This window comes from Muntiacus reevesi, chromosome 6 (assembly GCF_963930625.1).
Source record: "Muntiacus reevesi chromosome 6, mMunRee1.1, whole genome shotgun sequence".
Lineage (NCBI taxonomy): Eukaryota > Metazoa > Chordata > Mammalia > Artiodactyla > Cervidae > Muntiacus > Muntiacus reevesi.
In genome coordinates, this window is record NC_089254.1 from 32,663,148 (window position 1) to 32,807,326 (window position 144,179).

General features: G+C 36.6%; 1 pseudogene; it reads right to left on the reverse strand.

Annotated features, from left to right (window-relative positions):
* Positions 1-40,848: 40,848 nt before the first annotated feature.
* On the reverse strand, positions 40,849-42,057 carry LOC136170299 (protein ILRUN pseudogene; annotated as a pseudogene).
* Positions 42,058-144,179: the final 102,122 nt, after the last annotated feature.

Genomic DNA, 144,179 nt, shown 5'->3' on the forward strand with positions numbered 1-144,179 from the left:
TTTTATGATGTGAATATGGTGTTGAGAATTTGTACTTTGAATTATATTTGAGGACTCATAATCATAGCTTCCTCTTTTATGCCTCTAGGCTTGTTCTTTTCCCAGAGAAAAGAAATAGAGAATGAGAGTTTAATTGAATAAATAAAAATAAACCTAACCATTTGAAGTGAGTTCAATGTTTCTCTTTCGTTGATGAATCAGTATTTTTGGTAAGCTTACCATGTTCAGTAAATATAGTAATCACACTACAGAATATAACAGATTTCATGTTAAATCTCATTTTACAAAAAATTTCCTGACAATCTTTACATTGGTAGTGTTTTAAAACAATAAGCTCTATTGCATCAATGTCCACGCTATTGGGCGGGGAATAAAGGATAAAAGAGCAATTCAGTACTTAGCACAGAGGGTGAAAACTGCTGGCACAGTAATTGTACTTTGCTGATAAATCTCTTCAGAGGCATATTTTGCTGCCCCAAAAGAATCAGTTCTACTTGGTGAGCATTCTACCTTGCAGGTAAAAGCAGTGCCAGCGTTCACATAAATGACAGTCCTCTGGGTATTAGATCTTAAATACCAAAACACGGCTCCAAGCCCAAAATAGATTACTTGCCTCTTAGGGATATTTGTAATATATTCACAGAATACTAAGCTTTTCATGATTTTTTCTAGAAATACATTAAAAATATAAATAGTACAATGACATATAATTTTAAATGAGCCCTGAAGTATAAATGAGAATTTTTAATCTATAAAATAGAAACAGACTGACAGACCTAGAAAACAAATTTATGGTTACCAAACGGAAAAGGGAGGGGGTAAATTAGGAGTTTGGGATTAGCAGACACAATCAACAACAAGGTCCTACTGCATAGCACAGGGAACCAATTTCAATATACTGTAATAAACTATAAAGGAAAATATTGAATAGATGTGTATGTATTTAACTGAATCACTTTAAAGAAACTAACACATTATAAATTAATGACATTTCAATCTTTTAAAAAGTAAAATAAATGAGAGCTTCTGTCCTTGACATTGGGAAGAAATAGAGGTGATAAGAAACAAAGGGAGAATCATCAAAATGGCATAAAAAGACAGGGGGAAAGTGCTGAAGGCATACCACCTCCAAGTAATCAGATATTATTTTATCTAGGACAAACAGTGTACATTAAAAGAATAGAAATTTTCTTGTAAAGGGATTTACTATTTCTTTTTCTTACTTATAGGTTATGAAACTTTGTTTCTTTAATTGTCACAATCATCGGCAATTGGTTTCCAGTCATCTCAAATTTCTGAGTTGACTGAAGCATCTCATAAAGCATTATAAACCCAATGCTCAAACATTGAGTCAAATCTTTGCCACATTGAATTTCATTTTCTCTCTCCCATTTCAAAATATACTCCAACTCATACTTTCAATACATTTGAGGTTTACTGTTTTATTACTGCTATTTCCTACACTCATTGCTGTTTCCCCCAAATTTATCACTATCTCTCATATACATTTATTTCCTTGTACAAGGCAAATTCCTGAGCCTGAGAAATGATACTTTTGTAAATAACCTGAATTGTAAGTGTGGGCACTACTTTTAGAGAAAAAAAACACTGAAGAGATTTGAGAAAGGAAACATTTTTTCCTTAATTTTATTCTCAAACAGGGAGAACCTCCGTTGTGAACAGAGAGATTAGAGACAGAAATAACTTTCTTATCCTGCATGTTGTGCAAAAGTGAAATGACAAATAGCAAACCCATTTTCAGTTAATCTCAGAGAAGATAACACTCACAGATTAAAACAACAACAACAAAGCAGTTGCCCAAAGCAAGGAAGTACAGATAATCCTAAGAAAGTAGAGAGGATACGGGGTGATTCCTCACAAGAGGGAGCCCAGTGGCAGGAGATATAACACAATGCTAGCAAAAAGTCTGCTGATAAATTTGAACATTTGGATGACAAATATACCTTACTGAGCTGACCAGAAGAAGGAATGGAAAATTTTTCTAGCCTGGTATCTCTTGAAGAAATTGAATTCATCATTAAATGTTTTGCCAAAGAAAATCCCAGCCTTAGGTGTCTCTCTGGTGAATTCTTCCAAAACTTAAGATGGAGAAAATAGATTTGTCATTTGTTTCCTTGAAAATTAAAATGAAGGCTTTCAACTTATTTTATGAAGAAGCCAATATGAAAAGATCATTGTGATTTCTTAATTAAAAAGAATCAGATAGGCATGTTAATGGTACCCTTTGAGTCTATGTCTTCTTCAGTTTACCCAGCAAATAATACATAGCTCAAACACATTCCTGATTATCCATAAATTAATTTCATAAATTAAATTGAGAATTCACTATTCTAATCTTTGGAGTTGCTACTGAGAAGCTTCCTTCATCATTACCACCAAAACCTAAAAAAAAATTAAAAAGTTGAGAAGATTTGCCAGGTATCAGGAAACAATGAATGCCAGATTGGGTACACTACTGTTGCTGGATTTACTTTAAATTTGGAATCTTTTAAGGGTCTATATTATGACTATTTTCACTTGGAATACTAAAACAAAGAAAAGGATATGGAACGGAGAATGTTTTTGTTTTTTTCTTTAATTTTTTATTTTTCAGTGGGTTTTGTCATACATTGATATGAATCAGCCATAGAGTTACACGAATTCCCCATCCTGGTCCCCCATCCCACCTCCCTCTCCAACCGATTCCTCTGGGTCTTCCCAGCCCACCAGGCCCGAACACTTGACTCATGCTTCCCACCTGGGCTGGTGATCTGTTTCACCACAGATAATATACATGCTGTTCTTTCGAAACATCCCATCCTCACCTTCTCCCACAGAGTTCAAAAGTCTGTTCTGTACTTCTGCATCTCTTCTTCTGCCCTGCATATAGGGCCATCGTTACCATCTTTCTAAATTCTGATTATATGTGTTAGTATATTGTAATGTTCTTTATCTTTCTGGCTTACTTCACTCTGTATAATGGGCTCCAGTTTCATCCATCTCATTAGAACTGATTCAAATGAATTCTTTTTAATGGCTGAGTAATATTCCATGGTGTATATGTACCACAGCTTCCTTATCCATTCATCTGCTGATGGGCATCTGGGTTGCTTCCATGTCCTGGCTATTATAAACAGTGCTGCGATGAACATTGGGGTGCACGTGTCTCTTTCAGATCTGGATTCCTCAGTGTGTATGCCCAGAAGTGGGATTGCTGGGTCATATGGTAGCAATAAATGCTGGAGAGGGTGTGGAGAAAAGGGAACCCTCTTACACTGTTGGTGGGAATGCAAACTAGTACAGCCACTATGGAAAACAGTGTGGAGATTTCTTAAAAAACTGGAAATGGAACGGAGAATGTTAAAAGGCAGGTTCAGTATCAGCATGGGATGAAATTATTTCATTCTCAGCCTAAGTGTCTAGTATTAAGCAACACTTGTTCAGTGGTTAAGTCATGTCCAACTCTTTATGAACCCTGGACTACAGCACACCAGGCTTTCCTCTTCCACTGTTTCCTGGAGTTTGCTCAAGTTCATGTCCATTGAGTCAGTGGTGCTATCTAACCATCTCTAAGCAACACTAGGTAAGGGGAAATTAAGGAAAATAGATACTACAGATAAAGATCAGAGATGGTGACAGCGTTGGATACAAGGTTTCAGGTATTAGTAAGTTTATCTAATAAAAGCTGAGTGCTGAAGAACTGATGTTTTTGAACTGTGGTGTTGGAGAAGACTCTTGAGAGTCCCTTGGACTGCAAGGAGATCCAGCCAATCCTAAAGGAAATCAGTTCTGAATATTCAATGGAAGGACTGATGCTGAAGCAGAAACTCCAATACTTTGGCCACCTCATGCGAAGAACTGATTCTTGAAAAGACTCTGATGTTGGGAAAGATTGAAGGCGGGAGGAGAAGGGGACGACAGAGGATGAGATGGTTGGATGGCATCACTGACTCAATGCACATGAGTTTGAGCAAACTCCGGGAGTTGGTGATGGGCAGGGAGGGCTGGTGTGCTGCGGTCTATGGGATCTCAGAGTTGCACACAACTGAGCGACTGAACTGAACTGAACTGAAACTTATCTAAATGTAGCAAGAGTGGAAAATCCCATGGAGGGAGGAGCCTGGTGGGCTGCGGTCCATGTAGTGGCTAAGAGTTGGACATGACTGAGCGACTTCACTTTCACTTTTATGCATTGGAGAAGGAAATGGCAACCTACTCCAGTGTTCTTGCCTGGAGAATCCCAGGGACGGGGGAGCCTGGTGGGCTGCCGTCTATGGGGTCTCACAGAGTCGGACACGACTGAAGCGACTTAGCAGCAGCAGCAAGAGTGGATTGCTTATGTTGGAAACAAGCCCTGGATTGCTGCCTGGAATCTAGAAAAGGACTACTCCTTGCCCATTACTTCCCTGTAGATTTAAATACTGTGTAGAAAATGTTGAGGTCTTCTGATTAAAATCACTAACTACCAGGTAAAAATGCAAATAATTTTGATAGTGTGACTCATGTACATATTTGTGTCTGTATGAACTGTCAATATGCATCTGTATATTAAAATGAATTTCAGAAAGTAAAGAAACCAAGGTAACCAGAATACATATCAAGCAGGGACCATTATCTCAGGTGAAAAATCCACCTGCAATGCACAAAACCCAGGTTCAATTCCTGGGTCAGGAAGATCCCCTGGAGAAGGAAATTGCACCGCACTCCAGTATTCCTGCCTGGGGAATCCCACGGACAGAGGAGTCTGGTGGACTACAAGGGGTCATAAGAGCTGGACACATCAACATCTTAGCAACCAGTGAACTAAAATGGACGGGAGTGGGCAAATTGAATTCAGATGACAATTTTATCTACAACTGTGGGCAAGAACCCCATAGAGGAAACGGGTAGCCCTCATAATCAATAAAAGACTCTGAAATGTTGTATTTGGATGCAACCTTAAAAATAACAGTATGATCTCAATTCTTTTCCAAGGTAAACAATTCAACAGCAATCCAAGTGTATGCCCCAAATACTAATGACAAAGAAGATGAAGTTGATCACTTCTATGAAAATCCGGAAGGCCTCCTAGAACTAACACTAAAAAAAGATGTCCTATTCATCATAGGGGATTGGAATGCAGAAGTAGGAAATCAAGAGATACATGGATTAACAAGTAAGGTTGGCCTTGGAACACAAAATGAAGCAGAGCAAATACTAACAGAATTCTGCCAAGAGAACGCAGTGGTCATAGTAATTACCATTTTGCAACAACACGAGACAACTTTACACATGGACATCACCAAGTGGTCAATACCAAGGTCAGATTGATTATATTTTACTGAAGATGGAGAAGCTTTGTACAGTCAAAGACCTGGAGCTGACTATGGCTCAGACCATCAGCTCCTCATAGCAAAATTCAGGCTTAAAGTAAAGAAAGGGAGGAAAACCACTAGGCCAGCAAGAAACAACTTAAATCAAATCCCCTATAAATATACAGTGGAGGTGACAAACAGATTCAAAGGATTAGATCTAGTAAACAGAGAGCATGAAGAACTATGGATAGAGGTCAGTAATATTATGTAGTAGGCAGTGAACAAATCATCCCAAAGGACAAGAAATACAAGAAGGCAAAGTGGCTGACTGAGGAGGCTTTACAAACAGTGGAGGAAAGAAGAGAAACAAAAAGCAAGGAAGAAAGGGAAGGGTACACCCAACTAAATGCAGAGTTCCAGAGAACGGCAAGGAGAGACATGAAGCCCTTTTTCAATGAACAATGCAAAGAAACAGAGGAAAAACAGCAAATAAGGTAAGACTAGAGATCTCTTCAAGAAAATTGGAACTATCAAAGGAACATTTCATCCAAAGATGGGCACAATAAAGGACAGAAATAGTAGAGATCTAATATATGCAGAAGAGATCAAGAACAGATGGAAAGAATACACAGAGGAACTGTACAAAAAAAAATCTTAATGACCCAGATAACCACAAAGGAGTAGTCTTTCACTCGGAGCCAAACATTCTCAACTGTGAAGTTAAGTGGGCCTTAGGAAGCACAGTTGCCAATAAAGCTAGTGGAGGTGATGTAATTCCACCAGGGCTATTAAAATCCTAAATATTAAAGTGCATCAAATATGTCAACAAATTTGGAAAATCCAGCAGTGGCCACAGGACTGGAAAATGTCATTTTTCATCCCAATGTTCAAGAAGGGCAGTACTAAAGAAAGTTCAAACCACCATACAATTGCACTTATCTCCCATGCTAGGAAGGTTATATTCAAAATTCTCCAAGCTAGGCTTCAGAATTAAGTGAACAGAGAACTTCCAGATCTTCAAGTTGGGTACAGAAAAGGAAGAGAAACCAGATACCAAATGCCAACATTCACTGGATCATAGAGAAAGCAAGGGAATTCCAGAAAAGCATCTACCTCTGTTTCATGGACTATGCTAAAGCCTTGACTGTCTGGATCATAGCAAACTGTGAAAAACTCTTTTTCTGTTGTTGCTGTTTTTTAAATTTTTTTTTCTTAAAGGATAATGGCTTTACAGAATTTTGTTGTTTTCTGTCAAACCTCCGAGGAATCAGCCATAGGTATACACATATCCCCTCCCTTTTCAACCTCGCTCCTATCTCCTTCCCCATCCCACCCCTCTAGATTGATACAGAGCCTCTGTTTTGAGTTTTCTGAGGCATACAGATTGGCTATCTACTTTACATATGGTAAAGTAAGTTTCCAAGCTACTCTTTCCATACATCTCACCCTCTCCTCCCCTTCCCTCACATCCATAGGTCAGTTCTCTATGTGTTTCTCCACTGCTGCCCTGTAAATACATTCTTCAGTACCATTTTTCTAGATTCAGTATCTATGCATTAGAATACAATATTTATCTTTCTCTTTCTGACTTACTTCACTTTGTATAATAGGTTCTAGGTTCATCCACCTCAGTAGAACTGATTCAAATGTGTTTCTTTCTTTGGCTGAGCAATATTCCATTGTGTATATGTACCAAAACTGCTTTATCCATTCATCTGTTGATGGACATCTAGGTTGCTTTCATGTTCTAGTTGTTGCTAGTGCTACAATGAACAATGGGATACATGTGTCACTTTCAATTTTGGTTTCCTCAGGGTATATGCCTAGGAGTGGCATTGCTGGGTCATATGGTCATTTTATTCCTAGTTTTTTAAGGAATCTCCATACCATCTTCCATAGTGGCTGTATCGATTTACATTCCCACCAAAAATGCATTTACCATTTGTAGACTTTTTGATGATGGCCACTCTGATCAGTGTGAGGTGATATCTTATTACAGTTTTGATTTGCATTTCTCTAATAAGGCGTCATAATGAGCATTTTTTCATGTGTTTGTTAGCCATCTGTATGTATTTGGAGAAATGTCTGTTTAGGTCTTTTCCCCATTTTTTGATTGGGTTGTTTGCTTTTCTGACATTGAGTTGTTTGTATATTTTGGAAATTAATCCTTTGTCAGTTTCATTTGGTATTATTTTCTCCCATTCTGAGGGTTGTCTTTTCACTTTGCTTATAGTTTCCTTTGATGTGCAAAAGCTTTTAAGTTTAATCAGTTCTTTCTTCTGTACTTTTATTTCCATTACTCTAGGAGGTGGATCATAAATGATCTTGCTTGGACAGTGTCATCGAGTGTTCTGCCTATGTTTTCCTCTAAGAGTTTTATAGTTTCTGGTCTTACATGTAGGTCTTTAATCCATTTTGAGCTTATCTTTGTGTGTGGTGTTAGGAAGTGCTCTAATTTCATTCTTTTACATGCAGCTGTCCAGTTTTCCCAGCACCATTTATTGAAGAGACTGTCTTTGCCCCATTGTATATTGTTTCCTCCTTTGTCAAAAATAAGGTACTCATAGGTTCATGGGTTTATTTCTGGGCTTTCTATCTTGTTCCATTGATCTATATTTCTGTTTTTGCACCAGTAGCATACTGTCTTGTGACTGTAGCTTTGCAGTATAATCTGAAGTCAGGAGGTTGATTCCTCCAGCTCAATTCTTCTTTCTCAAGAGAGCTTTGGCTATTTGGGATCTTTGTGAATTCCATATGAATTGTGAAATTTTTGGCTCTAGTTCTGTGAAAAAATGCCATAGGTAATTTGATAGGGATCACACTGAAATTGTAGATTGTGTTTGGTAGTATAGCCATTTTCACAATATTGATTCTTCTTACCCAGGAACATGGAATATTTCTTCATATGTTTTATGCCATCTATGATTTCTTTCATTAGCGTCTTATAATTTTCTGTGTACAGTTCTCTTGTCTCCTTCAGTAAGTTTATTCCTAGATATTTAATTCTTTTTGTTGCAATGGTGAATGGGGTTGATACCATTATTTCTCCTTCTGAATTCTCATTGTTAGTATATAGAAATGCAACTGATTTCTGTGTATCCTGCAACTTTGCTAAATTCACTGATTAGCTCTAGATACTATCTTCAGGATTTTCTGTGTATAGTATCATGTCATCTGCAAACAGCGAGAGCTTTACTTCTTCTTTTCCAATCTGGATTCTTCTACTTCTTTTTCTTCTCTGATTGATGTAGCTAGGACTTCCAGAACTATGTTGAACAATAGTGGTCACCCTTGTCTTATTCCTGATCTCAAGGGGAATGCTTTCAGTTTTTCACCATTGAGAATAATGTTTGCCATAGGCTTATCATATATGGCCTTTACTATGTTGAGGTAGGTTCCTTTTATGCCTATTTTTTGAAGAGTTTTAATCATAAATGGGTGCTGAATTTTGTCAAAGGCTTTTTCTGCATTTATTGAGATTGTCATATGGTTTTTATCTTTCTTTTTTTTTTTTTTTTTAATTTTATTTTATTAGTTGGAGGCCAATTACTTCACAACATTTCAGTGGGTTTTGTCATACATTGACACGAATCAGCCATTGAGTTACACGTATTCCCCATCCTGATCCCCCCTCCCACCTCCCTCTCCACTCGACTCCTCTGGGTCCTCCCAGTGCACCAGGCCCGAGCACTCGTCTCATGGTTTTTATCTTTCAATTTGTTTATATGGTGTATCACATGAATTGATTTGTGCATATTGAAGACATCTTGCATCCCTGGAATAAACCCAACTTGATCATGATGTATGAGCTTTTTGATGTGTTGCTGAATTCTGTTTGCTAAAATTTTATTGAGGACTTTTCTATCTATGTTCATCAGTGATACTGGCCTGTAGTTTTCTTTTTTTGTGTTGTCTTTGGTTTTGGTATCAGGGTGATGGTGGCCTTGTAGAATGAGTTTGAAAGTGTTCCATCCTCTGCAAAATTTTGAAAGAGTTTCAGAAGGACAGGCATTAGCTCTTCTCTAAATGTTTGATAAATTCTCCTGTGAAACCATCTGATCCTGGGCTTTTTTTTTTTTTTTTTTTTTTTTTGGAAATTTTTGATCACAGCTTCAATTTCAGTGCTTACAACTGGGTTGTTCATAATTTCTATTTCTTCGTGGTTCATTCTAGGAGGATTGAACTTTTCTAAGAATCTTTCCATTTTTTCCATGTTATCCATTTTATTGCTGTATAGTTGTTCATAATAGCCTTTAATAAACCTTTGTATTTTTGCATTGTCTATTGTAACCTCTCTTTTTTCATTTCTAAATTTGTGGATTTGATTCCTTTCTTTTTTTCTTGATGAGTCTGGCCAAAGGTCTGTTAATTTTTTCTATCTTCTCAAAGAACCAGCTTTTAGTTTTATTAATCTTTACTATTGTTTATTTCATTTTTCTTTTATTTCTACTCAGATCTTTATGATATCTTTCTCTCCACTAATTTTGGGGGGGTTTTGTTCTTCTTTTTACAGTTGTTTCAGGTATAAAGTTAGGTTGTCTATTCGATGTTTTTCTTGTTCTTGAGGTAGGATTGCACTGCTAACTTTCCTCTTAGAACTGCTTTTGCTGCATCCCACAGGTTTTGAACTGTTGTGTTTTCATTGTCATTTGTTTCTAGAAATTTTATTTCCCTTTTGATTTCTTCAGTAACCTATTGGTTATTTAGAAACATGTTGTCTAATCTCCATATGTTTGTGTTTCTTACAGAGTTTTTTCTTGTTATTGATATCCAGTCTCATAACACTTTGGTCTGTGAAGATACTTGATACAATTTCAATTTTCTTAAATTTACTGAGGTTTGATTTGTGACCCAAGATGTGATCTATCCTGGAAAATGTTCCATGTGCACTTGAGAAGAAGGTGTATTCTTCTGCATTTGGATGGAATGTCCTGAAGATATCAATGAGATCCATCTCATCTAATGTATCATTCAAGACTTGTGTTTCTTTATTAATTTTCTGTTTTGATGATCTGTCCATTGGTGTGAGTGGGGTGTTAAAGTCCCCTACTATTATTGTGTTACTGTCAATTTCTCCTTTTATGTCTATTAGTGTTTGTCTTATGTATTGAGGTGTTCCTATGCTGGGTGCATAGATATTTACAATTGTTATGTCTTCCTCTTGGACAGATCCCTTGATCATTATGTAGTGTCCTTCCTTACTCTTGTAATCTTCTTTATTTTAAGGTTTATTTTGTCTGATATGAGGATTGCTACTCTAGCTTTCTTTTGCTTCCCATTTGCATGGAATATATTTTCCCATCCTCTCATTTTCAGTTTTTATGTGTCTTGAGGTCTGAAGTGGGTTTCTTGTAGACAGCATATATATGGGTTTTATTTTTGTATCCATTCAGCCAGTCTGTGTCTTTTGGTTTGAGCATTCAGTCCATTTACATTTACATTTAAAGTAATTATTGATATTTATAATTATATTTATAATATGTATATTATATTTATTTTCCTATTGCCATTTTCTTAATTATTCGGGGTTGATTTTGTAGATCTTGTTTTCTTCTCTTGTATATCTTGACTACATAAGTAGGCAAGACTGGGTGAGGTGGTAATCCTATCTGCTGATGATTGGGTTTGTATTTTTGTTTTGTTTGTTGTTTAGACATGGCATCCTGCACATGGTGCTACTGGTGGTTCTGTGATGCTGGGTCTTGTATTCAAGTGGTTTCCTCTGTGTGAGTTCTCACTATTTGATACTCCCTAAGGTTAGTTCTCCGGTATTCTATGGTCTTGGAATCAGTGGTCCCACTCCAAAGGCTCAGGGCTTGATCCTTGGTCAGAAACGAAGATTCCACAAGTTGTTTGTTATGGCATTAAGTGAGATTAAAACAAATACCCAAAAAGGAGAAACCAAAGATGAATCCCAGACAAACGGCAGTTACAAAATCATGCAAATAATAATTAAAATAATGGAATATACATACATACATATACACACATAAGCAAAGTCAAAACAGTCCAACAAAAATAAAATAGAATAGATTTACCCAGAGAACAAAGGAAATAAAAAACTATATACACCAGTTAAGGACAAAACTAACTAAGGCACAAACTGTAAAACAAAACTAAAGTGAGGTGCCAAGTGGGGAATAAAGCAATGAAAACAAAACTACCAAATATGTTGAGAAGAATGGAAAGAAAGAAAGAAAGAATAGATATGCAAAGATAAATAGAGGTAGATAAAGAATATTTATATACATTAAAGATTAACTGCAAGGTGGAAAGAACAGTCAGAAAGGAAAACAAAGATATAAATGCAGACAAATTATAATAGTTTTAAAAAACTAAAAATACAAAGAGAAAATTAAAAAAAGAAAGAAGAAAGGAAAAAGGAAAACTCCACAGAACTGCAAAGCCCAACACAGAGGCAGAGGTTTATAACAACAATAAAAAGTGTGACTTAATATACCCATATACATATACATCCATAAGTAAAATCCAAACAGTGTAACAAAAATAAAGTACAATAGGTTTACCCAGAGGAAAAGAAACCAAAAACTATATACACCAGTTAAGAGCAAAACTAAGCAAAGTACAAACTGGAAAACAAAATTAACCCAAGGTGCCAACTGGGAAATAAAGTTATGAAAATAAAACTAACAAATATGTTGAGAGGGAAGGAAAGAAAGAGTAGATATGCAAAATTAAATAGACACAGATAAAGAAGATTTATATACATGAAAGATTAACTTCAAGGGGAAAAGAACAGTTGGAAAAGCAAAGGAATAAATGTATATTAAAAAATAGGTCTAAAAAATTAAAATTTAAAAAAGAGAAAGCAGGAAAAAGAAAACGTCACAAAACTGCAAAAGTCCAATGTAGTGGTTTATAACAACAATAAAAATGTGATTGAGGAGGAAAAAAAGCTCAAAAGCTTCATTGGATTTCATAGTGCCAATAAAATCAACAACTACAACAGAAGGGGGGAAAAAGGGAAAAGAAAAAAAATCCAAAAGAATCTATAGAACAAGTCAAACTGTAAGAATAATAAATGTTTTTCTTGAGTCACTGCTGTCAGAGTCCTTTCCCTCGGTGGGAGTTATAGTCCACTTCACCTCCCTAAGATGCCCCCAACACTCTGCTGACCTCTGGACCTGCTGTGGGGTAGCTCAGATTCTAATCTGGTCCTACTCTTGTGTGTTTTTGCCTCTAAGACCCACAGCTATCAGAACTAGTGTATTTTCTTTTGTGGGAGCTCTCAATGTCCTTTTATATATTCCATAGACACAATCTGCCTAATTGAACATGTGGATTTAATCTGCAGCTTGTAGAGCTGGTAGGAAGGTTCTGGGTCTTCTTCCTTAGCCACACTGCCCCTGGGTTTCAATTGTGGTTTTATTCCCACCTCTGCATGTGGGTCACCCACTGGGGTTTGCCCCTGTGAGATCCATCTGTGGAGCTGGTGCAGCTGCTTGGGTCACAGGGGTTCTGGCAGCACCAGGTACTCAGGGGGAGTTGGCAGCTAGGGCAGCAGGAAATATAATGTTCCAGAAGGGTATGCCAACCAGTATTGGCCAACATGCTCCAGTATTCTTGCCTGGAGAACCCCCCTCCTTGGCACAGAAGCCTGGCAGGCCACAAACTACAGGGTCACAAAGAATTGGACATGACCGAAGCAACCCTGCATGCACAGACACAAGATATTTTTGTCTGTGGCAGCTTTGCCCCAGTGAGAGTTGAGCATGAAAGCGGTGCAACTGCTTGGCTTGTGGGTACCCTGGTGGCGCCAAGCATGCAGGGACTCGGACTGCCTCTGCTATGAGTCATGGCCCTATCAGAGTCTATTTTCGAGCCTCTTGTAGCTGGCAATCAGAAGGCCTCCTTGGCCAGCTTTTCTCTGTAGCTCTGCCTGTCCAGGCACTTAGAGGGCTCCCTTGCCTGGTGTCCTTCTGTTGGTCAGAGAGTCAGGCACATAGAGGGCCCCCCCCCCCCCGGATGGGGTCCTATCTGTAGATGAGCACGTCAGGCACTTAAAGGGGCACCCTGGTTGGGGTGCGACTCTGTAGTTCAGCACATTGGTCACTTAAAGGAGTACCCTGGGTGGGGTCTTACTGCGTAGTTCAGTGCACCAGGCATTTGATGGGCCAGCCTCTCTACTTTTCAGCTGCCAATGCTGGCGTGTGGGGGAGAGAGGTGAAGGTGATGGCTCCATCCGCTATGCGTGACCCAGCAGTACTGCCTTACTTTCATGACTGCCCAGCTTTCCTCCAGAGGTATTTCCCACCACAATCTCCTACCTCACATCCCCTCGATCCATCTCTCTGCAGTCAACAGCAGCCCTTGCCCTAGGATTGCTCCATAGTCCCTAAACTCCAGCTCCCAGCTTCTGCGCCTTCCAGGGGACCTGCATCCCTGTTCAGGGTATTTAAGGCTGCGGCAAGGACTGCCTGATTCTCATTCCATTTAGGCTGCCACACGGCCTTAAATGTTTCTCCTCTGACTCAGACAATTGGATCCCTGCTTCAGTTTCCCCACCTGCCAAGGGCAGGACTATTCCAGTTAACACTCCTGTTTTCCCCCCTATTTCCCTCATCCTAGCGAGTTCTGCTTGGTTCTATATATTCTTTTCTGCTAGCCTGGTACTCCTGTCCGCTCTCAGCTGGTGTTCTGTGTGCACTTCTGTCTGAAGGTGTATTCCTTATGCATCCATGGAGAGAGATGTACTCCATGTCCATCTACTCATCCACCATCTTGTTCCTGAGGTAGTCAAACTGTGAAAAACTCTTTAAGAGATGGAAATACCAGACTGCCTTACCCATCTCCTGAGAAAACTGTATGCAGGTCAAGAAGCAACAAAAAACCCTGTATGGAACAACTGACTGGTTCAAGATTGAGAAGGGAGTTTGACAAGGTTGTTTATTGTAATCCTATTTATTTAATTTATACACAGAGCAAACCATGCAAAGTGCCAGGCTGCATGAGTTACAAGCTGGAATCAAGATTACCAGGAGAAACATCAACAACCTCAGATATGCAGATGATACCACTCTAATGGCAGAAAGTGAAGAGGAACTAAAGAGTCTCTTGATGAGGGTAGAGGAGGAGAGTGAAAAAATGCACTTAAAATGGAATATTTAAAAAACTAAGATCATGGCATCTGGTCCCATCATGTCATGATAAATAGAAGGGGGAAGGCAGAAGCAGTAATACTCTTCCTCTTCTTGGGCTCCGCAGATGGTGACTACAGCCATGAAATTAGAAGATGATTGTTTCTTGGTAGGAAAGCTAAGACAACACTAGACAGTGTGTTAAAAAGCAAAGACATCACTTTCCTGAAAAATGGTCCATATAGTCAAAGCTATGTTCTTTCCAATAGGCATGTACAGATGTGAGAGTGGGACAATAAAGAAGACAGAGTGCTGAAGAATTGATGCCTTCCAACTGTGGTACTGGAGAAGACTCGTGAGAGTCCCTTGAAAAGCAAGGCGATCAAACCAGTTAATCTTGAGGTTCATCAACCCTGAATACTCTTTGGAAGGACTGATGCTGAAGCTGAAACTCCAATACTTTGGCCACCTGATGTGAACAGCTGGCTCACTGGAAAAGACCCTGATGCTGGGCAAGATTGAAGGCAGAAGGAAAGAGGGCGACAGAGGATGAGATATTTGGATGGCATCACTGATTCAACGGACATGAACTTGGGCAAACTCCAGGAGACGGTGAGGGACAGGGCAGCCTGGCTTGCTGCATTCCACGGGGTCGCAAAGAGTTGGACATGACTTGGCGACTGACTAACAACAGCATTCATACCCAAAGTTGTATTCTTGTCCAAAAGGAAATCTTTATGTATTCTGCATATTTGCCCTGAGACTGCCACTATGGCTGCCTCTCTACTGAAGAGCAATTTTTTAGAAAAAGGCAATTAACTATGCCTCTCTACTGCTCCAAAGGACAAGTGGGATGGTTATGGATTTTAGTGTACTGGCACTCGAAGTTACAGAAAAGTAAGGAATACTAGAAGTCTATCAAAATACCATAAACCTGGGACTTCCCTGGTGGTCCAGTGGTTAAGATGCCGAATTTCCAATGCAGGGATATGGGTCCAATCCCTGGTCAGGGAACTAAGATCCCACATGTGGAACCACACAACAAAAAAAAAACAAAACAAACAAACAAACAAAAAAAAGTACCAACAAACAAAAATGAACCTACAACTGAAAATCAAATGATCAAGACTTGTGTATCAGAAATGAAAGCAAAAAGATGCTATATAATGTATTTATTTAGGAACGACACCAGCCATATAGTAAAAGTTTCCAGTATAGGAATATATAATCACTGAATTCAGGAAACATATGATAGTGTACAAAAATATAAGTAACATTTGCTCATTCAGAAAAAGTCAGTAAATTGAAAAAATTAAAAACCTTAAGACTATCATCTTCATCTCAGAATGTCTGTTTTTCTTACCTATGATAAGAATCTACAATCAGATTTTTTTTTAGCACTCTTAAAATCATTCTACTCTTCCTAAAAATAAGAAAATATAGTTTTTGAATTAGGAATAATGAAACTGAAAGAGCTCAACAGAAAAAAGAACTCATAAATTTGAGACCATTTGAGTCAGTTATCAAGAAATTTGGCAAAAGTTTTTAAGATGACAAGAATAAGAACACTCTAAGTTGTAAATCATTTGGGCTAAGAACAGAAGATATAAAATGGTGCTGACAAGGATATTTGACAGATACTCTATAATTATAAAAACAATTTGCCAACTTTCATATTATTTGTATGAAAGCTAATGAAATGGCAGGGACCACCTACCAGTGCAATTAAAAAGGCAGAGAAGAATAGCAAAAAATGAAACTCTGAGGCTAAAGTGTAAAGGAAATTGTTATGCTTTTTCTTTAGAGTACTTATTCTCAACATATACCATTTTAAAAGAACATCGAATGAGTTTATAAATATTTGCAAAATCATTTCTATTTATATTAGCATACATTACAATATTTTGAGTCATTTAATATAAAATAATATTTTCAGGCAGCAGAATTAATCTTCTATCTTCAGTTTTCTCTATTATTAGTATTAGATAACAGATTAACGTGAACACTACAAAATTTGATAGTGCTTCCAATCAAGAGCTTATACACTTACTTTTGTTATTCACACAGAGCATCCAATGAAGTTAAGTACACCATTTAGGTATGTCAGCATGTGATTATGGATTATAATTGCTGTAACTCATTATTCACAATAATAAAGTATGTGAGGAGATTACTACTGACTAAATATTTTAAGAATACCAAAAGCATTAGCAGTGCTTGGTTTAAATATTGACAATAATATTTAAAAAGGAAAAAACAGTACAGAGATAGCTTGACTGGAATGTGAAGTGAGCTTACCATATGATTGAACTCATAATTATGAAATGAACTCATAATTTAATAGTATTTTAGAGTAAATTTATTATTCTAATCTCTTGTCAGTGGGCAATTAGTTTTATCCCTATTTTTTTGGTGTTAATTACTTAAAATCATATACTCTTATTTCTCAGATTATAGGAGCTTTGAGCATTGTTTAATTTTAGCTGAAATGAAATATATATATATATATATATATGCATATATATATATGTGTAAATATAAATACGCCCATTTAAGGGGAAATTCCTAGGCTAAATTTTGTTCAATACATCTAACTTTATAATTTATAAGAAATTAAATAATTGCATTATAAATCTTTGGGACTCTTATAGAACTCATATAATATTGCACCTAACACTCAAAGATAGTTTAATAATAATAGATCTTTAAAGAAAAATAATTGGCCCAATTTTGAAAATGATATAAAATAGAAATTCTCCAATATTTAGTAAGTCTCCATTAAATAATTTACTATTATTTCACTTTACACAAAATTAAAAGAATCCATCAGTAATTGGGTATAATCTAAAAACTTTCACCTATTTTTAAGTTTATATCTAACAAATAAAAACTATAATTAATGATTTTTAAATAACATTAAAACTCATAGATTCATACCCAGTTTAAAAGTGAAAATGCCAAAAAGCACAGAAATTTAATAAATTTTTTATCACATAAAAATTAATGAGAGCAATGCAAGAATTATGAAGTTGGTAAAAAATATATATGTGTGTATATGTGTTTGTGTATGTGTATAAATCTTTTCTAGGAATGTCCTTAACACAGAAGTCATGCTAAAGTTTAACTGAAGTTGACAAATGTTAGCTTCTGCAAGGCATTTAACTTTTTACAATGTTAATCAACGAAAAATTTCATTAATGAAATAGAAAGCACCAGTGTGTCTAGACAAAGGAAGGATTATTAAAATTATCTTTCCTTAGTTCTCGGTCTTGTAACCATTCAATCAGTATAATTTGTAAGGTTATTTTACAGCTCCATTGTGAAACAGTAACCAGCTTTTTAAAACTCTTTATTTCTAAAATGCGCTTTAGGAGGAAAAGGATAGATAGTGACTAAGTTTTTGAAGACAAAGCTTATCTTCCCCGTTCCCAAAATAGTTTGGGGAATTGGAATGAAATAGGTTTTACAAAGTAATTTAACTTTCTGAAATAATTAGTTCAAATTATACGCAAGGAATCTGAACTACTTTAGATACCAGTACAGATTTATATAAAGAATTCAGACTTTACGCAGTAGCTACATAATTAAAAACTAATTATTATTACTAGAGTTAATAAAATCAATATGAATATTATTTTCAATAATAATTTACAACACTGTCAATATTTCTTGAGAAAATTAAATACTTAGTACCACAGAGGCTCAAATCTTAGTTGGTTCTTAAATTATATTGTCATAAAAGATGTAAAAGGGACACAAAGTTTATAAATTTGATAGCATAGCTCTGAAATCTGTTCACAAACACAAATAAAAGCCCTCATTCAAGTTTTCTCTTTCACTGAAAGAGTTTTAGAATGCAGTTTTACCATCACAACACAAATATTTAAAGACTGCAAAGATTCAAATATGACTGAATTGAATAGCAACTTTATTTGTAATTTCCCCAAACTGGGAACAACTCAAAGGTTCCTCAACTGGTAAACACAAAACGGCATGCTAAACAAGGAAACGTTACTTCAATAACAAGCAAGGACCAACAATTGAGACATGTTAGCAACATGGATGAATCCCAGTGCATTTCTCTAAGTGAAAGGCTATCTAAAGATTCATGTCATGTGATTCTACTTCTATGAAACTCTACAAAAGGCAGAGCTCAGAAAATACAAGTGATTGCCAAGGACTGAGAGGAGAAAGTACTGCACAGAGAAAGTACTGCATAGGGAACTTGGGGGGCAATACACCAGTTGCAAGTACGCTCAGTGCTACATAACTCTATGCACTTGTCAAAACTGACAGACAAATACACTGCAAAAAGATGAGATTTACTCTATTTGAGATTTTAAAATAGCAACTAGGATGTGGGGGGAAAGTGAAACATAATCTGTCACAAATGACTCAAACTGTTTTCCTATGAATCAAATACTAAACTGAAGAGTATGGGGAAGAAAGTTGCTAACTTATGTAATGGGGGGAAAAAAATGTTTTGATTGGATATTGTAAAGACAAAAACAAAAAGAACTGCATGGGTATTCTCCTGTGCAAATTTGCTTCAAACAGGGGTATGGCTTAGGAATCAATGAAGCTATTTTATTTATAAAACATGTTGGAAAAGTAAATGCAGTACAGACAAGAATGCACAGATCTCTCACTGTAGGAAAAACAAGTTATAAGAAAAAGGGCAAAGACTGGAATGAACACTGAAATGCTGAATTTAAGGGGGAGGTGTCAATACAGATTCCTGAAAATATTATTAAAATATACATCCAGACAAACAAACAAACAAAGGTCTGTGTGAATGTATGGGTAAGTGTATGTATGTCTAAGTTCTTATATGCATATACATATGTATTTCCTAGTTCAATTCACTAAGAAAAGAAAGAATCAGTGACACTGCCATAGCAACAAATCTATCTGTTCCCAAATCTCAGTGTCTAAATATCATACTGCAATTTAAAAAAAAATCCAGAAGTAGACCAAGGGAAGTATAAGATGAGCATGGAGCCTCTTGTGTTGCTAGAAAATGCTAAAAAGATAAGTTGGTGTTGGGGGAGGGTGGTGGGTTGGTAATGGTAAATTAAAAGGGCACAGATACCATATGCCAATTATAACTCAATAAAACTTGGGGAAAAAAGTTCCAAATGCCCAAAGTTGGAATGGCTTGAGCCATAAAATAAGTAACAACAGTATTGGATTAAAATCTAAAATAAAATGCATGCTGTTTTATGTGCTTAGTTGCTTACTCGTGTCATACTCTTTATGACCACTGTTGACTATAGCCTGCCAGGCTCCTCGGTTCGTGGGGATTTCACAGGCAAAAATACTAGAGTGGGTTGCCATTTCTTGCTGCAGGTGATCTTCCCGACCCTGGGATCAAACACTAGTCTTCTGCATTACAGGTTGATTATTTACTGTCTGAGCCACTAGAGACAAATATCCACAAATCTATACCAATTCAAATCAATGCTGAAATCAAATAACTAAGGGATCAGTAATAAATGGATTATAAATTGTTAATCCTTGTAAATGGATTCCAATGATTAAATGGAGAAGGAAAGAGGGATATAGAAAATTGCCATGAGAACACTACTATGGATACTAAATTGGTGAGATTTTAAATAGAAACAGGATATTTGCATAACTTCAAAATATCTCCCTCAAAACATTTAGTTATTACAAAGGGAAATGTAGTAAGCTGACAATCAGAGAATGCTGAAATATGCTACTTTACTCACATGGCCATGGTTAATATTATCAGTAATGAATGTTGACATCATTATACTCCCTAATTTGAGAAATAAGAAGGGTATATCACCTTTCTGTTATCCTTCCCAACAATGCATAATCTTAATTTAATTGGGCTTCCCTGGTGGCTCAGATGGTAAAGAATATGCCTGCAATGCAGGAGATGCAGGTTCAATCACTGAATTGGGAAGATCCCCTGAAGAAGAGAATGACTGCCTACTCCATTATTCTTGCCTGGATAATTCGAAGGACAAAGAAGCCTGGTAGGCCGCAGTCCACGGGGTCGCAAAGAGTTGGACACAACTGAACGACTAACACGTTCACTTTAATCATGAAAAATTCATGAAAAAACTGAGATACACTCAACACAGTATCTCATCATTTACCTTCAAGATGCGGAAAAGAAAAAAAGGCAATTATACATTAGTTAGGTAAGAGGAAATTACTGGATAAGGCAATGGCACCCCACTCCAGTACTCTTGCCTGGAAAATCCCATGGACGGAGGAGCCTGGTGGGCTGCAGTCCATGAAGTCGCTGAGTCGGACAACTGAGCAACTTCACTTTCACTTTTCACTTTCATGCATTGGAGAAGGAGATGGCAACCCACTCCAGTGTTCTTGCCTGCAGAATCCCAGGGACGGGGGAGCCTGGTGGGCTACCGTCTATGGGGTCGCACAGAGTCGGACACGACTGAAGTGACTTAGCAGCAGCTTAGCAGGAGGAAATTACACCAAAATGTAATGTGAACAAGCTTGTAAAAGCCAAAAACTTCCGCACTTTAATCAGGATTATTATCCCAATTTGATTATGATAAAGATTCTATTGTTATGTAAAAAACTACCATAAGGGTAGGCTGGATGAAGGGTAAACAGAAATCTCTACATTTTTGTGACTCTTCTATAAATTTAAAATTAGATCAAAATAAAAAGCTGAAAAATGCTGTGCATGCCCAAATGAAGGTATATGTTTTTGTCTGACATATTAACTACAATCTACTTTTAGCAAAGTATTTTAGGTTCTCATTTTCTTTTGAGCTCTGCCATTTTGGAACAACATTTTTAAAAGATACAGAAAGAATTAGAATGGAAAATATTCCCTTTTACACTGTAGTTACAATCTTTGTCAGGATAATATATTATTGTGTTTCCACTTTCCTCCCTCATTGATAATGTTGTTATGAACAGAGAACATCTGAAGTCTGTTTCAAATTCCCTAAATGCTTTATATTTGAAATATTAAAGATTGAGGATTGTGCTTCTTTGACCTTCTCATTATTCAAGATGCTGCATGACATTTGCATTCCTGTTGATTACATTCAATAAAATCTGACATTTTTAAAGGAGGAGACAATAAAAAAGCAGCTTGCCTATTAATTATGGCTGTTGCCAAATTATATTATGAAACCTCCTTGGTTTTCCAACAATTGCTCTGAACCTGTAGCTTTAACAATATTAAAGACTTTTAGTGAATAGCTTTAATAAGCACTTAATTTTAAAATCTCAGAACTGTGGTACTTCTGTTTGTACATGCATTTTAGGCTAGTTACTTATTATAAATTATTAAAGTACTGATTTGGTCTGGAGATCATCAGCAGTGTATGCCAGAATGTTGGTGTCACAGAAGTTGCTTAGTCACACAGTTTATATTTAACCAGCTCTCCAAATATTTGTTAGAAAAGGACACAAGCAAGTAAAGACAGATAATATTTATAAGAAAATCAGTTGAAATAAATCATATTTAGAAAACACTGTTTGAAGTGCTTTGGGCTCATTTTGCATTACAGATATTCTACACTGGATTGCTGAGTCAATTCCAGTAAGAAGCAACTCTATCTATTTTTAAAATTTAGACTTTACTTTTTAGAGAAGTTGTTTATAACTACACTGAGGTGAGAGTAATTACTTACATATACCCCTTGCCCCACACATCGCTGTACTTGCTTTAATAACCATCTGGATAATCTGTGGGATTATCACTATTAAAGATTTAAATTCTTGGGCTTCTGCGCCGTTCCTTCAGTTTTCTATGGCAGGTCCTAATGGAACAGTTCAGCATTCTGGTTCACACACTTGCCAGTCAAGACCACTGACACTCATTGCTTTCTGGAAACACTCCATAGGTACACAGGGGTCGACAAACTACCAGGCTGCCCTCTGGATGCAATGTTAGCTTGGATCATGTGTGTGTCTTCAGCATTTTGTGTTAACACGCCCTCTTGGCAGGCCCAATGGTATCTCGTGAGAAAACATGCCAGCTGTACTTCTGGATCACAAGGTTTCCCAACAGCTGTTCTTCTTTACCACGGTTACCCTGCCTCGCTCAAGAAGTCTCCAACAGCATTAGAATATCCCTGCCTTTAAGCAAGTTATATAGCGAGTTTTTAATTTTCCTTCATCAGAAAGCATGTTTCATTCTACTATCAGTTACATATAAAATGTTTTTGTTTTATGAAATCTTTCTTAATCCATTAGCGAGAACTGCTAATTTCACCAAGTTTGAAACTGGGTTTTGTTCTGTCTAATGCTCAGCTAAAACTATTCCATGGCATTGCTGCTAAGGTATCCATTTTGTCTGACCAAGTGGCCTGTAGGGACCTTAAACTGACGAGAACTCCATCACGCAAGCCAAAACCCTGGGTAACAGTCCACAGAATCACAAGTAAATGTATATTTCTTAAACGACTTTCCAATAGCCCTTGTAATAAACAGTCTTCCCCACCTCCCAGGCCTTCTCATTATACACCACTTAGATAAGACCCCTGCAGGAGACTACCAAGACCACATTCCTTTCGGTCTGAAGTGACCAATCCAGTCTTAGCCCGGGACCCCAAAGGCACTTCACTTGTGGACCTAATAAAGGCATGTGCCCCAGGCCTCTCGCTCTCTGCCTGCTCCCCTGCCTACCCTGAGCTCACCGTGTAACCTCTTGAGGTCACCCCTTGAGGTGTGGCATCTACTTCCTTTAGGACTTGTAATAAGTGTCTCTATTCAATTTTTCTTGCCGTCTTTGGTTGGACCGTGGCTTACCCTTGAGCACACTGTGCCTCACTTTACAAATGCCGTCTTTCAAAGTCACACCATGTTTTCATTATCAAAACGTTAACTTACTGACTTTTATGAATGTATCCTGAATGTATGAAAGACTGTATTTTAATATGTCCTACCACTGAGGCTAATTCAATCAGTTCATTTTCTCCATTAAAAAAAAACAGTTCTGAGTCTGAAGATAATTATTTATACGCCATCTTTTATGCTCAACTCCAAGTTTATCACAGTGCTCTGGCCCACAGTACCTTCCATTCAATTACAGAATTCAATCTTAGCTTGATAACTATATATGTGAATAAATTTCTTCTCCTTCTCTTCCTTTTTTTTTACCTGCTTTTGATGACAGCAATTGCCTAAATATTTTTAGTTGCAAGTCAAAATCTCTCTGACAGTTTAATTGAATATTTCTTGATTAATTTTATTATCTTTTCTACTGAAGAGGACACCAATAAATTCTTAATTAAAGGGGAAACAGAATCTTAGTAACTTAAACTTTAGTATTTAGGAGATAAAGTATCAATAAAGAATTACACAGTATATCAGCAGTAATATTATCATAAATAATAAAAATATGACATCAAAATAGCTCAACTTCATGGGATTTGAGTGATTTTCACTTTCACTCACATTCTCTCATTTCATCATGATAACAAAATTAGGTTTACAAGGGAAAAGTCCTACTGTCTCCTTTTATAGATTATTAAAGTGAGACAGAATGGCTATTTGACTCAACTGAAATCTACCATTTAGTAAGAAACAGTCTGTCTTTCACAGGGGTCCTGGTGTTTGTTCTTCCCATCTCCCTGTATGCACTGGAGAATTATTTTTTGTCTGACCATTCATTCACTCTCAATTTTTCGTCAGGTAATTCTGCCACCTGTTTCCGTGAACAGCTCCTATTGCTAACTTCAATAGTTTAGTCATCAGTATCAGCTGCTGCTCCTATATTCAGACAAGTAAATGTAGAAACATAAGGTCAAAGTGTGATAATGATTGAGTTAGCTCACATGCACCCTCTTATTGGCCACTACCAATGTGTTCATTGGTGAACATGACATAAAAGGAGTGAATCAAAGTCCTTCTTCATCCATGGTCACATTGCCACTGGAGAAAGGGTCATTCATTTATGAGTGGCTGCTTTGGGATAGGAGAAGCGGAAATTCTCTTCAGCCACTTTTTCCATCATGAAGCCACAGAACACTGAGAAAAAATAAAGCTGACAGTCATGGAGAACAGGGACAAAAGAAAGAAAAATAGGGTGAGTGGTATACCAAATCAACCCCTAGTTGCATCATGGACCTTTCTGTTGTTTTATAATTCAAACTTTTTGTGGATAATTTGAGATTCCTCAGTATGCTAACAACAAATTTACCTTTAGGCTGCAGCGTGTACCAGTTAGATCACTGAGTCTTTAAACAAAAAGTACCCTGACTAATCTACTATGTAAAGAGCAAATTATTAGCTTTTAGAGCATCACTTTTATTTCTTCTCTTATCTTCCAATGATTTTAAAACATTTTAATGACTAATCTTGAGCTAACAATGTGCATTGTTTACTTATCAGAATCTAATTACATTTAAGACAATACCTCTTTATACTTTCAATTAGGTATTATTTCACACTTGACAGTATCAAACTTATCACTTGTCTGCCCCCTCTGTTATGGGATGGCTATCATAACTTTTATTTTGACACACATTATTAATCCCATACAAAGTTTGATTCTGCCACAGTTGGTAGCAGTTTCCTTACACAGCTCAAAGTTTTGCCAATGGGTGACTTTACCATCTCTATTTCCACTTACTGTGATGGGGAAGAACAATCAAATTGCATAGAATAATCTGTTACTGATTGATTTGAGGTTGACAGGCATTTTTATTTGCAGCCCTTTAGGTTTCCAGTATCTTTACAGCTGAGCTAAAGCAAAACTACTGGAACAACAAGACTTGGGAGCCCCATCTGCTTGTTTAATGAACAGTAGAGCCATAGTCCCTGATTCTCTTCTCTACAAAAATCTAAAATATTCTCAGCATTGACAGAAGGAAAAAAAAAGAAAAAAGAATGGAGTGGTTCTATAGCTAAGATGACAGCAGCAGAGACTGTTCTGTTTACAGTTGATTGTGGAATGCACTTGGCTACCCTAAAATCCTGGTGATGGTGTGGAGTGTAGTTGCTCAGTCGTGTCTGACTCTTGGCCACCCCATGGACCGTAGCCCACCAGGTTTCCATCCATGGGATTTTCCAGGCGAGGACACTGGAATGGATTGCCATTTCCTCCTCCAGTAATCTACAGAATCCGGAGTGAAGTTAATCATAGCCCCATATAGCGAATCTTTTAAGACATACTGAGGCCTTCAAGGACCTTGAAATGTAAATACATACAAGGTTAGGCCCCTCCAGTTTTCCTGGAAACTTGGAGGCTTAAAGAAGGAGCTTATTCCCAGACTGTAAGCATTTAACTTCTTGGAAGTAGATAACTTCTACTATTCTGTCTTTCATTTTCTTTTTAGAGCACTTATTACAGGTTGGGCTTCTCTGGTGGTTCAGATGGTAAAGAATCTGCCTGCAATCTGGGAGACCTGAGTCCAATCCCTGGGTTGGGAAGGCTCCCTGTAGGAGGAAATGGCTACTCACTCGAGTATTCTGACCTGGAGAATTCCATCGACAGAGGAGCCTGGCAGGCTACAGTCCATGGGGTCACAAAGAGTCGGACACGACTGAGTGACTTTCACTTTCACTCTATTACAGGTTAAGATAATTCTATTATTCTTTCATAGTAATTAGCCAGACAAATGATTAGCGATGTAATTCTCCTGGAATATCAAGAGCCTTAGCAAGCCTGGACTTTTTAAGGAGCACTAAGGTATCCAGGAGGGCTTCCCAGGTGCTACAGTGGTAAAGAATCTGCGTGCCGAGGCAGGAGACGTGGGTTTGAGCCCTGGGTCGGCAAGATCTCCTGGAGGATGAGATGGAACCCACTTCAGTATTCCTGTCTGACAAACCCCATGGAAAAAGCAGCCGGTGGGCTATAGTCCATGGGGCTGCAGAGTTGGACACAACTGAGCATGCACATGTACCAGGCAATAAACCCAGGAAAGCTTTACCTTCCTACAAAGGGAAAATCAACTTCCTTGTGGGAGACCAGAAAACAAGGAAAGAAGGGGATGAAAATGGGAGAAGTGAAATAAAGGGAGAGAGACAAATACTATCTTGTTCCTGGCTTGCTAGATAAATCTTTAATTAGTAATAAAAGTGAGGATTATGAAAACCTAATTCTAACAGTATAGAACAGAAAAGGAAGCATGAAGACATGCTCATAATGCAATGAGGTGGGAATCACGAACTTAGCCAGAAGTAGCTTTGTGATACCCAAAAATTTGATGGATGAACACAAGTTACAGAGATAAAATCAGCATAAATTATGTTTTCTTTATTTTTCTAAGTCTAGAGATATTTCAAATGTTTATAACTGATTGGATCAGAAATGAATCACAAGTCACTATGTCACAGAAATATTTGCTTATTATTGATGATATCAATATGCATGCTTATAATAAAACTACATTTTAAGCTTGCAATCTTTCAGTGTAACAAGAAGACTATTGTACAATTATCTGGTAAGGGAAAAAAACATAATATTCAGATTTATTAAGATATGCTTTAGGACAACACTATCTTATTTTTTATTTGACATAGAGAGACTAATATACAGGCAGGTAAGTTTTCGATTGAGCTCATGTTTAAAAAAAAATACATTCATCATAGCCCACCATATTTTTCAAGGGTTAAAATAAGATAGTGAGTTAGTTTTAATTGGCATTTTTATAGTATTTAAATATAAATTTTAAGACCTATGAATGCATTTTACCCTTTTATTTTTGTTCTCCTGACTTAACAAATGTTTTTCAAGTAACTAGAACACACAAGGGTTGAACTCTAAATATAGACTAATATTTTAATAAAAAAAAGTATATTTACTTAAAAGAAAGTTAAGCTAAATAAAAGCAGATGGTTATTGAATAGATTATTTTTATAAAAAGTAGTTCTCTTTATCCATGAACATTAATTTTAACATGTATTCTGACTCATATTTGATTATAAGTAGACAATGAAAAAAATGCTACTTGGACAATTATCACAAAATATAAAATATTTATGGCTCAAAATTTAGCAAGAAAGAAGAAAAAAATCCAAATAAAAACAGGGTGATCAAGGAATTTTTTATAAAAACCACAATGAAATATGACAAGAACTATATTCTACTGCTACTCAAGTAACAAGAATCAGATTCTAATACTTGTAATGGGGTCACAGTTGTGGCTCAGGCCTGGGCTCTAAATGGACAGGGTGAAATTGTTTAAGGCTTTCCTGAGAGTAGCTGCTATGGGTTAACAACAGAGATACTAAAGTGAAGAGCAGTACTGGGGACATGAATTCTGGTCCAGCCAGATTGCAGAATCCTCATTATAACCCCCTTAACTCCTCTGAAAACCAATTAATAGAAAATCCTTACTATAGAAGTAAGGATTTCCTAGAACACACTCTACTAGATTTTAACAAAGCTTAAAATAGGGATTAATAAGGTATTATGAGAGTTAAGACTTGGAGAATGAGTTCTGAGCAGCTTGGGGAATACCTGGAACTTTACACAGATTCATATTAAAAAGTATAAATCTATGGTTACACAAATTCAAAGTGATTAGCTAGCCATCTGAATAAGAATCAGGATGCTCAAAAGAAAACAGAATCCAGAGTCTCTACAATGGCCAGTGTTCAATACAAATACAAATAAATTTGTATTCAATACAAATACAAATAGAAAGAAAATTTGATCCACAGTCAATTACATATAAGTAGTTAATAGAAAATGAAGATGATATGACCCCAAAGTTGAACTTACCAGACAACAGACAGCCACATATTCTCAATTTTTTCTTTCCTTATTTTAAAATCCGCAGTCAATTACTATAATCCTCCCTTGTACATTACCTTAAGTCCCTTGCCCTTCATGGCTTCGTCAAGAAAACTCTGCCATTTGATTTGCTTTGTTTTAATGCAATTGTCACTCCAAGCCTGTTTCCATGAAACAATGTGACTGGAGAAAAATATAGAACTGTGATTATTACATCCATGAGAATATTGAAGCTGCTATCAACATTACATTTCTCTGGTCAGTCACTTTCCTCCTTTTCTGGATGACTACTCTTACCTTCCCTCTCTTCAGGCATTCAACTCTTATTCTGCACTTTATTATTTTAACCAATAAAATAAAAATAGAGGAGAACACCCATACCCTTTCCCATCACACTCACTTGTGAACTGATAATTGCTTTTAAGCACGTGTCTGTCTCTGTCTTCTCCAGTGACCAAGGCTGCAGGGCCATTGCACCGGGTGAGCGTCTCCACTTATGAACCAGATCCCATTCACTCAACCTACTTAAGAACAAAATTCCAGAATTCTCTCACATAATCACGTCTTATCTGTCCATTAGGTTTTTCCATCAGTACTGAATCACACTCTACTCTGTCTTGACAAAGCACCCCCATTACTTAATGTCTCTCCAGCAACTACTCCATTCTTCTGTTCGCCTTTACAGAAAAATTCTCAAGATAATTACATGTGCTCACTGTATTCAAATTCTTCCTTATTCTCTCATAAATCTCCCTTTATGAGGCTTTTACTGGCATCAAAACATAGATTCTGTTAATGTGTGCTTGCCAAAGACTTTTAAATGCCAAATTTAAAGATGACTTCTCATTCTTCATCTTGTTTGAACCATCACCAGTATTTGAAACAGGAATACATCACCAGTATTCCTTTGACACTGAAGCACTGCCTCCACTTGATTTCTAAGAGACAATATGCTCTGGTTGTCCTCCTTCTACTGTCTTCCCTTTAACGGTGGAGCATCCTAGGACTCCCTATTTGCATATCTCCTCCATTTAACATGCTCTCCCTTTTCTATACCATCCAGACCCTGGCTTAAATGCTTGTATGTTTATATCTATACTCGTGGTGAACAATCTCCTTGAAGACTCCATTTGGGAGTTTAGTAAGCCTCTCTAATACAATTCAAAGCTGGACATCACCTCTCCCACCTACAATATGTCCCACCTGCAATATTCCCTAATGCTACAAGGTCAACTCTACCTAAAGCCAAAAACTGTGGTGATGTCCTGGTCAACCCTTTCATCTCCCTGATCTAACCTATCAGCAAATAAAATGATTCTGCTTTCAAAATATAGCCAGAATTCACAAATTTCTCATCACCTCCACTGCTACAACTAAGGCTTAAGCCTTAATGCTTCACTTAATTATTGCTGCATTTCTTAAGTAGCTATGCTGTCTCTAAGCTTGATATATCTTCCTTTTGAAATCAACAGAGTAACAGCCAAGATGAACCTATATAACACAGACCATGCCTAAGCTCTGTTCAAAACCCTCTATTTCTCTCCATTTCACTCACAGTAAAACCCAGTAGCCTTACAATGACCTTCGCAGCAGCGGAGGGTTACCTCTCTGACCTAGTACTCCACTACCCTCACTCACAAATGGTCCACTCCAGCAATCGTGCCTTCCTTGGACTTCTCTGGATGGGCCAGACACACTCCCACCCAGGGGTTTCTGCCCCTGCTGTTTTCTCAGACTGCTACGGGATACTCTCCTTCACTCCCTTTGAATGCTGGTATGGATAACACCTCCTCGGTGAGTAATTTTATTAAAACTTCATGCACCCTTACCCTTTCACTCCTTATTTTTACTTCTCTGCTAGCAATTATCACCTCCTGATACACCCCAGTTGGCCCTACAAATCAGTGGGGTATTGGTTCCAGGACCTGACAGGAGTTCCAAAATCCACAAATGCTCAAGTCCCGTGGTTGTCCTATCAGATCCTTAGGATTCAAATCTACAGATTCATCAAACCACCAATCAGAAAGTTAGTGCAAAATCTGGCTGGCCGAATCTGTGGTTGAGGAACCTGAGGTTATAGAAGGTTGACTACATACTACTTATTTTCTGGTCTCTATCAAAAATACATGTGTTGTAAACCAGATTGTTTTTCTCATTGTTCTTTGCTGCATTCCACATTTTTCAGTTCCTGGCATAGTGCAGGTGCTCAATATTCATTTTTATAATAAATGTTCTGAAAGTTGCATTTCTCTACATGTGATGTTTTTGAAACTTATTTTACAGGGTTTGTTTTTTGGGGGTAATGTTTTCCTCTGAGGTTTCCTTATTACTTCTAAAAACTCTACCATAACAGTTCATAAAAAATTGCTAATTTTGCTCAATTTTTCTCTGGATGGGAGAAAGGAGCCCCCCCACAGCAGCCAACAGTAAGTGTCAAAGTACATCTTTTCTTCCCAGGGGACCATTTCATCTCAGGTTTCAGCAGTTCGTCCTTAAAGGTGAGTAGATCACCCAGAATGAGAACTGAGCTGTTCAAATAAATGTCTTATAACTCACAGGTTATCTTTCTGAAATTACTTGCCACTTCAACCCTTTTCTCCCTCATTCTCCATTTTTTAGACTATAACTGGCCTAAAATTCATCACATGAGCAGCTTAATTTACAGAAATTAAGAAAATATCTATTACATTGTTCCTTTAACTCTACAGTACCTGTTTTCCTGAAATCTGAAATCCCATCTATATTTGACCCTTCTTCTCTCATACATTTGAAAATGTTAATCTGCGAGTCCATCACTATAGTGTGCTTTTCAACAGGGACAGAAACAGTTTTGCCCTTAAGGGAAAGCTGGCAGTATTTGGAGACATTTTGGTTGTCACGTCTGGTATGTACTGCTGTAATTTAGTGGTTTGAGGTTAGGGATGTTGCTAGACATCTTTCTGTAAGTGAAATGGCCTTCCACAACAAAGAATTTCTGGCCCCAAATGTCCATAGTGTCCTGTTTAAAAAACATTCTGTATAGTGAGCATCTAAAAAATGAAAACCATCCAAAGTAATTTTGGTGATAAATCATTTTTAAAACATATGATATATGTCATTTAATAATTAAAGAATTCACCGAGCTAAAAAGTTTCTGTCTATAATGTTATAATGTTCTAAGTCAAATACTTTGGAAAAAAATAGCACAAGTTATAATAGAGAAGCTCAATAAAATCATGCTCTTGGCAGGAATTCTATTTTAGTTCAGAGTCATTTATATGATTTGTTAGATAAGAACTGTTTTAAAGCAATGAATTACAATTGTTCAAATATATTCATTTTATCATAAAGTATCTTCAGCTGAACACTGTGCCCTTTTAAAACTTTTTAGACTCAGGCATTCTTATTCCTAAAATATCATTAACTTGAAGCAGGTCAGACCATGAACACCTACATAACTGGCCTACAAATTTTTCATTCATGAACAATCAGCTGCAATTCTCTTGTTATGGGTTTTTGAAAGGACTGTTTCAGGACCCATAACTTAGATATGATATTGAATCCCTCCTTTTATGAAACACTAGACTTAAAAAAAATATGTTTATATATTCCCCTTCCCAAAACTTTTCATATCCATTTCTCTCTCAGCAATTTAATCATATTCCTTTTGTATTTTTCATGGGTGAACAGAAGAGAATGAATCACAGTGACTGGCACTAGTTTAGCCCTCTCGTCTGAGGACTAACATATTGGCAATGATTTACTTATTCTACCTGTTCCTCTTCTATTCTACTCCAATTCTGCTCCCCTATTCAGATTCTTTATTGCCTACAAAGTATCTTGTTTAGTATTCTTTGTTTTGGATATTACAGGATAAGGTAACATGCCATATGCAATCATTCATTATTTATTTCTTGCTCTACTTAAATTTATTATTCCAAAATTTATGTTTCATAATTTCCACATTTCCAGTATAATAATATTTTAGGAAGCATTTCTGTGCCAGACAATGCCTTTATATGCCTTCCATAAACTGCCTATTTTACTTATTATGAGATAGATATAATGATCAGTCCTCTATGCATAATTTGAGATAAACATATGAAAAAACTGAGAATATTGCCTTACTCTGCCCAGTTTTAGACAGTCAATGGCTAAACTGGATTTTGAACCCACATCTAGCTGGACTCAGTATACTTTATATAAATATAAATACCTAATTTTTCTCCCAGCATTAAAAAATCAGAGAATTGATTCAGTATACTCAGAGAAAACATGCTCACTAAAAATCATGTATTTTTTCTCTTTTAAAACATTATTGGGTGCTAAAAAACATGCAACTTTGCTTATCATCCTTGTAAGAGTTCAAATATACCTTATAATAACCCTTAGTTCCACTGGTAAATACATCGTTAGATGACCTATATAAAAGATCCCCATATTTCTGAAAATAACCAATTATGAGTACTGGTTTCTCTTGTTTCTTTTTGGATTTAGAGTCCAAGTCACTTCAGATCAATGGGACAGAAGAGAAAGCACAGAAATAAACTCACAGATATATGGTCAATTAATCTATGACAAAGGAAGCAAGAATATACAATGGAGAGAAGACAGTCTCTTCAGTAAGTGGTGCTGGGAAACTAGATAGCTACATATAAAACAATGAAAGTATAACATTCTCTAGCACTGGAAACAAAAATGAATTCAAAATGGACTAAAGACCCAAATGTAAAACTGTATATACAAAACTCTTAAAGGAAAACATAGGCAGAACACTCTTTGACATAACTGTAGCAGTATCTTTTGGCTCCACCTCCTAGATTAACAACATTTTAAAAATAAACAAACAGGACCTAATTAAATTTAAATTCAAAAGATTTTGCACAGCAAAGGAAACCATAAACAAAACAAAAAGATACCCCACAGAATAGGAGAAAATATTTGCAAAGGATGTGATTGATGAGATCAATCTCCAAAGTATACAAACTGCTTATACAGCTCAATAAAAAAAGAAAAAACTAACCCAATCAAAAAAATGGCCAGAAGCTCTAAATACACTTTTTTTTTCCCAAAGAAGACATAGAAATGAACAAAGACACATGAAAAGAGGCCCATTATCACTAATTATTAGAGAAACGCATATCAAAACTACAGTGAGGTATCACTTTACACCAGTTCAGAATGGCTATCATCAAAAAATCTACAAATAATAAATGCTGGAGAGGGTGTGGAGACAAGGCAACCGACCTACATTGTTAGTAGAAATTTAAATTGGTATACCCACTATGGAGAACGGTATGGAGGTTCCTTAAAAAAATGAAAATAGAGTTACCTTATAGTTCAGCAATCAATCCTAGGCATATATACAGAGAATACCATACTTCAAAAAGATATGCACCCAATTTCATTACAATAGCCAGGACTTGGAAGCCACCTAAATGTCCATCGACAGATGAATGGATAAAGAAGATGTGGTACATATATACAATGGACTATCCCTCAGCCATAAACAGGATGAAATAATGCCATTTGCAGCAACAGAGATGGACCTAGAGATTATCATAGTAAGTGAAGGGAATTTAAGTCAGACAGAGAAAGACAATTATCATATGATAACATTAGTATGTGAAATCTAAAAAAAATGATACAAATAAGCTTATTTATGAAACAGAGACTTTGAAAAATAAGCTTATGCTTTCAAAGGGGAAAAGTGGAACAGAAGGATAAATTGGGATGTTGGCATTAACATATGCACACAATTATATATAAAATAGATCATTTACACTACTATATACAAAATAGATAACCACAAGGGCCTACTGTATAGCAGAGGACATTCAAAACTCTGTAATAACCCATATGGGAAAACATCTGAAAAAGAATGGACACATGTGTGTGTGTAGTTCAACCACTCTGCTGCACACTTGAAACTAACACAACATTGTAAATCAACTATACTCCAGTATTAATAAAACATTTTTAAAAGCAAATATAGGGGAATTCCCTGGTGGTCCAGTGGCTAAGACTCTGCGCTCCTGATACAGGGGGCCTGGGTTCGATCCCTGGTTAGGGAACTAGATCCCACATGCCACAGCTAAGACTCTATGCACCAAATAAATAAAAATAAATGTTTTAAAAAAAAAAAAGCAAATATAAATCTTAAACAAAAAAATAATAGTTTTTTATTGGGACTATATTGACCAAAGAAGGGAGTCAACATGAATCCCTTCTATGACAAAAGGCAGTGGAAGAGAAATCAAAAGTATTAAGACTAAAATGTCATTATTATTCCTGATAAAAGTTAGATTAAGAAGGTTATATTTTTCTCCAAGCAAGTAAGTTTACTAATGCTCCTCCACAATGCTGTAATCTGAGTCCACAAGATAGATCTTATGCTCTGTATCTAATATACTCATAGTTTATATATGCATATATATATATGTGTGTGTGTTTGTGCATGGAGAAGGAAATGGCAACACACTCCAGTACACTTGCCTGGAAAATCCTGTGCACGGAGAAGCCTGGTAGGCTACAGTCCATGGGGTCGCAAAGAGTTGGACACGACTGAGAGACTTCACTTTCACTTTCACATATATATCTTGTGAAATTCCTGTATGTACTGAACATTAGCAGAAATGCTTTGCAAAATGCCCTTCCCCTCCCACTGATTTTAAAATTAGTAACTGTACAGGCTTCCCAGGTGGCACCAGTGATAAAGAACCTGCCTGCCAATGCAGCGGGTGAAGAGATGCTGGTTCAATCCCTGCATCAGAAAGATCCCCTGGAGGAGGGCATGGCAACTCACTGGAGAAACCCTTGGACAGAGGAGCCTGGTGGGCCACAGTCCATGGGGTTGCAAAGAGTTGTCCATGACTGAAGCAACTTAGCACACATGCACAAACAGAGTAACTGTACATGCCTCTGGATGATATAGTGATAATAATAATTAGCTAAATAAAAGTAATATAATAAAATTTGCTAATAAAATTACAAATGTTATGTCAGCTTAAAAAACATCTCTTGTATCTACTACTTGCAATATGATCTGTGCTTTGAAAATACTAGGATGATTAGGAGTTAAGGACTTGTACTAGACAAGTTCACATTCATGAGGTGACCATACAGCTGAATCTCTAAAAATAAAACATACAGGATGTGTTAAATAATACAATAATGAGTTATAACTAAAACATAGAAGCTATGGAGAATAAGGAAAGGCTACTTCTGTCTGTGAAGACTCAATGAAAAGTTAGGTAACAAATGGATTTTGGTGTACCCAATACCAGATTCACAGACAGAGATGACCAGTGGCAGTCCCGGTATAGGGGAAAAGTTTCTGAGATCAGTAAGTACAGTGTCCTATGGGACACATTTAGTCATCAAAGGGTATGAATGGAAGGTATCTAACTTTCCAACTGTATTCAGACTACTTCCTTTCATTATCTCTTCTCTCTAGCTTTACCAATTTACACGTGTTCCTCAAAAATCCCATGCTGTTTTGTCTCTCCAAGATTTCTTCATTTTCTCTCTGCTTGTTTGTGAATATTTTGAGTTTTTTAGAAGTAGTTTTAGTACCATTCCCATCCTCAGAAATATTAGAAGACAATAAAACAAAACTTGGGGGAAGTTTATGACAACTAACCTTTTATATATTTAAAAAAATAATTTCATGTAACATTTTATTCAATCATTTCAACATTCCATAAAGCAGGCATTTATTTTCTGCACATTTAGAAATATACAACTGCTCTATCTTTGTATAGTGACAGATGATAACCAGACATACTGTGGTGGTCATTCTATAATGTATAGAAATACTGAATCACTCTGTTGTGTACTTAGAACTAACAGTGTTGTTCAGTTCAGTTGCTTAGTCATGTCCGACTCTTTGCGACCCCATGAATTACAGCACGCCAGGCCTCCCTGTCCATCACCAGCTCCCAGAGTTCACCCAAACTCATGTCCATCGAGTCGGTGATGCCATTCAGCCATCTCATCCTCTGTCATCCCCTTCTCCTGCCCCCGATCCCAACCAGCATTAGGGTCTTTACAAATGAGTCAACTCTTCGCATGAGGTGGACAAAGTATTGGAGTTTCAGCTTCAACATCAGTCCTTCCAATGAACACCCAGGACTGATCTCCTTGCAGTCCAAGGGACTCTCAAGAGTCTTCTCCAACACCACAGTTCAAAAGCATCAATTCTTTGGCGCTCAGTTTTCTTCACAGTCCAACTCTCACATTCATACATGATCACTGGAAAAACCATAGCCTTGACTAGACAGAGCTTTGTTGGCAAAGTAATGTCTCTGCTTTTTAATAAGCTATCTAGGTTGGTCATAACTTACCTTCCAAGGAGTAAGCGTCTTTTAATTTCATGGCTGCAATCACCATCTGCAGTGATTTTGGAGGCCCCAAAAATAATCAGCCACTGTTTCCACTGTTTCCACTGTTTCCCCATCTATTTGCCATGAAGGGATGGGACCAGATGCCATGATCTTAGTTTTCTGAATGTTGATGTTGTAGGTGAATTTAAAAAATATGTAGATACTGGGAGGAAATGCATTAAAATGGTAATGACTGTTATCTCTAGGGGGTGAAGATAATGGGTGATTATTAATTTTACTTTATGTTTTTATGTATTTCTAGGTGACTGCAATGAATACGTTCTGCTTGCAAAATTAGAAAGAGAATAAATGTCATTCAAAAAGGGAATAAGAGAAACATAAAACTGAGACTCAAAATAAAATGCAAATTACTTTATGAAGTAACTGATAAATTATAGGGGTCATGTTAAACTCTAAAGCTCACACAATCTCCCTGTAGGAAAAAAAAATAAAAAATAAACTTCCATTAAAAAAACCTCCAACAGAGCAGTGGCATTTGGCCAAGGTACTTGCTTCTTTTTAATCTCTTGCTGTTATTAACTCACCAAAATTCAAATAGAAAGTCAAGCTATTTCAAATTCAATATCTGAACACTTTTGCATATACTGGGGGAAAATGTGTATGCAAGCCAATTGAACTACAAATTTATTATTCTGAAAAAGAACTGTCTCAATCCCCACATTTAAGATTGGCTGAAATGAACATTACACTTTGAAAATGCTATAACTATGTGGCTAGGCAATATTTTCATGCCCAAGGCCAATAACAGTACATATTTGATGACATTAGACTTGCTACTATTTTAAACCTAGAAACATCAATATATCTAAATCTTTCATAATTTTTACTAAACATACACACTGTGTGTGTGTTAGTAGCTTGTGTATGTTAGTTACTTAGTCGTATCCGACTCTTTGCAACCCCATAGACTGTAGCTCACCAGGCCCCTCTGTCCATGGGATTCTCCAGGTAAGAACACGAGTGGGTTGCCATTTTCTTCTCCAAAAGGAACTATAGAAAGAAAGAAAGCGAGGTCGCTCAGTCGTGTCCGACTCTTTGTGACCCCATGGACTGCAGCCTACCAGACTACCCCATCCATGGAATTTTCCAGGCAAGGGTACTGGAGTGGGTACCATTTCCTTCTACAGCTTCGTCGTGTCCAATTCTTGCAACCTCGTGGACTGTAGCCTGTCAGGCTCCTCTGTCCACGGAATTTTCCAGGCAAGAATCCTGGAGTGGGTTGCCATTCCCTTCAGGGGATCTTCCCAACCCATGGATCAAACTCCCATCTCTGCATTGCAGGCAGATTTTTTAAAGTCTGAGCCACGAGGGAAGCCCATAACTCATATTTAAAATGTGTTGTAATTACCATCACTAAGTGGTATTTTTATTTAAAGTCAATCTGCTTTTCTAACCACAAATAGGCACCATTCATTATGAATTCTGCATGTGGAAGACAAATTAAACTTATTTTTTATTTTAAATAAATTCAAGAGGAATATAATATGGTCTTTAATCATCCATTATGATTTTATTGTTTTATTTATATATTGTACTTGAAATTCTTTTTGGAAGCAGATGATGGTAAATTAATGTACAAGTAAACAATCTCTTAAAAATCTAGTAGAACCACTGTTAATTGAAAGCTAATTTCTGTAAAAAAGTAAAACATCTGATAAGTTTTAATAGTGTTAACAAATTATCCCTTCAACCAATATTGGTTGTTCTAGTATGTGCCAAGAACCATTCCAGGACAGTTTTTCCTAGACCTTGGATAGAAATCAAGATGGGAGATAAATCTTGATGTTCTCAGATTAGTTCTCAAAGCAATTTCAAATCCTTAAGGACAAGGATCACCAGAAGAAATGTCATTGCTGTAGTGAGAGTGGGTCAGATAACAGACAGTATCATTGTCTAATTTAGTGTATATCAAAGAGGGGGGCTAGTGGTAATGTTGAGTTTTGAGTTGGAAGAGATTCACTATAAATAATGTTTTCTTTGTAGAGATGAGACACACAAGAAACTTACCAAGAGCTAAATGAGTTAAAGCAAAAATATCAAATTATAAGGACAGGACAGTTTCATTCCTCATGAGTATAAATTCATCTGGCTGAATAAATGCCATATGCCAGAAGTTTTGCTAAATGAGTGTTTCTGACAAGACCCTGCCATGATCTATTGTCAAAAATCCCTGGCCTTATGGTAATGGGTACCTTAGCTGTCCTTGAACAGAAGATTTAGAAGGAAGAAATTTAAGTGGGACTATATTTTCCCCAAAACACATGGTGTCCAGGTTGTCATAGAGCAAGTAAGCAGAAATGTTCTCAGTGCTCACTGACAGGTAGAAATATGATACACTTACTTGAGGCTGCTATGGATTTGTGTGGACAGAGATCTTACTTTACGTAGGAGGAGGAACTTAACTAGCAAAATAATTTAAAACCTCACAAGTGATCAGAGTATCATCCTAGAAAATAACAAGTTTTGAGTCACAGAGAGTTCTACAGGCTGTGATGGATCTGGATTAAACAGTTTTGGTTAGACAGAGATGAGGCATTTGGTAGATATTTTCACAGGCATAGACAACAAGTATGTGATAAGAGTATTTGATATAATTCTCATTACAGCCTAAATATTAATAGCCAAAATCTGTTTAGAAATGGAATTTTGATATAACTACCATGTAACTACTTAAAATTTAAGAATATTTTGGCAAAAAAAAATGTAATTACAACTAATTACTATGCAATTTTCAGTAAAATCAATCTGGAGTAAAATATTTAAATGTTATATATATTACATAAATAAACCTAAATAAAATATACACATATACAATCTGTAATGTTAAATGCTAAAATTTAAAATCAATACCTCTGGGTGTGTGAAGTTATAAACATTTGGTTTTATAATATTTTTTACACCATATTTTAAATTTACCTACTATTAACTGGTACTGATTATTCATAAAATGTCAGTAAATCAATGATTCTATTTCTTACAACAGGCAGAATTCTGTCTTGACAAGGCTTTTTCTCTCTGTACCTAGTAAATGTCCTAGAAATAAACTGCTTTGTATTTAGTATTTAAATGCTAAACAACTTCAGCCACCCATTATAGACTTACCATGGAAAACAGCCTGCATGGAGTAATATACTTTTTTTTTTTCCCCAGCAGAGAGACAATTTTTAAGAGTGAAATTATTATCCTAAACTTTGGTATAATCCATAGCCATCAGCAGTTCTCAGGTCAACAATATCACCTTCCCCTAGGAACCTGCTAGAAAAACAAATGCCCAAACCCAACTCTGATACTGAATCAAAAACACTAAGTGCGGAGCCCAGCAATCTGTGTTTTAACAAACAGTGCAAGAGATTCTAAACTCTAAGTTTGAGAACCACAATCTGCACTACTATACACAAATAAAAGTTTCAGCAGCTTCTACCTGTCTAGATTCACAGCAGGAGACTTCAATATAGTCAACTTAGGTCAGATGCTCCTTGAATGCTAAGGTCTAAACTTTTTTTCTTCTTTCTCCGAGAGCATTCCAAATTAAATAAGATAAATTGCTCTTCTGCTAAATAATTTTGGTCCGAGAGATTATGAACTTTAAAAACTTTGTGTTTTAAAGCTCTCAGCATCAGGGCTTTACTCAACCAACCAAAATCAACCACCAGGAACCAGCCACCATCACCTTAGCAAAGCACTTAAGGCACTATTTAATTAGGAAGCATAGGGAGAAATAGAACAAGAAATCAAATCCGTAAGATTGTCATAGAAAAATCAGAGTACTTAAAATCACGATTAACTCAAACAATTCTCAGACTTATTCATCACACAGCAAAATACAAAATATCGTTTGAGTCATTTCAGACTGTGGGTGAGGATATCAACAGAAAGACACACAAACAAGGTAAAGGGGAAGCTCAACAACATTTAGGATAAATAACTGAGCCTTTTTCTCAGGAAAAATAGCCCACCCCACACCAAAAAAAAAAAAAAAAAAAAAAAAAAACCCAGTAGGAATGAATTCCAAAGGAGTGTTTTTGCTCAACACTTAGTACACATTTACACTGGAAAAATGGTTGGTGATATTCTTGACTTCTTTCTTTTTTATCGCTAAAGGTAAAGAACTTTGTTCTTTCAACACCCAAGCCAGAGCAGAGAGACAGTAGTGAACTATAAACGTGGATGGAGTGAGTAATATCCATAGTACATGGAGATGGGGTGGAGGGAGGTTTTTGTGCTGTTGGCAGGAGAGCTAGGCCGTCTTAAGGAACATTCTAGGCTTCTCTGGTTGCCATGAAGGAGTATCACAAAATACAAGGCCCACCACCTCTCCCTTCTCGTCTTCTGCCTACCTAGCTGAGAGCCGCTTCTGCCGAGGGACAGGTTTACAGAGCTCGGTGAGAGTCTCCCCATCTTGCTGGGTTTGGTCGGTGCAGGAGCCCAAGTGTTTTTGCTGATGGCCTCCAACCAGAATCCCCTGCGTCTTTTAAATTCTTCTCACCTGATTTGTTGTTGTTCTGGGGCGAGGCAAACGGATTGAAGTTTCGCTCTCCCTTGTGATGTGGCTGCGAGTGGCACATTGTTTCAAAGGTGACACTTCTCACTCCTAAAGGCCACCCACCTCCACACGGAGGCCTCGGCGGGCGCCCCCGCGGTAGGTCTGCAGCAGCGCTCATGGCGCCGGTCCTGACGCGTCCCTGCTCCCCGGCTGCACACCGGCCGCTGAATCCGGCAGTCTCTCGGGACTCCAGCGATGTCGCCATCGCCACGTTCAGACATCCAGTCTGGTCTCCCCTGACATACGTAAGACAAACCCGTGGAGGCCAGGCCTCTGCCCGACCATCTGCCAGGGTTTTATAAACTGAGCATCAGGAGGTGGGGACTCCTCTTCTCCCAGGGTGACATCTTCCACAAAGGACGCAGAGGGGACACTGACGTTTGGGCTCTCGAACTCATATAACTGCTGCTCCCAGCTCCCAGTTGGTCGTGTCCAGGAAGAAGGTGCAGCCAGGTGCGTTGAGCCGGAAGCTTGGCAAAAACTGGGACTCGGAGGTGAGCACGTCCTGGCCCGCGGTGCCTACGCGGCGGAACTCCCGCATCCGCTCGGAGTCCAGGTCCACCTCCATGCCCTCCCCGGCTGCGGCCCTGTCTCACAACTTCGCCTGTGCCCACCGCCTGGTCGATCTGCTGCGGGCCAGCCTGGAGGCCTGGCTCCTTTGAGGTAGGCCCCTCCTTCTCACCACCTTCGCCAGTAAACTTGCCCAGCCGCGTGCTCCCTCGTTCTTGGCTTCCCGCGAGCCGCCCCCAGGACCTCTGCCTCCGCTGCCTCCGCCTCCTCCCCACCACGCCCGCTGGAGGCAGGTGAGATGAGCCAGAGCATTCAAACAAATCCAAGTGTGCGCGTGGGACAGGTCAATCCAAGAGGCCGGATGAAACATCAGAACCACAAGGAGATGCGCAGAGAGAACATCTCAGGTGGTCAGTGGCTCAGTCGTGATGCCTGAATACCGTGTATAAAATGCAAAATCCAGAGGTCTGATAAGGCCATCTTCTACAAAGGTGTGGATGATTCGTGAATTACAAATAGGAACCATGCCCGCGTTCTGTGAAAGCCCTTCCAGTTAAGTTCACCTGAAATCCTTTTTTGGAAATTGGCAGAAGCAAGTAATGAATAAATAAATAAAATTTAAATACTAAGTTAAATCAGGTCAACAGAAAAGTCAGAAGCTAAAGCAAACTCCAGCAAGTGGCAAAATATGTATAAAAGTCAGGAGTGGCTAGAGTCTTTGTCTTTTGGAGACTGCATGCCCCAATATTATAAAGTGCCCTAATTATATCGCCATCACCTGGGGCTCCTTGTTCTATATGAAACATATCTTAAAAATAAAACATTTAATGGGGCATCTCTATCTTTTTTGACTAACACCTGTGTTTCTAGGTGTTTCCGCGATAAATTCCTTTAAGCTATAATTAAAACAAATCAATTTACAGGAAGATGTTAGAAGTTTCTTGACGTGTTACCTGGGGTTAGATTTAAGAATGTCATCCCCTGAAGGTTTTTTTTTTTTCCACTAGGCTTTCCATTATTAACCAGAAAACAATGTAAATTCATAATCTCTTGGCAAAAATTTCGATATCCCGCAACTCTCAAGCAAACTGTAAGTTTCAGAAGTCATTCTGATTGTGTTTTAATCTACAGAAAAGTAAGTCTGGTTTGTGGTTCAGTTCATTGAGTATTCTGCCAATGAAACTATATAATTTCAATGTCCATTTTAGAGAGTTTGCTGTTCTTTTTCTTTCCCTTGGAAATCTGACTTGAATACTATTGATTTTTTTTTTTTATCCCTCAAGAGGGGAAAAGAATGAGTTAGATCAAAGAAACACTATGAAACCTAATATAAATGCTGATAGTGGGCTGTTACTTATAATGGAACAAGCACATCCTAGGTAAAATGTTCAGATACTACCAGACATTCTGTTGCAGGAAGGTGGACCCCTTTCAGTGCCCAAAAGTGGGCTCTTGTCTAACACTCAGAAATTAATTGTCCGAGGAGACACATGTGCTGACAAAGCAAGAGATTTTATTGGGAAAGGGCGCCCTGGTGGAGAGCAGTAGGGTAAGGAAGCCCAGGAGAACCACTCTGCCATGTGGCTCGTGGTTTTATAGTGATGGTATTAGCTTCCAGGTTGTCTTTAGCCAATCATTCGGACTCAGAGTCCTTCCTGGTGGTGCATGCCTTGTTCAGCCAAGATGGATGCCAGTGAGAAGGATTCTGGGAAGTGGTCGGACATGTGGTGTCTCCTTTTGACCGTTCCCAAACTCTTGTGGTTGGTGGTGGTTTATTAGTTCCGTGTTCCTTACCAGGACCTCCTGTCGTAAAACAACTCCTGCAGATGTTACTATGGTGCCTGGCCAGGGTGGGCGGTTTCAGTCCGTGTGCTTCCCCTAACAATTCTGCTTTTCCATTGCACATGGCACCCCATCCTTTTCTCCCATCACCACCTTGCCCCCCAATTACTCCCTCTGGGCTATGCTCTTCATACACTTCTCTCAGCAATCCCATTCCCTCTGCAGTGACAACACTGTTCATCTGTTTGAACATCACTGGCATGGACATCAATGTTGATAACATCTGATATGCACTAATACTACTTCTAACACCATCGTGGGTGATTAAACAGTAAATTATACTAAATACAAAAAATGCCTTCTGATTGGAGAAAGCATCACAGTTTTTGTTGCCACTGTCACTATTCAATCATTATCACACTTTTAGTTTATGTTTCTGCATTTATCTGTCTGAATATAGAAGAAGCAGCTGATGCTAAAGATCTCTGGCCTTTTACTGGAGAAATTAAAAGCAAACAGTGCTTGACTTTAGTTTTCTTACATCTCTTTACACTCTTGTTCTTTTTATGACTCCAGACTAAAACAATTTGCAAATCCTTTTAATTCTCACTTATGCTAAAGTACAAAATAGAGACCAGACTTTAAAATTCCATAAACAGGCAACACCAATTAGGCCACATAAGCATAACTTAATTTAACTTACTTTACAGAACCAACAAAACTTACTGACTTCTTGCAAATGCCCCTAAAAATCATAAACAGAACTTAAGCTGTTCCCCTAAATTGGCATGTGGTGTCCACGTTTAAACAACCCCCTGTCAGTAGGGGAGAATCAGTGCTATCACCTGTCACTGTATGGCATAAACAGCCTCTGTTTTTTCACATACAAGCTGTCCTATAGCAATACCCCTGAGCCTCATTCCCATGAGGGTTTGAGAGTTTCCAGTGCAGGAATTGTTTTTATGTGCACAATAAACTATTGCTAATTACTATTTTAATGATCTGGTCATTTTAGTCTTGCTATTTCTGGATGTTGGACACTAATAAATGTATTCAGTAATTGACTACTTCATGTCATCTCTGCCAGAGAATGATTTCACTTTGATTTTGCATCTTCAATAATACACTTGGCTTTGCAGTCTACTATCTACAGCACAGCAATAATAATCCTTTTAAAATGTTAATTTATGCTCAGAGCTCTCTAATTGTTTCTCTCTCAGGGTAAAAACTCAAGTGTAAATATAGCCTTAAAGATCTCTCCCATTAATCTCTCAACTATTTGAATTTCTCTCTACCTCACTCCCCTCATGCACTCAGCTTCTTTCCAGGATACATCAGACCTGATACATTCATTTTTCCATGATTTTAGAAGAAATTAAATAGTAAAAATTTTATGGGTCCCTAAAGAATGTCGTGGGTTCCAGGCACTCTGCCTCCAGGGCCTGGTGGCCAGGAGAGCCCTGCTCCTTAAGCTTTCTGAGGAATTTGCCTTATACTTGTCAAGGAATATCTGGAACTTGATATCTTCAAATAGCCTAGGTGTGTTGTAAGGAATACTTTTTATAATTTAAATGGGTGTTAAGATGATCTGTCAGGTAAGACCATGTGAGTGAAAGAGATTATTACACCCACAGGTCCTGGAAGGGGAGACACATGCAGGGGGCTATAGAGCAGGGGTTCCAAGGAGCCATGAGAAAGTGAGGACTGTGGGCAAGTGCCTTTATTGTGGGGCAGAGTGAAATATACAAGGAAGAGGCATGAGGGGATTTCACAGGTGCATGTGAATGTCAGGAGGTCACAGTCAGGGAGAGTGAGAAGGGGAACTTCTTATCACAGTGCTGCACCTGGTTACTGGGAAGGGTGCTCACTGGATGTTCACTGGGATACTGAAGCATCAGGAAATAGGAACAATTAAAACTTTATACTACATGGGATTAATTTCCACCTATGTCCTCTCCCAAAGTTCTTCCTTGCCCTTACTATAAAAATATTCAAAACTCCCACATTTCTTATGCTCCTCGCTCATCTTTTTTTATTTAATCTGCATTGCATTTTTTAAGATCTGATATATTTTATTTGCTTGTTTATTTTGTTAAGTATCTCCTCCAACAAGAATGAGTGTTACACAAAAAATGTTTTGTGCATTGCTTTTTTTCAAGCTCCTAAAGGTACAGTCTGAAATAAGCCTACCCTGTAATAGATATTCAAAACATAAAGCTGGTAAAATTGAATGCAACTGGAAAGGGTAAGGTAGTTTCTTACAAAACCAAAAATGTACTTGTCACACCACTTAGAAGCTGCACTTTAGCATTTTTGCAGATAAAATTGATTTCATCATTGTATTTATGCTGCTACTGCTGCTAGGTCACTTCAGTTGTGTCTGACTCTATACGACCCCATGGACCGCAGCCTACCAGGCTCCTCCGTCCATAGGACTTTCCAGACAAGAGTACTGGAGTGGGGTGCCATTGCCTTCTCCATGTATTTATGCTAGTATTTAGAAAATAATTGGGTTTTAATACATTAATATTTATTCTGCAACTCCGCTGAACTCATACATAACTTCTAACAAATGTTTCTGGATTTTAAGGAGTTTCTGTATATGAGATCATACGTAGATCTCATTGTATTTCTGTAATAGTTTTACTTCTTCCTTTCCGATCTAGACTGTTTTTCGATTTCTTGTCTAACTACCCTGCTTAGAAAATCCAGCTTGTACTGAAGTGACAGAAGAGCACATTTTTGTCCCATTCCTGATCTTAGGGGCAGTATATTCAGTCTTTCCCACATTGCTAGCTGTGGTTTTTTCATAGACTATTTTATCAAATGAAATTCACTTCTAGTTCTATTTTGTTGAATACTTTTTCTTTTTTTAGAGGTGTATATTTTGTCAAAATTTGATTCTGAGTCTATCTAGTTAATTATGCAGATTTTTGTCCTATAGTGCATTACATTGATTTTCATATGCTAATGCAACTTTATATTTCTGGGAGAAACTTCACCTTGTCATGTTCTATAATCCTTTTTATATGTTGCTAGATTTACTTTGCTAGTATTGTGTTGAAGGTTTTTATGTCTAAAGCATACTGACTATAGTTTTGGGTTTTTGTCTGACGTTGGTATTAGGTTATATATGGATCTCGTAGAATCCATGGGGAAGTGACCTTCCTCTACTTTTTGGAAAAGTTTCAGAAGGTTTGTTATTAATTCTTCAATAAACATTTGGTACAATTCACTAATGAAGCTGTCCATACCTGAGCTTTTCTTTGTTGGAAGTTTTTAAATTATCAGTTCAATCTTTACTTGTTAGATCTAATTAGATTAACTTTCTTGTTGTCAGTTTTTATAGTTTGTGTCTTACTAAGAATTTATCCATTTCATCTAAGTTATCTTATTTGTCACTTTACTTTAGCACCCTCTTCCAACAACACAAGAGAAGACTCTACACATGGACATCACCAGATGGTCAATACTGAAATCAGATTGACTATATGCTTTGCAGTCAACGATGGAAAAGTCCTATACAGTCAGAAAAAACAAGACCAGGAACTGACTGTGGCTCAGATCATGAACTCCTTATTGCCAAATTCAGACTTAAATTGCAGAAAGTAGGGAAAACCACTAGACCATTCAGATATAACCTAAATCAAATACCTTATGATTATACAGTGGAAGTGACAAATAGATTCAAGGGATTAGATCTGATAGAGTGCCTGAAGTACTATGGATGGAGGTTCATGACATTGTATAGGAGACAGTGATCAAGACCATCCCCAAGAAAAAGAAGTGCAAAAAGGCAAAATGGTTGTCTGAGGAGGCTTACAAATAGCTGAGAAAAGAAGGGAAGCTAAAGGCAAAGGAGAAAAGGAAAGATATACCCATTTGAATGCAGAGTTTCAAAAAATAGCAAGGAGAGATAAGAAAGCATTCCTCAGTGATCAGTGCAAAGAAATAGAGGAAAACAATGGAATGGAAAAGACTAGAGATCTCTTCAAGAAAATTAGAGATATCAAGGGAACATTCATGCAAACATGGGCACAATAAAGGACAGAAACAGTATGGACCTAACAGAAGCAGAAGATATTAAGAAGAGGTGGCAAGAGTACACAGAAGAACTGTACAAAAAAGATCTTCATGACCCAGATAACCACGATGGTATGATCACTCACCTAGAGCCAGATATCCTGGAATGGGAAGTCAAGTGGGCCTTAGGAAGCTTCACTATGAACAAAGCTAGTTGAGGTGATGGAATTCCAGTTGAGCCATTTCAAATTCTAAAAGACGATGATGTGAAAATGCTGCACTCAATAAGTCAGCAAATTTGGAAACCTCAGCAGTGGCCACAGGACTGGAAAAGATCAGTTTTTATTCCAATCCCAAAGAAGGGCAATGCCCAAGAATGTTCAAACTACCACACAATTGCATTCATCTCACAAGCTAGCAAAGTAATGATCAAAATTCTCCATGCGAGGCTTTAATAGTATGTGCACTGTGAACTTCCAGATGTTCAAGCTGGATTTAGAAAAGACAGAGGAACCAGAGATTAAATTGCCAACATGTGTTGGATCATCAAAAAAGCAACAGAGTTCCAGAAAAACATCTACTTCTGATTTATTGTCTATGCCAAAGCCTTTGACTGTGTGGATCACAAGAAACTGTGGAAAATTCTGAAAGAGATGGGAATACCAGACTACCTCTCGCATGCAACTTAAGAAGCAACAGTTAGAACTGGACATGGAACAACAGACTGGTTCCAAATCTGGAAAGGAGTATGTCAAGGCTGTATATTGTCACCCTGCTTATTTATCTCACATGCAGAGTACATCAGGCAAAATGCTGGCTGGATGAAGCACAAGGTGGAATCAAGATTGCTGGGAGAAATATCAATAACCTCAGATTTGCAGACTCCACACTTATGGCAGAAAGTGAAGAAGAAATAAGAACCTCTTGATGAAAGTGAAAGAGAAGAGTGAAAAAGGTGGCTTAAAACTCAACATTCAGAAACTAAGATCATGGCATCCAGTCCCATCACTTCATGGCAAATAGATGGGGAAACAATGGAAAGAGTGACAGACTTTATTTTGGTGGGCTGCAGATGGTGACTGCAGCCATGAAATTAAAAGACACTTGCTCCTTGAAAGGAAAAGTTATGACCAACCTAGACAGCATGTTAAAAAGTAGAGACATTACTTTGCCAACAAAGGTGTGTCTAGTTAAAGCTATGGTTTTTCCAGTAGTCAAGTATGGATGTGAGAGTTGAACTATAAAGAAAGCTGAGTGAGGAAGAATTGATGCTTTTGAACAGTGGTGTTGGAGAAGACTTTTGAGAGTCCCTTGGACTGCAAGGAGATCTGACCAGTCCATCCTAAAGGAAATCAGTCCTGAATATTCATTGGAAGGACTGATGTTGAAGCTGAAACTCCAATACTTTGGCCACCTCATGTGAAAAACTGACTCACTGGAGAAAACCCTAAGGCTGGGAAAGACTGAAGACAGGAGGAGAAGAGGATGACAGAGGATGAGATGGCTGGATGGCATTACCAACTCGATGGACATGAGTTTGAGTAAGCTCAGGGAGTTGGTGATGGACAGGGAGGCCTGGCCTGCTGCAGTCCATGGAGTCACAAAGAATCAAATATGACTGAGCGATTGAACTGAACTGAACTGAATATTATCCCCTTATTTTCATATCATTCTTTGTTTCTATATTAGTAATAGGTTTCACTCTTACATTCCTGACTTTAAGAATTTAGCCCTTTTCTCCCTTGCTCTCTCGCTCTCTCACTATCTTCGCTGGGTAAACCCAGGTAAAGTTTTATCTATTTATTAATCTTTTAGAAATAAATCAGTTTTGTTGCTTTACTGAGCATTATTTCTCTATTTCTATTTCATTAGTTCCTATTCTAATATTTTTAATTATTTCCTTCTGTTTCCTTAAATTTAGTTTGTTCTTTTTTTTTCTCAGCTTACTGATTTGACATCTTTCTTTTTTAATATAGGCATGTGTTTTCCAGAAGAGGAAAGATGTCACATGAAAGAAGGTAGATTTTAGTCACTCAATCGTGGCTTATTATCTAATTCCAGGATTTAGTAAGACATCTAAGTTAGATAAGTTATTTGACCTCTGTGAAGCTTGGTTTCCTTATGTGTAAAACAGAGATTGTAATTCATATCCTTAAGTTTTGTGACAGAAATCATGAATTATGTAGACTTTCTGACATGGTACGTGGGAGAAACAAGTTTTCAATACATTTTATGTAGTATTTATGGCAGCAGATTCACTTATCTGTTATCAGGACGAAAACAGATTTAAGAACATCTGTATCAGAGGAGAAATATGCATTTAAGATACATACACATAAGAGAAAAGATAGCATTCATCATACTCATAATGTGTGTGTAGGAGAGATTTTCTTATCAGAGACAAAGAATCATATCCCTAGAAGAGAACCAAATAAATATTTTGCATATGGTAATTCAAATACTCAAATAACCAAGATACGCATGTGTCCTATTCTTTCACAACAAGGAAAATGGAAGTCATATCAGACTACTTTTTTAAGAAGTAATTAATGAAATCATTAAAGAATTCTACTCTTCAGTGTGTATTTCCAAAAGCAATTCTTTTGGCATATGATTTTTCTCTTTGATAAATAAACATGATATATCTTTGATAAATGAGCTATGCAAGCCTTATATGAGCATTCTTTTTATTTTTTAATATTTCAGAATACTGAAAGCAATAACAGAATGCTGGAGACATCAGCAAATTTTGAGTAGCTGAGTACTCAAATTGTGTACTTGGTCCCTAACATCTTAAAATAAACATAGAACAGATATGAAAGTAGGGAAAATAAAGAATTTTATCAGCCTCAGTAGAGAAGTAAGTATGGTTTCTCATCATGTAAGACTTTCTAAATATTTTTATGTAAAAGAAAGTGCATTAGAATATTTCTGTAAATATCACATATTTTAAATTGAATGAAAGACATCTGCATCAAAATTGATTCCCCCCCCCCCAAAAAAAAACAGAAAGTGGGAATTACTTATTACTTGACATTGTAGATTGACTGAGAATTTTTTCGGCAGCAGGAGAAGGATGACAGTCATAGACATTTAGTATTTAAGATTAAAAAGTAGTATAATTACTAAGTATTACTACACTAAAATACACTAGATTTTTTTTCATTTTGATGTGTTTTATTTTTAATATACTCACATGAAAGACTTAATGATTGCATACCCCAGAATGTACAATATTAAATGATGTTAAATAATTAAATCCAATACATGTAAGATGTCAAATTTTTTAGTATTTGACATCTTGAGTCCTATTTTTCAGCTATATTCTGAAATAGAAGCTTTAATTTTTGTGTCAAAAGGAACACTTACATAATTAGATGAGAGTTCAATTAATTAATTGTGTTTCCTAATGAAAGAGTTGTCAGCTTCTTAAGTGAAAATATATTGTTATGGTGGGAATTAGAGTATTCATGTAATTAAAATAGGAAATATTGTTTTTAGCAGCTATTAAGTATCATGCCATGCCCTTAAGTAATACTGTGCTGACTAGCCTATTAAAACAGAAGCAACAGAGTAGAAAAATAATATGATTGAAAAATACTTCATATTAGTGGAATTTCACTGGAATTTATTTTTTTAATATATACCTATACAAATCCCACCATACTAGCTTTTTATTCATGCTAGTGGAAATGCATTATAAGTGATACATTGTTTTGTTCTTCTATTGTTTATTTTTCTGTTATGGCATTTAATACTAAGATAAATGTAAACCATGAATTTGAATATATATCATGTTTTTATATTTTTTACAAAGCCTGGTGTATTTTCCTGACCAAGTTCTGTGACCTTTTTGGTAAAAATACTCTGGTTCCCTTTCCCATTTTCATTTCTAATGGACTGAATGGTGCTTGAAACACCCCTCATCTCCAGACATGAGCAACATACCATGTGGTCTTAGTGATTAGGTCAGATGGTGCTGGGTAATCTGGTCTAAACCAAATCAGATTCCATCCCCTAAATTTTGCTTCTTTGTTTCTCTGAGTTTGGTCCATTGTTACAGATAAGTCTGGAGCTCCTGCTGCCTATTTATGCCAGCATACATATAATGGAATCATGCCTGAAAAGCAAGCCACAGGAAAAGAAAACAAGCCTGGGATTGAGGAATTAATGTCTCTTCTCTTCCAGGATCTGGATACAGACAGACATGGTGAAAGCCAGGCTGTTCTCTGAATTTCTAATTAAATAAATCAATAAATTATCTCTTTTGTTTAAGCCAATTTAAGTTGATGTTCTGTCCAAATATAAGTATCCTCACTAATACAGGCAGGATAGAAAATTCTTATCTCATATGCAACAAACTAGAGCACAAAAAAATGTCTAGAAAAACATTCTGTAAATGCTCTACTATCTTGGTACATGCAGTATACCTGTGGCATCTATATTTGTTCTGAGATAAAGTATATTAAAAATAAGTGGATAATCTTACATAAGCTTCATAAATTAGTCTATACACATGTATATTTCAGCTTTCTTTTTATGGGGATATATTTATTGGGGGAAGGGTAAGGAGGTCAGCCAGTTCAAATATTAAAAATCTTAAAGAACCTAGTTTCCTCATACATCTAATGAAGACTTTTGGACCTTCTGATTTCTCACTTTCCATTCATCCCTTGTGTGCTAAGTCACTTCAGCTGTGTCCAACTCTTTGTGATCCTATGGACCGTAGCCTGCCAGGCTCTTCTGTTCATAGAAATCTTCAGGCAAGAATACTGGAGTGGTTGCCATTCCCTTCTCCAGGAGATTTTCCCAACCCAGGGATTGAACCTGCATCTCTTATACCTCCTACATTGACAGGCAGGTGTTCTTACCAGAAGTACCATCTGGGAAGCCCTTTCACCCCTAAATAAGACTAACAAACATATTTGTGCTTTTAAGCAATGGTTTTTGCCTATCTAGTTGTAAATGTTCCAAAACTACCTGGCTACTTCTTTTTGAGAGTTTTTAATTTTTGCAATCATCTCATCATATATTCTATGAAATGATTTTGTACTTAGAAGCTATTATGTCATTCTAAATAGACACACAAGCACATGGAAAAATGCTTGACATCACTAATTATTAGGGAAATGCAAGTTAAAACTACAATGAGGTATCACATCACATCAGTCAGAATGGCCATCACCAAATGTCCATAAATAATAAATGCTGGAGAGGGTGTAGCGAAAAAGGAACCCTTGTGCAATGTTGATGGGAATGCAAATTGGTAAAGCCACTGTGGAGAACAGTATGGCAGCGCCTTACAAAACTGAAAGTAGACCTACCATATGATCCTGCAATCTCACGCCTGGGCATCCTGGGGAAAATTCTAATTTGAAAAGATGCATGCACTCCAATGATAATCTAATATGGTGCAGTAGAAGGACATGAACTCATCTTTTCCTGCAAGAACACCAAAATCACAACTGGTTGCTGAACAACCATGGACAGGAGAATGTCAGATCCCACCAAAAAAAATACCCCACATCCAAAAGCAAAGGAGAAGCCCCAACAAGATGGTAGGAGGGACACAATCACATTTAAAATCAAATTTCAGACATGCCAGAGACACTTGGAGAGCGTAAACAAAACAATGTGCACACCAGGACCCAGGGAAAGGAGCAGTCACCTCCACAAGAGACTGAACCAGACCTGCCTTTGAGTGTCTCCTGCGGAGGCAGAGGTCAGCAGTGGCCTGCCGCAGGGACGGGGGCTCTGGCTGCAGGCCTGGGAAGCGTGGCCTGTGGCATAAGTCCTTTTGGAGGAGATAGCCATAAGCTCCACTATGGAGCCGCTGAGCAGACAACGCACAAACTGGAAGCAATTATACCAAAGCACTTCTTGCACTGTTGCAAAAATTCTAGGGCCCACAACAGATATCCCAACCTGGGGATTCGGCAAAGGGACTGACAATCCTCGGGGAATTTGACTTTGAAGACCAGGAGGATTTGATTACAGCACCTCCCCAGGACTGGGGAGACAGACTCTTGGAGGGCACAACAAAACCTGGTGCACGCCAGGACCCAGGAGAAGGGAGCGATGGCCCCACAGGAGACTGAGCCGGACGTGCCTGTGAGAGTCTGCGAGTCTCCGGGGGAGGCGTGGGTCAGTAGTGGTGTGCCATGGGGTCAGGGCACGGACTGCAACAGCTGGGTGCTGGCATAGTCCTTTTGAAGGAGCTTGCCATTATCCCCACCATAGATTGGCCTCAGGCAAAACTACAGGGAGGGAACACAACCCCACTCATCAGCAGGAAACTGGATTAAAGACTGACTAAGAATGGCCTTGCCCAACAGAGCAAACCCAGCTTATCCCACAGCCTGTCGTTCCCACCAGGAAGCTTCCATAAGCCTCTTCTCCTCATCCATCAGAGGGCAGACAAAAGGAAAACCACAATCACAGAAAACTGACCAACGGATCACATGGGTCGTAGCCTTGTCTAACTCAATGAAACTATGAGCCATTCTATGTAGGGCTTCCCAAGAGGGATGGATCGCTGTGGAGACTTCTCACAAAATGTGACCCACTTAGAAGGGAGTGGCAAGCCACTTCAGCATTCTTACCTTGATAACCCCATGAACAGTATGAAAAGGCAAAAAGATAGGAAACTGAAAGATGAACTCCCAAGGGTGGTAGGTGCACAATATGCTACTGGAGAAGAGCAGAGAAATAGCTCCAGGAGGAACGAAGAGGCGGAGCCAAAGCAGAAACAACACTCAGTTGTGGATGTGTCTGGTGATAGAAGTAATATCTGGTGCTGTAAAGAGTAATATTGCACAGGGATCTGGAATGTTAGGTCCATGAATCAAGGCAAATTGGAAGTGGTCAAATAGGAGATGGCAAGAGTGAACGTCGACATTTTAGGAATCAGTGAGCTAGAATGAACTAGAATGGGCAAATTTAATTCAGATGACCATTATATCTACTAGTGTGGGCAAGAATCCCTTAGAAGAAATGGAGTAGCCCACAGAGTAAATGAAAGACACTGAAATGAAGTACTTGGGTGCAATCTTAAAAGTGACAGAATGATCTCTGTTCATTTCTGAGGCAAAAAATTCAATTTCACAACAATCCAAGGCTATGTCCCAACTACTAATGCCAAAGAAGCCGAAGTTGAATGGTTCTATGATGATCGACAAGACCTTCTAGAACTAACACCAAAAAAAGATGTTCTTTTCATAATAGGGAACTGGAATGCAAAAGTAGGAGGTAAAGAGATCCCTGGAGTTAATAGGCAAGTTTGACCTTGGAGTACAGAGTGAAGCAGGGCAAAGGCTAACAGAGGTTTGCCTTGAGAATGCATTGGTCACAGCAAACACCTTCTTCCAACAACACAAGAGAAGACTGTACACATGGACATCACCAGATGGTCAATACCAAAATCAGATTGATAATATCCTTTGCAGCTGAAGATGGAGAAGTTCTAATGGTCAGCAAAAATATGACCAGGACCTAACCGTGGCTCAGATACAAACTCCTTATTGCAAAATTCAAACTTATATTGAAGAAAGTAGGGAAAACCACTAGGCTATTCAGGTATGACCTAAATCAAATCCCTTATGATTATACAGTGTAAGTGACAAATAGACTAAAGGGGATTACATTTGATAGAGTGTCTGAAGAACCATGGACTGAAGTTCCTAACATTGTACAGGAGGTGGTGATCTAAACCGTTCACAAGAAAAATAAATTTAAATGGCAAAATGACTATCTGAAGAGACCTTACAAATAGCTGAGAAAAGAAGAGAAACAAAAGGCAAAGCAGAAAAGGAAAGATACGTGCATCTGAATGCATGTAGTTCCAAAAAATAGCAAGGAGAGATAAGAAAGTCTTCCTAAGTGAACAATGCAAAGAAATAGAGGAAAACAATAGAATGGGAAAGACTAGAGATATCTTCAAAAAAATTAGAGATGCCAAGGGCCATTTCATGCAAAGATGGGCACAATAAAGGACAGAAACAATATAGACCTAACAGAAGAGGAAGATATTAAGAAGAGGTGGTAAGAATACATAGAACTATACAAAAAAGATCTTCATGACCCAGATAACCACAATGGTGTGATCACTCACCTAGAGCAAGATGTCTTGGAATATGAAATCAAATGGGCCCTAGAAAGCATCACTGTGAACATAGCGAGTGGAGGTGATGGAATTCCAGCTAATCTATTTCAAATCCTAAAAGACGACGCCTTTGACTCTGTGGATCACAACCAACTGTGGAAAATACTTAAAGAGATGGGAATACCAGACCACCTTTCCTGCCTCTTGTGAAACCTGTATGCAGGTTGGAAGCAACAGTTAGAACCAGACATGGAACAGCAGACTGGTTCAATATTGGGAAAGGAGTATGTTAATGCTGTATATTGTCACCCTGCTTATTTAACTTACATACAGAGCACATCATGGGAAATGCCAGGCTGGATAAAGCACAAGTTGGAATAAAGATTTCTGGGAGAAATATCAATAACCTCAGATATGCAAATGACACCACCCTTACAGCAGAAAGCAAAGAGGAACAAAACAGCCTCTTGATGAAGGTGAAAGAGGTGAGTGAAAAGGCTGGCTTAAAACTCAACTTTCAAAAAACTAAAATCAAGGCATTCAGTCCCATCACTTCAATGCAAAGAGTAACAGGCTATTTTCTTGGCTCCAAAATCACTGCAGATGGTGACTGAAGCCATCAAATTAAAAAATGCTTGCTCCTTGGAAGAAAAACTATGACCAACCTAGACAGCATATTAAAAAGCAGAAACATCACTTTGCCAATGAAGCTCCGTACAGTCAAAGCTATGGTTTTTCCATTAGTCATGTATGGTTTTGAGAGTTGGGCCACAAAGAAGGCTGAGTGCCGAAGAATTGATGCTTTTGAACTGTGGTGTTGGAGAAGACTCTTGGGAGTCCCTTGAACAGCAAGGAGATCAAATCAGTCAATCCTAAAGGAAATCAACCCTGAATAGTCATTGGAAGGACTGATGCTGAAGCTGAAGCTCCAATATTTTGGCCACCTAATGTGAAGAGCCAACTCATTGGAAAAGATACTGATGCTGGGAAAGATTGAAGGCAGGAGGAGAAGGGGACAACAGAGGATGAGATGCTTGGATGGCATCACCGACTCAATGGATATGAGTCTGAGCAAGCTCCAGGAGATGAAGGACACAGAAGCCTGGGGTGCTGCAGTCCATGGGGTTGCAAAGAGTGGAACATGACTGAGCGACTGAAAACAACAATGCACCCGATGTTCACAGCAGTGCCATTTACAACATCCAAGACATGCAAACAACCTAATGCTCATCAACAGATGACCTGAAAACCAAGATGGGATATATATGTACAATGGAATATTACTCAGCCATAGAGAAATGAAATAATGCCATATATAGCAATGTGGTTAGACCTTGAGATTGTCATATAAGTGAGGTAAACCAGACAGAGAAAGACAAATATATGATATTGCTTAAATGTACAATCTTATAATGATATAAATGACCTTACAAAACAGAAACAGACCCATAGACATAGAAAACAAACTTATAGTTACCAAAGGGGAAAGGGGTTAGAGGTGGATAAATTAGGAAGTTGGGATTAACAGATACATACTGCTATATATAAAATACATAGCCAATGGGGACCTCCTGTTTAATGCAGGGAACTATATTCAATATTTTGTAATAACCTGTAAGGGAAAATAATCTGCAAAAGAATATATGTATTCAATATATCACAGCTGGTGGCATGTGAATCTTATTGTCATCACATTTTCTCAGAAGTCTCAATATTTTAAAATTTTGCTTTTAAAATAATACACAGAACCCATACGCAATAGATCAAAATATCTTCACCTATCCTCTTGATCATACACCTTGTTTGACAAAATTCATGCTACCTTGCTTCTGTAGAGATTTTAATTAGTGACATTTTAGCATAAAGAGTTTTTCAATAATCATATAATCTTGGTAATACACTGTCATTTGGCATGTAAGATATATTTTTGTCAAAGGTATTAAAGATACTAAAACTTATAATTCCCAGGCTATTCTTTGCATATTTTTTATCTTTACCAATGTATCTCTGGAGCCCAGCATATGTTAGGAATATTTTAATTGTAATAGAAGTATTACATACTCAATAAATATTAAGTAAATATTCCTAGCAATCGTATCTCCCAATGAGTGTAAAAATGAGTTTGAAAAAATAACAACAACCCACCCCTTCATTCTGCCCTTGCCTACCCCTGTCCCATATTGACTTGTAGCTCTAGCCCTGTGACTTAACTGGATTAATGGAAATGTGACGTAGAGAAGGGAAAAGTGCTTCTGCTTTGAGCAAGGCATGCCTGATCTCACTGCTCCTGGGAACTCCACAACCAGCTACTCTGTGAGTGAGGCAAGCAGCACCCGGATGATGAGAAACACTACCCGAATCATCCTCATCCTTCAACTGACACAGAATATACTGTCAGACGTGGTTTGGGACATCACTGACCCAGTCAAGCTGCCTACTAACCAGTGATCAGCTGGACTATCTGAATTAGAACTTTCCAGTGAACTCATAGAATTGGGACCGCCACTGCCACCCCCCTCCCTGCACCAAAATAAAATTATTGATTTAAACCACACGTGTTAGAGTGGTTGCATACTGAACAAAATTTAACTGATATACTTGGGAAATCGAAACTCTTGGGGACATTCATACTAGAAGTCTGAAAGTGATTGGAGAAAGACATTCATAGCAATCAAAACATTTCAAATCCTTTGGAGGACTATGGATTTCTTTTTCCATATTGTGCTCATTGAGAATACAATTGCTATTTACTTATGTGTTTTTTCATTCAGGGTTGTTCATAACAACAAAAATGAAGGTAAAATAAAGTAAAGAGGGAAGATAAGATTAATAGTCTGAAATGGGTTACATGTGTGATATCACTTACTGGTTAAATATATGAGGTTGAATCATATTATTATTTATACTATTTTTTATGTTACTATGTTCTCCCTAAATGACAAAGCTTATTTTAATGCATAAATGAAGTTGTAAACCTTTATGTCAATTCATCTAAATGCAGCTCTACTCTTTGGAAAAAAAAAAGGTAAACATGTATCCCTTAAAGTAAACAAATTTTCAGAGGACATGAATATAGTGTTTTGACACTTTGAGGATTTAGTGAGTTATTTTTAGTGCCAGTCCAAATCATTCTTAATTTTCCTTTCCATCAATCTACAGAAGTTGGCTAGCACTTGTCATTTTCACCATCCCAGAAAAATAAATGAGATAAGAAATGACTGGGTAGACAAAGTCATTTCAGTCTGAGAACAAGATTAGCAGTGGCATTTCACAGTAATGATATATCAAAACATAAACTAAAAGATAATTAGACAAATTTATATAAAATCAAAGAAAGATGGTACACTTTTCAAAAATCAATAGGTTTAAAATCATAAATACACACTGCAATCTTTACAGAAGCATTAAATTGCCTCTACTTTCAGTCACATTCATGATGAACAGCTCCCATCTGCTTACTCATGTAATAAATGATAGACTATGAAGCTCTGAACTTTTTTCCAATACTGGAAACCAACTGTGAAATAGAACTACCAATTAGTAGTGTCCAACACATCCTAAACCCAAACTTTATTTTTCCTTAATAAGTGGAGACAGTGGCTAATGTCTCAGGGATGTTAGTATTACACAATATATAAAGCTTAAGGATAACAAGGACTCTCAGAATAAACTAAAAAGAGTATTACTTTCCCTCTTTTTCCTTCTTTTCCTTCTCTCCTTTTTCCCCCTACTGCTTCAAATCCACATTATTCTCTAACTTCTTATTATCTGATTTTTTCTTTTTCTGTAAAATTTATGAATATTATTTCAGTGAAAAGTGAACCCTTTATATTCAGAATTACTATGAACTTCTCTGAACCAAGTAATCTATAGGATATAAATCTGATTCACAAATCTCTATTTAAAGTCTCATCATTTTGAAATATGCCCAAACTGTCATTTAACTCACTTTTCTAATCTGAGAAAATAAAGTACCTGGAATTGAATTTCTAAAGAGTTTGGAAGTGAAAAATAGTGCTATCTTCTAATAAGAAGAAATGACAAAAAGAAAGGAAACTGATCATCCTAAAACAAAGGACAAGTTTTCAAGGTGTGTCTCTAGTTCTAGGATACAAAAGCAGATTATTTTACTTGAAAATTTTGGAAGTGGGAAAAACTATGATCCTCCCAAGAGCCCCATTACAAAAGACCTGGGTCATGACTCGGTTGGTAGCAAGTATCTAGGCAGCTTGGTTATCACTGAGGAGCCCAGTCTTGGTGAGACACTGTCTAGATATCACATGATTATGGTTAGAGCAACATAATAGCTTCCAACATCAATAAGAACTGGTTCTGAACCAATGATACCAACTTTGAGAACTGGGCACAGATGAGAAATAAAAAGAGCTATGTGTATTAATGGTTCCATCTGTGAAGAGTCCAGGGAAAGGCTGACTAATTCAAATGCTGGCACCGTGAACTAGATTGCAATCTCAAAATATAAGTTATGTAATGTGGCATTTCAAATAGTGAATGTTCTAACAATGTTATAACAGGAATTATTAATGGTAAATATGCTGAGAAGTAGGTGGACAGTTTATGTTAATAAATTAAGTTTTAAAAGTTGAGAATTTAAATGGAAAACAAAGTGTAAAGGTAGTTGACTATGTATGTAGGAACTTAAAATACATTCTAAAAACTTTTTAAAAAAATTTTTTAAAAGGATGAGAAAAACTGAATAGAAGAACGATACATGAGTCAATAAAATCTATTTCTAAAGCATTTACAAAGCTTCATAATAAAGAGGGTAGTGATAACTAGACTATTTTAGTGTTGAAACTTTGAACTATTACAATAAGAATAAACTTTATGTTGAAACTTTATAAGACAGAATATAAAATATATATTCATTAATAAAAGGCTCCCCTGATTTTTTACAAGTTTACAGGTTTCCTGATTTTTTTTCCCCAGATGACCCTTAAATAAGTAAAAACTATGGCATTCCCTCAAGTTGTAAAACTTACAGCTTGATATTTAGAACTAACTATGGGTAGTATGTGTAAGAGGGCCCTTCATTATTTGTGTGATACTGGGTAAAAATTAAGTAGTAAAAATCATAGCCAGTTTTCCATTGGAAATTTGTCAGTGTTTCTCAAATATCTTGCCCTTGACAGCTGGGAAATGAAAGTGTTATCAAGACTAGACAGATACAGGTATGAATTATCTGAAATTTATCACACGTATGCTAGAGCCTATCAAACATCTAAAGATCTATGAAATAGATCCTGATCTGTGAAATAGCCATAACACCGATATCACTAAAATAGGGTCATATTCCATGGAAAAATTCAAGAAGCACTAACTTGGTGAAAAGTTAGGTATTCAATCCCTAATTTTATAAATATTTGCTTTTTTTGCTTGTTTGTTTTGTTTCAATATATATGCCTTGATGAATATCTGTGTGTCACTGAATGCACCTTTGTTCTTCAAGAAGTAAATCTTGGTGGCAGTGAAGTTGATTCACTTTTTTCTTAAGAACCATTTTACTGTGGACTGCTGTTGTTCAACATTTATTGATTGCTTACTCTTTGAAGTCCTGTTCTATATTAGACACTCCATCATTAGACAGTTTGCACTTAAAGAGTTCTTTGGAAGAGTTCAACCTTGTTGTGTCAAGTTTCTTGGTCAGGACTGCCCTCTCCCAGTAGCATTTTAGACGGATGTCTTCTGTATCATATTACATGATACACTTCAAACAAGTCTGAATACAATTCCCTGGCAATCAAACATCTTAGGTTTCTGGAAAAGATGCTGTCTGGTCTGAACTCTTTTAAACATACATGATGGGATTGATTCAGGGACAAGATTGGATGATGTGCTCTTGCACTCAAACACTGCAAAGTTTTTGGAAAAGCAAGGGCATTATAAGCACTACGCCAGATTATATTTTGATCTAGTCCAGTGATCAGCATCTAAATATTTACTTTATTCTTTTTTTTTTTTTACATAATTGTTGCAAAATAACATGGTGCCATGGAAAGAAAACTATACCAGTTTAGTAAACTCTGGGTGCTATAACCCCCTCTCATTGCTCGTATTCTGTAAAAGGCCTCTACATCAGATTTCTGCAATCCTGCAGTTATAAAATACTACAGTACCTTGAGAGAATACCGTGTATTATACTTCCATGTAGTTCTTGTCTCCTCAACCAGAGATTCTCATATTTTGCCTCATTCTTAGAGGTTGTTTAAAGAGCAGATGACTTGATGACAACTTGTGAAGATTTAATATGGAAATACTGAAATATACTAAGTTACTTGGCTCCTATATACACTTCTTCCACAATTCCTGTCATACTCCATATAATTCCTAAGGGATCAATCAAAAAAATAATATGACTATGACACTTGCTAATAAATATTTACTATTATCTATGCATAACCATATGTGGATTGAATTCCTAGCAATACCAAACACTCACGTGAGCTACACGCTTTCCATGTTACGATCACTCTCCTTCCCCACCCTCCTGCTTAATTTCTCATTGCTCCTTGTCTTGTGTTTTAAGCCCCAGATTAAATCACCTGGTGATTTCTCATCACTCATATCCTGTGATTTGCCTCATTTGACTCTCATCCACTAAATTGTAAACTGTAAATATAAGTCATCCCCTAGAATGTTTATTTCACCACCATATTACCAGCAACACTGTCTGGCATATAGTAGGTAGTCAAAAAAATTTTTTTTCAAGAAATGAATAAATGAAAGAAATCTTTAACTTTTTTGGTCTATTCTTATAGGAGGGCTTCCCTGCTTATCCCCTAGTACCATCAAACTGAATTACATGCCTCTCCACAGCACTCCCTTGTTAATACATACATTTATTTATTATTGCAAAAGCTACATTGCTTGTTAATATGTGTGCTTATCTCTAGACACATACTGAATTCGCTTTTATTAGGAATTGTTTTATTCATATTTCTTTTTTCAAATTTTTCATGCCTACTAGGGCAGATGACATATATTGGGCATTCAATAACTATCTGTTGAATGAATGCATGAATACATTCATTCTTAACTCTACGAGTATGTGTGTGTGCACGTGCATGTGTGCATTCATCCAGGTTCAGTTCTATTCAACCTTCTCTCAGGTTTTGTCAGGGTTAGGTGTGCATTTGCTCTCTGAGCTATATTCTACTTTGGCTCTTTTGATCAAAAGAACATTTTTAGGTTATCAAAAGAGAGAAATTGCTCAAGTTTCTATCTTTGCTGCTGCTGCTCATTTACTCACATGCTCTTTATTCCTTTTCAAACTGAATGCCATAAAAACATTAATTTTATCCATATTTTTTCCAGCCTCCTGCTGAAATGTAAAAATTGTCAGTGTTCTCAATGATTGGGGTGGACAAACTGTCAGTCACATCTTCCTTTAGGTGTCATTTTTACTGAGCTGTCAAGAATCTACACTTAATTTGGACATTATCAAAAGAATATCCATGATAAAAGTTTGCTAAGGTTTCTATATCACAGGAAACCAAGAAAGTGAATACCAAGTGAAATGTGAAGGTCAAGGCAGAAATGGATCCATTAACAGAAATTAAAATGACAATAAAGATGACCCAGAAAACAAATTCATTTGAATGTCTATAATGGCAGTCCATGGGGTCACAAAGAGTCGGTCACAGATGAGTGACTGAGTACACACACACACACACACACACACACACACACACATGGTTTATTTAAGTAGCAACAAAGGGCTAGCCAGGAATTGACAGTCAATGTTTGAGGCTAAATGGTTAGCAGACAATCCATAAGAATCACAGAGAACAGCAACAAGAAGTGATAAGTATTAATAATAGCCAAAAAGGGTCTAGCACTAAGATTGCTGCTTTATGTGTTTGTTCAGGATGTTGCTCAGTTGTTTATGTTACGCTCTCCTTCAAATGAGAGTCATGAGTAAACAAACATGACCTGCAGGCTAGTGTATAATTATAAAGCAGTCAAACGTCTAACGTTTCAATAAAACTAGGAATAACTCAACAGTTGCAAAACACTGAAGTTTTATGTTTGTCATGTATGTATCTTAGAATGATTCTGTTTATTCTTCTTTTTACCTTTCTGTCTCAGGGGAGACACAAATCGTAAATGTGGTGCTCCATGAAATGTTCACAAACTGCACACACCCATGTTCCCAACCCAGATCAATACAAAACATTCCTGGCAAAACCCCCTGGTGGGCATGCATGACCCATAGAGACAGGATCTGAATGCTTCAAAGCCAGGAGGTTTTGCCAGGAATGTTTTGTGTCTGGATCTGGACTGAGAACATGGGTGTGTGCAGTTTGTGAAAAAAGAGACAGGAAATACTTTTTTTTTTTTTTTTTTTACTAGTTTTTAATCTACTTATTTACTTATCTAATAATACCATTTTATACAGAAGGCTCAGGGAGGTCAAAATCACAAAGACACCATAATCAGGATCAAGAGATGGAGAAAAGCAGATATTGCAAGCTCTTCCACTAGGAAGGCTACACTGACAAAAGGCAGAAGTGAGTTGGGTTAGCCTGGAAAGGTCAAGCTGCCTCTGAGAGGCCACTCTCCTGCAGGCAGCGGCCCAGAGGGCATGCATGGCCCACAGTTGCAGGATTTGATTGCCTCAAAGAGTGACAGAAATGCAGATTTCCTGATTTATAAATATCAGAAACAATTTTTTTTTTAGAAATTTCAGATGCAAATCTCTGAAGTTAGAAGTCAGGTAGGGGTTTTTCTTAGAAGGGTGGGGGTGCCTAGGAGGGGACACCTGGTGTCTTGTTTTGATTCAGTTTCAATTTCTTTGCTCTCAAGACCTTCTATTAAATATTTTCTACCTAGAATAGAAACTAGACATAACTTTTCAGATCTGCTTTACAACAATTTAGAGTTCTGTTTTGGTGAAGACTTTCAAGGCATACAACCCAGAATGCTATTTCTCTCTCTCCATTTAATTACAATAGCACCTAATGTCTGTACTACATTCATTACCCATTTCTTGAAGCCCATCTATTTCTTCACAATACTCCCAATTTTTTAATTATTTTATGACATGGTAAATATCTTTAAAATCCATAACTCAGTTTAGTTCATTTTTCATCAAGTAAACACTATTGGGCATCTCAGAGAAGCAAATGAGTGACTGAAGATATAAACAGTTGGAAATTTTAAATTGTCTATGTTCTTCTTCAGATTATTGAGATGTGGCTACAAAATAAAAAAGGACCTTCTAATACAATGTTCCATCCAGGCATAATGTCATCAATTTAACAAATATGCCTTAGACCCTCCCCATATTTGTGCTTAGAGTAGAATACTGAAAGTAACTGTCCTCCCAAATTCACCTCCTGTTATGTCCTCATAAACTTTGTAATGCAATTACCATGATACCATATCCCACCACACCCCTTTCCATGAAAGCATATTCCTTATTACATATACCCCAAAAATGAGGACGAGAAAAAGACAATTAACATTATATTCTTCCAGTATATGGCATTTCCTCAAGAGACCAGGGGATTATGTTCTCTTTTCACCACTGCCTATTTTTTATGTACTTCCCTATAGGCCTATTTTATCACTCTCTCAGTTAATATTAATGTTTTTCAACTCTCAGTCCTAATGTCATTGCAAAAACAAGTTATTATGAATGTTTAGTATATTCTAGGCACTATAACAAGCACTCATTTAATTCTGAAATAACACTATGAGGTAAGCATCCATTCTTTTCCAGCTTTATTGAAATATAATTGACACATTATGTATGCTTAAGGTGCTGATTTGATATACTTCCATATTATAAATTAATTACCATCATAATATTACTTACACTTGTATCATGGCTAGAACGGTGGCTATCAGGAGCTGGAGGGGTGGAGAAAAAGGGGATATGTTGGTCAAAGAATGCAAAATTTCATTTAAAAGATGAGTAAGTTCTAGTGATCTAATGTACAACATAGTGATTATACTTAATAATACTGCATTATACACTTGAAAGTTGTAAAGATGCATAGCATCTTGCAGCTGATTTTATATTACTAACTAAATATAGTCTCTGATCGTCTGTATGACAACTTGTGTCAAGTATTTTCAGGACTTAGCCTACTTATTTGAATTCTCTCCCATACCCTCTATTTTTTAGCTAACTTCTCATCTAGAATTTCAACCAACTGTTACTTTTACTTATTCTTTAACAGATTTTTCAGGTATATTTTCCTAGACCCCAGATACTTAGAATTTCAAATCAAGCCAATTACCTATTATAGATCATTAAGGAAGCAGAGAGAGTCATGCCTCCCAGAGTCCCTGAATGAAAACTGCTTCACCTCTATCACTCCTCTTTCACTTGAATGAATCTGCTCTCTCAGTTTTTCCCCTTGACTCTATCTTACTCTCATCCCATGTGATCCTGTGAAAAACTCTGGCCAGTACAAACGTTTAAATCCATCAACACACTATCTAGATCACCGTACATGTAATTTAAATCAGCCTTGTGTTTTTGAATTGACTGCATTCATACCATAGAAGGAAATGCTTTTGGATTTTTCTCAACCTGCCACTTCCACCAGACACTCCACAAATCAAGATCAAAAACACAACTTTATTGCCATGTTAACCTCAGTACGGACCACACATCTCTAGAAATAAATAACAAAAGGTCATTTTTAATTGATTATTCAGTCAAGAACCTGTTCCCTGGTAAACTCAAAAGATGATAATTATTACTTCATTGTAGTTGTCAGCATTTCACTCTAGGTGAATAGTTTCATGGCATTTTTGATCCCATCAGCTTTTATTTGTCAGACCCTTGATTGATACAACACTCTATTCATTTTACATTACTTACCTATACCAAGAAAATGTTTCTATGAAAGTTCAAACTGTAAAACCTCTTATTTGATTAGAAACTGTCAAAATCTATATGTTTTCTATGGAGCCAAATTTCTCACAAGAATTTGCCTTTTTAGTGGATTTAGATAAGTAAACTAAAGTTATATGCTATGGGTCTGGGATTAAATAATTAAAATGAAAGACAGACAAACTTATGGACAATTCATCTTTAACAAAGGAGGCAAGGATATACAATGAGAAAAAGATGGTTTCTTTAGCAAGTGATGTTGGGGAGGCTAAACAGTCACATATAAATCAATGAAACTAGAATACACCCTCACACCACAGACAAAAATAAACTCAAAATGGTTTAAAGACTTAAATATAAGATAAGATATCATAATACTCCTAGAAGAGATCATATATAAAACATTCTCTAACATAAATCACACCAATATTTTCTTAGGTCTGACTCAAAGGCAATATAAATAAAAGCAAAAATAAATAAGTGGGACCTAATTAGGCTTATAAGCTTTTGCACAGGAGTAAAGGAGATCATAAACAGAAAAGATAATATACTGGGAGGAAATATTTGCAAATGATACAACCAATAAGGGCTTAATTTCCAAAACATATGAACAACTAATACAATTCAGTGGGGAAAAAAAGAGCTATCAAAAAATGATCAGAAGGCCTAAACAGACATTTCTCCAAAGAAGACATACAGATGACCAATGGGCACGTGAAAAGACTCAGTATTGCTTATTATTCAGTTCAGTTCAGTCGCTCACTCACATCCAACTCTTTGCGACCCCATGAACTGCAGCACGCCAGGTCTCCCTGTCCATCAACAACTCCCAGAGTTTACCCAAACTCCTGTCAATGCATTGAGTCAGTGATGGCATCCAACCACCGCATGCTCTGTTGTCCCCTTCTCCTCTTGCCCTCAATCCTTCTCAGCATTAGGGTCTTTTCAAATGAATCAGCTCTTCGTATCAGGTGGCCAAAGCATTGGAGTTTCAGTTTCAACATCAGTCGTTGCAATGAACACCCAGGACTGATCTCCTTTAGGATAGGCTGGTTGGATCTCCTTGTAGTCCAAGGGACTCACAAGAGTCTTCTTCAACACCACAGTTTGAAAGCATCAACTCTTCAGTGCTCAGTTTTCTTCACAGTCCAACTCTCACATCCATACATGACCACTGGAAAAACCATAGCTTTGACTAGATGGACTTTCGTTGGCAAAGTACTGTCTCTGCTTTTTAATATGCTGTTTGGTTGATCAAAACTTTCCTTCCAAGGAATAAGCATCTTTAAATTTCATAGCTGCAATCACCATCTACAGTGATTTTTGGAGCCCCCCCAAATAAAGTCAGCCATTGTTTTCACTGTTTCCCCATCTATTTGCCATGAAGTGATGGGACTGAATGCCATGATCTTAGTTTTCTGAATGTTGAGCTTTAAGTCAACTTTTTCACTCTCTTTTTTCACTTTCATCAAGAGGCTTTTTAGTTCCTCTTCACTTTCTGCCATTAGGGGGTGTCATCTGCATATCTGAGGTTATTGATATTTTTGCCAGCAATCTTGATTCCAACTTGTACTTCATCCAGCCCAACGTTTCTCATGATGTACACTGCATATAAGTTAAATAAGCAGGGTGACAATATACAGCCTTGATGTACTCCTTTCCCAATTTGGAACTAGTTTGTTGTTTAATGTCCAGTTCTAACTGTTGCTTCCTGACCTGCATACAGGTTTCTCAAGAGACAGGTCAAGTGGTCTGGTATTCCCATCTCTTGAAGAATTTTTCACAGCTTATTGTGATCGACATAGTCAAAGGCTTTAGCATTGTCAATAAAGCAGAAATAGATGATTTTCTGGAACTCTCTTGCTTTTTCAATGATCGAGCGTATGTTGGCAATTTGATCTCTGGTTCCTCTGCCTTTTCTAAAACCAGCTTGAACATCTGGAAGTTCATGGTTCATGTACTGTTGAAGCCTGGCTTGGAGAATTTTGAGCATTACTTTACTAGTGTGTGAGATGAGTGTAATTGTGCAGTAGTTTTAGCATTCTTTGGCATTTCCTTTCTTTGGGATTAGAATGAAAACTGACATTTTCCAGTCCTGTGGCCACTGCTGAATTTTCCAAATTGCTGGCATATTGAGTGCAGCACTTTCACAGCATCATCTTTTAGGATTTGAAATAGCTCAACTGGAATTCCATCACATCCACTAGCTTTGTTCATAGTAATGCTTCCTAAGGCCCACTTGGCTTCACATTCCAGGATGTCTGGCTCTAGGTGAGTGATCACACCATCATGATTAACTGGGTCGTGATGATCTTTTTTGTACAGTTCTGTGTATTCTTGCCACCTCTTCTTAATATATTCTGCTTCTGTTAGATCCATACCATTTCTGTCCTTTATTGAGCCTATCTTTGTGTGAAATGTTCCCTTGGTATCTCTAATTTTCTTGAAGAGATCTTGGTCTTTCCCATTCTATTCTTTTCCTCTACTTCTTTGCATTGATCACTGAGGAAAGCTTTTTTTTTTTTTCCACTTATTTTTATTAGTTGGAGGCAATTAATTTACAATATTGTAGTGGGTTTTGTCATACATTGACATGAATCAGCCATGGATTTACATGTATTCCCCATCCCGATACCCCCTCCCACCTCCCTCTCCACCCGATTCCTCTGGGTCTTCCCAGTGCACCAGGCCCGAGCACTCGTCTCATGCATCCAGCCTGGGCTGGTGATCTGTTTCACCATAGATAATATACATGTTTTGATGCTGTTCTCTCAAAACATGCCACCCTCGCCTTCTCCCACAGAGTCCAAAAGTCTGTTCTGTACATCTGTGTCTCTTTTTCTGTTTTGCATATAGGGTTACCATTACCATCTTTCTAAATTCCGTATATATGCATTAGTATACTATGTTGGTCTTTATCTTTCTGGCTTACTTCACTCTGTATAATGGGCTCCAGTTTCATCCATCTCATTAGAACTGATTCAAATGAATTCTTTTTAACGGCTGAGTAATATTCCATGGTGTATATGTACCACAGCTTCCTTATCCATTTGTCTGCGGATGGGCATCTAGGTTGCTTCCATGTCCTGGCTATTATAAACAGTGCTGCGATGAACATTTGGGTGCACGTGTCTCTTTCAGATCTGGATTCCTCAGTGTGTATGCCCAGAAGTGGGATTGCTGGGTCATATGGCAGTTCTATTTCCAGTTTTTTAAGAAATCTCCACACTGTTCTCCATAGTGGCTGTACTAGTTTGCATTCCCACCAACAGTGTAAGAGGGTTCCCTTTTCTCCACACCCTCTCCAGCATTTATTGCTTGTAGACTTTTGGATAGCAGCCATCCTGACTGGCGTGTAATGGTACCTCATTGTGGTCAGCCACTTGTAAAAGAATGAAATTAGAACACTTTCAAACACCATACACAAAAATAAACTCAAAATGGATTAACGATCTAAATGTAAGACCAGAAACTATAAAACTCCTAGAGGAGAACATAGGCAAAACACTCTCCGACATAAATCACAGCAGGATCCTCTATGACCCAGCTCCCAGAATATTGGAAATAAAAGCAAAAATAAACAAATGGGACCTAATGAAAATTAAAAGCTTTTGCACAACAAAGGAAACTATAAGTAAGGTGAAAAGACAGCCCTCAGATTGGGAGAAAATAATAGCAAATGAAGAAACAGACAAAGGATTAATCTCAAAAATATACAAGCAACTCCTGAAGCTCAATTCCAGAAAAATAAATGACCCAATCAAAAAATGGGCCAAAGAACTAAACAGACATTTCTCCAAAGAAGACATACAGATGGCTAACAAACACATGAAAAGATGCTCAACATCACTCATTATCTGAGGAAGGCTTTCTTATCTCTCCTTGCCATTCTTTGGACCCCTGCATTCAAATGGGTATATCTTTCCTTTCTCCTTTATTATTAGAGAAAGACAAATCAAAATTACAATATGGTACCACCCTAGTCTACAAATAATAAATGCTAGAGAGAGTGTGGAGAAAACAGAATCCTCTTGTACTGTTGGTGGGAATGTAAATTGGTGCAGTTACTATCGAGAACAGTATCGAAGTTTCTCAAAAAGGTAAAAATCGAGTTACAATATGATCTAGCAATTCCACTCCTGGGCATATACCCAGACAAAGCTATAATTAAAAGATGCATGCATGCACTGTTCATAGCAGTACTACTTACAATAACCAAGACATGGAAACAACATAAATGTCATTGGCAGATGAAAGGTTAAAGAATATACCATCAGTGTGCACAATGGAATATTACCTGGCCATTAGAAATAATGAAACGACGCTATTTGTAGCAGTAAGCAGGTACCTAAAAATCATTTATACTAAGTGAAGTAATTCAGAAAGAGAAAGACAACTACCACATGATATAACTTGTATATGGAATCTAAAATACAACTCAAACGAATATATCTACAAATTAGAAACAGACTCACAGACAAAGAAGACAGACTTATGGTGCCAAATGGAGTGTGGGTGGGGGCGGGAAGTACTGGGAGCTTCAGTTTACAGATGCGAACTGTTATATATAGGAGGGATAAATAACAAGATCCTACTGTATAACATATGGAATATATTCAACATCCTGTGATAAACCATAATGGAAAGAATATGAAAAATAATATATATGTATAACTGAGTCACTTTGCTGTAACCAGAAATTAACACAACGTTGTAAATCAACTATATTTCCATAAAATTTTTTTAAGTTTGAATGTGCAAGCATGTAAGTTCAAATTAGGTAGCAGTCAAGTTGTTTTAAAATGTTTCATAAATTCAATGAGGATCATATTATTTTTAATAGCCTTGATTGATCAAACAATTATATATGAAAGTTTCTGAAAGCAAGAACCCATTTTTATTTTTATATTTAACTGGTCTTTTCACCTTAACAATTGAAACACATACAAACAAACGTACACATGTTCAGGTACTGCTGATCTCTGGCTAGAGATAGCTTTGGGTTTATAACTGTGAAGTGCATGGTGAAATTCTTGATCACTTAGGTAACTTATTTTCCCCTTATTTTCCCATGAAATACTTAAAATTCAAATTGCCAAATGGCACTATGAACCCTCATTATGGTGCCAGTCTGGTCCCTGAACTTTGCATTATTAGGTAATTTTGCCCCCATATTTTCAACTTCTAAATACAATTATTTATTTTTCCCCAGAGATAATGATATCCTCAAATTTCTCCCACTATAAAACAAAATAAAATGAAATGAATTTGTTCTGTATTCTAACAAACACCATTTGTCTACTGCTGCTTTTCTTCCTCAAAGTGTTGAGTTGCTGGGCTCAAAAAAAGTTAAGCCCAGTCAATGTCAGTATTTTTTAGGAAAATGATGCTTCTACAAACATTTCATGACAAAATGACAAGATTTAAATTGGAGAACATTTGAATTAAAGTAAAACAATATCTCCTGTTGTAAGGTTACTCATAATATTAATTTATAACTTTCCACTGTGACATTCTAAAGTGTTTTCTAATAACTATGAAATAACTATGAACACTTACTTTCATTCATTCATGTCTGCATTCATACATTCATTCATTCACATATTCATTGATTCAAAAAACTAATATACATTTACAGTCTCTAATTTCTCACTCTAGATATTCACTTCAACCCAGAAGAATGCATATTTTGCCACCTGAACTATTTATAATTCTCTACAGAAATTTTGGAGGAAAAAAAAAAAGGGTAATGGTCTTTTCAGGCTTTAACTCACTACACTGCAATATTTTACACCAGTGACTGTTCGCTCCCAAAGGTCCCTCTCTGATCTTCATTATTTCTCTCTGCCATGTTTCTCCTCTTTCTTATAGGTCCTACTCAGTCTTTCTGGCAGGCTTCTTATCTATTTACCCATTGTTCACAAAAGGCTGCTCTTTGATCATCTTACTCTACACAGACTCTGGATTATCTCATGCATTCTTGGGGTTTTAAAAACTATCCGTATTCTCAAGACAGGAAAATTGCTACATCCAAAAATTTTCAGTCTTCTGATTCACATATCTAGCTGTTCACATCTTTTTCTGGGCTTTCCTGGGAAATCCTCAATTTGAATGTCTAAAAATATCTATTTTTCTCCTGTTTCTGAGCACATGGCATTACCATCTGTTCAATCACCCATGTCAGAAAACTGAAAACTTTTCTTTTCCTCTTCACTCAAATCTTGACATAAATAGATGACTGGGTTTCATTGCTTCTGGTTACCTGATACCTTGCAATTCCATCTCCTATGTAAAACTTAAAGGCTACTGACTTATTTCAGTCTCTCAACTTTCCCTTGATTATTGCTGGAGACTACTCTTTAGCATTTTCTTTCCCACCTCTTAACACTTAAAAAGGGATCTCAGAATTTTAGAATTCAAACACAAAAGACCCTGTGTCTGTACTACTAAATTCTAACAATAATTGATGGTTCTTTTACAGATCAAGCAATATTCAGTTCATACATGACCATCTAGAAACTTGTCATTTCCCAGTCATTAGTTGAGTTCTATTCTCTCTCCCTCAGCTCTTTGTCAAGGGAGAAGACTCTTGAGAGATGCGTAGATAGCAAGGATATCAAACTAGTCAATCTTAAAGGAAATCAACCCTGAATACTCATTGGAAGGACTGATGTGGAGGCTGAAGCTCCAATACTTTGGCCACCTGATGCAAAGAGCTGACTCAGTGGAAAATACCCTGATGCTGGGAAAGATTGAAGACAAAAGAAGAGGGCATCAGAGGATAAGATGACAGGATGGCATCACCAGTGAAATGGACATGAACTTGGGCAAACTTCAGGAGGTGGTGAGGGACAGGGAGGCCTTGCGTGCTGCCATCCATGGGGTCACAAAGAGTTGGACACGACTCAGTGATTGAAAAACAATTCTCCTTCCCACTGAAACTTGCTGGGGGTATCCTGACTCCTTTTATACAGATCATAGAGCAGAAATGGTGATGTTTGGGTTAAGCATGAAAAGTGATAGACTTCTCTTCTGTACTCTGTTAGGATATTCTTCCTAGGAAACCAACCAGCATATGATGAGCCCAGGTCACCTGGAAAGGCTGCATAAAGGTCATTCAGCAATCTTAGCTGAGGTCCAGACTGACAACTAATATCACTGATGAATTGTGAGTGCTCACATTTGAATGAATGAACTTTCAGATAACAGGCAGCCACTAGGCACTGAGTCAGCCTCCCACAATTTAATGATCTCAATATGAACACTGTGAAGTCATCTCAGACATCATTAACAGCTTTATCTATTAAGGTTAATGGAATATGTACATTATAAGATAACAAATATACTATTAGGTACATCCAACAACATACTGAACATTTGCACACATAGATGTATACCAAAAATATTTATGAGAAACCAAATATCCTTAAATAGCATAATGCACAAAAAATCATAAATTACTCAAAAAAGGAATATGCCATAATGGAAATAAGCCAACATTATAGGCAAAAGAAAGAAATTTCACTAAAAATATTCAGCAAATGTAACTAGAAATAAAAAGTGTTTTCACTATTTGAAATAATTTATGTATAGTTGGGTCATGAAGATGCGGACATGACTGAGCAAGTGAACTGAACTGAACTGATGTATAGTTGAAAAACAGCAAAATTGAAATATAGTGCCAAAAGTCTAAGTAGTAAGTAATGCCTCAGAGGACTGGGACATAGTGATGAGGATGCTTTGGGATGTTGTCAGTGTTCTAGCTCTTGACCTCTGAGATGAGTTCATATTCTTCCTATTGAGATATCTCATTAAGTTGTAGAGGGGTGACTCTGCCTAAAAGTTGCTTGCTATCTGAAAGTTCATTCACTCAAACGCGAGCACTCACACATGCCAGTGGCACTGGTTGTCAGTGTGGATCTTAGCTAAGACTGTTTGTTGAAAGACCTATATGTACCGTCTCCAGGTGACCTGGGCTCCCCACATGTTAGTTGGTTTCCTAGGATGAATATGTTAACAGAGGGAAGTGGAGAAGTGTATTGCTTTCTTCATTAATGTACCCAAATAATATTATCTTAATTTTCTAATGGCTTTTATTGTTTGAACAGAAGCTTGGTCTAGATGGTATAGAATAGAATAACTCATTCAATCAATAAATAATTTCTCAAGTGTCTATTTCATGTCATACTGTATGCTGGGTGCTAGCATTATTGAAGTAACTGTTATAAATCAAATCTTAAGGATATGAATAGAAACCAAGATTACTATTTTCTCTATCCTTTCCTCTGTCCCATTTTCTCCTGACCTTAGAAAAAATCTAGGGCATGTTCAATGATTTACACAGTCGTGCTCAGATGACAAAAATTCCTCCTGTCATTTCTTATCACAAGTATACTCTCATTTTAGGAACAGTCAAATCTACAAAGTTTATTCGAATGCAATGTTTTCTTACTGCTCTCCTTTTGTCAGCAGTGAAAGCAGGTCATGATTAGCTGCTTTATTTGCTCACCTTGGTTGTTTATATCAGTCTTGTGTGACACCTGCCTAGGTCATAGAGGAGTGGGAAACCAGGGAAAGTCTTATTATTAATATATTACTATTGTTTGAACCAACATCATCTCCTCTGGCTATGGCAGATATGGAAAAATAACATAACCCAGCATCAGTCAAATATATTAGAATATTTGAATTGAATTAAATATGATGTAGGCAACTAATTTCTTACAGAGATATTGAATAGTAAAAAAAGTATATATTCCATATAGCCTGATATTGTTGATATTTATGAGCTTTTAGAGGATATTTAGAAAGTGATCATAATTATTTACATGAAAAATTTCAAGGCTTAATTGAAAGAGTCATAATTGAGATGGCTTAGAAATCCTACATAGAGAAGTTCTTCTACCAAGGGATATGGGTGGACAGAGAAGGAGTGAAGTTTTATGCTGAGAGCTTCACATTTCAATTGTCTGTGAAATGTCAAGCCATTTACACATAAGAAAGCATGCTAAAGGTATTTAAACTGTAATCTTTAATCACAAATATTAGTATGGAATTAAACACACATCAGATTTATCACCCTACCCTATATCCCCAGCAGTCCTATCTCAATCTCAAGGAAAGTTCTGTAAATAATTCCTAAATCAAGCAGGAAATATCAGTTATATGGAATAAGAATGCCGCTTCAGTCACAAGTGATAATCTACAAATGTTCATTATATTTTATCTTTTCTTTCTGTTAGTGTCTACAATTTTAAAAATGAGAACTTATAAAAGATTTTTTAATAGGTATTTTCACAACTTGAAAAAAAATCTTTTTTGTTTTTAGTTGAATAGCTATACTGTGACTTCTATTTCCAGTAACAGTGCTGACCATACACCCCAAAAAACAAAAGCAAAAACAAAACTACTGGTATAAAATGTCTAGAAATGCCATTTCTAAATGTAGAGCTGACTTTGTAAAATGTTGAGTGAAATCCCCAGAAGCAGAAAATGAAGAAGAAGCTGAAAAGTGGAGCATTCCGTGAGCCCTGAAATCAGGAATGCCCTGAGGGCATTTATTGAGTTTGGTAGCTGAATTTTGGGTTTGAGCATCTATATAAGGGACAGAAGTCAAGGCTTTGGGCACAATAAGGTGGTTACTTAGAAATAAGACTTCTGTCTAAAAGAAGACCATTGCAGACATGCAACTTCAGGAAAGAATGGATAAAAAAGTCCTCTTACAGATAATATCTGACAACAACAAATTATATCAAGGCAGAATTTAAAATAAAGAAAAGCAAATTTTGTTGACCATTCATAATGCTATGGGTGACCTCAGGTAGACATTAGTTTGAGTTTACAATTCTTGACCATATATCAGTCAAAGTCAATTTAAATTTTGTTAATGTTTTATAGCATTCTAAGGGTGCTGGCAGAGGTAAATCCTCTTGAGAGAGAAACCTTATTCTGGCCTCACAGAATATGGAAAAATTTGAGACAAAAATCGACACAGTTAAAAGAAAAATGGACTGCTACACAAACATAGTGGGAAATTATAGCACAACAATCACAGTAACTGTTAGGACAAATATCCTCAAATTAGTATGCATATAGGATACTTTAAAATCATATATATGTATACACACACACACATATATATAGGTATTTGGATACACATACATATGTGTATATGTAAGTTAGAAAGTAAACATTCTTATATAATTGCTAGTGTAAAGAAAACATGATAACAAAACTTGAAAATAGTGAGAAAGAGCATAAAAAGAAAAGTTATGACATCAAAACCACCAGGATGCATATGAAACAACAATTAGCCACATACTGTCTTAAATGCTGATCACCAAAATGAGAAATAATAGAGAAGTTCAAAACCGTCAAACTTTGGTTCTTTGAAAGGATCAACTAAATGGACAAAAAACCGAGAATTTTGATGAGAAAGAATGAGGAAAAGACATCTTTTATAAACTCCTTTAGAAAAAATTAACCACAGATAGATTAAATGAGTAATAATATACTGAAATAGTTTAGGTAAATAAATACAAAAACATACACAGTTGTAAACCTAATATAAATACTATATCAAGTAAGCAGTAGGTTAATTGAAAAGTAAAAATACACACATTACCATTAAATACATTTAATCAGTACATTAAAATATATGCCTATACATCTAACACCTCAAAACTACTCCAGGTTAAACTGATTTAGAAATAAGTTTTCACAAAGTTAATAATTACTCATCCAAATATATATAAAAGAGTTCTTGCAGATATTTAAAGAATCAGTTAATACAAGAATAGTATAAACAATGTAGTATAGGATTGGCAGAAGAATAGATAACCTCTGACCTACCTGTTATGTACATAGATGCAAAATTTCTAAATAAAATATTCATAAATAGTATAACTAAAATGTATATAGAGATACACATTAGAACATTTGATTTACATGAAAAATGCAAGGATAATTTAATATGAGAATTTGATCACCTTCACTTCTGTAAACATAGCCTGTTTTTGTGCTTAAAATACTAAATGGAAAACTCCATTGTGTGTTGCTGAACTGTTTTGAAATTATTTGGTCAAGTGTGTGTTAATTTAGCAGTAATGGCCTTTATTTTTTTTTATTTTTATTTTTTTCTAATGTGAAAAGTTTATTTTATTTTATTTTATTTTATTTTTAATTTTTATTTTTCAGTGGGTTTTGTCATACATTGATATGAATCAGCCATAGAGTTACACGAATTCCCCATCCCGGTCTCCCATCCCACCTCCCTCTCCACCCGATTCCTCTGGATCTTCCCAGCCCAACAGGCCCGAGCACTTGACTCATGCCTCCCACCTGGGCTGGTTGTCTGTTTCACCACAGATAATATACATGCTGTTCTTTCGAAACATCCCACCCTCCCCTTCTCCCACAGAGTTCAAAAGTCTGTTCTGTACTTCTGCGTCTCTTCTTCTGCCCTGCATATAGGGCCATCGTTACCATCTTTCTAAATTCCGTATATATGTGTTAGTATGCTGTAATGTTCTTTATCTTTCTGGCTCACCTCACTCTGTATAATGGGCTCCAGTTTCATCCATCTCATTAGAACTGATTCAAATGAATTCTTTTTAACGGCTGAGTAATATTCCATGGTGTATATGTACCACAGCTTCCTTATCCATTCATCTGCTGATGGGCATCTAGGTTGTTTCCATGTCCTGGCTATTATAAACAGTGCTGCGATGAACATTGGGGTGCACGTGTCTCTTTCAGATCTGGATTCCTCAGTGTGTATGCCCAGAAGTGGGATTGCTGGGTCATATGGCAGTTCTATTTCCAGTTTTTTAAGAAATCTCCACACTGTTCTCCATAGCAGCTGTACTAGTGTGCATTCCCACCAACAGTGTAAGAGGGTTCCCTTTTCTCCACACCCTCTCCAGCATTTATTGCTTGTAGACTTTTGGATAGCAGCCATCCTGACTGGCGTGTAATGGTACCTCATTGTGGTTTTGATTTGCATTTCTCTGATAAGGAGTGATGTTTGTTAAAACACTCACTATTTGAAATGCCACATTACATAACTTATATAATACTCCAAGACTGTTTTCACAGCTTTGTTTTTTGTTTTTTGTTTTCCAGATAGGAAAAGTAATGGCCTTTAAAGCAAACAAAAAACAAAGCTGTGAAAACAGTCTTGGAGTATTATATAAGTTATGTAATGTGGCATTTCAAATAGTGAGTGTTTTAACAATGTTATAAAAAAAAATCAGGAAACATGTAAACTTGTAAAAAATCAGGGGCACCTTTTATTAATGAATATATATTTTATATTCTGTCTTATAAAGTTTCAACACAAAGTTTATTCTTATTGTAATAGTTCAAAGTTTCAACACTAAAATAGTCTAGTTATTCACTACCCTCTTTATTGTGAAGCTTTGTAAATGTGTTAGAAATAGATTTTATTGACTCATGTATCATTCTGTTCAGTTTTTCTCATCCTTTTAAAAAATTTTTTTAGTTTTTAGAATGTATTTTAAGTTCCTACATACATAGTCAACTACCTTTACACTTTGTTTTTCATTTAAATTCTCAACTTTTAAAACTTAATTTATTAACATAAACTGTCCACCTACTTCTCAGCACATTTACCATTAATAATTCTTGTTATAACATTTAACTAGATTTTAATTAGTTTTATCAAACATTAATTAGTTGAGCATGTAGAGAACCTCTACCTAATGGGAAGAGAAAATGGACAATCTTTTTTTTATTTTTCAGAGCAACTGTAAACAAGGATAAAACTGTCAAAAACAAGTATTTTAATATATTGGAAATTAACTAAAGATATATACAGTGTTAAGGGTGTTAGTTGCTCAGTCGTGCCCGACTCTTTGCGACCCCATGGACCACAGCCCACCAGGCTCCTCTGTCCATGAGATTTCCCAGGCAAGGATACTGGAGTGGGTTGCCATTTCCTTCTCCAGGGAATCTTCACAACCCAGGGATCGAACCCGGGTCTCCTGCACGGCAGACAGATTCTTTACCAGCTGAGCTACAAGGGAAGCCTGAACTGTTACAGTTTGCATTAAAATGAGTGAGTCTACAGTGGTCTTTGAGGAAGACTCTTCCCATATCTCACCCCAGCTCTCTCTGTGTAGTTGAACAACTGTGTGTGTGTGTGTGTGTGTGTGTGTGTGTGTGAGAGAGAGAGAGAGAGAGAGAGAGAGAGAGAGAGAGAGATGAGACTGCTTGGGAGAAACTAAAATACTAAAGGAAAGATTTAAAAATGGCCTGGCATTGGAATACACTCTAAAGGACACACAGATTTATCTTCAGAGCTTGAACCCTGTTGACTTAATGGGCTTATACACAGTCTCTTGTCAACTTCTGGCTGATCACCAGCTGCGCTGACACAGGGACAACCTTAGGAAACCAGGCTTAAAAGATAAGATTCAGAAAACAAACTCAGAAAGAGAGTCACACAGAAATTCATCATAGATAAGTTAATAAAATTCAAAGAAAAAAAGAAAATCTTGAAAGCAGCAAGAAAATGAAAACAAATTATCACGTATAGGAAAACAAAACTAATTCAGGATTGACTTTCTATTAGAAAAAAATGGAAGTCCAAATGTATTGCAAAGATTTTTTTAAATGGTGTAAGGAAAATATTTTATCTATAAAATATAAAGGTAAAATGTGGACTCCCCTGGTTGTACACTAGTTAAGACTCTGTGCTTCCATTGCAGAGGGTATGGGTTCAAGCCCTGGTCAGGGAACTAAGATCCCACGTGCAACACCCCCTTCCCCCAAAAAGTGATCAAATAACATTATGTTCAGAGAAAGAAATTTAGAGAACTTGTCACTATCAAGCCTATCTTAAAAGAAACACTAAAGGTCGTCCTTCAGGCTAACGAAAGTGATGCCAGGAAATAACATGAATTTCAAAGTAGAAGTGAAGAAAATCAGACACATCATATATATACAGGGTGAGTATAAAATAATATAGATGTATTTTTCATTTTTATCAGTATAAATGTATATAACCCAGTATAAAATTGTATGGAGCAATAAGTATAACTGTCAATAGTGGGGTTTATCACATATATAGATGTATCATATATGAATAAAGCACAAAGGAGAGGGGAAGAAAATATATTGAAACAACAATGCTATACATTAACAGAATTAAGTCAGTATTATTCTTAGAGTATGATATGTTAAGATCTATTTCTAATTCCTCAAAAACAAGAAAGAAAATAAATGGAAAGGGTTGGGTTTTTTTTTGTAATCAGCAGAAGAAATAGACACAAATATTTTTGACACAAAATAGGACACTTTTTCTTCTTCTTTTAGAGGAAGAAGTGAGGAAAACCTGCATGAATAAAACAGAAAGCAAAGAGACAATAGCTGGCTTGAAATCCACCATTAAAGTGATGACACAAAGAGTGAATGGGCTAAATACTTCATTCAAAAGGAAAAGAGAAATATTAATGGACTTAATAAGAAAGCTAACCTCAAATATATGATATCTAGAAGAAACACTACTCAGATACAGAGAAAAAGAAAATTGAAACTAAAGGAAAAAAGAAATCATGTAATGACTGTGTGTAAGAGAGATAGAATGGTTATATTAATATCAGGGAAAACCTATAATATTTGGAAGTTAAAAACACTCCTACATAACCCATGAGTAAAAAAGGAAACCACAAAATAAGTTTAAAATATATATTTTAATCTGTGTGAGAATAAAAATACAGCATATCAGAATTGATTAGGTGCAGTGCTTAGGGAGAAATTCATAGCTGTAATCTCCTCTATCAATAAAGATAAAACATCTCAAATCAATAAACTATGTTCCCACTGCAGAAAAACAAGATAAATTCCAAAGCAAGCAGGAACAATGGAAAAAATAAAGCTTAAAGTAGAATGCAATGAAATGGAGAAAAATAGAGAAAACTGAGAAAAATCAGTACACCAAAGATTTTTTTTTTAAGAAATGAAGAAAATTGCCAAACATTTAGCATTCAGTTCAGTTCAGTCGTGTCCGACTCTCTGCGACCCCATGAACCGCAGCATACTAGGCCTCCCTGTCCATCACCAACTCCCGGAGTCCACCCAAACCCATGTCCATCGAGTCAGTGATGCCATCCAACCATCTCATCCTCTGTCATCCCTTTCTCCTCCTGCCCTCATCTTTCCCAGCATCAGGGTCTTTTCAAATGAGTCAGCTCTTCACATCAGGTAGCTAAAGTATTGGAATTTCAGCTTCAACATCAGTCCTTCCAATGAACACCCAGGACTGATCTCCTTTAAGATGGACTGGTTGGATCTCCTTGCATTTAAACAGTCAGCATACTGACATTTAAAAGATTAAAATGAAATGAAAGAGGGAAACCACTATGAGGTATAGAAGTCAAAAAGATTATAATAATATATTATGAACAACATTCTGCCAAAAAGTTAGATGAAATGAACAAATGCCTGATAAATACAAAATCTAATACTGACTAAAGAAGAAATGAAAATTTTGAATTTCCTAGGGAGTAAGATATTGAATTAGCTATTTAAAATTTTGCCACAAAGGAAAATCCCGAACCAGATATTTTTACTAGAGAACTTCATGAAGTATTTAAAGAAATGATACTGGTACTTCAAAAACTCTTTCAGAAAGCAGAAAAAAATGGAACATTCACAAACTCATTCTATGAGGGGAGTATTAATCTTACATCAAAAAGAGAGCTATAGCTATTGAAAGGAAGAAAATTATAGATAGCCCTTAAGAAAATAGAATCAAAGTTCTTAATAAAACATTAGCCAATAGAGTCCAGCAATATAAAAAGGATTATAAATTATGGCCAACCATAATTTCTACTAGGAATGCAAGGTCATATCAGTATCAGAAATAGAATAAATGATAAAACCACGTGATATTTCCAATAAGCTCAGAAAAAGCATTTGAAAATATTCTCTATCTTTTCATGGTAAAAATATTTAACAAGCTAGACCTAGAAGGGAGCTTCTTCAGCCTGAGGATGGCCACTTTTGAAAGACCTGTAGCTTACACTGGTGACTGTTTTCCCCCTCTCTCTGGGATCAAGGAAAAGATGTCGATTCCTGAAATTTCTATTCAGCATTGTATTGGTGGTACTAGCAGATGTGGGGGAAGAAGAAAAAAGAGAGAGGGACAGAGACAGAGACAAATGAGAGACAGAGAGAGAAAGAGAAGCTATTTTATAATTAGAAAATCCTAAAGGATCCACTAAAATATTGCTAGGACTAATACGCTAGAGAGGTCACAGAATGCCGTACACACACACACACACACACACACACACACACACATTTTAAAATATATTTCTATATAGTAACAATATTATTTGTAGCTGAAAATGGAGAAGCTCTACACAGTCAGCAAAAACAAGAGCTGGAGCTGACTGTGGCTCAGATTATGAGCTCCTTAATGCAAAAGTCAGACTAAAATTGAAAAACATAGGGAAAATCACTAGGCCATCCAGCTATGACCTATATCAAATTCCTTATGATTATACAGTGGAAGTGTCAAGGGATTATATTTGATAGAGTGCTGGAAGAACTATGGACAGAGGTTCATAACATTGTATAGGAGGCAGTGATCAAAACAATCCACAAGAAAAAGAAATGCAAAAAGGCAAAATGGTTGTCTGAGGAGGCTGTACAAATAGCTGAGAAAAGAAGAGAGGTGAAAGTTAAAGGAGAAAAGGAAAGGATATACCCAGCTGAATGCAGAGTCCTAGAGAATAGCAAAGAGGTATAAGAAAGCCTTCTTAAGAAAGAAATGTAAAGAAATAGAGAAAATAATAGAATGGGAAAGACTAGAGATCTTTCTTAAAGAAAATCAGACTCACCAAGGGACTATTTCATGCAAAAATGGACACAATAAAGGACAGAAATACCAAGGGCCTAACAGAAACAGAAGAGATTAAGAAGAGGTGGCAAGAATACACAGAAGAACTGTACCAAAAAAACCCAAAAAACAAAAAACTCTTAATGACCCAGATAACCATGATGGTGTAGTCACTCACCTAGAGCCAGACATCCTGAAATGTGAAGTCAACTGGGCTTTAGGAAGCAATAATACAAACAAAGCTAGTAGAGATGATGGAATTGCAGCTGACCTATTTTAATCCTAAAAGATGATGCTGTTCAAGTGCTGCACTCAATATGCGAGCAAATTTGGAAAACTCACAGGTGGCCACAGGACTGGAAAAGGTTAGTTTTCATTTCAATCCCAAAGAAGGGCAATGGTAAAGAATGTTCAAACTACTGTGCAATTGTGCTCATTTAATATGATAGCAAGATAATTGTCAAAATCCTTCAAGCTAGGTTTCAATAGTACATGAACCGAGAACTTCCAGGTGTATAAGTGGATTTAGAAAAGGCAGAGGAATCAGAGATCAAATTGCCAACATCTGTTGGATCATAGAAAAAGCAAGGGAATTCCAGAAAAACATCCACTTCTGCTTCAATGACTATGCTAAAGCCTTTGACTGTATGAATCACAACAAACTGTAGAAAATTCTTAAAGAGATGGGAATGCCAGAACACTGTACTTGCCCCCTGAGAAACCTGCATGCAGGTCAAGAAGCAACAGAACAAGATATGGAACAATGGATTGGTTCAAAATTGGGAAAAGATTATGTCAAGGCTGTATATTGTCACCCTTCTTATTCAACTAATATGCAGACTACATCATGTAAAATGCTGGGCTGGACCAATCACAAGGTGGAAATAAGATGGCTGGGAGAAATATCAACAACCTCAGATGTGCAGATGGTAGATACCTTAATGGCAGAAAGTAAAGAGGAACTAAAGAGCCGTTTGATGAAGGTAAAAGAGGAGAGTGAAAAAGCTGGCTTAAAACTCAACATTCAAAAAACCCAAAGATTATGGCATCAGATCCCATCACTTCATGGCAAAAAGACGGGGCAAAAGTGGATACAGTGGCAGATTTTATTTTCTTATCTCCAAAATTACTGTGCATAATGATGGCAGCCATGAAATTAAAAGATGCTTGCACCTTGGAAGAAAAGCTATGACAAACCTAGACATCATATTAAAAAGTAGAGATGTCACTTTGCTGACAAAAGTCCCCATAGTCAAAGCTGTAGTTTCTTCAGCAGTCATGTACGGATGTGAATGTTGGACCATAAGGAATTCTGAGTGCAAAAGAATTGATGCTTTTGAGTTGTAGTATTGGAAAAGACTCTTAATAGTCCCTTGGATAGCAAGGAGACCAAACCAGTCAATCCTGAAGGAAATCAATTCCGAATATTCATTGGAAGGACTGATGCTGAAGCTCAAAAATTCTGGCCATGTAAGCAAAGAGCTGACTCATTAGAAAAGACCCTGATGCTGGGAAGGATTGAGGGTAGGAGGAGAAGGAGGAGACAGGATGAAATGGTTGGATGGCATCACCGACTCAATGAATATGCATTTGTGCTAATTCCAAGGGATAGTGAAGGACAGGGAAGCCTGGTGTACTGCAGTCCCTGTGGTTGCAGGTTTGGACATGGCTTAGCAACTGAACAATGAACAAAAATATCAACTAACAACAAAATTAATACCAACAAAATGATTTTATTCATAATACCAAAATCAATATGTAAGAAAAATTATAAAAATATTTAATATTGTATACTGAAGGCTTGATATTAAGATAATTCAGTTCAGTTCAGTTCAGTCTCTCAATTGTGTCCGACTCTTTGTGACCCCATGAACTGCAGCACACCAGGTCTCCCTGTCCATCACCAACTCCTGGAGTCTACCCAAACTCACGTCCATTGAGTCAGTGATACCATCCAGCCATCGCATCCTCTGTCATCCCCTTTTCCTCCTGCCATCAATCTTTCCTAGCATTTTCAAATGAGTCAGCTCATCACATCAGGTGGCCAAAGTATTGGTGTTTCAGCTTCAACATCAGTCCTTCCAATGAATATCCAGGACTGATCTGCTTTAGGATGAACTGGTTGGATCTCCTTGCAGTCCAAGGGACTCTCAAGAGTCTTCTCCAACACCACAGTTCAAAAGCATCAATTCTTCGGTGCTCAGCTTTCTTTATAGTCCAACTCTCACATCCATACATGACTACTGGAAAAACCATAGCCTTGACTAGACGGACCTTTGTTGGCAATGTAACGTCTCTACTTTTTAATATGCTATCTAGGTTGGTCATAAGTTCTTTCCAAGGAGTAAGCATCTTTTAATTTCATGGCTGCAATCACCATCTGCAGTGATTTTGGAGCCCAAAAAAATAAAGTCAGCCACTGTTTCCACTGTTTACCCATCTATTTGCCATGAAGTGATGGGACCAGATGCCATGATCTTAGTAAGATAGTAACTATCCTCAAATTAATCTACTGATATAATAGAATCACTACCTATATTCCAGCAAGAATTCTAATACACTTGGTTAGTTAATCCTAATATATATATATATATATATATATATATATATATATTTATATATATATACACACACACACACACATACATATATATGTATATATATAGAGAAAAGTGCAAATGACTTAGAATAGTCAAAACAACTTAGAAAGAGAAGAGCAAATTGGAAGATTTAAAGTACCAGGTTTCAAAACTTATTACAAAGCTACAGTAATAAAAACAGCAGATGGATAGAACAAAATTAAGAGTCTAAAATAATCCCTCACATTTATGGTCAATTGACTTATGACAAGGTACTAAGAAAAATCTAATTGAAGAAAAGACAGCTATTTCAGTCAATAGTTCTGGGACCATTTTTATACCCAACTGCAATAAAATGAACTAAACACTAAGCTTACATTATATAAAAAATGAACTTAAACTGGATCATTGACCTAAATTTCAGAGCTAAAATATCAAACCTGCCAGAAAGAAACAAAGGATAAAACCTTCATGATTTTCAATTGATAAAGATTCCTTAGATACAATACCAAAATTATAAATTTTAAAAGAAGGGGAGAAAAAGATACGTTGGACTTCAGTAAAATCTTACACTTCAAAAATTACCCTTAGGTAAATGAAAACACAGGCTACAAACTGGGAGAATATATTTACAAATAATACATGGAGAAAGACATTAGATAACACCCCCATAGTTTCCTCCCGGTATCCATGTCTTTGTTTAACTCCTTTCTATTCAGTGTAGGTAGCACATTTTCATGCTTGCAACTAACAATCTAACAGTGATGAAATAACACTCTCGCTGTTAGTTATGTTAGGTAAGATTCTTTCTTGGCAGATAGCAAGCTTCTTCTTACTAGGCTGATGAACTAAACAGCTATGATGAGGAAGTTCATGTATTAAGCAACTGAGAAGACACCAGCCACCAGCCACCAGCCAGCAATAAGCCAGGACCAACACTCATACATCAAAAATAAGAATTCTGCCAGCAACCTGAATGAACTTGGAAGCAGATCCCTCCCCATTTGAGCTTCCAGAGGAAATTATTGTCCTGTCAAAATCTTGATTTCATCATTCCAAGACCCTGAGCAGAGAACTCAGCTAAGCCATACCCAGACTTCTGCTCCATGGAAATTGCAAGATTATAAATGTGTGTGTTTATTGGCCACTAAATTTGTGGTAATTTATTATTGAGCTATATAAATCAAATGAATCATATATCTTCTAAAATGTATAAAAAATGGATAGAGAATACATAAAAACCTCCAAATTTAATATCAAAACATCAAATAATCCAATTAAAAATGAGGAAAATAACTCAATAGACATTTCTCTAAAGAAGATATATAAACAGTTAATGAACACGTGTAAAGGTCCTCAACACCATTATTCTTTCAGGAGATGCAAATTAAAAGTGCAATGATAAAACACCTTCTAACCACTAGAAGGGATATAATCAAAAGAACAGACAATGCTAATTGTTGGCCAGACATATGGAGAAACTAAAATCTTCATATAATGTTGGTGGAAATGTAAGTTGGTATAATCACCTTGGAATAAAATAAAATGTCCCCTAACAGTCTCCTTAATAGTTAAGTATAAATTTATCATATGATAAAGCAATTTCACTTCTATGAATATTACCCAGAAGGAAAAAAAGTGTTTATGCTCACAAAAACCTTTGTATGTGAATGCTCATAGCTATGTTATTTATAGTAGCTAAAATCTGGAACTGATATAAACATCAACTGGTAAACATAATGTGATGCATCTCTACAATAAAATACTACTCAGCCATACAGAGAGCCAAATACTCATCCATCATGGACATAACTAAAAATACTCATGCTTTGTGAAAGAAGCCAGATGCAAAATTCTATACATTGTATGTTTACATAAGAGATCAGTGGTTGCCTGGGTTTGGAAATGGAAGCAAGGTTAGATTATAAACTAGCTGATGGGGAATTTTAAGGATGATGGAAATGTTCTAAAAGTAAATTCTAGATCTGGCTTCACAACTTTATAAATTTACTGAAGATGACTGAATTTTATACTTGTGTGGTTGATTTTTTGTTATGTAAATTATATCTCAATAGAGCTGTTCAAAAAAACAAATGAAAGGTAAAGATATATAGTTTGGCCTGACTCACTGATTTGTAATTGTTCTTTTCAGTAGTTAAATCCTCCAAAGATTAATGTGGAGTTTGAAATACCCAACCCAAACTGGTTCAAATAGAGTTATCACTCTATGAAATTTGAAGCTTGAGAGAAGACACAGGATTTAGTTAGGATTAGTTTAGTTAGGATTTAGTTAGGATTAGTTTAGGATTGAGCTAAACTAAATCACACTCATGCAAACCCTCTCTTTTTGCTACAGTGGTTCTGGGTGGTATTTAGGTCCTGCCTTCTCTAATGGCTCTTGTCATCTGCAAGTGGATATTCTGCTAATAGAATGCACTTTTGCCTAAATCAAAGCAGTTTTCTATGATTTGCAATTAAAACTTAATTAATATGGAATTTAACTTTAAAACATATAAATGCTTATATACATTAGTGAGAAGGCACATAAAACACTGTCATTTATTCAATATATTTATGACAATATCCAGACCTTTAGTCATGTACACTCAACATTTGTAAAAGAGAAGGGAATTAACAATCTTGAAGGATTTGAAAGATAAAATCACAGAATGCTAAAAATGGATATGATTCAATCATCAAATATGTTTTTTGCTACATTGGTTTAATAGGATATCTATAAACTCTAAAGCAAAGTGAAAAATCACTATTATATTTTTATTGGAAAAACCACTATTATAAAATTGCCCTCCACAATGCTGTTCCATGATACCTCCTGTATGCATGTATGTATACTATGACTTAATAGCCCCACTGTCAGAGGTACCTTAGAGTAATGATATTTAAAAACAGTGGTCTTATTCTCACAGGTATTAAGTTTTCATTCTTTAAAAAATTTTCAATCACTGTTTTCTTAGTTTCTTAGAATAGCTCTTTTATAACATCCTTAGCTGTATACAAATATACTCTAGAAATAGAAAATGACATCAATTTAAAGCAAAATGTGGACTGGAATCACTTTTATTTTTAATGAACTAAAGTTTGATTAAAGGCAGAATTAAGAAGACACCTTCAAAGAAATTTTTAAAATTAATGCTAAATCTTAGATTATTATAACAAATCAATGAAAGCTATACATCAATAAGTAAAATGTTAGCTCTATCATACTTTCATGTTCCTCTGATAAATTTTCTATCCTGTGATTATGATGTTTCTTCTCATATCTTACATAAAATAAATATTTTATTCCAAAAAACTCACAGAGAAATAGATGTATTATAGTTGTGCAAGACGGTATACACAAGGAGTAAGAGTTTGTACTTTTCCTAAAGCAAAGCTACGTGGCATAATCAGAGATGAGAAAGATTCCTAATCTTTCTAAAACAAGAAAGATACAATGTGTTTTTGTAATCTGGCAATTCTGTATCTATTACTTTTAGAATTAAAGTGCTTCCTGAATTGGTTTATCGGTTAAATTGATGTTATCGTATAATGCTGTTGTGCTTCTTAGTTTATCTCATATTGCTCACAAATGTTCTCTTCTCTTTCCTTTGGAAGGGTTCTCAAATAAGAAAAATAGGCATAGTAGTGCAGTATTTGTGGGAAAATACACAGATATTTTATACTTCTATCTATAGTTTACTTTTCTCAGAAGCATCTACATAACAATACTTATTATTTCTAACAATAATTAAGATTATCAAACAATAAAGGTCTTCATGTAGTAAAAAGAGAGAAAGAAAAAAAGCAAAGTCGAGTTTAGTGTACCACTGGAATTTTAAGATGTGTAAAATATATGGAAACACTTTTTAACATATTTCTAATTTACTTGATGTTCATTCAGGAAGTTAAAGTATGATCATTTTGCAGATGTTATAAACAATAACTCCATATAATGTTAGAACCTAAAGACAACCACTTTCCTGAGATCTAAATCTCTTTGAACACCATTAGTGATTGTCTGGTCTTGGAGTATCTCTAGTAGTCAGGGAATTAATCTCATAAAGTTACCAATTTCATTTTTAGAAAGCTCTGTAAGTTATAAACGCCTCTCTGTTAAGTTGAAATATACTCCCATTGGCTTTGAACTCCAAAATCTATACTCTTCACACAGAACAAACGGTACTCCTCCCTGCCACATCACATTTCACATCTTTGAGGCTCCAGTTTCAATCCACTATGCCATTGGGGTTTCTGTGATTTGTGCTTGTTTTTAATTTTTTTAGATGTTCCCAAGAAGCGTCCCAGAAACCTCTGTGGGGAAAAAGAGATGGAGATGGAGAGTGTGATGAAGAGAGAAAGACATTGGGAAGTGGAGGTTAGCGGAGGGAGTGATATCCTTTCTCACACTCTTAAACCCTGCTTTTTCCAGAGAAGCTCTGCATTTAGATCCTTTTTATTTAGCTCTTTTCTAAATTGGGCTCCCATATGAGATTTCAATTTTATTAAAAATATTTAAAAGTCAGTATAGTATGTGACAACTCTAAATATTTTCAAGTTACTTAGAGAGTCAGTGTCTGTGTCTTATTGGTAATGATTTTCCTCACAATGAAAATGTAGTCACTTTGAAACACTGACATCAATGTGAACATTAGAACTTATGTATCGTGGGAGTGAAACAGAGTCAACATTAGCTGTTTGGTGGGGACTTTAACTTTCCCACCATTTCATTTCAAACAATGCTAGAGTCCTTCAGAGGGGTCCTGTTAATTCACCAAGAAACAGCTCCTTTCAATATGTCAAGTAATTGTAATTGCAATGCTGATCTTCCTATGGACGATTCACTTTTGTTCTGGGAAAAACATGAGGCTCTTTTACCACTGACCATCAAAAACAATGCCATCACTCCTCATTACTGTCAAAAAAATGGCATTGTTGCTGATGCAAAGACAAATTTATCACTGCCCAAGATTAAGATATGGCTGAAATTTGCTCAGGTAAGAGCAATGAAGCCCAGGAACAACATATGCAGACTCCACTTACCCTGGCATCAGAATGACATGGCTATCCAATCTGGCTTGGCCTTTGCACAGACAATACCATCACCAACATGACAGCTTTATAATTAATATTTCTACTACTAGCACTGCTGTTTCCACATCAGCATTGTAGTCATATCATTTTTGGGCTTTTTCTTTTTAGCTGTAAATCATTTTCAGGTCTTCTTATTTTGACCACAATGCGTGCATGCTAAGTCTCTTCTGTTGTGTCCGACTCTTTGCAACTCTACGGACTGTACCCTGCAGGCTGCTCTGTCCATGGGTTCTCCAGGCAAGAATACTGGAGTGGGCTGCCAGGCCCTCCTCCAGGGGATCTTCCCCACCCAGAGTTCAAACACCCATCTCTTACGTCTCCTGCAACGGCAGGTGGATTCTTGACCACTAGTGACACTTGGGAAGCCCTTTGACCACAATTGCCTCTGCTATCTAGTCATCCAGGAATTAGAAATACTTTTCTAAATTTTAGGAATATCCATTTTAAGAACGTCTGTTCTGTAAAGTTAAATCCAGCAACCTATTTCCATTTCCCTTGAGGCCAAGTTCAGATAATTGATACCGGCTTCACACTTTGCATACATCCCCTGGAATATTGGTTAAGAGGAAAGGGACATAAATGAGACACTAAGGGGAATCCATTTTCATGAGTGTGGTGGAGAAACAGCCAATGTGCAGGTGTAGCAACGTGCAAGGTCAGACTGGCAGTGCTGCCAGAGGCGGGCATTCATCTATTCAGCAGCCACTGACTCAGACTGCTCATTAGGGCAGACAGGAGGTGGCATGGGGTCACTGTTCTTGGCTGTGCACACGGCCAGCCTTGTTCTCTGCAGTGTAGGATATTGGCTAGAGCCTCTTGACAGTTTAATGAATTTATGTCTTGCTTAAACTAGCTAAGTGGGATTTGTGATTTTTAATTATGTCCTGACAGCTATAGTTAGAATACTAGATATTTGAGTAGAGACTTGAATAAAAGCCCTTCAAAGAGCAAAATAGTATTAAAAAGCAAATTGTTTCTATTTGAAAGGCAAAAATCAAGATATATTAGAACACTGATCTGACAGGTGCTTTTTTATTTATTTATTTTTTTAATTATAATTTTAATTTTTTTTGACAGGTGCTTTTTTAAAACTATATATTTGCCACATAATTTTATTAATAAGGACAACCACAATCTTTTAGGGCAAATTTCTTTTCTTCTAGGTTACAAATACTGTGTAAATTTATATAAGGAAATACATTAAGGGTAAGTATACTGCCATTTATTTTCTTATTTAATAGTTCTTTATATGAAAAAAATAATAATGAGACATACAAGATTATTGGGAATAACTAACTATAACTAAAGTTTTAGAAAACTCCCCCCCCCCCCAGTGGGTTTTGTCATACATTGACATGAATTAGCCATGGAGTTACACGTATTCCCCATCCCACCTCCCTCTCCACCCGATCCCTCTGGGCCTTCCCAGTGCACCAGGCCCGGGCACTTGACTCATGCATCCCACCTGGGCTGGTGGTCTGTTTCACCATAGATAATATACATGCTGTTCTTTCGAAACATCCCACCCTCACCTTCTCCCACAGAGTTCAAAAGTCTGTTCTGTACTTACTTCTGTGTCTCTTTTTCTTTTTTGCATATAGGGTTATCGTTACCATCTTTCTAAATTCCATATATATGTGTTAGTATGCTGTAATGTTCTTTATCTTTCTGGCTTACTTCACTCTGTATAATGGGCTCCAGTTTCATCCATCTCATTAGAACTGATTCAAATGAATTCATTTTAATGGCTGAGTAATATTCCATGCTGTATATGTACCACAGCTTCCTTATCCATTCGTCTGCTGACGGACATCTAGGTTGCTTCCATGTCCTGGCTATTATAAACAGTGCTGCGATGAACATTGGGGTGCACGTGTCTCTTTCAGATCTGGTTTCCTCGGTGTGTATGCCCAGAAGTGGTATTGCTGGGTCATATGGCAGTTCTATTTCCAGTTTTTTAAGAAATCTCCACACTGTTTTCCATAGTGGCTGTACTAGTGTGCATTCCCACCAACAGTGTAAGAGGGTTCCCTTTTCTCCACACCCTCTCCAGCATTTATTGCTTGTAGACTTTTGGATAGCAGCCATCCTGACTGGCGTGTAATGGTACCTCATTGTGGTTTTGATTTGCATTTCTCTGATGATGAGTGATGTTGAGCATCTTTTCATGTGTTTGTTAGCCATCTGTATGTCTTCTTTGGAGAAATGTCTGTTTAGTTCTTTGGCCCATTTTTTGATTGGGTCATTTATTTTTCTGGAATTGAGCTTCAGGAGTTGCTTGTATATTTTTGAGATTAATCCTCTGTCTGTTTCTTCATTTGCTATTATTTTCTCCCAATCTGAGGGCTGTCTTTTCACCTTACTTATAGTTTCCTTTGTTGTGCAAAAGCTTTTAAGTTTCATTAGGTCCCATTTGTTTATTTTTGCTTTTATTTCCAATATTCTGGGAGCTGGGTCATAGAGGATCCTGCTGTGATTTATGTCGGAGAGTGTTTTGCCTATGTTCTTCTCTAGGAGTTTTATAGTTTCTGGTCTTACATTTAGATCTTTAACCCATTTTGAGTTTAGAATTGGTGTTAGAAAGTGTTCTAGTTTCATTCTTTTACAAGTGGTTGACCAATTTTCCCAGCACCACTTGTAGAAAACTTTTAAAAAAGTATTGTTTATCTCTGGTTAAGTGTCATATCATTCCTTAATACACAGAATAAATTTTAACAAATTATCAATATAGATAATAGAAAAAATATGAGGTTTTATCTATTACACTCTGAAAACAATATTTACTCCTCCGTTCCCAGTTTTCTTAGCTATATCATGAATGTTATATCTATTTTAGCATAGTTCATATGATTTTATTAGGAAAAAACTACTCTAAGAGTAAAAATATTATTTTGCATCTGCTGAAAATTTTTGTAACAAGGACTAACTTGTGTCACTTTTACCAGTCATTAGAAACAGAACCAAAATTGCTTACATAGCAAACGTTTGCCAAGAGCTCAGTTACTTATCACAATGAATGTCAGAATGGTATTTAATAGGATTTGTGTCAAAGGAGGGAAATGGTGAAAACTCCAATTAAAATATATCTGACCAAAACACATTTTTTTTTACATTGCAGCAAACTCTGCTCTTAGTTCAGTCTAGGTACATTTCAGAAACAGGACAGAGTAAATTATAATCCATCTTTTTGATAACATAGATGATGAGAATGAAAATAATGATGCAATTTGGCTATAAATTTTATTCATAAAAAAGCATTCTTTATCATGAGTAACTGAACTAATAAAATGATTTTTATATAGCAGATAAGAACCTATAGTATTACATTTACACACATATATGTTTACAGATGTAGATGTGTGCATGTGTGTGTATAGAGAGGAGAGAGACAGAAAAGGAATACACATCCTTAGATGTAAATATAAAGTCCAGAGAGCTATGCGTCAAGAATTTTCTCCTAAAATTCACATTTTAGCAAAGCCTGAAATGAACAATCACTAGGCTATTTGTAACCTTAAAAAAAAAAAGAGGAAAACTAATTGTGATTGCTCACACATTTTCCTGCAGAAATGCTCAGTTTGATTATAGGTTTCTGCCACTTATCCCTCTGGCGGTGTTAGCTATTGTATAGTATATGAGCTACATTGCTTCTTTAAAAATGAAAAAAAATAAAAAAGAATTCTAAAGCACACCTTTCCTCTGAGAATAAAGATGAGGACTGTCAACCTGTATTGTTAAACCTTACAACCCACAGACTAGACGGATTATTTTCTCACCAAGTCAAGTGTTTATATTACAAATCCCTGAAAATTCATCTCAAATGTTCTGAAAAGATAAAGAAAAGGAACTGGTACACATTACTGAAAAGACTAGAAGGAGGGTGGGCTTCACAAAAGATGGATCACAGTGACATCAGAGCTCTAAATTTCCCCCTGGGATTTTCTGAGCTCTGCCCCTATCCGGTGAATTTCCAGGAGGACTCAAGGATCAAGAGTTCATAGTAGTTGTGGGGATTGCTTTGTCTACAGAGAGAAGCAGTGCTTCGTGCTCCCACATATCAAGTCAGATTGCTATGTTACACTCTGAGTTGAGCAATTTAGCTCATAAACTTGAACTGAGAAGGGATGCACTAATTGATTAAGGCTCTATCTTCTATCCTTAGAAAGAAGATAGAGCCGCCACCAGATTCTGCAAGTTAAAACCATGGATTACTGGAAAGAGGCAAGAGAGAAATTGGTTCTGGGGAATCAGTCAGTGTGCTTACATTATAATTCACATTCTAGAGTGATGGAGATTGAGGCTCAAATAGCCGAAAGTAGCAACAAACATACTTTAAGCTGAGATCTATGTGACATCAAAACCTACTCTCAACTTTTTAAAATGTACCTATTCTTGGTTTTCTAACTTACTGATCTTTGATTTTCTTTAGCTGACTCTCTTTCAGGAGAGGGGCTCCACAGTTGGTGCTAGTGATAAAGAAACCACCTGCCAATACTGGTAGACATAAGAGACTCGGGTTCGATCCCTGGATTGGGAAGATCCCCTGGAGGAGGCAATGGCAATCCATTCCAGTATTCTTGCCTGGAAAACTCTAGGAACAGAGGAGCCCGGCGAGCTACAGTCCATGGGGTGACAAAGAGTCAGACACAACTGAAGTGACAGCGCAGTTTAGGAGAGTTTCTGGTGCAGGTAAAACTTGAGTTTCCAGCTATATATCTGAAATATACACAATTAGTGAACTTTGTTTTTTAAATGCTTTCAGTACCTTAAAATAGAAAATTATTTTTATGTAAGCAGATATAAGAATAATAGGTATATGGATATATTTTTATATATGTAGCCTATATGAGACTAATAATATCCATCATAAAAGCACATAGAATAGTTTGTTTTACATGTAAATGAATATTATCTTTTTTACAGAACCAGTTAAATATTTTCCTTTATAAAATTTTTTTATTGAGAAATCAAATGTGCTGAAATGAGATTTAAAATGAATCAGATGCATTATTATGATTATTCAGAGATTATTTAGCAGTATAAAATATTCGCTTCTTTGATTTACATAATAAATGAATACTGGCACTATTGGAAACAGTATGCAATTTCATTGTTTCATAGCAATGACAAATATAGGAAAAAATTTAAATACTTTACAGGGAGATCTTAAGTCCCTTGATAGTACAATGAATCCTAGAGTGAAAAACTCATTTTACTTCAGGTAAGACTTTCACACTACCACTGTTGAGGCTAACACACTTTTCTAAACAACAATTTTTTATGAAATATTTGAGATCATCTACTCTTAGGTTTATCTTTTTCTGTTTTATGGTTGTTGTTTTTATTCAGAAAATTGATCCAAAGAAGCTAAATGACATGTTTAAGTTTAAATGCCAGAGTAGCATATATGATCCAATATGCTATACTTTCAGAGTGCAAGTGCATTTTCTCTTTGCTTCAGGAAAATTGCTCTGGGACTTTTGAAAGAAAATTTGCTAATGTGACCTTCCCAATGGTTCATGTAAAGTTTACAGAAAGTGATTACCTAGAGAGACAGCTAAGTGAGGGCTCTAGCTTGTAGTGGCATTACACATTTTCTAACTTGAGAAAGTGCTTATGTTACATTGAGCTTTAGTTTTCTCATCTGAAAAATGCAAGGACCAGGACATAACACACACTCAAACAAGGTCGTTGTGGTTGATGTTCAGTTGCCTATTTGTGTCTGATTCTTCACAACCCCATGGACTGAAGCACGCCAGGCCTCCCTGTCTCTCAACATCTCCCAGAATTTGCCCAAGTTTATGTCCACTGCATCAGTAATGTCATCCAAACTTCTCATCCTCTGACACCCTCTTTTCCTCTGCCTTCATTCTTTCCCAGCATCAGGGTCTTTTCCAATGAGTTGGCTGTTCACATCAGGTGACCAAAATATTGGTGCTTCAGCGTTAGCATCAGTCCTTCCAATGAGTATTCAGGGTTGATATCCTTGCTGTCCAAGGTACTCCCAAGAGTCTTCTCCAGCACGACAGTTCAAAAGTGCCAATTCTTTGGTGCTCTGCCTTCTTTATGTTCCAACTCTCACAACTGTACATGATTACTGGAAAGACCATAGCCTTGACCATTCATATCTTTGTTGACAAAGTGATGTCTTTGCTTTTTAACACAGTCTAGTTTTGTCTTAGTTTTCCTTCCAAGAAGAGATTGTTTTCCAGTTTCATGGCTGCAGGTACCATCCACAGTGATTTTAGAGTTCAAGAATAGGAAATCTATCACTGCTTCCACATTTTCCCCTTCTATTTGTCATTGGGCCAAATGCCATGATCTTAGTTTTGTTTTTTTTTAATATTTAGTTTTAAGCTGACTTTTTCACTCTCTTCCTTCATCCTCATTAAGAGGCTCTTTATTTCTTCTTCACTTTCTGCCATTAGAGTGGAATCATCAGCATATCTAAGGTTGTTGATGTTTCTCCTGCCAATCTTGATTCCAGCTTGTAACTTATCCAGCCCAGCATTTCTCATGATTCCCTTAGCCTGTAAATTAAACAAACAGTGTGGCAACAAACAGCCTTGTCATACTCCTTTATCAATCCTGAACCAGTCAGTTGCTCCATACAGAATTTTGACTGTTGCTTCTTGACCTGTATACAAGTTTGTCAGGAGACAGGTAAGATGGTCTGGTATTCCCATCTCTTTAAGAGTTTTCCATAGTTTGTTATGATCCACACAGTTGAAGGTTTTAGCATAGTCAATGAAGCAGAAGTAGATGTCTTTCCAGAATTCGCTTGCTTTCTCTATGATCCAGCAAATGTTGGAAATTTGATCCCTGTTTCCTCTGCCTTTTCTAAACCCGTTTTGGAATTCTTTTATTTGTTTATTTATTGCAGGATAATTGCTTTACAGAACCTCGTTGTTTTCTGTCAAATCTCAACATGAATCAGCCATAAGTATATATATATATCCCCTTCCATTTGAACCTCCCTCCCATCTCCTTCCCCATCCCACCCCTCTAGGTCATCTTGGAATTCTTAGTTCACATAATGCTAAAGCCTAGCATACAGAATTTTGAGCATAACCTTACTAGCATGGGAGATGAGTGCAATTGTCTGGTGGTTTGAACATTCTTTAGTACTGCCCTTCTTGGGAACTAGGATGAGGATTGACCTTTTCCAATCCTGTGGCCACTGCTGGGTTTTCCAAGGTTGGTTTAGTTTAATTAAACTAAATTAGTATTAAGGTTGCATTCAACATGCAAGGTATTAACCTTTGCATGCATTTCCACGTACCCCTCATTCTTCACATTTGTTATCTTCTTTTTCTGACAATGTTTTTTTAATGGATATACAACTCAGATCAAGTATATGTAACACAAGTGCAGAAAATATTTATTACCTTCTTAAAGACTTAATAACATTCTAAGAAGCTGATGTGTATTTCACCCACATGAAAAAAAAAAAAGAATCTGAGATAGGTTTTATTATAAACTCATCCATTGTTCTCCTAAGGAAGTTGATCCAAGAAGGTTAAATGACTTGTATAAAGTCATAGAGCAAGGCATTTTGGAACCTAGATTCAAACCTCAGCACAACGCCATTTTTATCTCAATGTCTTTAGACTAACTGCTAAATTTCACCATCTTCAAATTAGTGGTCCGCAAATATTTTTGGCAAAAAAATAAACAGTAATTAAATGTATATTTTTAATAATGTTCCCTTTCTATTGTAATTTCAAATATGGTATTTTAACATTATCATGCAGAAGTCTGTGCATGGCTATTTCTCTCTATTTGAATGGAGCAGCTTTAAAGTCCTTTAGAAACTGATTGGAGTATAAATAAATTAAAAAGTTTAAAGGCTTTTAGAAATTATTTAGGAGGGAAGAAAATGGAAATAATCAAGTGAAAAAGAACTATTCATTAAATGAAATGGAAAAGAATATGACAATAAAGACACGGATTATAACCAGGTGGGCTGGCTATCTGCCATGTTTATCAATAAATAATAGTATTCTTTTCATAAAAATGCCTCACATACATAGAAAATAGTTCTGGAATCAGGTTAAGTAACCCATAATCTCTAAAAGGATAAGAGGCTTGCCATGTCCCTTGGTTTCTAGAAGCCAGTAAATAGCACTTCCTTTAATGTCAATGCCTCGGGACTCGTGAAGTGGCGCCGCAATTGGAAACTACGCCCGTTCACTTTCCCCCTTCTTTCCACACCATACCGATGCCTCACTTAGCAATTTTCACTACAATACCTTGAGACAGAGTGGTAGGTCACCCGCCAGCAACAGGAACAGCTATTAAGATATGGCTGAAAAGAGACTAATTGTAAGAAATGGATTTGCTAGTGATTATTTGCTGGGAACTTTTGAAATCTCAAATAGTTCAAATATATCAGCATGATAGCTTTCAGTCAAGAAAATCAATATAATTCCATCCTTCACCCGAAAGGTTCAAAGTATATCTCCATTCTAAAGTTCATAAGTGCCTAATAAGTACAGTTCAATTCAACTAATATTTATTGACACTGTGTTAAATTCAGTATTTAGGATCTGGGTATTCAGGGAATACCAGGGTACACACTAAAGTGAAAGAGGAATAAAGCAAGAACAGATTGACTCATCACTTGCGTACAGTCATGGGAGAGACAAGTACTTCATTTTAATTAGAGGTATTGAATCAATTTACTTTGAAGACATGGATAGCTTTCAATCAATATTTACAACCTGGCAATAAAGTTTTTATAAGTATTTATTACTTTAATAATAATATTGTTTGACACAATTTTAGGGCTGCCTTTGTGTGTGTGTGTGTCAAATCGTTTCTACTTGTGGAGATTATGTATCCTTCATTCTGCTGGAGAAGATATATGTACTAAAAGAGTAACTGATTTTAGTTGATGCTTATAAAACAACAACTACACTTGAAAGGGTATTTCAAGTATATTCAAATATGTCTTTCAAGTGAATTGAAACCCAGATGGCCTTCCTCTGACTTCAAGTGTCAGGGTATACTCTAAGACCAACTATTAATAAAGACTAAAAGGGTTCTAAAGTTGCCTTAACATCTCGCTAATAACCAATATTTGGGAGCGAGGAGCAGGGGATACATGTGTGGTGAGGAGGCTTACAAGAATTAGGCCTTATTTAGTCCAAGGAAGAGTCTACAAAGATCTTTAGCATTCTCAATAGATTTGATCAGGGATCTTATCTACCTTTCTTTCTTGTCATTAGTAGCAGGATTCCACTTCAAAACTTTTGTTGAAAATCTTAGATAATAAAAGAGAAAACAGCTTAGAGAGATATGATACTTTGTGTTTTAAAGGTTTTTCATATATATATTATTTTATATAATCATTACAGTTATTTGGTGGAGACTCTAGTCAGAATTGGCTTCTCTGATGGCTCCCATGGCAAAGAATCAGCCTGCCAGTGCAAGAGACCCAGGTTCAATCCCTGGGTCAGGAAGATCCCTGGAGAAAGGCATGGCTAGCCATTCCAGTATTCTTGACTGGATAATTCCATGGACAGAGGAGCCTGACGGGCTATAGTCCATGGGATCACAAAGAGTCAGACACTACTGAGCAACTAATATTTTTTCAAATTAGAAGAAAGAATGCATTTAATGGCATTTCACATAAGGGTTAATATTTTAAATTTGTAGCTCAAAACTTTACTGATAATTATATTTGTACATGTTTGCAATATGTATTGGGTATTAGGTGAGGATGAGGAAGACTGAAGATAGAAATTTGCTAAAAGAATTATAAAAATCAGTTAGCTTAAATAATCATCATATAAAACCCTATAAACCTCTATCAGTATATCTCAGCATCAATTTTAATTTATATATATTCATTTATTTTTAATATATGATTTGAAATATATGTTTCAAGTATGCAGTATTATAATTCAACATGTATAACACTACAAGTGATCATCACCATTGCCATCTAACACTTCTTAGTTTATCCCTTTCATCCATTTCAACCACCCTAACCCTCCTCTTTTCTGATAACTACTAATCTATTTTCTACATCTTCTATCATTAGTGAGCTTTCCATATTTTCTCTTCTAATGGAGAACTAGAAGTTGCAGATATGGAAGTAAATTGCTTTCTGATTGAAAACTGTAAAATCAGTCATTTTTGAAGACCAAAACAGAAAAAAAAAATCTTATTTAAATGGGAGAGTCAATCAATATCTTACTTTTTAGCTTAGAAGACAGGAAAATGATTTAAAAAGCAAAAGGAGGGAGAAAAAAAAGTTCATTTAAAAGACAGGAAGAGGAAATGTTGAATGCATTCTTAATTCATTGTAACTTTGATTTTGTTAAACTTTTATTCATGAGGTTTGTCTTTGGTAATGCCAAACAATTAACTCTGTGTGTACAAGGCATGTTAATCATAATATGTGCAACTGAAAGTTTTACCTCTTTTTATTCTAGCTTGCATTGCATTCATTTTCTCTTTTTTATAACCATTTGATTCATTGGCTCTATTTTTATGTGTCTTGGCTAATTATTGTTATTTTTGTCTATGTTACCAACATCTGCTTGGAATTGAAATCCTACTTATCTTCCATTTGAATTCATTTTATTTTTTTTTTCTTTTTTCTTGAGCATTAGTGTCATTTAAAGTATGAAAATCAGAGTGGTCTACAACTCCAAAATTCTAAACCCTCACAAATGTAGGACCTTTATGTACCTCACAAAACTGTCTCAAATGAGCTTTGAAGGAAAAGCAAAGGTTTAATAACAGAAATGAGGGTTGAGGGGGGAACTCAAGATTATTCATATGAGCATGGAAAATGTATTAAATAATTCTTAAAATCTTTGTCATTGCTCACAGTCCTTCCAGTGATCCACTAAGTCATTTAGAAACAACATACCATCTCTTCTGAGAGGACATCATGCTGTCTAGTAAAATGAGATGGCGTATTTCAAGAGTGAAGCATCTTGATTTTAATCAGGGTCGGTAGCCACTGATGGTGTGTAATGATGTTAATGGAATAGCCTGTGGAATAGCTCTTAATTTCTACTTTTTTAAAAGTCTTTTTTACAGTAATCACTACCTCAATCAGTCATCAACTCATAGCAGATTCATAACACTAATTTTTTCAAACACAATTTTAAAGCAATTCCTACACGTTGCAAGAAACAACAACAAAAAAAATTGAGAAAAAAGTAGCAGGGATACTTTTCTCCTTTTATCTATTATTTGGATATGCCAGAAAACCTCTTCACTTGCTAAAATTCACTTGCTATTAATAAAATGATAAAATAGCCCAGTATAAGGAATGAAAAGAGACACCTAAGGCACAAAAGAGATTATCTAGAAGGAATAAAAATAAGACTAACATTAACTTTCTCATATAAAATGCATGCAGTATTTTAGAATACAATGAAAAAAATATTTCAAAGATCAGAGAAAATATACTTGAATCTTAAATTCCAAATCCACTTAGTCACAGGCTAGAGCCAAAAATAAACTCAATATGCAAAGAATAAGAACATTTACCTCGGAAGCATTCTCTCAGCAAATTCCTCCTGAACATACTCTATCAAAGCAAGTAAGTAAAATATGAAAGTGGAAGATATAGGATTCAGGAAATTTTCACTTCATTTAAAGAGGGAGGCAAAAGGAAGTCCCAAAGTGACAGATTTGTAACAGATCTAAACATCGAATATTTTAGTTTGTAGAAGAAAGATGGCAAGCAGGTGGAAGGGGATTTCCAGGAATTAAGAGGAATCCTGAGAATAGGTGATATGATGAATCACTTGAAAATAATTCATGATATAATAGATACAAGTTTGATAACTTTAAAAGAAAAAGCCAATAAAGATTTTGGGAAAAGAAAAATCTTGAACAAATAAGGAAAAATAAGGAAATAACCCTCCTAGTTATGGTTGTTGTTGTTGTTGTTGTTGTTTTTTGCTTTGGTTCCATCCCTTCATTCTTTCTGGAGTTATTTCTCCACTCATCTCCAGTAGCATATTGGGCACCTACTGACCTGGGGAGTTCCTCTTTCAGTATCCTATCATTTTGCCTTCTCATACTGTTCATGGGGTTCTCAAGGCAAGAGTGCTGAAGTGGTTTGCCATTCCCTTCTCCAGTGGACCACATTCTGTCAGACCTCTCCACCATGACCCATCCGTCTTGGTGACCCACACAACACAGCTTAGTTTCATTGAGTTAGACAAGACTGTGGTCCTGTGATCAGATTGGCTAGTTTTCTGTGATGATGGTTTTAGTGTGTCTGCCCTCTGATGCCCTCTCGCAACACGTACCGTCTTACTTGGGTTTCTCTTACCTTGGACGTGGGGTATCTCTTCATGGCTGCTCCTTACCTTGGACGAGGGGTATCTCCTCACGCTGCCCCTCCTGACCTTGAACGTGGAGTAGCTCCTCTCGGCCCTCCTGAAACCCCTCAGCCACCACTCCTTGGACATGGGGTAGCTCTTCTCCGCCGGCATTCCAGTTGAGCTATTTCAAATCCTGAAGATGATGCTGTGAAAGTGCTGCACTCTTAGGGCAGCAAATTTGGAAAAGTCAGCAGTGGCCACAGGACTGGAGAATGTCAGTTTTCATTCTAATCCCAAAGAAAGGCAATGCCAAAGAATGCTCAAACTACTGCACAATTGCACTCATCTCACACGCTAGTAAAGTAATTCTCAAAATTCTCCAAGCCAGGCTTCAGCAATACTTGAACCGTGAACTTCCAGATGTTCAAGCTGGTTTTAGAAAAGGCAGAGGAACCAGAGATCAAATTGCCAACATTTGCTGGGTCATTGAAAAAGCAAGAAAGTTCCAGAAAAACATCTATTTCTGCTTTACTGACTATGCCAAAGTCTTTGATTGTGTGATCACAAGAAACTGTGGACAATTCTTCAAGAGATGGGAATACCAGACCACCTGACCTGCCTCTTAAGAAACCTGTATGCAGGTTAGGAAGCACCAGTTAGAACTGGACATGGAACAACAGACTGGTTCCAAATAGGAAAAGGAGTACATCAAGGCTGTATATTGTCACCCTGCTTATTTAACTTATATACAGAGTACATCATGAGAAACGCTGAGCTGGAAGAAGCACAAGCTGGAATCAAGATTGCCAGGAGAAATATCAATAACCTCAGATATGCAGATGACACCACCCTTATGGCAGAAAGTGAAGAGGAACTAAAGAGCCTCTTGATGAAAGTGAAAGAGGAGAGTGAAAAAGTTGACTTAAAGCTAAACACTCAGAAAACTAAGATCATGGCATCCAGTCCCATCACTTCATGGGAAATAGATGGGGAAACAGTGGCTGTCTTTATTTTTGGGGGCTCCAAAATCATTGCAGGTGGTGATTGCAGCCATGAAATTAAAAGACGCTTACTCCTTGGAAGGAAAGTTATGACCAACCTAGAGAGCATATTGAAAAGCAGAGACATTGCTTTGTCAACAAAGGTCTGTCTAGTCAAGGCTGTGGTTTTTCCAGGAGTCATGTATGGATGTGAGAGTTGGACTATAAAGAAAACTGAGCGCTGAATAATTGATGCTTTTGAACTGTGGTGTTGGAGAAGACTCTTGAGAGTCCTTTGGACTGCAAGGAGATCCAACCAATCCATCCTAAAGGAGATCAGTCCCGGGTGTTCATTGGAAGGACTGATGCTGAGGCTGAAACTCCAATACTTTGCCCACCTCATGGGAAGAGTTGACTAATTGAAAAAGACCCTGATGCTGGGAGGGATTGAGGGCAGGAGGAGAAGGGGACGACAGAGGATGAGATGGCTGGATGGCATCACTGATTCGATGGACATGAGTTTGAGTAAACTCCGGAAGTTGGTGATGGACAGGGAGTCCTGGCGTGCTGCGGTTCATGGGGTTGCAAAGAGTCAGACATGACTGAGCGACTGAACTGAGCTATGTTTTGCAACATAAAAAACCAAAATACTGAAATTTGGTGACTGACAACAATCAGTGTATTAAATCTCACAATTTTATAGGTTAGGAAGCGGACACTGTTTAGCTGGATAATTCTGCTATTCCATGTGGTATCAACTGAGGTCATTCAGTGGTGCTCAGTTGGTAGATGAGGAGTATTGAGGGTAGAAGACTGATTGACTCATATATGAATTACTTTGGAAGAAATGGATGAAAGTACAGATCCCACTGTGACCATCAAAAAAGTACTTACAGATCCTCTCTCCCACAGTGAAGCAGGAAGTATTTCATTGGCACGTGAGGGATCTCAGATGATCTTCTAAGACACAGAAATGAAAGCTGCCATCTTTTAAATTCTGGGGCTAGAAACCAACATTCCACAACTTCTGCCATGTTCTATTTGTCAAAATAGTCACAAAGCCCAGACTGACTCAAGTCAGAGTCTTCAACCACACTGTCAATGAAAAGAATGTGGGGGAAAAAATGTGGCCATCTTTCACCTATTTATCACAGTACATCATTTGACCCTATTGCCCTTGATTTTTGCATAGACATATTTAGCTTCCCAGGTGGTGCTAATGGTTAAAAAAAAAAAAAAAAAAAAAACCCACCTGCCAATGCAGGAGACATAAGAGACACTGGTTCAATCCCTGGGTCAGGAAGATAGGAATGTCTCCTGAAGCACAGCATGGCAACCCACTCCAGAATTCTTGCCTTGAGAATTCCATGGATGGAGGAGTCTGGCTGGCTATGACCCATAGGATCACAGAGTCAGACACACAGTACACATACCTTTGATTTTTACATAGACATATTTAGCTAGAAAATTTTGTTGATTTAGGAATTTTAGAATCAGACTAGACATAAAAAAAGATTTCGTGGTTTTAAAAGAGAATGGAAATATTACTTAACTTGAGGCATATAAAAGGAAAAGCATAGATGACAGAATTTAATAAATGGCAAGAAAAGGAAAACAAAATTACAGTAAAAGAATACTACTATCTGTTTTCTGGAGTAAGGTCACTATAGTCTAAATGTTTGTGTCTACCTGTCATTCACATGTTGAAACTTAACCTCCAAAGTAATGATATTGGAAGGTGGAGTGATTGGGACATCATTAGGTCACAAGGGCGGGGAGGGGTGGGGCTCATGAATGGGATTTTTGTTTAGTCTCTAGGTTGTGTCTGACTCTTTGTGATCCCATGAATTGCAGCAACCCAGACTTCCCTGTTCTTTACAACTTTCTAGAGTTTGCTCAAACTCATGTCCATTGAGTCAGTGATGCCACCCAACCATCTCATCCTCTGTCTCCCCCTTCTACTCCTGCCCTCAATCTTTTCTAGTATCAGGATCTTTTCCAATGAGCTGATTCTTCTCATCAGTTGGCCAAAGTATTGGAGCTTCAGCTTCAGCATCAGTTTTTCCAATGAATATTCAGAGTTGATTTCCTTTATGATTGACTGGCTTGATCTTGCAATCCAAGAGACCTTCAAGAGTCTTCTCCAGCACCACAGTTTGAAACCATCAATTCTTCATTACTAAGCCTTCTTTGTGGTCCAACTCTCACATCCATATGTGACTACTGGAAAAACCATAGCTTTGACTACACGGACCTTTGTCAGCAAAGTGTTATCTCTGCTTTTTAATATGCTGTCTAGATTTCTCGTATCTTTTCTTCCAAGGAACAAGCATCATTTAATTTTGTGGCTGCAGTCACAGGCCACTGTGATTTTGGAGGCCAAGAAAATAAAATCTGTTACTGTTTTCACTTTTTCCCCAATGGGATTAGTATCCATATAAAAGAGCCAGAGAGCTCCCTGGCCTGTCTCACCATATGAGGGCAAAGGAGACTTTAGCCATCTATGAACCAAGAAGGAGGCTCTCACCAGACACTGAATCCACTGGTGCCTCCATCTTGAATTTTCAGCCTCCAGAAATGTGAGAAATATTAATAAATTACTGCTGCATAATCCACTCAGTTCACTGTATTTTGTTATAGTGGACAAAATTGACAAAACAGAAGTGTAAAACAGTATTGTCTACAGTTGGCATTAAAGGAAATAGAAATACATTATAAACATTTAAACCTATAAAACTAATGGAAAAGTGAATAGAAAGTAACAGCAATACTATGAAGGTAGGCATTCCAAGAGAAGAGTAATAAATCAGTAGCTAAACCCTCATCTGACATAGCAAAACCAATAGATAAATCAGAATGTAATAACTTAAAGAATAACACTACAAACACATTTTTAAAGAGACTTAGATGCAGCTACCTCAAAAAACAAACAAACAAAAAATTCTCAAAATGAAGTGAGAGTAAAGAAAGAGGAATCTAGAAGAAAACTAGTTTTTTTATATAAACTGTTCAGTTCTACTAGTTTGTAGATATTTTTTAGTTAAACATGTGAATGAATAGACTATGTTAGGTGTGGTCTATCCCACACTTCTACCCCTCTAAGGCCCCAAAAAGTATTTTAGCATAATACTGGGAATACGGAAATCCAGCAATTCCCAGAGCAAAGGCCACAGGGTAAGCAGTGGTGGTGGTGGATCTAATGACCAGAAGGAGGAATAGCTACCAAGTCACTGAGTCCAGTGCAATATAAGAAAATTTTCCTTTATCCCAAAAATACTGGAGGAAAAAATAACCTTCAAGTGGACAAAAACACATAGCTTATATCTAGATTTTTATAAGAAAAGAAACAAAAGATGTGTTGGACATATAAAGATGAATAAAATTGAACACTTACATTAACTCATAGAGTCAAGAATACTTACTGGGGGAAAAGTAGACCATTTAATGGTATAGGGAAAACTAGATATCTACATGTGAATGAATGAAACTGGGCCCCTATCTTACATTACTCTCAAGAATTAACTCAAAGTAGAACAAGACTTAAAGCCCCTGAAACCATAAAACTGCTTAAAAAAAAAAAAAGGAAAATCTTTTTGACATTGGTCTTGACAACAAATTTTGGGATATGACACCAGAATTACAAGAAATAAAATAAAAACTAAACAATTTGAACCACATCAAAATAAAAAGCTTTTTCACAGCAAGGAAACAAGCTAATAAAGTAAAAAGGTAACCTGCAGGAAGGGAGAAAATATCTGAAAACCATCTATGCCATAAGACGTTAACATCCAAAGTATGAAGAAGTCATACAGCTCAATAGCAAAAAAAAAAAAAAAAGAAAAAAAAGAAAAGAAAAAAAGTCAAATTATAAAGTGGGCAAAAGATATGAATAGACATTTTCCCAAAGAAGTTATACATATGGTCAACTGATTCATGAAAAGGTATTCAATGGCATTAATCATCAGGGAAAGCCATGTAAATACCTGAGTTATCACCTTACCCTTGTTAGAATGTTAGTATGACTATTATTAAAAAGACAAAAGATAAGTGTTAGCAAGGATGTAGATAAAGGAGAACATTTGTATACAATTGGTAGTGATATAAACTGGTATAGCCTCTAAGGAAAATAGTATGGAGGTTTCTCAAAAAGTTATAAATATTACTATCAGATGATCCAGCAGCTCTACACATTGGTATATATCTACAGGAAATGAAATCACTAAGTTGAAGAGATATATGCACCCCATGTTCATTGCAACACCATTCACAATAGTCAAGACATGGAAGCAACCTAAGCCCACCCATGGATAAATGAATAAAGATTCACATTTATGCAATAAGGTATTGTTCAACCATGAGAAAGAAGGACATACTACTACTTGCAACACCAGGATTGAAGCTTGATGCCATTATGCTGGCAAAATAAATCAGAGAAAAATAAATACTGCATGATATCAGGTTGTGGGGAATGGGAATGTCAGTCAAAGTGTACAAAGTTTCAGTTATAAGATAAATATATTTTTGGGATGTAACATACAGCATGTGATTATAGTCAACAATACTGCCTTACAGACTTGAAAGTTATTATGAGAGTAAATCTTAAATATTCTCATCACACACACATACAAAGGTAATTAATTGAGTTACAGTTGTACCCAACCCTATTGTGGTAATTATGCTGCATTACAACAGATTGTATACCTTCAGTCAGTTCAGTTTAGTTCAGTTCATTTCAGTTCAGTTCAGTCAGATACGACTGACTCTGCGACTCCATGAATCACAGCACGCCAGGCCTCCCTGTCCATCACCAACTCCCGGAGTTTACTCAAACTCATGTCCATCGAATCAGTGATGCCATCCAGCCATCTCATCCTCTGTCGTCCCCTTCTCCTCCTGCCCCCAATCCCTCCCAGCATCAGGGTATTTTCCAATGAGTCAACTCTTCCCATGAGGTGGCCAAAGTATTGGAGTTTCAGCCTCAGCATCAGTCCTTCCAATGAACACCCAGGACTGATCTCCTTTAGGATGGACTAGTTAAATCTCCTTGCAGTCCAAGCTTACACAAAGTTACATATCAATTATCACCTCAATAAAGCTGGGGTATAGGGGACTGGAAGACTGAAGATTCTGGGCAGATTGCAGTGGCAGTATTGTTGTTTGGTTGCTAAGTTTTGCCCAAAACTTTTGTGACCCCATGGGACTGTAGCCCACCAGATTCTTCTGACCATGGGATTTTCCTAGCAAGAATACTGAAGTGGGTTGCCATTTCCTTTTGCAGTGGATCTTCCTGACCCAGGGACTGAACCCAAATCTCCTGCTTGGCAGGCAGATTCTTTACTACTGAGCCACCAATAAAAGTCCCAGCCATAGAATATGGTTTGGGGGGAAAAAAGAATTAATGGCTACTCATTTTTAAATGAACTTAAACAAATGTAATTGTAATGGTGTTCTGGCATTTATTACCAAAATTATATGCTAGGTATCTATAAAAGTCTTCAACCAGGTTGTGCTTAGAGAAATAGAAAATTTGTTATTCCATTTTTCTAATCTGTCATGTCCCTTGTTTTGATGCATCCAATTGAGTGCCTTATCAATTGGTCATGTTGTTGTATGAAAATTTTCATTATAAATGCAATGAATGTTTGGGCTCCAGGGTTGAAATTGATTCAAGTACCAATTTTAAGAACTGTTTTCATCAAGTTCATTTCATAGCTCTAGTTATTTCTGTTCCTATTTGTTATGCACAGATCTTTGCAAAATCTAAAACTCCAGGAGGGAGATCTCTCCTCCAGTTCTGCAAGCTACAGCTGTTCGTAAATACCAAGGAGTGTTTGAATCTAAATGTCTGCTGTTGTAGGAGGGCTTATATAAGATTTCCTGGCTCTTGGTGGAAAGGGAACATTCTTCCAATTTGAGAGAGAACTCTTCTTCTCTCCACTTTATCCAACCACAATTTACTTAGAAGTCAGTTTGCACTGTATTCTTTCTAGTTGTTGGGGTTATAAAAGTTATCATGCTACTTTCTCTGAATTTTTATAGTTTAAATATTTCAAGAATATTTGTCATCTATTACCCTAATATCAATTTAACATTCTTGAAATATCTAAAGATCAGTCATTTTCTTATTTGAAGTAAATCATGCAGTAACACAAAAGGTACACTGGATATATTCAATATTTCATTTAGTCTGTTATCTATTTTCTATTTGTCTCCTTATTTTTAGTTTAGGTTTGTGAGGCCTGATTTATTGTTTATCCAATGACTGTTATTCATTCCAGAGGCTATTACTTTAGTACAGAAATATACAAAAAAAAAAAAAAAATTCACTCATTAGAAAATAAGTATTTTTGAACATCTAGTAGTAGCTACTATTTCTGGATGTACTAATTATAGATCTAGTCATAATCTCTGAGAAACTCACAGCTTAGTGATGGGAGAAGATAGATACACAATAATGAGTTTTCACATAACATTTTTAATATATAATCACAGAAACATTCAGATAGCTTCAGGTACCAGGGAAGGAAATACCTAACTGCTAAGCAGGTGTGGAAAAGATGGTAAAACTGTGTTTTTGATTTTATAGTGTCTATGAATCATGCTACAACAGCAATATACACAATTTTCTATTTTCATAAGAGCAAAACAAAATGTAAAAAAATTAAAAACTCCAAAATCAGAAGAAAAAACAAAAAACAACCAACCAGAATGCAATACAGAAAGTCAAGTGAGACCATCTCATTGAGTACTTAAAACTGGAAAATCAACTGTGAAACCAATGTGTATCAACTGGAAAAAAATCTGCTATGCTATTTGCCCTCCAGCTTTTATACACAGTGTTGTGATCTCATCAGATCTTAGAAGGAGAGAAGCTTTGCTCTTTATCCACAGCATTCCTAAACTAACAGGAATTGCCTGAACTTTAGATGCTAACATCAATGGCAACAGCTTTGGCTATTTTTCAGTTACATTTTTAAGTTGTGAATACTAGGATATGCAGAAAAGAATTAACATAGAAGGTTTGACTGCTGTCTTTGGAAGGCCTGCTCTCAAGGTTTACCTTTGGCTGCCATTTGGGAACCTGGATTTGGGAAGGGTCCCTGACATTAATTGATAAGAGTGACTTACAATGCCTAAACTCCTTGAACAAACAGTATTATGTTATGTTCTGTTATCACTCAGTCATGTCCATCTCTTTGCAAACACATGGATTGTAGCCCACCAGGCTCCTCTGTCCATGGGATTCTCCAGGCAAGAATGCTGGAGTGGGTTGCCATTTCCTTCTCTAGGGGATCTTCCCAAACCAGGGATCAAACCCAGGTCTCCCACATTGCAGGCAGATTCTTTACTGTCTGAGCCACTGGGGAAGCATGAACAAACAGTACAGGATATGTTAAACAAACACTTTCTTTCATTCTGGGACTCTGGAATTTGGATTCCTTCCAGCAGGGGATACCTATGTGAATAGCCCCCTGCAAAATCTCTGCTCACTAGTCTCTAGCAAATTTTACATATATGTTCACAACTTGTTACTGGGGTGAGTAAGTGTGCCTTGTAGACTCTACTGGGAGAAGATCATTGAAAGCTGGTTTCTATTTTGCCCCAAACTTCGCCCCTTCAGACTTTTCTCATTGTCAATTGTGTTTTGTATTCTTTCACTTTAATGAGCTGTGAATAAGACTATTAGAATCCTCTGAGTTCTCAGAGTGAACCATCAAACCCGGGAGAGCTAATGGGAACTAACAAAAAAAAGCTATATATTAAATTAGCTGTATTTTGATCATTTTTCTGAAATTTGCTAATGTAAAATATAATACAGATGATCTGAGTGTCAGTAGAAGAGGAGAAAATACTCTTGCCTCAGAGAACATAAAGTTCTTAAAATAAGCTAATGGTTTTCCAATCACAGCTAGTTTATTAGCAAGGCCAAGTACTTAAATTATACATACATTTTTTTGGTTCATTCACCAAGTCATGTCTCACTCTTTGTGACACCATGGACTGCAGCACACCAGGCTTCCCTGTCCCTCAGCATCTCACAGAGTTTACCCAAGTTATGTCAAATGAATCAGTGATGCCATCCAACCATCTCATCCTGTCGTCCTCTTCTTTTGCCTTCCATCTTTCTCAGCATTAGGGTCTTTTCCAAAGAGTCAACTGTTTGCAAATTATTGGAGCTTCAACTTCTGCATCAGTCCTTCCAATGAGTTTTCAGGGTTGATTTCCTTTAAGATTGACTGGTTTGATCTCCTTACTTTGCAAGGGACTCTAAAGAGTCTTCTTCAGCATGACAATATGAAAACATCAATTCTTCGGTACTCAGCCATTTTTATTGTCCAGAGTTCACATCCATACACGACTATTGGAAAGACCATAGCCTTGACCGCACACATCTTTGGTGGCAAAGTGATGTCTTTACTTTCAACACTGTCTAGGTTTGTCCTAACTTTCTTGCCAAGAAGCAATTGTCTTCTAATTTCATGACCACAGTCACCATCTGCAGTGATTTTAGAGCCCAAGAAAAGGAAATGTCACTGCTTCCAGCTTTTCCTCTTCTATTTGCCATAAAGTGATGGACCTGGATGACATGATCTTAGTTTTTGTAATAATGAGTTTTAAGCTGGCTTTTTCACTCTCTTCCTTCAACCTCATCAAGAGGATCTTTATTTCCTCTTTGCTTTCTGCCATTAGAGTGGTATCATCCACGTATCTGAGGTTGTTTCTATTTCTCCTGGAAATCTTGATTCCAGCTTGTAACTCATCCAACCCAGCATTTCCCATGATGTGCTCTGTGTGTAAGTTAAACAAACAGGATTACAATAAATAGCCTTCTTGTACTCCTTTTTCAATTCTGAACCAGTCAGTTGTTTCATAAAGGGTTTTAACTGTTGCTTCTTGATCCACATATAGGTTTCTCAGGAGACAGGTAAGATGGCCTGATGTTCCCATCTCTTTGAGAATTTTCCACAGTTTGTTGTGATCTACACAGTCAAAGGCTTTAGCGTAGTCAGTGAAACAGAAGTAGGTGTTTTTCTGGAACTCCCTTGCTTTCTCTATGATCCAGTGAATGCTGGCAATTTGATCTCTGATTCCTCTGTCTTTTCTAAATCCAGCTTGAACATCTGGAAGTTCTCAGTTCATGCTGAAGCCTAGCTTGGAGGATTTTGGGCATAACCTTACTACTATGAGATGAAGATGAGTGCAATTGCCTGGTGGTTTGCACATTCTTTAGTACTGCCCTTCTTGGGAATTGGGATGAGGATTGACCTTTTCCATTCCTGTGGCCACTGTTGGGTTTTCCAAATTTGCTGACACATAGAGTGCAGCACTTTAATAGCATCATCTTTTAGTATTTTAAATAGCTCTGCTAGAATTCCATCACCTATGCTAGCTTTATTGAAACAGTGTTTCCTAAGGTCCACTTGCCTTTGCACTTCAGAATGTCTGGCTCTGAAATAAGAGGCTACACCATCATGGTTATCTGGGTCATTAAGATCTTTTCTGTATAGTTTTTCTGTGTATTTCTTTCCATCTCTTCTTGATTTCTTCTGCTTCTATTAGGTCTTCACTGTTTTTGTCCTTTATTATACCCATCTTAGGATGAAATGCTACTTTGATATTTCTAATATTCTTGAAGAGATCTAGTCTTACCCTTTCTGTTGTTTTCCTCTATTTGTTTGCATTGTTCACTGAAGAATGCATTCTTGTCTCTCTTTGCCATTCTCTGGAACTCTGTATTTGGCTGGGTGTATCTTTCCCTTCCCCCCTCACTCTTCACTTCACTTCTTTCCTCCTCTACTTGTGAGGCCACATCAGACAACCACTTTGCCTTCTTGCATTTCTTTTTCTTTGGGATTTTTTTTTTTTTTTTGCTGCCTCCTGTATAATATCACAGACCTCTGTCCATAGTTCTTCAGGTACTCCACTTACTAGATCTAACCCCTTGAATCTGTTCAACACCTACATACATATGCATTTATATAAAATGTTAATTTATATATTAGTGATATATATACATTGTATATTTACCTGTTACTATATGTGTGTGCACCACTTCTGAGCTACTAACTCATAAGGAAAAAGTACCATTCTGCCTAAATCATGATTAATAGAGTGTGAACTTTTCAAGCACAGGGGTAATCACCTCTTCTCCTCCCAGCACTACCATTAACCTACTGAGTGAACTGAAATGAGTTACTTAATTACCTTGACTGAAGCCAGTCATCTCACTTTCCACATTAGTAGTTTTAGATGTAGGAATAGATAATTTTCAGAATGTGCTTCATTTCTGAAATTCTAGTTGTTACATGAATAAAGGATGTCTTTGACATTCAATCTGCTTTCCGTTTCATCCTAAGGATCGACCACTGATCCAGCTGCCCCATAGGCAAAGGGTTTACCTCCTCTAAACCCCTTGTGAGAACCCCCAAGCTGCCTGTTCTTTCATCGATGAAGAATATCCAAGTCAGATGAAGGGTAAATCTTCTCTAACTGATGGTTCAGTCTGGGTTAAGTCAGGTAAAGGGAGAGACTAGAAGTACTAGAGAAATAAAGCAATATAAAATGTAGAAGAATCAGGTTTGTATGTATGTGGGAAGACCTAAAGGGGGAACTGTGGGAGTGATGGTAATGAAAAGATGGTAGAAAGAGCCTTGAAGGATTCCAGCCTGAAGTACAAGAGTCGGGGGAGAGAGTAGTGGAAGTTTATTAAGAGGTGTGCCAAGAGGTGTGCGAAGCCCTGCATCTGGTGGCTAGGATCTCCTGAGAGGGATGGCTTCTGCTTTACCTTCTGTCATTGGTCAGTTCTAGTGATGATTCATTTAAAGAAGGGAATAGGAGAACATTAAAGTTCTCAAACTTAGGAGTGTTGGCAGGCCTTGTTGACAAAAGCTAAGTCAGTTGGCATGCTGACTGTTGGGAATGCATAGAAAACTACACATGAAGGGCTTCTAGAAATATACGAATCTGTATTTAAAAAACAAATAATCAGAACATTTACTACAATATTACATTTCCAGTGACACTGATGGTATTTTCTGTTTTAAAAAATGGGAGAAGGGAATCTGATTTTCTAAGATTTATTCAAAGCCTTTTTAGAAACACAGGGTTTATATTTTATTTGATTGGAATAATTACTTTAATAAGTATCAGCCTATTCTCTACTGTCCTGGATAAGGGAATGGCGACCCACTCTAACATCCTTGCCCCAGGAATCCAACAGACAGGGGAACCTGGTGGGCTACAGTCCACGGGGTTACAAAAAATTGGACATAACTGAGCAACTAACTGGAGAAGGCAATGGCACCCCACTCCAGTGCTCTTGCCTGGAAACTCCCATGGGCAGAGGAGCCTGGTAGGCTGCAGTCGATGGGGTCGTGAAGAGTCGGACATGACTGAGTGACTTCACTTTCACTTTTCCCTTTCATGCATTGGAGAAGGAAATGACAACCCACTCCAGTGTTCTTGCCTGGAGAATCCCCGGGACGGGGGAGCCTGGTGGGCTGCCGTCTATGGGGTTGCCCAGAGTCAGACACGACTGAAGTGACTTAGCAGCAGCAGCAGAGCCACTAACACACACACACACACACACACACACACACACACACACACACACACACTCTACTGTATAAGACAAAGACAGTGAAATATTTAGTTAACTTAAAGATGAATTGGGAATCTATAAAAGTATTCCCAGGGTTCAAATTTAATTATCATCAATCCATGAAAAGTTTAGCAGACAACTGATATTATGATGGTAAGTCTCCAATAACATGATCTAGCATTTATAAATTCTTGCCCACTGAAAAGTTTATTTGGCACACAAATTTTCTTCAGCCCTTCTAATATTTACTAGTTGTAAACTAACAGGTGAATTATGTGTCAAATATAATTGTGGTACCAAAGTTAGGGAAATCATATTTTCAGATTTTAATTGAAAAGTTAGTTTTCCATGCGTGATTCTATAAATTTTGAAGTTGCAAGCCTCAATATATGCTTTATTATGCTTATCAATAGATGTTTTGAAGGAAGCATTATTAGTTATGTTTGTGTTTAAACAGTCTTCCACATTTTTCCAAACATACATTTATAATAGCACCATGATGTTTTAGACTGAACAACATCAGTATGCCAAACAAAAATGTTAAATAACATGAATAAACAACTGATAAATCTGGGTCAAGTTACCTATCTAAAGGAAGAAGCATAAAGATCTGGATTTTAAATATGATGGGTACAGCAAATACTTGAAGGGATATTTGCAATTAGCGTTGTTGTCCCCAGTCATACTCAGAAACATGGTAAATGAAGTCCCTCACCATATTAAAACAATCACTCTCAGACACACAAGTGAAGATAACCAAAAGCAGAGCACCTAAGTGTCAATTCTTATAAACCTCAAATACATTTTGGAACTTTAACTGATCATTTTCATTTGACCTCAGTTCTCTGGTTAAATACTTCTGAGCAGCATACATACTTTTCTTCTTGTGTTCAAAGTCCTGACTCTTATTAATGTAATTCTGGATCTTAACTAGATTTTTCATTAATGAATTCCTCCATGAAAGAAGTTAGGACTTCTTGAACTAAAACAAGTAGATGTTGGCAATGCTCAATCAATACCAGAGTTAGAGTTCCCTAATAAAATTTCTATTTTCTATTCATTTTTTACAAGGTTGCCTCATCAATCTGACAGATAATCATACTAAAATACGTAGCTTTATTAAATGCTATGTATGCAAAAGAGAACAAAGGAGCACTGCAGAGGGACATCTAACACAGACAGCATTGTTGTTTAGTCACTCAGTCATGTGACCCAATGAACCACAGCACACCAGGCTTCCCTGTCCTTCTCCATCTCCTGGAGTTTGCTCAGACTCATGTCCATTGAGTCGATGATGCCGTCCAACCACCTCATCCTCTGCCGCCCCCTTCTGCCCCTGCCCTCAATCTTTCCCAGCATCAGGGTCTTTTCTAATGAGTCAGCCTTTCACATGTTAGTTAATATTTCCTAAAAGGGGGGATATTTTCTCTGAATCTTTAAAAAGTGGTAGAGCAGGTACTCAGCAGAGAAGAAGATGCAAAGGACAGAGCTAGCTGAGTGTGGAGCATTCAGTCGTCCACAGTACAGTTGGTTTTATTGGAGTTATAGCAGCAGTAGTGGCAGGAAATGAACCTGAATACTTTAGACAGGAACAAATCATGAAAGGCTTTGGCTTTTATATGGGGAAGTTTAGCTTCTTTACAATGATGGAAACCTATTAAAGAATCTTATATAAAAATATAATTATTAAGATACTTATGTTTTAAAATAATTAACTCTTTTACTGAGAATATATTTAAAATTAGGAAAAATGTTAAGACTTTCAGATTAATCTGAGTGAGAAATCTCATGAATGTAAACTAAAACAAGAAGAGGAGATACAATAAATATTTAGGGTATAAAATATGAAGGTTTAACTGGGTTGAAAGTAGGAGAGAAATGAAGGGTGAATCTTAAATTAATGTTGGATTTCTTACTCTGTTGACTGAATAAATCATCATATTAACACAAAGATCCAGGTTAGGAATAGATTTGAAGAGAAGATGAGGAGGTTTTGGTGTGATGAATTTGAGATGTCCAAGTGGAAATAAAACATTATATAAAGAGGCCAAAAACTCAAGAAGGCTTTTTCTGGCAAATGTTAATTTGGCAGTCACCAGCATATTGGTCAAGTTCTATACAATCAGGTTTTGACAATATATTTCAGATCTCCCAGATAGACAGTAACAATTTTTATACCTGTTCTCAATACAGTAAGACGTATAGTCTTCCTCCTACATCAACTTATCCAGGCGTATGTCCCATACCTACATATAGAGCCTTCCATCTCACCCACACATCAAAATTCACATCACACAGTATGAAATATAAGATGTTTAAGAGTTATGTAAAACTCAAGTGCCAATAGCACATTTTGCTCTTAAAATTTCCCTGTCTAGGAAAAATGGGACAAAGTGCTTAAGATCTCTAAATTTATAGAATACTAAAATGTTCAAAGGCAAAGATGTAAGATTTCCACTGAAAGGTACACAGTCATGTGACTTTAATGATAGATCTGAGTTTTGCATGGAGTGAGTCATTTAGTAGTCTATTAATAATAAGAGAGTTTAAATTTCCTCATATAAAGTGAGGTGACTGGATTCATTCAATTCTAAGATTCCTTCCTAACACCGAATTTTAAGATTAAATTAAAAATTATTGAAGTAATTAATTTTTATTGTAAGAATACTATTGATGTGAATTTTGAATAATACACATGCATCATTATGTGTTAGATTTATGGACTTATTCTGCACATAGCCATGTGCATAAACTGATTTTTGCTAAAATACATTGAAAAAATCTAACTATTGCAGAATTAATCAATCTTGTCTTTATGGCAATATATTATGTTTATGGATAGTGTTTATTGATTATACTTTTCGAATAATGCCTGAGCAGTCTCATTTTAATATAGTAGATAACTGTGTAGCACATCACAAACTGATGGAAATGCTTATCAAAAGAATGAGAGTACATTTACAAATTCAGTTATCAATTCTCTATCCTTTGAATTCATGCACTATTTATTTCATAATAGGTGTATGAATGGTCTTAAAGCTAAAGCTTAAGTCTGATAGTCATTGTAACAAAATAAACAGTCATAACATATCTCCTTTCAGAATTGCCTCTCTATTCACTGAACTAACAATTGGTTTCATTTTTACAGTTGCTTTAATTTTGTTTCACTTTAATTACACTCACACTCACAGACATCACTCATTAACATATATTCACACAAATTCACAACCATACACATGCATGCAACTCAAACATATGCACACATGTACCCTCCCATTTATGTGTCCTCTCACACACACAGAGCAATGTGAGGTTTTTTTTCTCCTGCCTCTGCATCCAGCCTTACATATTCAAGACTCATGGAAAGTTGGTAGTTCAGCCCCAATAATGAACAATTATTGAATAAAAAGCTACTGCTCTCTATCCTTAAGTGTTTTTTAAGCTGGAAAAATGGACTTAAAATACTTAAATGACCCCTTTAACCATCTAGAACTTTTTGACTGAGATCAAATGCTTTAGAGATACTCCTTGCTTCAATTCCAGGGTCCAATTTTACCCCTCTCAGCATTGCACAATCAAAGTAACTACAAAGTAAGAGAATTTGAACCCTTAGAGAAACTTAGAGAATTTGAACCTAAGAGAATTTGAAAAACTGAGTTTTCTTCTGTCCCACATCACACAGCTGTTAAGTGACACTGTTGATATATGAAACCAATTTCTTGTTTCTAAATTTAGAGGTCTTTCAAGTGCCTCAAAAAGAGATAGGAGAAGATGCATCAAGCAGATTTTTCAACTGGATGTAAAAGATTCATATCTGCATAGTCCATAGCTGTTTAATGAAGAGACCTAAAACCATTCCCTCATATAAAGTATAAACTTTATATATATTCAGTATATTCTGTCCTAGCTGGCCTCCCTTACTCAGAAGAATCATTAGCCACCTTGAGAAACTCGGGAGGACCATACAAACCTGGTTTCAATGAGAGAGGTTGTTCAATTTCGTGCCTGCACTGAGAACAGTGCACTCTTGAGACTTGATTTCAGGTTTGTGTGGGTAACAAATGTGTCTCCTTATCCACTGGCATCTGTGCAGACATAGATATGTTCATTGTTAGTTGACAAACACCCAAGCCCCTCACTGAACCCACTCTGTTATTCCAATTGATACCTTTTCATTGATTTTCATTGTCTCTAGGCCTCTTAAGGTGCAATTTCTCCTATACCACATACGCTAATGTCTACTTCCAGTCAGAATATTTCATGCATGCTCTCTCAGTTTGCAAATACACACACACACACACACATATAATATGGCCACTTTCTAAAATGTTAAAACAGAAACTTTCAAGAAATACACTTTGTAAAAAACACTCATGATCTTTAAGATGTATATGTTTAATTTATAATAAAATCAGGCTAAATTTAGGCCTGCTCTACATAAATGAAATGATTCTTGTTGGTGCTACAATTGGTCATTTATCATAGTGACCTTAATAATAGTTAGTTCATACTAATTTTAACCCCTTGATTCAGAGAAGTGGTCCAAGTCTTAGTTCATAAACCCCACTTGTTCCATCTTCTTAGGCTGGAGCATCATTCTAGACATTTTCTTTCAGAACCAGTTCCTGCCATATGCCTATTCTTGTGGATTTATGGATCCAGACTAGCTTCCTAAATGCATATTATCTCAGAATGCAAAACTCAGGACGGCCATTGTGGGTTTGTCCCAGGATAGCCACTCTGGGTTAACACTGACAAATCTCTGCTTCACACCCAGTTTCTTATCAACACTGTAGTCCTACACCTCACTTACTCAGCATCAGGGAAAGATTATCTACTAAGTGTCCCAAATTGTAGTATCTCATATTCCATGAGGCTTGTTTTCAAAATAATTTTAGACTCGTCCTATTTAGTTACCCAAGTCTGCCCCCATCTTTTTAAATATATGAACAGTAAAAACTGCAAATAAAAGAATTGCCTGGATTTTCAACCCTGGTTAAGGACCTCAGACTCGACGCTCTAATCAAGTTTTTCAGCTTCCCTTTTAGTTCTTCTGACAGCAGCAAGTCTAGCAGTAATCAAAGCTAGCAGAAAAATGAAGCGTCTACTGAACACCAACAGGGCTCTCAAATTTTCTGCAGAAAGATTCACTGTCAGCTTTTCTATGCAGATGTGCTCCTTTGTATGTAGACGCTATTTATTCAGAGCACAGCAAAGTCAGCTTTATGGATGCTCAGTGTGAAGGAGCTGAAAGGTAAGCCCTTCTCTCATTTTAGAAACTGAAGGAAAATAAGAAAAATGAATAATGATATAGACTCCCCCCCAAAAGCAAGGAAACGTTTAGCTCTTTCTATAAATAGAAGAACTGCATGAAGCTCTATGATCTCACTTCTGTGAAGGAATTAATCAACTGTTGCACACCCTAATCTCTGTTAGCTGACTATAGCTGGCAGTGCGATCAGGCCTTCTTACGCTCATGGAGGTGACTTTGTGTATTCTCTCAAGATTGAGAACTTGGGCCAGAACCAATTACACACTAGGAAGAACCAATGAAATTTCTGGAACATTTCCATGGTTAACTGATCCTTATGAAATTACTTTCAAAGAGGTGGTATAGTGTATTAACCTGAAGCACACAATTTTCAAAAAAGACTTTAATTCAAATACTGGATTCATCCAAGAATCTTTGGTTAATGCTACCTAATTCTCCTTACTTTCAGATGGGAAATATTATTCTTAATTAAGTGTTGCTGTGATAATTTAAATCAGAAAATACAAATGAAGTGCTTAGTACTATGCCTGGAAGACAGAACCTAAGCAATGAATGATGGTGAACATTTTAAACTATTATAGTTATAATTCTTAATTGGGGAAGACAAGTTGCAGACAGTAGCATTCTAGATAATACTTGGCCAATTTGAATACACAGAAATGATTTACTCAATACTGCGACCATCTACAAAGAGTGCTGAGTAGAGCTTCACAATTCCCCTAGTGTGATGGGTTATGATATCATGGATAACACTTTGAAATAGCTCCATTGATATTATACCTCATGAGATATTATATCTCATTATATCTCTTTAGTCCCGTCAGTCCAAAACTGCTGGTAGCAATACTGCCTCCATGACAACTCCAAAAATCACAGTTCTGAGAGCCTGAATTGATCCCCGCGTCAACAGGTATCCAGTATTATCACATCTGAAATGCCAGCCTTCCTAATCAACAAAAAATAAAAAATTTTTACATACTAATAGTAGTTTATTTCTCACTTTCTTGGCCAAAGAGAACTATGTACTTCTTCAATTAAAAAAAAAAGCATTTGATTGATCTCTAGAATTTGCTAATATATTAGAGCAACAGAAAATGTAATTTATACCTGAGACTTAAAGATTGCTAAGACCTTCACTACAGAGATTACTGCTTTGTGCTGTCTATTGTCCATGGTTTGAAAATTTGTGCTTTAAATGTTTTATTTAGTTTACTATTTGTTTAAGGTGTGAATAGTTTTACTAAAAAAAAGGTTTGAAACTATTCACCAGCACTATAATGAATACCAAATAAATGTTAAAAAATATATCATATTCATTGACTGGAAGAATTAACACTACTAAGATAATTACCTTCCACAAGTTAATATATGGAGCAATGCCACCCTGATAAGAGTGTCATAATGCTTTTTTGAAGAAATTGACAAGCCTAAGCTAAAATTAATATGGAAGTTCAAAGAACTTAGAATAGGCAACATAAGCTTGAAAAAAATATGACTACATAATTTCAGATTTATTATAAGTGACAGAAATTCACTATATGGTATTAATATGATTATATACAAAAATAACAGAGGAGAAGATTTGATAGTTAAATATACAGATAGTCAACTGACTTTAGACAAAAGGGCTAAGGTAATTCAATAGGGAAAGGGTTGCTTTTTCAACAAACGATGCTGGAACAACTTGATATTCTCATGGTGGGGAGGAACTTTGCTTTCTAACACCTAAAACTGCTAGAAACAAATGTAAGAAAAAAAATAATGTAAGATTATTACATTATTATTATAATTGTTAATGTAATAATGAAAGAAAATAACTTCAGTATTGCGTTATACACAAAGTTTTTATAGAAAGCATAAAAATAGTAACTAAAAGTATTAAAAAAATACCATTTATTGTATTTTATAAAAATTAATTCTGCTCTTCTAAAGCAGTAGTTGGTCAACTTTTTCTGTGAAGACTGAATAAACATTAAAGGCCTTGTGAACCACAAGGCATCTGTCACTACTTAACTCAACTTTTGTAGTATGAAAACGACCACTGATGGCAATATATAAACTAATGGTTGAGACTGTGTTACAATAAACTTTAATGCAAAAATCAGGTAGCAAGCTGGATTTAATCCATGGGTTATTGTTTGTTGACCCTTGTTCTAAACACACCGTCACAAAAATGAGAAGACAAGCCTCACACTGGAAGAAATTATTACCATTAAAAATCCCCTGGAGAAGGGAAAGGCTACCCACTCCAGTATTCTGGCCTGGAGAATTCCATGGACTGTATAGTTCATTGGGTTACAAAGAGTCAGACACAACTGAGCAACTTTCACTTCAACTTTTTGATAAAAGGTTGATACCCAGAATTTAAAAAGCTCTCCTACAATTCAATAATAAAAAGGCGATAGCCTGATAACAAAGGGAGGAAAGACAAGGATACCAAAGAATATAAAACTTTCCAATCAATGCAAGAAAAGTTGATTAACTTCATAGCCATCAGAAAAATGGATATTAAACCACCTAGAATTAAAATGTCACACCAATCAGAATGGCTAAAAGAAAAAAGTCTGACAACATCAAATGTGATGAGGTTGTGGAGCAACTGGAACTTTCATACATTTCTGCTAAGAGTAGAAAATTGTGCCATTTGGAAAACTCTTTAGCACTGGAATACTTAGAATTCCCCTTCTAGGTATTTACCAGAAGAATGAAAACATATTACTAGAACATACTTCCATTACATTTTCACAATAACCCCAAAATGGAAATATCCCAAATATCCCTTAGCATAGATCAACAAATTATGGTACATTGTTACAATGTTAAACTACACAGCAATATATAGAATGAACTATAAACATTCTTGATAACATGAATGATCTTAAAAACAATAGACTGAGTTACAGAGGCAAGAGAGAAAAGAGAATATATGTGTATATATATATATTTTTCCGTTTACTTTTTGAAACAGGCAAAATTAAGCTGTGCTTATAAAAATCAAATCACATTTCCTTAGGAGTACATTGCCAAAGGATCATGAGTAGACATAGAGAGGTATAGAAATACTCTTATCTTTTATTGAGGGTGGTAATTTCATATGCATTAATTTGTTAAAATATGCAACTGTCCATTTAAAAATCTGTGGATTTACTCTAAGAAAATTATGCCTCATTTTTAAAAATTGGTTTTGTTGTGGCTAAGATACCTTAAGGACTTCAGTGGTGGTTCAGGCATAAAGTGCCTGCCAATGCAGGAGATGTGGCTTCAGTCCCTGGTCAGGAGGATCCCCTGGAGAAGGAAGTAGCAACTCACAACAGAATTCTTGCCTGGGAAATCCCATAGACAGAGGAGCTTGGTGGGCCATGGTCCAGGGGTCGTAAAGAGCTGGACGTGACTTAGTGATTAAATAATAACAATGAAGATACCATATAAGAAATGTAAGTTAAATGCCACAGTAATTAAGGAGCCAGGGACAATCTTGAAATTCTCTGAGCCAAGGAATATTATGACAAGTCTGGGAAATGATATTAAGGAAAAGTAGGACTGGCCTTTGTCAAAATTCTAAAGGAATTAACTTTAATCTTCTGGTTACTCTATCTTCCTCCTATTCAACCCCTATCACACATCTTTTCAAATAAAGTGTTTGATCAATTGTTAAGCCTTACTGTCAGATTAATCTGCCTCACAAAATCATGTAGCTTTCACTCATCCTTCATCATGTGGTGAAAACAGACTCAAGTTAAAGTATCTTCATAAGGATTTAAAGTCTAGTTGGATTGGGATACTTTGAAGAATAGAAGACCACATCTTCCCAGATGGTTGATTATGATGAGTCAGAGGATATCAGGGATCTTTAATCCCTAGGTGAATTTTACAAAAACACTCAGGACTTTAGCGATCATCTACTGGCCAGATCAATAAGTAGTGATTTGTTGAAATAAGCATTACAGTCCTTAAGGACAAAATCAGACCTTGGTCCTCATCCTTAATGAGTTTCAGTCTAGTTGCATAACACTACTGGCTCAGACAGTAAAGAATTTGTCTGCAGCATGGGAGATCTGGTTTCAATCCCTGAGTCATGGAGATCCCCTGGAGGAGGATATGGCAACCTACTCTGGTATTCTTGCCTGGAGAATTCCATGGACAGAGGAGCCTGGCAGGCTACAGTCCATGGGGTTGCAAGACTTGGACATGACAGAGTGACTAACACTTTCAGTTTATCGCATAGAAAAATGTACATGTTCAAAGAAAAGATAAATTCTGGTTTATATATTATTTTTTATTAATACTTTTATTGTTAATGGAATGAAAATGGATTAATATTCTCTTTGATATAACATATTGTAGATATATTTAAAAACCTTGGATGATAATCTTTGCAAAAACAAATGGAAATACTGTGTCCCGAGTCCTCTCAACACTTTTATATTCCTGAATACCAAAAGTCTCTTTTGGTTTAGATAGTTTAGAGTTTTGCTTCTAAATAGTCCTAAATTCATTTTTAAAATGCTTTACTTAAGAATAATTTTTAGTTTTATAAAATAATATGAATGGTAGGCAATATCATAGAAATTTTCCATTCAGTCCATTCATTAAGAATTGGTAGATTACTCATGTTAGAGTCTTTACAGTCAAAGTAATTCTATATCCTATTTGTGGTGGAGATTTTTTAGTTTAGACTAAGCTCGGGTATTTTTGGTAATTTGTTAGTTCTGCTCACCCAGTAAGGCTATTCTTTCTGTTAAAAGAATAGGCATATCTATATTGGCTTTGTTTCACTAACTAATGAAAATTAGGTTCAAGGAACAGTACCTTAGGAACTGAACTCAAGATTTAGCTTATGTCCACTGAAAATTGTATTTTGTAATTCTAGAAAAAGCATATTAACCAGAGAGGGTATAGCTATACTTTGTTTAGGCGAGAAGATACCAGGGTGTGTGATATATTCTTTATTGTGGTACCTATTAATATGCAACTGCAACTAGCTTTCTTTTTATAAGGGAATAGAAAAACTGCTTTCACTGAAAATGTTGTTTACTGTGTATCTGTGAAATAAAATTTTTAGTGATCCTAAAATACTGGATTGTGTTCTAAATATACTTTGTCAATGGTGTTCATTTAAATTGTTGACCTAAGTGGAAGACTCAGTGCTTCCTTAGTAGTCTTAGAAACCTAGACAGAAGAAAACCATTTTATATCATCTCAATAGAACCCCAAATTGTTTCAATATTAATTTATAAATAATACAATTTCAAAAAGCAGTACATAGAAGTTTAGAAAACAATCAGGGGATTAAAATGAAAATTGATCTTAGTTTTAGTATGACTGCCTATATTTTATTTTTTATATTTCATTCATATGAATTTCAGTATAGGCTGAAACTTACAGATGCAATATGTAGATGTAAGACTTAAAGAAAACTATATATATTTTTTTATTTTTTTTCATTTATTTTTATTAGTTGGAGGCTAATTACTTTACAATAGTGTGGTGGGTTTTGTCATACACTGACATGAATCAGCCATAGAGTTACACGTATTCCCCATCCCGATCCCCCCTCCCACCTCCCTCTCCACCCGATCCCTCTGGGTCTTCCCAGTGCACCAGGCCTGAGCACTTGTCTCATGCATCCAACCTAGACTGGCGATCTGTTTCACCATAGATAATATACATGTTTCGATGCTGTTCTCTTGAAATATCCCACCCTCGTCTTCTCCCACAGAGCCCAAAAGTCTGTTCTGTACATCTGTGTCTCTTTTTCTGTTTTGCATATAGGGTTACCATTACCATCTTTCTAAATTCCATATATATGTGTTAGTATACTGTATTGGTCTTTATCTTTCTGGCTTACTTCACTCTGTATAATGGGCTCCAGTTTCATCCATCTCATTAGAACTGATTCAAATGAATTCTTTTTAACGGCTGAGTAATATTCCATGGTGTATATGTACCACAGCTTCCTTATCCATTCGTCTGCTGATGGGCATCTAGGTTGCTTCCATGTCCTGGCTATTATAAACAGTGCTGCGATGAACATTGGGGTGCACGTGTCTCTAAGTCACAGAAAACGGGCTATATGCGAGATCTTGTTGCTAAATGACATATGATTTACTGTTAGTGCTTTACATTCTTCTGACTGCCAGATTATGCACCAAACCATTAAAACAACATCTATCTTGGCATAACTACCCATTGTAAGAATATAAAATGTAGGCTCTCTAATTTCACTAACAGAAAGCAGTTAACTGAACCTGGCAAGTATCAAAATCTTTGTAGTGGAAATGGAAAGTATGTTCAAAAGTTTTGTAATAAAAAAAAAATCAAATGTAATATACCACTGATTTAGATTGAACATTTGATTCTTTGAGTTAAAGTCATTTGATCAGAGAGAATTATTTGTAACTAGAAGTATCAGTGTTCAAATTCTAGAAGAGCAAATAACCTAAGAGTTCATCAGTTCCAAACCATAAACTTTACAGTGCTTTGGACAGATATCATTAATTTGGTTATACACAAGCAAGTCTGTCATTTTGAAGATGATTTAAATGATAAACTCCAAGCTGGTTTCATACCACTGCCCAATAAGCTGTCTAGACAATTAGACCTAAGATATGCTATTCAACCTTAGTATTACTGAAATAAGAATAGTAAGGTAAACTATTCATACAAATTGATTATAAGTAAAGGGATTTTTCTCTTGAAATGCACATATTGTAATATTATTTAATATTAATCAGTATCAAATATCTGGCATTCTCATCACACTTTTATTCAATTGTGGTAAAGTAAAATATATTGGAGCTAGACATGCTGTAACTTTTCCTATAAATCCACATGCATTACAAAACTTTGATTTTGTCACAGGCTAGCAATAGGGAAAGAAGTTGTAGGCAATAGGGTGTGTATGTGTGTGTGTGTTTCTATGTGTGGGTATGTGTGTCTGTGTGTAATTGGTTAGCTAATCTACAAAGAGAAATTCACCTGATCATCAACATACAGGATGGGAACATAGGCTTTTAGAGCCTAAAAAACCTTTCTTCTGAGTGTAAAGAATCAAAGAAAATTTGTGACATAATTGAGCTTTGTCCTGGGAGCATTATTCCTTGCAACTGTTTCAGTAATCTTTCATTTATTTGTTTGTTTATATCAAGATCTCCTTGATGAAAGAAGCAGTATGTTACTTTACATTTTGACACAGTCTTCTTTTTATTAACTCTTGAATCCTCTTAAGACAATATACGTGGAACTCTTAGCACATATATTAATGTTTGAAAGTGAAAGTGAAGTCTCTCAGTCATGTCTGACTCCTTGCAACCCTGTGGACTGTAGCCCACCAGGCTCCTCCGTGCATGGGATTCTCCAGGCAAGAATACTGGAGTGGGTTTCCTTCTCCAGGGGATCTTCCCAACCCAGGGATCGAACCCAGATCTCCTGCATTGCAGGCAGTTGCTTTAACCTCGAGCCATCAGGGAAGCATATTAATGTTTACCTTTTATTTTTTCTATTTTAGCTCAAGATCTCAAATGTTATTGTAGCTAATCTGGTTATTGAGTCTCTGCTTATCATAATATAATTTTCATTTTGTTATATGATAAAAAATACAACTAATAGCATAGTTTCTGATATTCCAATAGATTTTACATATTCATTATCTCATTTTTTCTCTCAATAAACCTAGAAGATAGATTGCATAATCCTTATATCTGTATTTAAAAATATTCAAATTATAGCTCTCTCTTTCAACTCACACTTGTATCTATATTGGGAAGAAGTCTCTTATGATAGAAAAGGATATGACCTAAGGGCAGTTCACAGATGATGTGGCTTTGTGTATAGGTGTGAACAAGAAAATGTATTGCTACTTCATTAATATTCAATCAGAGGTGGCATTGAAAGGTAATAATGAGGTGAAATTCTCCCACACAGCTGAAACTTACTTAGGTGTCACACCTACTCATTGACTTGCTACATAAAAGTATCTTAAAATCAGTATGCATGTGAAATAAAAGGGGTAGTAAATGGCTTGGCTAGCTGACTGGGGCCTTGAAGGGGACTGAGAGGATGGGGAAGGATAAGGAGGCATGGACAAGAGCTATATGGATGGCCCTATGGGGGTGGGTATGGCTCAGAGGGTAAAGCGTCGGCCTACAGTGCAGGAGACCCAGGTTCAATTCCTGGGTCAGGAAGATCCTCTGGAGAAGGAAATGGCAACCCACTCCATACGCTTGTCTGGAAAATCCCATGAACGGAGGAGCGTGGTAGACTACACTCCACGGGGTCGCAAAGAGTCAGACATGACTGAGGGACTTCACATGGGGGTGGATACAAGGCAACCCACATGGAAGAGGCCTAAAAAGCTATGTAGATCCAACAACTCATTCAGTTGATGTCAACCCACCCCTTTCTTCAGCTCTCCAAGAGCAGGCTCATGAATAGAGTAGTCGTGATGACCAGAGGTGGAGTCTAAACTGCCTTGGAATGGAGTCTAACAGCTATCAACTGTTAGCCTTCCATTCTCCAAATTAAATTTAGCTACTGCTATTGGGGAATCTCAGATCTTACAGAAACAGAAATCAATACTGAGCACCTAATCAAACATCATTCTGTGAAAAGACTAATTATCCACATAGTGATTAATTGATTACAACAAATACATTATACCCTGGAAACACAGTAATCCTTATTGACTTGGATAAATATGACACAGGTATGGATCATCCTTTCCTACTGAAAATGTAATGAACAGAACCATTGTCTAAGATCGTATAGAATATTGGATTTTGGCAAGACTTTGTACCATATATCACCTCTGACCCTTAGGAATGGGACACTAAAGCTCTGGGGATTTAAGCTTCCAGTGACTCACAGTTGAGATGTTTATAGAAACTTGCACTTGGCCAAAGTGAGTTGTGTCACATTATGTTTCACTCTCTCCAGGGGCAGATCAGTGTGGGGATATACAGACCTAACTGGCAAGCCTCAATTTGGGACAAATGTTAAGAGCTGTCCCAATTTTAGAACTTCTCATTAAATTGATTGTGGGCTTGCCCTGGTGGCTCAGATGGTAAAGAATCTTCCTGCAATGCAGGAAACCCAGGTGTGATACTTGGGTCAGGAAGATCTCCTGGAGCAGGGAATGGCTACCCATTCAAGTATTCTTGCCTGGAGAATTCCATGGACAGAGGAGCCTGGCGGGCTACAGTCCATGGGGCCTCAAAGAGTCAGACACTGGACACCGCTGAGCAACTAACACTATCACTTTCTTTCTCTTCCAACTGCACTGGAAATCAGCTTCCTCCACTCAAGCCTGCTTCTCTTACTTCCTTGCAGAAGTTATTTCCAAGAGCATTCTCCAATTATTAATAAATCCTTAGGTAGAATCTCTTCTCCAAATCTTTTTCATGGGAAATCCAACTTAAGGTAGGGACAGACATCAACCTTTGTCTCTCAAGATGCATTGAACGGTTTGTCTGTGTAAATTTAAAAAGGACAAAGCTCAAGCAGCTCAAAAGGAAAGAAAAAAGAAAAATGGGCAGAAGATTTAAATAGACATTATTCCAAAGAAGTCATACAGATGGTTAAAAAGGCACATGCAAAGATGCTCAACATCACTAATTATTAGAGAAATGCAAATCAAAATTACAGATACCACACACTGGGAGATATCACACACTGGGCAGAATGGCCATCATCAAAAAGTCTACAAACAATAAATGCTGGAGGATGTGGAAAAAAGGGAACCCTTCTATACTGTTGGTGGGCCTGTTAATTGGTACAACCACTAGGGCAAATAGCATGGAAGTTCCTTGAAAAATGAAAAATATAATTACCAAATTATCCTGTGATCCCACTCTTGGACTTATATCCAGAGAAGAAGAAAACTCAAATTCAAAAATATACATGCACTCAAATGTTAGTAGAAGCACTATTTACAACAGCCAACATATAGACACAGAAATATGTCCATCAACAAAAGAACGGATAAAGAAGATTTTGTGTGTGTATACACACAATGGAATATTACTCAGCCATAAAAAAGAATGAAATAATGCCATTTGCAGCAACATGGGTAAGTGTTTAGTCGCTCAGTCATGTCTGACTCTTAGTGATCCCATGGACTGTAGTCTGCCAGACTGCTCTGTCCATGGGATTTCTCAGGCGAGAATACTGGAGTAGGTTGCCATTTCCTCCTCCAGGGGGTCTTCCCAACCCAGGGATTGAACCTGCATCTCCCACATCTCCTGTGTCTCCTGCATTGCAGGTGGGTTCTTTATCCACTGAGCCATTGGGGAAGCCCAGCAACATCTATGAATCTAGAGAATATCATACTAACTGAGGTACGTCAGACAGAGAAAGGGAAGTGTCTGTGATATCTTGTATATGGAATCTAAAGCATGATACAAAGGAACTTATTACAAAGCAGTCTGTCAGACATAGAAACAATCTGATGGGTATCAAAGGGGAAAGGGTATGGAGGGATAAATTAGGAGTTTGGGGTTAGCAGATACAAATCAGTGTATATAAAAATGATAAACAACAAGGACCTACTGTATAGCACAGGGAACTATATTCAATATATTTTAATAATCTGTAATGCAAAATAATCTGAAAAAGAGTGTATATATATACATATGTATGTACGTGTATACATACACACATATATATATCACTGAATCACTTTGCTGTCTACCAGAAACCAACACAATAATGTAAATTGACTATATTTCAATTTTAAAAGGACAGGAAATACTTCTCCTCTGAAATCTAACAAGAAATGAAGTAGAAATTCTGAATTATTAACTGATAATAAGATTTTATTCCTTGCATCTTGACTAGAGGATGCTAACTCTGTTTCCCCTTTATCTTGTATCCCTGGGAAAAGAATTAAACTAAAATACGCCCAAGGATAAGAGGGTAAATGGTTATGAATCCTTCCGGTATCTGGAACAGAGTCTCTTCTTTGGACATTTACTTATATTTTTTTACATTAAATATGTATTTATCCTTCTGGGGTATTTGAAAATATCCATAGTGACTAATGATACCACATTATTTTCAGAAAAAAATCACAATGAGAAAAAAGTCTATTATTCAAACTTTAAGTTGAAGTTCAAAGAGCATTTCTCTTTTCCAAATCTCTATGGTTTAATATATTTAATGCTCTGAAAATTAATTTTGAAACCTGTGGATAATCTGAAACTCAAGTATCTTATAACAATCTTAAACATGTGTGACTCAGCTCTTTGATGTTAGTACAGTGCAAGAATTTTCAGGTATCGTTAATGTGCCTCAGAATTCTTTGAATAAATTTACATTCCTAGCACATAATTGACCTAAGTGACTTTGGGAAGTTGCTGTAACCTAAATAAATAAATTAAAACTGTGTTTCTACACACAAATAATATGTGGATGCATTTTTTATTCCACAATATAATTTCCAAAGTTAATCTTAATAATTGCTTATCAGGTCTAAATGATTACCCCAATATCTTAGATTAATTTTTGAAAAAAAAAGTTAAATACATTTACAGTAAAAAGAAAAAAAAACAGAGGAATGATAAATACAATTGAACACAAATACACATTCAAAGAAGTGACTGAGTACAGCAGATCTCAGTCCATTATCTGAGGTTGGCAAGGATATTTCATTTCATACATCATTTAGAGACTAATTTGCCACAATGATTCTATATATATAGTGGTTCTTAAGATGTTAGCAGAATGAGAAAGGAAAAATAAAATTTGTTTTCAACAAATGTCCATGCCAAGATGTGCAGAGCTGGTAAACCCTCCAGTTCTGTCAGGGTATATTCACATTTAACTGAGTTAATATGCCTGACTTTTTGTAAGCTCAAATATGAGATAAAATAAACAACAGAAATTACTTATTTCAAAACAGGGAGTTAATTTTCATGGATCCATAACATTTAACAGCATATTAGTTAGATACTGGAATATAATGGCTCATCCCCTGTCAATATTTAATTAATAATTACATTTTTTTGGAGGCCAATTTAGAGATAAGGTAAATGACAAAAAATGGGCCCAAATGTTCTAGAAAGATAAGTCAATGTCAAATCCTGGTGACAGACATGAACTTGAACATTACATAAGATATAGCAAAGAAATAGTTCATGGATTTCATTAACTGTTTCTTGCAATAATGGACAAAGTACCTACATGCTCATCTTTTTCCAAATTTATCAACATCTATAACTAAAGATGATGTCAATCAATAACTTTTTCAATCAACCAGAGCATCCAGATAGAGTGCCTGAAGAACTGTGGATGGAGGGTTAGTAACACCGTTACAGAAGGCAGGGACCATTCCCAAGAAAAAGAAATGCAACAAGGCAAAATTGTTGTCTAAGGAAGCCTTACAAATAGTTGAGAAAAGAAGTGAAAAACAAAGGACAAAGATATACCCAACTGAATGCAGAGTTCCAGAGAAAAGCAAGGAGAAAGAAAGCCCTCTTAAGTGAACAATGTGAAGAAATAGAAGGAAACAGTAGAATGGGAAAGACTAGAGATCTTTTCAAGGAAATCAGAGATACCAAGGGAACATTTCATGCAAAGATGAGAATAAAGGACAGAAATGGCAAGGACCTAGCAGAAGTAGAAGAGATTAGGAAGAGGTGGCAAGAAGGCACAGAAGAACTATACAAAAAAGATCTTAATGACCCAGATAAACATGATGGTGTGGTCACTCAGCTAGAGCCAGACATCCAGGAATGTGCAGTCATGTGGGCACGATGATGAACAAAGCTAGTGGAGGAGATAGAATTCCAGCTGAGCTATTTCAAATTCTAAAAGATGATGCTCTTAAAGTGATGCATGCAATATGTCAGCAAATTTGGAAAACTTGGCAAACTGGCTGGAAAATGTGTTTTCATTGTAATCTCAAAGAGGGGCAATGCCAAAGAGTGTTTAAACCTCCATACAACTGTGCTCATTTCACATGCTAGCAAGGTAATGCTCAAAATTCTTCAAGGAAGGCTTCAACAGTGTATGAACCAAGAACTTCCAGATGTTCAGGCTGTGTTTAAAATAGGCAGAGGAACCAGAGATCAAATTGCCAACATCCACTGGATCATAGAAATAGTGAGGGAATTCCAGATAAATGTCTTCTTCACTTACTATGTTAATGATTTGATTGTGTGGATTGCAGCATACTGTGGAAAATTCTTAAAAAGATGGGAATACCAGGACACCTCACTTACCTCCTGAGAAACCCATATGCAGGTCAGGAAGCATCAGTTAGAACCGGACATGGAACAATGGACTGGTTCCAAATTGGGAAAGGAGTACATCAAAGCTGTATACTCTCACCCTGCTTATTTAAGTTTTATGCAGAGTACATCATGAAAAATGCCAGGCTGAATGAATCACAAGGTGGAATCAAGATTGCTGGGAGAAATACCAAAAACCTCAGATACACAGATGATACCACCCTAATGGTGGAAAGTGAAGAGACACTAAAGAGCCTTTTGATGAAGGTGAAAGAAGAGAGTGAAAAAGCTGGCTTAAAACTCAATATTCAAAAAATTTAAGATCATGGCATCCAGTCCCATCACTTCATGGCAGATATATGGGGAAAAAATGAAAATGGAAACAGGGACAGACTTTATATTCTTAGGCTCCAAAAATCACTGCACATGGTGGCTGTAGCCATAAAATTAAAAGGCACTAGTTCCTTAGGAAAAAAGCTGTGAAAAACCTAGACGGAATATTAAAAAGCAGAGACATCACATTGCCAAGAAACATCTATTTAGTCAAAGCTATGTTTTTTTCAGTAGTCATGTATGGATGTGAGAGTTGGACCATAAAGAGGGTTGAGCACCAAATAATTAATGCTTCCAACTGTGGTGCTGACAAAGACTCCTGAGAGTCCCTTGGACAGCAAGGAGATCAAAGCAGTCCATCCTAAAGGAAATCAACCCTGAATATTCATTGGAAGGGCTAATGCTGAAGCTCCAATACTTTGGCCACCTGATGCAAAGAACTGACTCATTGGAAAAGACTTTAATGTTGGGAAAGATTGAAGGCAGCAGGAGAAGAAGGGGATGAAAGAGGATGAGATTGTTGGATGGCATCACTGACTCGATGGACATGAGTTTGAGCAAGTTGGTGATGAACAGGGAAGCCTGGCATGCTGCAGTTCATGGGGTCACAAAGAGTTGGACACAACTGAGCGACTGAACTGAACTGAATAAATTAAATTTATATTAAAAATATAGCATGTGTTGATTAAGAGTTCTATAAAAAAGAATTCTAGCATACGGAAAACATTTCTTTATAAAACAATTTTTCTAGTTTTATTTTTTACCTAGTTGAGATTAGCAAATAAGATAGTTCATTGCAGACATAATCTTTAAAGGTTTACTGGTGCTTTTCATAGTTTTTCATTGTTTATGACTTATATGTTGATCACTTCTTCTATAATTAAATATCTTAAACTTAACAAAGAGTCTGAATTTAAGAGTGAGTGAAAAAAGCCTTCTTATGTTAAAAGTAGTTGTTGGTACATAGAGTGAAAAAATATTTACAAAAATGTTAGACAAAGTTGAATATTTAACTTTGATGGTTGATGATGAAAATGTTGATTAATATTTTGAAAAAGTCAACTGAGCGACTGAACCATAGCAACAGGGCATCCAGGACCTTAGTGAGATATTGAAAAAAACAAATATCCATGTCTTTGTCTTAAAATGCTTACAATTTAAAATAGGAAACATATCATAAGCATTCACACATCAAATTTATAGAAAAAGAAAAGTAGATACCACAAATAGATACATCCATCCATACATACATACATGGATAGAGGGAGTGAGAGGTAAAGAAGTATGGATATTACTGTGTAGCTTTTTTTTTTTTCAGTCAATTTTCCAAGCAATACAAATTTTTAACATTGATTCTTCACCAAATCATGTGCTATTATTAGTATTTAAAAAAAGAAGAAGTTGAGATTTTAAAAAGTCAATACATTTGATGGAATTCCAATAGTTAAGATGTGATGGATAAAGAAAGCCAACATATGCCTGTCTGGCTTCAAAGCATGTCCTCAACCATGATGCTTCTTTCCTTTCTATAAATAGGATATCTCATCTAGCACTAAAGTGCTGGAATCATTTAAAAGCAGCCTTACACAGTTTCTTGGAGATAATTACTATGCACCAAATTCTAAGTAGCCCAGGAGGTAGTGTAGGACTCTGCATTGTTCTATTAACATACCAGGTGATTTTGTTACAGGTGGTGCATCATCCACAATATGAACTCATCTTGTGGCTAAAATTCAATGCAAAGGTGTAAGAAGTGTTCTTAAGGGAACAGAGATAGGCACCACAGGGAATTACTTCTATTTTTGTTTGTAAAACAAGCAGCCACAATCCAAGAGAAGAGAATTTTAAAAGAGCAATTTGAATGATGTAATCCATAAAACCAACAGCTATCCTTCCATAAATTTTCTCACTGAGATCACAGATATTGTAGCATTCAATTTTGCCTTCTCTTCATAATGCCAGGAGTTAATTTATTTTTATTTTGAGATGTAGATTTACATACAATTATAAGATAACAGAGAAATTCCATTTACTATTCAAGAGATCCTCCCCATTATAACATCTTGCATAACTATAGTTACAGGTTATAACCATACATTTCCTATCAATGTAATCCACTCATCTTATTCAAATTTCATCTTTTATAGGCATTCATTTGTCTGTGCTTGTATTTAGTTCTATGAAATTTTGTCTCACGTATAGATTTTTGTGTGTGTGTGTGATCATCACAGCCACAGAATATTTTCATCTCTAGGATCACACATGAAACCCTTGTAAGGTCACAGCTACATCCTTCCTGCTCCCTTCCATAATCCCTGGCTACCAGTATATCTTCACCTCTGTATATTTTGTTTCATAATGCTATATAAATGGAATCACAGTGTATATAACCTTTTGAGTTTGGCTTTTTTTCACTCAAAGTAATTCCCCTGAATTCAGCATCATCCAATCTGTTGTATGAATGGTTACTTCCTTATAATAGCTGAGTAGTATACCACAGTATGAATGGATTATATTTTGCTTTAACTATTTACCTTTTGAAGGAATATTTGGATTGTTTTCAGTCTGGGGCTCAAATCAAAAGCCAAGAAGCATTCTTGCTACTTTTTTATTTCATCAATTTCTGTATCCAAAGACTGAGGAAATTCCTATTAATACTCCTTTCAAAACACATCTCAAATCTATTCATCTTCATGAGACACATTGTCTAAGTCATTATTGTGTCTTTCCTGCCATACAGCCACAAGTCTGTTAGTAACTTTGTCTTCTTAGAATCCACAGTGATTTAAAACTGGGCTTTTTACTAGCTTCAGAGTTTCTCCATGACCCGGTCTCTACCTCTGTTTCTCATCTGTGATAAACTAAATCCTCACTTTTTGTCAGTAAGATTTATCCACATTGGTCCTCTTTTCTTTCTTAAGCTCATTTTTTCAGAGTCACTGTAAAGTGCCATTCCTCTGCCTGAAGCATCTCTTTCTTCCTTACATGTGGCCAACTCAAATGTCACCTCCTCAGACAGATCTTTCTTAACCCCCATATCTGATGTTGAACACTTGTAAGCTGTGATGTGAGCTTGCTTCAATTTCTTTTTAAGATGTGTCACCACTGAAATAACCCAATGTGTTTATTGTGAATCATTCACTTAAGAATATTAGCCACTTGCTGCTAGCTTGAAACATCTCTTATTCATTGCTGTATTTTCAGAATCTGAATGGTATGATGCCTGGAATATAGTAGATATTTACCAAATGTTTGTTTAATAAATACTTGCATCAACCGACCTGTTTATCATCTATCGAATGTTCTTTAAAATATGCACTGAAGTTAATCTGACAATCTCTTCTCCGATGACCAAATTCACAAATCATGTGCCTTAAACAGAGAATTTTTCTTAAAAATCATATTCCCTTCCCCATTTTCTTCCCTCTTCATAGAATATTTAATCCCCCCAGTCCACACTCCTTCTTTGTTTGAGAAACTTTTACAGTATTTTGGACTGAATTAAATTAAAAAAAATAAAATCCCTGATCTTGCAACAAAGTTCTAAATGCTAACCAGAAACAAGTGACTTTTGGCTAACAATCAGTATTTCAGCTGTTTTGCTACTTGAGAGTCGAAAGTACATTGTTAAATTACAACCTACTCATGTTCATCAGGCTGAGACATTTTTCTTCATCTTATGACATGTCTTTCAAATTCATGCTTAAAGTTTCAAATGTCAGGATTTGGTGGAGCCATGGGTGAGGGCACACGAAGACAGTTTCCAATCTCTGACGGTCTCAGTCACCTCTCATTGTGAACTTACTCCCCACTTGGCATGCATTTCTGTTACCCTTCTTTTTATTTCACCACCAACAAGCAGGCCAGCTGTCCCACCATCATTTTGAATAGGATGCCATTATCCATGCTGTAGGGCTTTAGTATAGGAAAAAATGTTCTTTGTTTATGTTAACTATTACTAGCAGAGGGAAGGAGATATTTATAATGGATAAGGAGGCAAAAAAATTGAGTACTGAAAAATTCCTAGATGTATAGATCTATTTCTGATACAGGGCACCTTATGTCTGCAGCCTGCTTTTCTTAGAAGAAACCCTTGACAGTCTCCATGCTGTGGTTGCCCAATTGTATCCTGTAAATTGGGTTTCTGGTAACACATTTTCTCTAAAGCAGCATAAAAACTAATGACCATGTCAAGCTATGTACACTGCCGGCAGCTACAGTATGCTAGAATAATTGCTTAAATTTGGATTTCTGGTACTGTCGTTCAGTCAAAGGCTGTTTTGAATGCTGGCAGACCAGACAATAAACTCATCTTGCATTTTATGGATAGATACAGACTCACAAGCTGGCTTATCTCCCTTTAGAATTCTGATTATTTCAGCAGTAATCATGTCCTTTCAATTTTCCAACCTGGCATCCCATTACAGAGCACAAAGCCTTTCAAACTATGGAATGAAAAATATTGGAAGAGGTCAACTTGAGGATGGTGTTTTGGGACTGAAGATATCTTATATACTTGCTGGAGTCCTACTTTTAAATAAAAACAGTAAGTCTTCGGGGAAAAAATTATAAGACTTGGATGCTAGTGGGTGACAAATGTGTGGACCTGTTTGACCTCATGATATGTAAGGGTACCCTTTCTCTTCCTGCACTTATTCATGGGATTATTCTTTAATATTCCCTTTGTAATTTCTCTTATTAATTCCTTTATTCTACCTCCATTTTATTCCATGCCTTTCTCAGTAACATTAACTGTATATGAATTTACACTTATAGTACAAAAAAAACAAAGGACAGATAAAGACTTTACCAGATTAACAACAACAACAAAAACCAATAACCAAAAAAAACCTGAGGCAGTTTGTTTACACTAGCCCTTCCTTATAAGAATTACCAAGGGGAATCCTTCAATTGAATAGATGCTAAAAAGCAATACAAAATACTGCACGTATCTCACTGGTAAAGGTAAACACATAGACAAACACAAATACTGTAATATTGTAAGGATGCCATGTAAATAACTTTTAATCCTATTATAAAGTTAAAAGATATTACTAAGAATAACTGTGACCACTAAAAATTTTTAATGGTTACACAATATAAAAGGAAGTAAATGTTGGCATCAATAACAAAGTATAGGGGGTGGAAGTAAAAGTGTAGAGCTTTTGTTGTTATCAGCTTAAAATAGATTGTTAGAACTATGAGAGATTTGTTGCAAACCTCAGGGTAACCATAGAAGAAAAATCCACAGCAGATACACAGTAGTTAAGAGGAAAGAATCAAAGTATGTCACCACACACACAAAAAAAGATAGCAAGAGAAAAGAGGCAGGAGAAAAACAAAACAGGAAATGGTTAACAAAATGGAAGTAATGAGTCCTTACTTATCAATAATTATTTTAAATGTAAATGTGTTAAACCTATCAATCAAAAGATACAGAGTGACTAAGTATATTAAAAAATAAACAAACAACAGTAAAAAACAAGCCTCAAGCCCTAACTATATGCTATTTAAAAGACACCTGCTTTAGATTTAAAGAGATCCACAGAAGTGAAGTTATGATTTCCACTTTAAAGAAATATATTTGAAAAATCTGAAGAAATTCTAAAATGTTTCAAGAGAACCCTCAGTTACAGTCTTATCATTCAGTTCAGTTTAGTTCAGTCGCTCAGTTGTGTCTGACTCTCTGCGACCCCATGAATCGCAGCACGCCAGGCCTCCCTGTCCATCACCAGCTCTCAGAGTTTACTCAAACTCACGTCCATTGAGTCAGTGCTGCCATCCAACCATCTCATCCTCTGTCGTCCCCTTCTCCTCCTGCCTTCAATCTTTCCCAGCATCAGGGTCTTTTCAAATGAGTCAGTCCTTCACATGAGGTGGCCAAAGTATTGGCATTTCAACTTGAATATCAGTCCTTCCAATGAACACCCAGAACTGATTTCCTTTAGGATGGACTGGTTGGATCTCCTTGCAGTCCAAGGGACTCTCAAGAGTCTTCTCCAACACCACAGTTCAAAAGCATCAATTTTGGGGCCTTCAGCTTTCTTTATAGTCCAACTCTCACATCCATACATGACTACTGGAAAAACCATAGTTTGGACTAGACGGAGCTTTGTTGGCAAAGTAATGTCACTGCTTTTCAATATACTGTCTAGGTTGGTCATAACTTTTCTTCCAAGAAGCAAGCATCTTTTAATTTCATGGCTGCAGTCACCGTCTGCAGTGATTTTGGAGCCCCCCCAAATAAAGTCTCTCACTGTTTCCATTGTTTCCCCATCTATTTGCCATGAAGTGATGGAACCAGATGTCATGATCTTAGTTTTCTGAATGTTGAGTTTTAAGCCAACTTTTTCACTCTTCTCTTTCACTTATCATTATTCCTCTATATTTTTATTCTATCCTTAATGTGTGTATGCTCAGTTGCTCAGTTGTGTCCAACTCTTTGCCACCCTGTGGATTGTAGCCTGGCAGGCTCCTCCATGGAATATTCCAGGCAAGAATATTGGAGTGGGTTGCCATTTCCTACTCCAGTGGATCTTCTTGACCCAGGGACTGAACCCATGTCTCTTGAGTCTCCAGGTAAATTCTTTACCACTGTGCCATGTGGGAAGCCTTAATATCCTATAAATATCATTTCTTCCCATGGACTTGAAATATAGTACCATACATATGACACCCAAACTACATAAGCAATGTCATATCCTCAAAATTTCTCTTCATTTGGTTGACCTCAAATCATACAATGTCTACATTCATCAGTTATCAGCTCCTCCACCTCAAACACAGACAGGCATTTTGCCACTGGTTATTTTCCCTTATGTCAACCTAAACTATTTTATTCTCTTTTCCCTTAGTACTAATATATAAGCACCTCCCTTATACATTTTGATGATAATTTCTTTTGATGGCTTTCCTTTGCTTTCATTTCCAAAAGTTGCACAATAAGGAGCTGAAATATTTTATCCCATAAACTTATAAGAGCATAGAGAGAGAAAATAAAAACAAGTAGAGCTCAGAGCTACATTTCTTGAAGAAAAGAATATAGTAAGAAACTTAGCAACTTACATCTGGAATCCTTAATAACTAGTTTCTTATTCACATCTTCTTATTTATTTAATCTTTAGACATTAGAAAAATAACAAAGTTTCAGATATGTCATAGAGTGAATTTGTGGTTCACCAGGGCCCAAAGGACTTGTCCTTAAAATCTGCAGATTCAAAACACGCTCTACCAATGCATCAAGAGTTTGACAATGATGATCATCAAATCAAGATGACAGAAACTACTGTGTACTAAACATGGGCATTTACAGATTTATAAAAGGTAGGCATGAGCTAGATCACCCTCTGCTTCTTATCCTTCTTTTTAACACTCGCTGAATTACCAAATTTAAAATTTCTGACTCGTTGACTTCCACACGCTTTTCTGCTTTCTGAAACACTTACTGCATTTATTCCACCTATGTCAGCCTAATAAGTCCTACTTCTTAGACTTCTTTACCATTTCCAAAGATACTTCCAGCATTTTGAAGCCTTGGAACCTCAACTGAAAACATGGTCTCTCTGTGTGTGTGTATGTGTATGCAGGTGCACATTTGTCTAGTTGAAGTTTTGAAGATGACGGAGAAGACATGTGGACTTCAGAGACTACTTCAGCTGGTTTTACTTCTCCCATCTTGCAATCTTACATTTTCTCTTGGTCCCTTAGTTTGGCCCTCTCACATTATAGCCTAAGGCCCAAGTTGTTATCAAGATATTTTCCTCCAAATATCCTCTAACTTCTCAAAAGAATTTTGATACAGGTGAAAGTTTCTAGAAAAATAAAAATAAAAATTTGGAAAGAAAGAGAATTTGATAGTCTGAGGAAATGCTGTTGCATCACCAAGTCAGCCTCATCAGTATCTTTGCATCAGATGACCAGAGCACAAGTATATGCTAGCATTTCTCTCTCTCTCAGCTTTTGTGAAAAAGAAAAATATTTAGTTCCAGATTTTAAGAATGTGTACATATCTCAGCACTTGTATCCACTTCTTTTCCTTGACAAATTCTTTCTCCAAAACCACTAAGATGTATTTCAGCCCTAAGAATACAATCCTTTAATCTTGATATTTTTCAGGTCTCTTCAGTTACAGAATCACAGACTTGTTTAGTAATAGATGACTTACAGAAATAGCAACACCATTTCCTTGTATATTATTATTCATTTAAATACCACCATGATGTTTATTTTTAACCTCTGGAACAAATTATAGTCATTCTTTCTATGCTGACTACACAATAGTTTCTTCGGGTCAAATGTTAATCTTTGTGCCCCAGGAAAAGCCCTAGTAGTGGTTCTTGATGGTTTTTTATATCAAATCACAGGCTTTTTATAACTGATTCACAACTATTAATATGCAGGGCATGTTTCAGGAAATATTTTCTCAAGAGAATATACTGAACAAATATCTGAGGTTATTCACAGTTGGAAAAATACCACTGTCATGTAAACAAATGGTTACTTATGTGTGTGCAATTCCAGGGTGGGTAGCCTTTCCCTTCTCCAGGGGATCTTCCCAACCCAGGAATCGAACAGGGGTCTCCTGTATTGCAGGAGAATTCTTTACCAACTGAGCTATCAAGGAAGCAGTATATATATATATATATATATTTATATATATACACACAGAAACATATATGTAATTGTGTATGCATGTATTTATACTTTGCTTTACTTTCCCTGAAGTTAATCCATGTGTACAATAGAAAAATTCATTTTTATTACTCATTTGTTAAACTTCATCTCTGGGAAGAGAGTAACAAAAGTCTATATTATGGAATCATTTGGCCAGTTTTAGACAAGTGAACCATCTGCCAGAAAAATAGTAATAGTCCAATCTCATTTTCTAATCTTTCTTTGGATCTCTGCTTGGTACTTGAAGCTTTCTCGTAAATGGATATAAGGGTTGTAAGTTAAGAGGAGACAGAAAAGCTAAAGCTTTAAAGTTCACGTATCATTTATCCAACACAAGTTCTCAGGGAGGAGACCATTGAATGCTTATTGGTCCTTCCTATTGTTTGTTTGATATCTTGACACTCAATTAACTGGGGCTTCAAGAATTTAGCTCAACTTCAAAAGGAAGAAAAATAAAACTCCTCTTTTTCCAAGTGTCTCCAAGACGCTGCCCTATAAAATTCTGTTTTATAGCATCATATTTATGCATTTTTAAACTCTCAACTTTATTAGTTTTATGGAAATTACACATCTTAATGAATGCTATCTAGTAGTACAGTAGCCTAAAGAGAAAAGCAAAGCATATGGAAAGGACGCCAGTCTGAGTAACCCCCTGGTGTGTGTAAGCTTAATCACTAAACTCTCCAGTACTGTGAGCCTCAAGGTCTAATTAGTGTCTGTGAGAAATGAATATTACCTGGTGATTCACTGCCTTGAAATAATTCAAGCCTTCAAAGCTCTTAGGAAATGGGTGATCTCAGGTGGAGCAACAGATCAAGGAGCTTTGGTTTCAGTTTTTAATGTTAATATAATTAATTTTGGAGCCAAAACTTGATGAGCAAAACTATTAGGTAAAGTGTAATCAGTTATAATATTTATGTTTACATGTTTTGTTTTCTTCCCATGTTTCC